The sequence below is a fragment of the Calypte anna genome, chromosome 3 (genome assembly GCF_003957555.1).
Source record: "Calypte anna isolate BGI_N300 chromosome 3, bCalAnn1_v1.p, whole genome shotgun sequence".
NCBI lineage: Eukaryota > Metazoa > Chordata > Aves > Apodiformes > Trochilidae > Calypte > Calypte anna.
This window is the reverse complement of record NC_044246.1, coordinates 43,295,629-43,414,239: the sequence shown is the minus strand read 5'-3', so window position 1 is coordinate 43,414,239 and position 118,611 is coordinate 43,295,629. Positions and strand designations below refer to the sequence as shown.

Genomic DNA, 118,611 nt, shown 5'->3' with positions numbered 1-118,611 from the left:
GGAAGCAAAGAACTGAAAATAGAGGGCAGTCTTCAGAGTTGGTGGTGGTCACAGAGAAGCCTATAACAAAACCAAAGCAGCATTCCAGTATCTGGCCTTCCCTGCCTCATGCCAGGACCTCATTGCCTCCTTGGGCAGATATCTACTGACAACTCACCGCTTCCCTTCACCTGGCACTGGAGTTCCTCCTCTGCACATTCATGTAGCACTGCACTCTGGCAAACGAAGAAATTAGAAAAGAAAGGTGAGATGTTTTAACCAAGGAATGAAGGAGTAGAAAATGGCCAATGAAACACTGCACATTGTTCAGTACTTCAGATTCTCCCCAGGAAGGAAACAGCATCAATGATCTTGGTACCATTGCAAACCAGACCGTAGCTAACTGGTATGATTTGATGGTCCCAGTTCCATTCTCATGGACAAACAGCCCCATTGCAAAAGCCAGTTGTAACTGGCATTGTTAGACAAAGAGCTCAAAGCCTCAGCAAACATTAAGGCTGTGCTGCTTCTTGGTGATCCCATACAAACACATATGGGTGAGGCTTTTTAGTACTTCCATGCAAAGGAACTCGCCTATGACCATAGGCAATGGTGATGCAAACTTCATTAAATTATTGGCACATAACTAAAGGGCTTCAGGGGACTACAAGCTGCTAGCTTAACTATACCCATATAGTAATGCTCATATAACCCCTTTCTGAGAGCATTCCTCCACCATGGGCAGAATTTCCAGACAAAATAGGGAAGGAGCTATGGCTTTTCCACTAATACAGACTTTCTCACGTGAGCATTATGTTAAAACCAAAATCAATTATTTGCCCATGTTTCTCACGAGCAATACAGTCATCCCTGACACAGCTTCAGGGGTAGGCAGAGGACCATAACCATACCCAGCGTGGCTTGCAGCACTCTCCATACTCAATATGTTTCTATGTCACAATGCCAAACCTCTTAAGTGCTTCTCAGGACTCTCAGCTGCGACAAATATTCATTAGCTGATTTTCCCCACAGCTTTGAAGTGTGAAAATTAATATTATACTCTTGATATTTAGGAAACTTGTAGCAAGACGAACCTCTTTCAGGGCATGGTGCTTCAAGGTCCAACCAGGCGCTCCAGCAGAGACTCACGAATAGCGCTCTGAACCTATAACCCTCAGGGTTGACTAGCCTGGATCAGTGCTATTGCTCCAAGAGCAGCTAACCTCCCTGCTAGCTAGCTCAGGACTGAGCTGAGCCTGTGAGTTTGAGCCTCACCTTTTATTGGCCCCCTAATCCTGCTCATGCGCAGTGGGGGCCCGCTCTAATCAGGCACGGGTGGGCTTAACACAAGCTCATGCCCACTACCTGGTAATTAGTGGCACCTGGTTGCCTCATTTCACTACATTTCCCACCCACCCACCCCTTTTTTTTTTTTTTTTTTTTTTTTTGTGAAGAACTACAGTTTATTACAATGACAATTATAATATGTTCTAGTAAACACAAATACAACGGCATCCTGAGCAGTCCTGAGCAAGCCAGCAGAGAGGTCAGTCGCTCTCGGAGCAACAGCACCGATCCAGGCTAGTCAACCCTGAGGGCTATAGGCTCGGAGCACTGTTTGTGAGTCTCTGCTGGAACACCTGGTTGGACCTTGAAGCGCGGTGCCCTAAAAGAGGTTCATCTTGCTACAGAAACTCATAGTGACAAGAGAATTAAGCTAGCCAAAGTCAGAGAAGAAAGGCTGTGGCAAAAATGGGAACCGTCTGTAAATAATTTCTCCTGTAGATCTCCATCCTGCTTCTGAAGGCGAAAGCACTGCTACGGGGGATCACTGGAAAAGAAGTGGTCTTAATGCTGATATTTTCTAAATTTCAGTGGTTATGTCTCATTTCTGTCATCAGTTTACACAGAAACAGAGCAGCCACCAGGTTGGCAGAAGCCTGTGCCCATATTAAACAGTCTCCACGCCTCAAAGAAGCACGCATAGAGGTGCTCTGCACCTTGAAAAGTACAAAAGGAGGTGCATACAGACAGCACAGACATTTGGAATCAGAGGCTCTCAGGAATGTGCTGCTCACAGCTCGATGATACTCCATCCTACATCCAGGAGGGCTTTGTTCTCTGTGGGGTGAAACCTCAGCCTTCAGTTTATTAAATGAAATCACAGAGGCCAAAAGAATGACTAACAAAGCCAGTTGTGTAAGCATGCATATGATGAAAGCACAGAGGACATGCATTTTCTTCATAGAGGATTGCTTGGGTCTGGCAAAGCCCTTCTGATGGGCACGGGCTGGTGGTTGGGTCATAAACCCCATCCATCTCCTCCCACCCTATGCCAGCAAGGGCTCAGGCAGAGGGTCTGTGCAGGTATGGGCAGCAAACCAGCTACAGAGCAACAAAGCAAACAAATGGCATGGACAGAGTGGTGGGGAGACACTGGCATGAAGCCTCCCCTGAAACACCAGCTGTAAATCTCTGTTGCTAACCAGTATCTGGCCAAAAAAGAAAAATGGAGCTATAAGTCTTGTACTCCTCCCTTGAATATAGCATTGTGTCCCTCTGCCTTGTTGGCCACATCAGCTCCCAACCCACATTCTTGCTGTCCCCACCACCCAGCTCCTTTTAAAAATAAAATGAGGAAAATGGAGGGAAAGTATGAGCACACCTAAAAATCAACAAAAGCTGCTGGGCCAAGACACCATTGATGGCAAGCAGATTGCAAACAGCAGCAACTGTGGGATGCAAGACATACAGAAGCAAAGGGCTGCAGCGTGTCCTGGCTCAAGCTGTGTAGAATATTTCTGATCCCACACCACCACTCAGCAGATTTCAAAGCCTTCAAAGCCAGGACCAAACACCTGCCCAGCCACAGGATCCGCAGTGGGGTGGGAAGCCTTTAGCCAGGACTGGATTCTGCCTCTCTCTTCTGCACTGGGCTTTTCTAAGTAAGCAGTGGGCTTTTGCCTGGGAAAAAAACAAGGCTGCCTGTGGAACAGCACTAGGGGAGAGGAAAATGGGAGCAAACACCTGCGGGTGCTGTTCCTGCAGCAGAGATGTCTTGACCTGAGAGAGAGACCTGCTGGTATCCCCCACAGGGTCTGGAAGAAAAACAAAAGCTATGGTTTAAAATCAGCTCCGGGGATAGTTTGCTTTATGTTGCTGTGGCTCACAATTTTCCACTCCACGCCTGTGAGCTCCTTTGGTGGTGTAGGTAGGCACACAGAAAAGTGACCAGGAGTCAGGTTGGCTTTGTTCTCCTCACACAGACTCTTTTTCTTACCCCCTGCCTTCAGCCAGATGTGCACACTATCTCTCTTCTGCCAGACCTTGTGTTCACCCTGGTGTTAATTCAGCAATTTAATTCAGGAAGCTGATCCAGACAAAATCCAGCAAAGAAAACGAAAAATAAAGAGACATATCCAACCAGAATATAAATGCTGCCTTTGAACACAAAAATCTTCCCAATTTGTTTGAAAACAAACAAGCAAACAAACAAAGTGACTTCAATGTCTTCATATAAATCTACTTTTAAGTTGAAGAAAATTCCCCTGAAAATACCAACCTAACACTGTAAACTGAGTGGAAGAGAAGGTGGTGCCTTTACCAACAGAGACTTTATGCTCTATGGAATTTGTCACTGGTTTACTCTTTTAAAATAAATCAGCTGGCAAAGTCATGACATGACCTACTTAAGTTGTTGCCTTGAAACTTGATGAGTATTTAATATTTGTTCCCAAAGCCTGAAAGAGGAAGGATGGGTGTGCATGAAATGTGGGGAAGTGAAATCCCTGCCTTGAGACTTTGTCAGTATTTGCACCAGTGCTACTACTGAAAGAAAAGCCGGGCTCCAGTGGCCCTCACCAGGAAGCTCAGTCCATTGCCCTCACTCAAAACAGGTCAAACACATTGTTTCTAGCAGAGTTTTTTTCCATATATTTTGAGAAGTTTCCACTGATGGAGGTTTTGCTCCTCACCTGAGCAAGTTCTCTTCCTCACCAGCAAGATTTTGCTCAAGCCATCTTCCTTTTTTCCTCAGAGGCCATGCACCCCTTCCTGTGGCTAGCAACCATGGAGAGCAAGGCTTCCCCTTTCCCTTGCAGCCATTTTCTATGTAACCAGCGGTGGTTTCTGCACAAAGTACCTAGATTAGTGTCTTCTCTCTGATTCTCTTCTCACTCCCTGATTTCTTCTTGTTTCCCACAAAATGTGGTACCCAAACCCACAGGGTTTCTCTGAAAGGGTACACTTCTGTACAGGCACATGGGGTTTTTTGCCCCTGTGCACCCAGCTCCAACAAACTCCTGCACTTGTTTCAGTTCTCTTGTGTATTACAGAGTACACCTCTTTAACTTACCCTGAAAACACTCATTCCTCTGCCATTTTTTATCACCTTCATAATCCAAGATTATATAGGCTGCCATATCCAAAAGGAAAAATAGGCAATAGCACTATACAGCTCCAACAACAACCAAAACTCTTCTCATTCTTTCCCCAGTGAGACACTGAAAAAACTCCACCAATGCCACCAGAAGAATAGCACTGCACAAAAAATTTGGCCTAAGGGCTTTGAAACCCAAAGGTTTGGCAAGTAAACCTTGGGGTTTTAATTAAAAATCCTTGTTAGCTTTAAAAGTGTTTGGGTGAGGGTTTTTTTGGTTTTTTGTAGAGGAGAAAAATTGATTATATCTACCTGGGTGCCTTTATAGCAGCTTAATCTTCATTAAGATTTCATATTTTCTCTGATTTGATAAGACTGTGGCCCTTTAATAAGTTGAAGTATTCAGATACTTATGACAATCTGGCACTCAAATTGTTTGCTTTAGCATTGCAGATTGCACAAGAGACATGAAAGGTTTCAGTGTAGCTGGAAAGTCACTTTTGATGAAATCACACATCGCTCCAGGGGCTGCATTCTTTACAATTTGTGCATACTGATGATATGTGTCTTCAGATGCATTTTGGCAACACTGTGCCATTTTCAGAAACCCATCTGGGACTCAGGAACAAAGCAAACACACACGAACATGAGGAAGACAGAGCTGGCATAGCTACCGGATGGAATTTCTTTAAGGAGCCTAAATCGCTTGTTCATTTTGCTGGAAGAAAAAGATAGGAAAATGAGTGTTCCTGTTTGTGATGAACTTTGTGATATCGTTCAATCCTTCAGACAACATATAATTCATGACAAAGCTGTGGCAGAATTTCTTTGCACTTATCCACAGTATGGCTCTCTCCCAAAACACAGATCTCTGCCTTCATTTCATACACAGACAGTTGCCCAGATGAACAACAGCTCTAACTTCAGAGAAAAATCAGAATACTTGCCTCAATTTTTTTTTTTTTTTAACTTCAACCCTGCCAGAATTTATTATGGCTCCATCAGCTGCATAGTTTTCTTGCACTGAAAGAAAAAACAAAAGCAGCCTCCCTGCTGTGATTGCCAGGTGACTTCCAAAGAGAATTTGCCAGGATATGCCGCCCTGAGTTTTTGCCATGCACACACCAAAGGGGCGGGCACAAAGGCTGCCCCATACCTGGCAATGCCCCTCAGAGCCATCAGCTCCAATGAATGCTCCCAAGGCTGTCATGACAACTCCTTGAGCCCAGAGCAGAACGAGGAGGTGGCACATACTTGAGCCATGACCAGCCAGCCCAGCCTAAAGCTCCTTCAGAAGTGTTGGAGAACATTTGAGTTACAGCAGCTCAAGATTTAGGCCAGCGCTGCAAATCGTAACTAATACCCATCCCAGCCTTGCATTTCTTTTGTATAAGAGCAGTGAATCACTGAAGTGAAGGCTTGCAGAGGAAATCCTCAGCCACAACAAAAAGATTTCATGCTTTATCTCCCCCTCTCAAGTATTTTAGCAGACAGACAGAGGATTTTCCTCCCAGTGACAACAATAACTACGCTCATTGAAGAAAAATATGTGGAACAGGAAGACTTGCATTCCTTGAGTGAAAAATAAGAGTGGTTTGTGCCAGCTGCATTTTTCAGGAGCAACTCATCCACATGAAGAAATGGCTGCTGCGATAGTGTCAGGATCAGTGAGGCCTACAATAATGTGCTATATAACTGACAGACAGAACAAGTGGAGAGAGAAATGTGGCTCAGTCTTTCTTTCTTCTGAAGTGTCCATTATTAATATGCCTCTTCTACTCACATTTGAATGACTCGTGTACTACCTGCTCCTTAATCGTGCTGCTTTGTGTACCAATTGTACCTTATTCCTAATTGTACTATTCCCAAAATCTCTGTGATAAGCTCAATTAATTTATGGACTTACATATGAAGTTAAGCACATGCCTAAATGACTGCCAGGCAAGCTTTTCCAAGTCGTTGCCCTGAAGAGCACAAAATGTCAGGATGTGTTCCAAGGGGTCTCTTAAACACAAAATAACAAAATGATAAAGCTTAAGTGCAGTCTGGTAGTCCAAACATACAACTGTAGATCTATTGTATTTTATTATCATTATAATTACCATTATTATTATTATTATTGATAACTCAAAGAAGGGAAAAAATAGCTGGAAATATTTGTTTACCTCTTCTAAAGGGGAAAAGCGTGACAAAGACACTAGCCTTGCCTAAGGTAAGGGTGTGCCCACATTTCACCACATCAAGTATTTAAAAAGCAAGGACAACATGTTTCCCATTTGTTACCTGACCACTGTCATCTTCAGAGCGGGAGCCCATGGATGCCTCCCAGTTGCAAAATTTCGAAACTTCCTGAAGTCACCCCCTCCCTGGTGGTACCAGCACAGCCTCCTTTAAATAAGGGTGCCCAGACTCTTGTTTCCATTGCGTCAGATCCACAGGACATGTAAGGCAAAATCAAAGGCAGAATGAGAGACACCAGTGGGACAAACCTGGGGGTGTGACTGAGGAGTGATAGAGCAGGACGGAGTTTGTGCATGGAGGCTGTGCACATCAGCCCACTGTGGGCATGCTGTGGGGATCACTGCCTCACGTTCGCCTGGGCAAGCAGAGGAGAGCATTCGGCGCCAGCCGAAAAAACAGAGACTGAGCTATGCCAGTCTCACAGTGTAAAAACACTCAGCTCCCTCGCAGCCATTAAAATGAATGAAGAGCAAGACTGTTTGGATAAACATCAGCCAAAAGAAACCTTGGAGGCAGTTAGAAGGCTACTGCTTCATACAATATAGACCATGTTTCCAAACACAAATATTACACTTGGCAAAGACGCTCCTTTGCTTCATGAGTTATGTTGCATTTTTTGTTATGTTTAAGTTTCTGCAAGAGGTATAAATAGCTGGACCGGTATTAAATGAGCTTTTCATTTTTAATTTTTTTTGAAAAATATCAAAATGGTCCCATCTCTTCATGGAACAAACACACGTTATATTCTTGTGCCTGAATTTTCGTGGCTGATTACAGGAAGTACCATGTAACTGAAAAACAGTGTTCAAGACCCAGACGTGAAAAATACAGCTTTCCTAGATGAAGTCATTTTTCAGTAAGCTGGCTGAAGAAGGGCATCTGGTTGACCATATAATTTACATGCATGCATACATGCTTATTCGCCTCAAATAGTAATTAGTTTCTGCTTGCACTATGCTAGGACACAAAAAGCCCCATGTCCAAGCTGAGGAAGACTTCACAAGACAAAGGTACCCAGCTTTGGTCTTCAGTTGCAACTGCTTTTTTCTGTCCTGCACTCCCCCAAAAGCAGCATTAACTGGCAGTCCTGGTTACAAGCTTAGAGACACAAGATGACACTTTTCACCACATACAGTCAGCTACTGTAGCAAACCTCAACAACCATCCATGCTTCTTCATCTCATAGTACGAAGATCCTACAACCTGGAGGTCTGCAAAGCCACTGGTAAGCCTATTTCACGTTAACTTTGGCAGAAGCACATCTAGGGTTGGGGAGGAAATTCTTCAGTGAGAGAGAGAGAAGTTGCTTTAGGTAGTTATTCATCCTAAACTCAAACCCAACCACACACTAATCACCAGAATACACTGGAGGCCAAATGGCACTTTTATTTGCTCTTCGATAAATTTGAGTGTGCATAAACACAAGAGCACAGCAGGGCTCTCACCAGCAGAATCCCCAGCTAGAGAGGTCCCAGCCACTAGCCTGGACCAGACACTGCTTCTTTATCAGCTCAACAGCAATGTCTTCCTGGTTTAACCAACTCATACATGAATGGACAAGCAAGTTACTTTAAAAGATGTATTTAAATCAAACTTTCCAACGCTGATGCAACACAATCATTTAGACTACCTTGCAGAGAGGAGTTCAAATACACTGTTAGTTTAACATTTCAAAGGACATTCAATTTTAGACAACACAAAGGGCTGTTTATTCCCACAGAAAGTCAATAATTACTTTCATAAAAAAATAAACAAAGAAACAAAAAAAGCCCCAAACAACTCAGTAAATATTCCCAATTATTTTAGAAGTTTTACAAGAGCACCATATGAAGAGAGCAGACATTAGCTGAAAATGTATTAGTATGGTTAATCCTTCTGCAGCCCACAGGTCCACATCAAATGCATATTGCATAGTCTTTAATTACTGGGGGGGGGGGCTAAAGGAAGTGGGACCCAAAATCCTGTTGAATCCAAGAAGAACTTTCACTTGTGAGTGGAAGTGGGAAATGCCCACCAAGAACAGCTCTTATTAAACACTGTGTCATGCAGGACATCCCCATCCATTGTCTTCTGACCACAGCCATCAGGCAAGAGCAACCAGTGAAAATCTCACCTGCTCAGAAGTGTGCCTGAGTACCAGATGTTGGAATGGTGTTAAGTCTTATGCTGCAGATTAACAGTTAAAGTATAAAGTTGAACACAAAGCCTTTTCCTCCTCTAATGGTTTTGCTGATAGCCAGAAACTCTCATCAGAAGCGGATGAGTGGGCAATGCAGTCCATCTTTATAAACAGCTCATTTATTATTCTTCTAGTTATTTTTGTTTGTACCAATGCAGGGAAAAATATTGGCCACCACTGATACAGTGGCTAATAGAAGAGAATAAGAACTACTTTTAAAAACCCCACAGAAATGTTGGCAATTTTAGCTCCTAACACCACCTCTGGGAGTTATTGGGTATTTCAGGGAGTGTCTAACCAGTAATAACCATCCAAAAGCAGTGTGGCCAATCTGACTTGAAGGTCTCCATGCATCTTGTAATCAATGTTTATTGACCTCATTTTCAGTTCACATTTTTAGCTGTGAGAAGTGGCTTGTTTTTCAGCCAACATGATAATCCCAGATAACATGGTTAGAAAGAGCTGAGGTAATATACCTGGCTTTGTACTCACTGTCTACAGAAACAGCAACTCTCAAAGTTGTGTCAAAGTGTCCCTCAAAGATGTGGGACAAAGAAACATGTTGTGAATTAGGGAAGAGCCATTCCCCGAATTTGCTTACTGCTGCTCTTCATTTGGAAAAACTTGTATTTTTAACACCACAGAATTAGTACAGGGTGGTAAGCCTTAAGCTGTCATTAAAGGCAGCCAAATGAGCCAATGTCCCTTGTGTCAGTAGGTACATAGGGGTGTATAAGTGTTGAAAAAACAAACAACAAACAGAGTGGGCAGGGGTGTCTTTTGGACTCCAGCACCGGTCAGAGGAGTAGGAGTCTAAAGAAACCCTGTGCTATTTTCTGCCTGTTTTCACACCAGAGACTGATGCGGCTGCCTGGGGTCCCTAAATGGACTAGTGAGATCAGTTCACTTACCTGTTTTGCCATGGTTAAACCTATCAAAAGGTCATCCAGTCCTTAGACAAGTCCCTTTCAGTAGCAGTGAAGGGGCACAACATGAAGGAAATGTGGCCTCCAGATGAGTAAGTCTGGTCAGCGAGTTTCTTCTACAACCCAAGCCCATACAGAGCTCTGTAATAATAATTGCATACTTTTTAACTGGGTTTTGCTTGCACAGAGCCACACCACAGTAAGAGCTAGACCTGGGGCTTCTCCTGTCCAGCCTTGGGTGAGAGAAGGGAACCTTGGGCTGCAAAGCTGCTTTCCGGAGGCACTGGAGCAACAGGCAAGAGAGCAGGTCCAGCATGGTGTGGAGGAGGAGACATGGGCAGACAAAGTTTGAGCTGTACCAGGGTACAGTGCCAGTGTACAATTCACAGACAGACACAGGTGTGTCTGTATATGGGTATGAGCCCTCTGCCTGCCCAAACATGGTGACTTTCAATATTCTCACCCCAATAAAACCTTGGGAAGTTAGATGCAAAATGGGCTTGTGAAACCTGTCTGATGGTGGCCTTGCTGGCTGTAGTCAAACTTCCCTGCGTTTGTTTGCAGAAACAAAAATACCATCCTTCATCTCCCCTCCTCCACAAAAGCCTACCAGAATTTCTTCTAAAATTAAAATCTTACTGACGCACTAAGGGAAAAAAAATAGACTGAGGAAAATACACAACAATTTACAAAGATTTGGCAAACACCATTCTTGGGTTTTGTGTGGGGAATAGGACAGCCCAGCCAGGGCAAGTCCCTAGCTGATATCTGGGCCTGCTAACACCTATATTTATGGTAGTTGTTATTCTTCTAAAGATTCATTTTTCTGTTCACACAATCTCCCCCAGCTCCTTCACCCCAAATCCAAAAATGTCCATTTACTTTGAAGCCAGATCACATGCCTTGTGTCCTCTCTTTTTGTCTAAGATAGTTCTATTAGGAAAGAGTAAGACTTCAAATATGCTTTGACTTTGGCTCATGCTTACTATGGACTGAAGAGGTGATATTAAAGTTCTTTTTTCTATTTTTTTAAAGTGCAAAAGCAGCATCGCAAAAATATCCATCAAAAGAAATACTGCCTTAACTCGCATATTATTACCATAAAAATCTCTCTGCATAAATGACCTACAGAACTGCTGACTGTGATTACTGTGATTTTCACATAGCCAGCAAGGGCAAAGAATTTGCAATGTATAGGGATTTCTTTGAAAGTCGTGATCTAAAGGTAGAAAAAAGGTAACAAGCTACCAATTCTGCATTGACATCCCCACTGCTGTGCACTTTTCTAAGAAGTTACTACCCACACAGACAGTTTGCCCTGAGGTTTTTCTCCTCCACTTCTTTGTGTAAAATAAATAGGTGAAAGCAGCCGATAGCCTCTTTCCAGCACAAAGTGGATCCTCAGTCAAGAACTGGACATGAGACACATTCCTTCATGTTTGCAGTGGCTGCTGCCTTTCAGAGGTTAGATGTTTATTTTCCAGGGGGAGGAAGTTTCTCCCCACAACAGACAGATACCTCCCATTACTCCTGCAGGTTACGCATAACTCGACGAAGGAGGATTTGTAGATTTTGCCAAGGATGGCCCTAGAGCAGTTTATTGTGAAACTCTGCTGACTGTTCCAGGAGAATATGAGGGCTATTACACAGTTTGGAAGAAGTTTCCCTGTGTAACTTGAAAGCATCAGTCAGTCAAAGCTAAACACTCACCCTCTTTATCTTCCTCAAAACTGTTCTTGCTTCTGCACCAGGGACCTGCTTTCATTTAGGTTACTAAAGTAAAGCATCTTGTCACAAAGCTCCCGCATTTTGCAGTGGTGGACGGTGCTGTGAAAACACAGGAGCTGCACGGCTGAGTCCATGACAGGCATCACCCCCCCTGGGACACCCAATGGCCCCTCATGTTTCCTGAACTTTCCACTGTCCCACAAGGGCTCCAAGCTCCAATGTGTTCACGAGTGACATTTCTACGGGAAACCATACAGAGTACTAGGCAGCCATGATTTAGCTCGTGAGGAAGTAATGATTTATAATAACATTTGAAGCAGGTCAATAAATATGACCCCCTCATTGCAAACTCCATGCTGAGCAAGATATTTTCTTGTAAATGATTTACCAGCAAGCTTTTCATATTTCTGCCTAGTAGCTTTTCCATAACGAAAATCAGACTCACTCACATTTCCCAAGCCCTGGTAGTGGTTTTTCTTGAAACTGTGAAAACATCTCTTAGATGCTGGAAATCAGGGTAGTTCATCAAAGAGGCAGAATTTGGGGCTGGTTTGAGGACATAGCTGCTTTCTCTGATCTGAACTTCATGTTTTTACAAATATAACCCCAAAGCTTCTGAAGTAAAAGCAACTAAAATGTAGTTCTCTTTTTTCCTCATCTACAAAGTACTTCACCAACTCCACTCTTCATTCTCCTCAAGCTACCACCACAATGTCACTTAAGTATCCCCCAGAAACACGCCCACTGATGTAACTGGCATTTATCTCTTTACTACCAAGTTCTTTGTGAAGAATTAGTCCTGAAACCCATGGCCACAATCATCTCACGCTACAGAAGTGCAGAGAATCCTGGTGGAGACTGGAAATTACACCAAAGCATGAGGCAGCTGTGAAAGCACCCAGGAAACCTACTGCAGTCTAAAGCCAGCAGCGCAGCGTGCTTCCCATCATGAGGATGCCGTGAGAGAGTAGAGTGAGAGGCTTTCATATTCCCTTATTTTCCTTTAATTTCCAGAAGGAAAGTCTGTTTTCATAGCAGGGAGACCAAATAGCTGTGCTGCTGCCTTAGTGTTGACAAGCTGCTAGTCTGTAATGCCAGATGTAATGTCCCAGTTCTCTGACAAGGGATATATACATGTGTATGTGTATATATATATATATACACATAAACAGATGGTTGGTCTTGGGGTACCCAGCTAACTTCTGTTTCATTTTTTTCTGTCTGACATTGCTAAACAGACGGAATCTCTACCTCCTATCTGCCATACCAGGGATGCTGATCTTCTCCAAACTCTCAGCTATACTGCAAATGTTGCTGAGGCTGCAGGATGAGTCCCTGCCTGCCCATGAGCAACCAGCACTCACGACAGCCCTGCATCTGCTACAGGCTGCTACCTTGACAGATGCAGGGAAGATTCTCACCATCATCTTCCTGGGATGGTGGTACCCACACTCAAGACAAGGCAACTCAAACAATGCCAGAGGACAATAATGGAGCTTCTCCTTTGTGGGGAAACCTCAAATTCTGCTTGCCCATCCTCCTTAGAAAATGGCCATCTTCAATATGAATCTTCAGATACACCTTTTCAAGACAGAGAAATCTGGGAATCTGAAGCAATCACTATAGTGTTTACATGCCACTTTTTCCATCAAGAATAGTTATTATACTCATGTCCTTCTGAGAGGCATTTAGAGTTTTGCAACATCACAGAGCCCCATCCAAACTCCTGCAATTTATCTTATGATATGTCAGCTCCAGGCCAGGCTTCAGTCTCCAAAGGATAATCACAACTGAAGACAAGCAAACAAGCTACATGGTTTTGTCTGATTTTCCCTTTTAAGTATAATTTTTCATCTGTGTAATTAGAAATGTTCCTTCACATATGAAGTTGGATCATATTGCATGCTGCATTCAATAACATAAAAACAAAATGTTTGAATTTATTTATCTAGTAGATTTCTTTTGGAGAATAAAAACCCCAACAAAATCCCTCTACCAAAAAGTCACAATATTTATTTTCATAAAAAAGAATACCACCAAGTTCTTTGTGAAGGCTGTTGATACCTACACCCCCAGCAGCTGGCAGAAGACAACATTATAAAGAAAGCAGATGGAGGGACACAACACTTTCAAGAAGGCATGCAATGCTTTCTTCAAAGCAGAAACTTATATAAAGCATTCAAGGGAAAATTATTTGCTTGTGAACATGTTTGTAAACTTAATTTTTAAGTGGCTCCAGTTTTGGACAACTACAGGCAAATGAAGCTGTTCCTGTTGATGCCAACTGTGTTCATGCCTAGTGCAAGCTATGCAACAGCTCAGACACAGCCAGAGCTGAACCCAACATCTATGGAGCCACCAGGGAGATGACTGAATTTACTGGCATCGAGCATTGGGCTCTAGGTCTTTAAAAACAGCAAGAAGTTTGTTGAATTAACCTCTCCAAGCAACAGTTTTTGCAAAGCCTGCTTTGCTCTCAGTGTGTTTGCAAAGGCAGGTTGGAAAGCAGCCTCACCTTCCATGGTTGGTGTGCAGGGCAATCTCACAGCAGTCACAGCATTCCTCTAGTGCTCCATTCACTACATGAAGGCTTAAGCCTGAAGACACATTCTCAAAAGCCCAGGGGACAAACCACAGAAGAAGATTTATATATTAAGGCACAACTGGCTGATGCTTTGCCCAGCTGAGCCATCAGTCTTGCTCACACCTCCATTCTCAAGAACGCTCGTGGGGGAGGGGCAGGAGAGGGCACGGAGCAGCAAGATGTGATGCTACCACGTGTGTAAGTTCCAACATGAAACCCGGTCAGTGGCTGTGTCACTGTCTGTGGTACCCTCCTGTGGCCAGGTCTGACATAGCAAGCTCCCCGCCACCTGAGGTGCTTCATCTATAGCAATCTCTGTGCATCCCTTCATTCACGCCGCCCGCTGCCTCTACTTCCACAGCGCTTCACCCAGAGTGACCTCGGTGCCACACGTTCTTCCATAGTCACCCCCAAGCAACTCAAGGCGCTTTTTCATCCCTTGGCCCTTGACCCTTGGCCCTGGTTTCTGAGCGCAGCCAGAGCGAGTCCAGAGCTCCCACTGGACTGAACCTGCTCCAGCACAGGGCACAGCAGCCCCTGGCTCTGCTCCTCTCTGCAGGCTGCTTACAGGGATGGAGCTGCCCTTCCTGCAGCTCCCAATGAAGCAGACTGGCAGGGATGGCTCCTGCCTCTTTACACATCTTAAAGCCCAGCTGCTCCCACAGCTCCCCTACCGCTGCCTGCGTGCAGCAGGCAGGGCCCAATCCCCACCACCAGCCACCTCCAATTCCTCTGCAGCAAGCACAGCCCCTGCCAGCCCTTGGCAGGCCATGCCTGGCATGGCAAGGCTGGGCTGGGACTTGAAAGGCAGCAGTGAGATGAAGACACAAGGTGCTGAGGCTGTACATCCTCATCTCTGCCCAGAGCTGCAGCTTGTTCAGCAGACTCGTGGCACTCCTGATTTCAGAGGACAGTGAAGATGCAGAGGAGCCCAGGGATGTAGGTTTCTTAGCCAGCAGATTTCAGAGGCAGGCAGTTGGTGGTCCAGGCTCCAGACCCATCATTTCTCTTTGCAGTCCAAGCAGAAAGGTTATTCTTGCTGCAGCTGGTTTTTTTAGGGGAGGGGATTTATTTTTAAGCCTTTTTTTTTTTTTCCGATATGGCAGTGCAATGCCAACAGATGGAGCTGTTCAGAGAACAGCTCACTTCGGCAGAGCATAGAGGAAGCAGTGGATGAGCATGGAATTCTAATTATTAAACATAATGAGAGATGAATCATCCCCATGCAGGAGACTCTGTCTCCACCAAGCTCTGTCTACTATGCTACAGCGAAAAATAAGTCTGTCAACAAAGCTATAGCCCAGAATGGGGGAATTCCAGGACTTCCCCATCTCCACGTGTGAGGATGTTCTGTCCCAGGAGAGAGGAAAGGCTCACCACACTCCTTCAGCAGAGGCTTGGAGCCTCACAGTCCTGTACTGGACTCACATCATGACTCATCAGAGCTTCAAATCAGAAGGATATCGTGCAGGACTTCCTTCTTCCCTCCAGCCTAATCCTAGACTTCAAAGCCAGGACACATTGGCATGTAATATTTTTCCCAACATCGTCTCCTTGGAGTAGGATCAAAGTCCCTAAACTACTAAGGCCACAAGCACGGCATGAAACTTCCACAGCTCACCAGCAACCGGGGATGTGTTACAGACTATCAGAAGGACAGGAAAGAGGAAAGAGTAAACAACAAGTGACCCTTCTTGGCTGTGTGCATGCATGTGTATAGACAGTGAGCTGCATTGCTCCACCAGGGAGCAAACTTTCAGGAGAAATCCACTCTCAAGTGTTATTGCATTTTTTTCCTGACAAAATGGACCAAAATAAAATGTTCTGGTATCTTTATTGGCACATGACTAACAAAGAACAGTGTGTTGCAGCCTGTCTTGCCAATAAACTATAAATAATTAGAAAATTTAAAACAAGGATGAGATGTCAGGTCTCATTTGAAAGACTTTTTCCTCTTTGTTATTTTTGTATAAGGAGAACTGATTAGGTATTAGGCAGGGGAAAAGAGCTCATATCTTCTTTCCAGCCACATGAAACATTTCAGCAAAGAAGAACTAAAAGACTATGTGGTTTTTGCTCTGTAAGCCCTGTTCCAAAGAGCTGGTGTACCTACTTTTACATAATGGATTTTACAGGATTTCTCATAGCAAAATTATCTGAACATCGCATTGTCCTGAGCAAAAGGATTGCACTCATGGAGCAACATCCTGGATAGGGAATTCGTGGGGCAGAAAAAATAAACTGCATCAGTACAGGAAGCAGCTATAGATCCTTTTTCACTTCTTCCAACTCCACTGTTTCCAGCAAGGATGAACTGCACTGATACTCACTGAGAGCCTGGTACTACGTTGATGTGCAGGTGACTTTTATTTTTCATGTAAAAAAGTCTGAGAAATAACAAAGGCAAATAAACTGGTGAAAAATTAAAAAAAAAAAAAAAAAAAAAAAAAAAAAAAAAAAAAAGAAAGAAAGAAAGAAAGAAAAAAAACCAAAGCAAAACAAACTTTTGAAACTTTTGCACCAATCCAAAAGATTCTTAATTGTGAATCAAGCTATTCTGTAATCACTATAACAAGCAATGCCTGGTTTCTTCCCAGTTTGTGCCAGCTGGAGCTCACAACAACCTACTTTTTAGCCCTAGCTGGGAAAAAATTATGTAAAAAGACTTTCTCCTGCATAGATCCTCAAGGAACTCATCAAAGTCCCTTCAGCTCAGGAACTTATTGTAGTTCTTATTCTTTCTAGCCACAAACATTAATTTAACTGGGGAAACTGAATTGTTTTTCCTTTGTTAATAGCATTGAAATGACACAAATTATGCCTTTGGGGGAAGAGAGAAGAAAGAGGAACAGAGAAGAGTGGAGGGAACAGGACATAAAGATGGACATACATAAAGGCAGCACACTCACAGCTCACTACCCTAAAACAACCACACCCCTTTTCCTCAGACCCCTAAACACTTCTGAGTGCCACTTCCCTACAGGGTTTAGACCCTAATGACAACGTTATCTGGGCTTGTCATCTCCACAGAAGTAAAAGCAATTTTGTTTTAAATGAGTTTATGTAACTTTTGAGATAAATAAAGTGAAAATATTTTGCCTCTAGCAAGGCAGGGAGAAAGAAAAAAAAAAAGAAGGCATCTTAGTGTCAAAACTGAAAACAAATAAAATTGAAAGGTATTAAAGAAGAAAACAGCAATAGCTCATGCCTGTTCTTAAAACTCTGTCTGTCATATTTTGTATAATAGGATAATACAGTTGCTTTCTGCCCCTCATATATTGTTTTTAACAGTGAACTTTATTCTGGGTTTCTGTTCATCATTTACAGTTGGGAGTGTTTTATCCTTGAGTTCTCTTCTAATTTAGCTACCTCCCTTACATTTGTAAAGATTTTTGAAACTTACCCAGGAATAACTATTTTTTGGATGTGCAAAGAAGACACTCAAAATTATGCTTTTTTTATACATTCACCATTTTCCCTAAGGAATGAGCTGGATTCCAGCTCTGAAATCATAACATTTTGTAAATCATGTCTCTCAAAGCATTTTCTGCAGTACCATGGTACCATGGCATTGTTTGTTCTTTGGTTTGATAATTTTCTTTCATGGACACTACATTACACACTAATACAACATACATGGGTTTTGAAACAATTTCCCTTCCCTGCTCAGGCACACATAGTATTAGTTTCAAAGGCTGTCATGTCAGAGCATTGACTGTTAATTACCTCAAGACTTGGCATGCTCTTATCTCCCCAGAGGTGTTCACTGCCTTTCCAAAGGGCCAGCCTCCAAACTTCAGAAACTCGTTCTTCATCACATTGAGAATTGCACGTAACTAGAGTTGACTTCTGTAAAATTAGATACAAATGCAATTTTATAAAGATGGCAAATTTTTCCCAACAAACTCCACAGTGCATTGTAGTAGTTACTGCCAGAGATAAATTGGAAGAAGTGAGAGCAACGTCCAACAAGATGAATAATCACAGTGAGCACAGTGAGGGGGCAGATGCATTTTATACCTAATCTGATTTAACGTCAGCCAAAAGAGGGGTATCCTATCCTTCCTATCCCTCTTCCAGACATGCACTCCTGTGATTCCCTTACGTTAGCTCTAACAATCATGCAACTGCAGGACACCAGAAAAAGCCAACCAACCAACCAACCAATTAAAAATAACAAAACACAAACAAACAAAGAAACAAAAACAGCGAGAAAACTAACCTGCTAGAGTATCTCCTTCAAAGTTTTACTTTTGGATTTAATCTTGAAGGGAGTTCTGGGTGTAACTGTAATTGATACCTCTTGTATTTGATACCCGGTGTTGTTGGCCAGCTGCCAGAACCCACCCCACCACACTCTCCCTACTCTCCTTAAAAGTACACTGGGGGATCGGGATACAAACAGGGAAATCACCTGCCAAGTACCATCACAGGTAAAACAGACTTGACTTTGGGAAAATTAATTTAATTTATAGCCAACTAAAAGAGGTTTGGACAGTGGCAGTCAAAGTCAAATTAAAGCAAAACCTTCCACACACCCTCTCCATCCCAAGGCCCAGAGTTACCCCCTCACCCCCAAATCCTCTCCCTCCCCCACAGGAGGCACTTGCAGGGCTGTTGCTCACTTGTTTGGGTTTTTTCTCCTCATGGCCGGGTACTGTTTTGTCCCTTTCTTTAATCAGTTTCCCCCAGGTTCTGCTAGCATTGTGGAGGGGCTGTGCTGTGCTCTGTGGTAGGGCTGCTGAAACCAGCCGGAACCAGACAGAACCAGCCACAGCCAGAACAGGGCCAGTGCGGGGCAGCCCTGGGCTCTCCGCACAGGGAGGCCCTGCCAGGACCTCCACACCTGCACACGATACAGTGTCAGAGAGAAGAGAGCTTACTTTTAGTCACAAAAAGTAAAGCATCAGTGTTTTCAAAAATGGTCAGCTTGATCTGAACATTAAACCACATCTCCTCTGACCCATGGGCAGCAGGGCCAGGAGAATTCCACCAAGGTATAACATTTTGAGGAAAAAAATCTAAAAAAAGGAAAGGACTGGTACTGGTGAAGTCCTGTCAAATAAATACCTCAAGGGTGACATCCTGGCTCTGCTGGAGCTGATAGACAAGCTCAAAATGATGTTGCTGGGGACAGGATCTCACTCAAAACACTTGCCTCCACATGGCACCTTCTGAAAATGGCACTTTAACAACTTCTAAAGGCTTCTTGTTTTAGAAAGATGAGTTAATTAATTTCTTTTTGGTATGCCTATATGGATATTTACAGCAATATAACTGACCATAATAACTTGGACAGCCCTAACCTAAATATCTATTACAATACATTGTACTTGATGGGCTTCACAAGGGATGGTGAGATAAGCTGTAGGGGCTCCTCCTGTGCAAGTGCACCTTGATGTTTGACTGACATGCACCCACATACTGTGCACAGGGACAGCTACACATGCCAGAAGATGCACCTTGTGGGGCTTAACCATGACACAACATTCAGAGTGCTTAGCAGACTTACACAACCTCCATTACTTCACAGCTGTGTTTTGGTTACACTGTTGTAGCATTGGAGCTACAGATTGGCTTTATTTACTCCCCACAATCACCCTTGAAGGACTGGTGAACATAGCTGTGTCTCTCAGATGCCATACAAGAAACAAGGAAAAGCAGCTGCTTCAAACTCCTAACCTAGGAAACCAAGGTTTCACACTGACATCTCTACAGTTTCAGCAATTATTGCATCCATTACACAATCTCTGCCAATCTGAAGAGGAATACAGTTCTAGCAGATGCTCACTTCCTAGTGAGGTTACAGGCAACCCTTGAGGCCAGCAGCCAGTAAGTAGGAGCCACTTACAGTCACCACTCAGATACGCTCTCTCTTGTGTAACAGACACAGGTGGACATTGGGGACACACGGCTGGTTAAAGTCTTGCAGTGTGTGGAGAGAGAGAAGCTCAGGTAGCTGACCCTTCTGTAGTGAGATAGGGAACACAGACAGAGCAGGATATTACTACCTTGCAAGAAACTGTGAACTCAAAGAGTTCACAAGAGGAGCATAGGACATAAAATAAGAGTATTGCGTCACTGTAATGCAGGACACTTCTAAGGCAAGTGAGGGTATCATGGTTAAGGCACAAAGCCATGGGAAACCAGGTGTCATTGTATCTGCTGCCCAGGTGTTCAAAAGTATATTTTATTTGGCTCATTAGGCAGATGGGAGTGGGCAACAAGACAGACATTTATTGTGTTCAAATCACCATTAAGTGATGCTAATGGTCTTTATGGGGATTTGTTTCCCAGGTTGCGTGAAAGATAAATGTTGCGCCACTATAGGAATTGAAACAATAAAAGTCAGTACATAAGTCCTCCCTTACCTCTGTGTTATCTCATAGTGGAGTGAATAATCAAGCACAGGACTATTAGAGCAGAACAACCTCTCACAAGATTTCCTATAAAAACATGAGTAAACCCAAGTTTTATTCCACAGTAGTGCTATTTTTAGGGCCACTACAGGAGTCCTTTACCACAGACTATTGGTGATGTCTGCTTCCATATAAGATTCTCAGTAAAATTTCCTGCAAGTTGTTGGATCTTAGCATATCTTGGAAGATCTGGACTAAGTGGCACTTTCTCAACTCACCTTTAAGGCATCTACAAAAATTTCTGCTGATTCTCCATGAAAAAGCAAAATTCTGTGTTTTTCCTCACTGCTCCATAAACCAAAATGATCACATCACATCACATCCCTTGGAAGATGGGTCTTTGTAGCACTGTGAAGGATGCATCAATTCTTACCTAGCTTTCTTGGAAGTTCTCATAACTACTTCCTCTTCTTTCTCACCTTTCCTTAAAAATAATTTTGTTTTGCCTCTATCCACTTTACATAGATTCCTCTTCTCCCCTGTTAGAGAGGTTTCTTTGTATACTCTGCTTTCCAACAAGAGTCCCATTTCCTTACCAAGCCACGCTGCAAATCTTCCCTTCAACTCTCTCTAAACCTACTCCTACTAATCTAGCTGGCCCAGAAAAACAGATTCTTTCCTAAGTCATATTTTAACCTGAAAGGTGCCTCTTGACTAAATTGGAGGATGGGACTGCAGTGACCTAGAATTACATAGGTCCAAATACTATTAGAGCGGCAAATCTTTTGAGATTCAGGACACGCTTTTGAAATAGGGCTGCATATGGACTGCAGATGGTGTTCAGTTAATTGCAAACATAACACTATAAAAATTTTCTATGCAGTTCAATGTCTTTGAACAAACGAATCCTGCTACCACTGAATGACTAGAACTCTAAGTATACCTTGTTGACTCAAAGTAAATGACTTGCATAGCAACCAGAAGGAGCAGAAATTATGGTGGAATTCGAATTTGTCAGTTTTAATATATTGAAGTTCCCATCTCATTCTCTATCACTCTGCTCAAAGCCGAGCTATGAAGACTGTCCACTTGCATCACTACCACATGCCACTGTTAAATTTTGCACCTGTTTCACCTATAATAGTTTCAGCTTCTTCCAGACTCTGCTGTTAGCTCTCATTTTAAGAGATCGATACTACAATCAATGTAACCATGTAATTAGTCAAGTAATTTTAAGTAATGGTAGCAGTTACCAAAGCCTTGCTAATATCCTTGAACTTAGTACCGATTTTGCTTTCACTTTAGCTTAATTATCCTTTCATAGCATCTTCCCTGCTGTCCTTTACAGGCAGACAGCTGCAGTTTCCATAAATTCTCTTTTATTTCACAGTGTTTCCATAGCTTAACTCACAAGCAGAGAATTATGCTCTTCATATCTATAGAATTCACAGAAATGAATTCAAATCACTTTGAAACATTTTTAGTGTAGCAGGCCCCTTCTCTGTGACTTGCTCTACTGCAGCCCTCTGAAGTCTCACATAGCAGGTTAAGGTATAGAAGCAAAGATTAAGGTACAGGAGCAAAGGAAGACAGAAAACGGGCTGTGTAGTTAGGTTTGTTTTAGGCTATCACAACCCTTTAGCAGTGGAATTTATTATGACAGAAGACTGACTACTCTGGCATGCACCTGTCTGCTATGAAATACAGTAGGACACGCAATTCTGTGTTTGAGTAAAAAATCAACAGTATTCAAATTGTTTGTATTTATATGTATTTAATTTGGTTGCCCTTCCTTTGTAATTCTAGCCAGTTATTGCTGTCAGCTGTATAATTTCCTCTTTGACTCTGTCTGCTTGTGCCAGTGGCACTGGTTACTTGTCACATAGAAGACTTTACATCCTGTGTCATTGCAAAGTGTGTTCGTCCTCACCACTTACTTTTCATAAGCCTCTTTTAAGTTCAAAATAGGACAAGTAGCAGAATTCTTTCCATAATTAAAGTAGTATAAGATCATTCATTGGCTTGAGTGGCAGTTGGGTGATAGAAAGTTTCACTCAAGCCAGTCTTCATGATTACTGATAAAAAAATTCATAGGTGCTAAGAAAGTTTTCTTCTCATGAGTACCTTAGGTAGGTGGTCAGCTGTGTACCTGGTTTGTACTCCGCAGCTTCCTCATAAGCCTCAAGGCATGCTTTTTTTCCTTTTGCCTCTACCTAGAGAGAAGGAGGAAAAACTGGGCAACGAAATGGGACACTACTCCAGTTCAGATGATTCCTAAGTGTCTTCATGAAGAAGCCTGGCTTTTTTTTGGAAGATAAAGATTTGCATATTATGTAGACAGGATAGCAAAGTAAAATGTTATCTGCTGTTCAAGTTACAATTTTTTAAATACATATTACACATATAAATAAGATTTTGAGATAGCATGTGGGAAAAATTATGTACTGGAATCCAAATCTTCAGAACAAAGTATGAAGCAAATACAGGGAAGAAACAGTTTAGCAATTTATACATTTTACAAGCCATTCTGTCAAGCTTATTCCATGAAAGAGTGAATTTTTGCTCAAATTTCTATGAAGTCAGCACTGAAAAGTACTTTCAGAATGAAAGCAGGCTAACACTGTTACTTTAAAAAAGACATTGTTTTTGGAAAAGCTAAATGTGACAACACACAAATCTATACACATGGTCGTCAATTATTTTACCCACTACATAGTGAAGCACCCACACAATCATGCAATGCTTCATGTCAGAGCAATTTTAAGAGCTCTGATAACAGAGCTTCTTTGCTGTAATATTTCTGAAGTATTGGAGTCTGAGCTGCCAAGGCCTCAGCTCACGTAAAACAGTACAGGAAAGTAAAGCTTCCTTTCACCAGATCATGAGTATACCAGCTGTGAATTCAATCTGATAGCATAAACTATTTCAAAGAAATGTCTCCCAGTTTTTGTTCCTGCAACCCGGAAAACCTGTTTCACACTATTTACAGAATTGTATAGAAATACCTTCAACTATAGGACTACACTGATATCATGACTGAAAAAAACACAAAACAATACTAGTATCTCAATGTATGCGGTAGTATAGGAGTGCTCATTAACTCAAGGCTATTTAAAAAATTTTATTAAGATTTTTATCCATGAAAGATTGATACTACAATCAATGTAACCATGTAATCAGTCAAGTATGTCTGTTATAGGCAGGCACAACATTACAAAACAGGCAAGTACAATGCCCGATTAAGCGAATACAGTCTGAGTATCTATTCATCCACTATTTCTGAAAACAGAATTATCAAATATCCACCAGGGAAAAAGATGTACTATTTTAGTTTCTCTTTGGCATACTTAACAGGACATGAATTAATTACAAAAGTCTTCTATTGCTGCCAGTGCTGTGAAGAAAAAAGAATTGAATGGAAGATTGTATGTCAGAACTGGTTTTTAGGACTCGAGCAATCTGATCAACATACTAGAACTGGTGACAAAAACCAGTTCAGCTGCCAATGCTTCACAAGGCAGACAAGAATTATATTGTTTTATAATGCAGTTTTGTTGAAGGTATAAAAAGAATTACAGTAAATTTATGCACAGTACATACATATTAACACACAGTTATATAAATACCCATGCTATGGCTGGACTTTAGGAAGTTGCTTTATCAATAAGAAAGCTAGTATCAGACCTCCCAACATCCATTTAATACACATTGCACTTCGCATCCAGTAATATGTTCAATTTCTGTACCTCTCAAAAATATATTTGAACAGAAGCGAAGAATAATATTGAATCTTTCCATAAACTTTTTTTTCTTATTTACATTGTAATATTTCATTATACATAAAGACTGCATTACAATACATTATCTTCATATAGTTTTTTGTAATACATACAGCTTGATGCTATCAACATCTTAGTTTGGGAACAGAGATATGACCTATAAGACTATTTAAAAACAATTCTAGCCTTAATTTTGCTCTAGTTTGTTTCACTGAAACCATTCTTTGACAAAAAGTTCCTCCTTATTGAGGAGGAAAAAAACAACCCACGTTCAAACCACCTCTGGATTTCCTTAAACCACTGAGAAACTTAGAAACCATAATAATTTTTGCATAATTATATAGCCACTTCAAAGGCCTGCTACTTTGAAATTTAGAACATGAATGACAATTGTGACCATATCTTTCAATTAAATTGCCGTTTTAACTTTCAGTTATTTTTCAAACATTAAAGAATTAAAACAAAATAACTAATCATATATAATCTTTGCACAACTAGGAAGAGTTCCTATTTTATTAAGGAAAAAATGAACATGCACACACCCTTATTCACAGAGTGAGAACATAAACTACAGCAGCACTTGTCTCAAGTTATGGTGCACGTGGTTGCAATACGGAGTATAAAACAAGAGCAGAATTTCCAACATCTGTTAAAACAAACAAAAAAAACCCTTTTGTACAAAAAAATCATTCACATTCTTTGCAACAAAGTGAGGAATCAGCTGTTCAGCTTTCTGGACTCTCCAGCCGGCAAACTCCTCCTTCTATTGCCACAGACTGTCCTGCCACAGCTCCAGGAGGGAGTCTTGAAATGTGAGTCTGTGGAAAAATCAAGGGAGTAATATCAAGTGAGAAGAGAGGAAAAATTACACAGGACACAAAGCAAGCTTGTAAGTACTGAACAATTAAGCTGTTCCATCACTGAAGTCTGAGGGCAAACTACAAAGCAACTTGAAAAGCTGCAGACAAGTGGGATTCTTTATTTTGTTTGTGTTAATGTTTAACACATGAAGGGAAGGACCATGACAGATGTGTGGAAAAGGTAAACAGGATGACCCAGTTCACTGAAAATACAAGAAAAAGATATCTAGCACAAGGACAAAGTAAAAAGAGCTCTGGTATTCCATGGTTTGTAAGTCTATTTCTTAGGAAGGTTCAAAAACTTTAGAACTGCATCAAGAAATATACCTTACATAAACTTTAAACAAAATAAAGTATTTGTAAGAGCTAAATTTACACTTCACAGCATAAGGCAACTGCAGTGATCTGGATGCAAATAAGAAATTTCACTGCATAAAATGCCTCCTCATCTACCTGAAAAACCCAAATACTTTCTCTAACACGCATGTTGCCAACTGTCAAATAAATGGACCCAAAGAGCAATTTTGTTTCTGTCAACAGACATTTTTTCCATGGTGAAATTTAAAAAGTAAGCCTTTGACATAGCTTTGTAGCATTTCAGCCATAAAGTGAAAGCCAGAAAGCAGCCATGTGTGTTTGTGTGTGTAGATAAAACTTCAGCTTATAACTCTATTGTAACACAGTGACACTAGAAATCTGTTAAATATCATTTTGAGGTGAATTTTACTACTGATGAACAAAAGCATTCGCTTGTAAAAAGATACTTTGACTTATGAATTTTCCCACCTTCTTGCATGTTTTTATACTGTGAAGCCTGCTTATGTTTGCATCCACATTGTTGGCTTTGAGCTAGAGGAAGAGCCATGGACAGACACATAGATTGCCTTCATATAGAGCCAGGTGGCTAAACCAGCATTTAAACAGAAAAACTAGGAGTCAGAGGCACATTTCTAGAAACTTCACTGTTTCCCACTTTCAGAGCTCTGGTAAAACATAAGGAAAGAGCCTCAGTGTAACTCTCAAATTCAATAGGGCTGGTAGCAGCATTTCCAAAGGCTTGAGGCAGAAAGTAGCAATGGCAGGACTTGCAAGCTCAAGCTATGTTCCAGCCATCTCTCCCACCTAAGCAAGAGCACTGTCCTCCATTCCCCTCATGAGTTATATATTTCATCAGGTGATTCATTAATGCTCAGACAATATAACACTTAAAAAAGTTTTACATTCGGATGGAGAAATTATTTCTACTATGACTTAAAGCTCACAACACAGAAGTTACTGACATTTATAAATTCCAGCTTCTTGTAAGTGCAGCCAAATACATATTTAAGTTTTTGTAAGCAAACAATTGCATTTAAAAGATATAAGTGCTGCAAAATACATAAGTTGTCATAAGACAATGGGTTGTGACAAAAGTATGGATGTGAAAGCTCAGTAAGAATAACTTGCACTAACTATCAGAAAGAGATTTGAGATAGTAACCACAATTCATTGCATTGAAGAGACATTTTATAACTCAAAGGCAGCTTCTTTTAATTCCTTTCTTGATAAGGGTATCCTGGTGTCTGCTCTTAGGTGGTCTTGTTTTCAGTTAAATTACAGAATAAGATAAATAAGATATAATTAAAAACATTTACAAGTTCTCATTTTACTGCTAAAACTTTGATCTCTGGCCTTCCTGCTTGATACATGAACATCTTTCTACTTTCAAAACAATTTTGGTTATGACCCCAATTTACCACTTCAAGAAGAAAAGATTCCTTTCAAATCTGTTACAGTTTCCCCCAAAATGTAACTGACCATTTTTGGAGATGTTATTTCATAAGTTTAAAGGAAAAAAAAAAAAAAAAGAAATGGAAGAAACTATTTTTTTTGTTATGACTGACAGATTCAAGACATTTTTCCAGATCTGCAAACATTTCTAGAGAAAAAGTGTGATAATATAACAGTATAAAATCAGCACTTTTCAGTGGGCATAGTAGCAAATTTCTTCAGTGAAAGAGTGCCATGAACTGCTTAGTGGTATACTGCAATCAAAGCAAACCAGCAGTCCACCATAAGGCAGACACCTTTTATAAATGAGATCACTTATACAGCGATCACTCAGAATTACCAAAAGAACATGGAAGCAATACAATAAAAGACACAGAGGGCCAAAGAGAATGGCAACAGGTGTAAGAGAGGAAGCTTGTTACTGAAACAGAAGAAATATTAGCACTGTCATGACTATCATCAATCTTGTAATCAACTTTTTTCAGTATAACTACAACAGACCTGATTTGTGTAAAATAGTTTTCTGACCCAAGTTATGAATTAGCCTTTTGCAAAGGCTTGTCTTATCCCACAACCCAAAGTTAAATACCTAATATATCCTTATATAAATGCAGGATCAAAACGTGAAGCTTCATTGAACTCACATGAAATTTATAGACCTCATTATTTTAAAAAGTTAAGAGAAGCATAATATCCTAGTAAACTGCTGAGCAAGGAAAGGAAAATATAAGAGGGAATAAGCATATAGTCAATATCTATCAATATATTATCACGAAGCTATGCTTAGATAGCTGTCCGGAATACCTATCATACACAAGAATACATTTCCTACAAAAATGAAAACATGCTTCCCATGCAGAAGACCTGAAACTACTATACACCAGCACTTGTACATTTCCACTCACAGAAACACCCAAGCCACATATAACAAAACCTTTCTTTAAAGCCTTTACCTGCATCCTGTTCATTGCATACTTTGTATGACAGAGCAAATACCTATGCTGTTTTACACTGACTACTTCTTACTTTTGCTAGTAGCTGCATTACACAGAACAAAAATAAAACAGATCTAGGATTAGTGTTTAAAATGTGTTATTTAATAAGTAATACGAAAGGATAACATTGCCACATCAAGACACTTTCAGATAAACTCACAAGTCCTCTACAGTTTTCACAATTATATCTCACTTGTTCTAATCCATAAGAAGTAACGCTAGTAAAAAAACAAACAATCAAAAGAAAAAAAAAGGTTGAGAGAACATTTAATAGTTTTAAGTGCAACCACACAACTTATTTATACAGTATGCTAGGTTTTTGCATCCCTACATCATATTTCACATTGAGTCCAGATTGTATAGTGGACTAGGTTTAGATTTTAAAAGCATAAAAATAAAAAGCAAACAAAAAAGAACAACATTGGAAAGCTTCTAATTGAATTTTATAGTCCATCAGCTTTACAAGTTGAATGAACCCATATATAGGGGAAATTCTGCCTGGGAGCACAAAAACAGGAAAAGAAAGTTTTCCTGAATTAATCCTTCATTAAGCTTCACAGAAGCACCTCTTTGAGGAATCCATGTGCTAAGGAAAGGTATATTAAGAATGATGGGGCTATCCGTATCTTCAGCTTCATAAACAGAAATTTTACTGTCCCTGAGAATATTCTGATTTGATTTTCTTTCCTAGAGAAAAATGGCACTGCTGACAGCCTAGCAGGGGCAGAAGTGCCAACAGTTAGGACACTAGTTGGCCACCACAGATCTTTGACTGCAGCTTAAAGGAGGAACCTCATTCTCACGGGTCAAAAAGAAAAAAAGTAAATCCTAGATGAAGTACTTGATTTTACTTCCCACCCCTCCACATAAAGCACAAACAAGCTCATCAGCCTTTAGGCACTGATTCTCCCTCTGCAAACTTGCTATCCAAACACACATTTCCCTCTTTCCATTCTAACCAAGCCAAAACCATGTAGCAACTGAGTTCCCCAGTCCCAGTGCTGCAGACACTGTCCATGGAACATTTGTGTCTCCCAGTGCCTTGTGATACACGCTGGAAAGTTTCCTCTACCTCTCAAGCCCAAAATTAATAGGCTTTCCTGCTCTGGAATAAGTGTTAACTGCTAAAGGGACAATATATAGTTTCATCTTTTCATACTGAACATTTGATTTTTGAAGTTACATACTTCTAATGTACCTTTTAAAAAAAAACCCAAACAAAATAGTACAAACTGTGCCAAGACTTACGTTACTTCATGTCTCATAGACAAAGATTCTGAAAAAACCTTGAGGCCAACTAATATCAAACATTTTTGTTTTAGGCTTTAAAGAGCTAATATCCTCTTGTTATTCATAAGTGTTAGTTTTTCACAACAGCTCGATTTTTTTCATTAGAAGTATAAATACAATATAAAAATAATATAAAGTTTAAGCCAAAAGACAGAGTGCTGCACGAGAAATCTGAAGTCAATCAAATGCTGCCAAGAGGACCGAGTACAACTACCAAATGGCAGTACATCCAGTTCTTAAGCAAATCTAGGGAATACTTCATGTGTTTAGCTTTCTCATTACATGGTCAGGATGTACTTTGGACAGAATAATTTCTAAAACCAACTTTTTCCATTTACTACCCTTTTGAGATTAAATATAATGCAAGACGAAGGACACCATACACGTAATGAAATTCCTCTCTACCACCTTTCTCCTTAAAGAAAAGCATCAACGAACCCAGGTCTTCTTTAGAAATTCAGAAACACTTGGAGGTCCGCATGCTTTCTAGCAGGTTACATGCTTCCACCATGAAAACCATCTGGCCACATATTCTCAATTTATTCCCCAGGCAGTAATAACCCATTTTGACAGCAATAGCCATCTTCTGCTGCTCTGGCTCCTGGGAAACTGTCCTCCAACACAGTTTGAATGTACACGTGGTACATGACAGGAGAAGGTGCCCCACAAGATACTGGAAACTCCTGTTGTCAGAATATCCCATGTGCCACTTCTCTGGTGAAATCTTAAAAATTAAAAAAAAAAAAAAAAAAAAAAGAAAAAAGAAAGAGAAAAAAAAAAGAGGGGATAAAAAAAGGGAGAGGGCTCAGAATGTTTGCCTCCATGGGCAGAAGACAGACAGACAGACAGACCAATGCCATGCTTCTGGCCCTCACTCACACACTGAAAATACTGATTCTACATAGAGGTTGCTTTGGGAGCTAACAGCTTTCCAAGCTCAAATTCATTCTATGGGTTAAGGATGTTACTATGCACTATTATGTATTCAAAACCATTAATAGAATGCATTAGACAGAAAAGATCAAGTTTTTTAAAAGTTGAAAACTAAGGCATTTTTTTCTCTCTAAATCATTCGGAGATGTATTTAGACAGCCTAAAGCCATGTACCAACCATTCAGCAGCATCCCACACTTTTGTAAAGATATTCTAAAATAATGCCTTAATATCTTAAATATCTTAAAATGTGATTTTTACCATTCTGAGTTGCAGGTACATGTCAAGTTATTGCATTTATATTTGCATGCCTGAATACACAATACCATCTTCTCTGCTCCATTCTAAGATATGTCAGCCAAATATGAAGAGAGTCCCAGAACTTCTGGCTTTAAACAAGACCCCAATGCAAAAAATTGAACTTATCTTCCCATATCAGAGCCCATGATTACCATAAAGGTCTATGAGACAAATATTTTAACTGGTATCTTAGCACTGCAGGCTATTTACAAGAAATATAAATACCTTCTTTTTATGAGAGAACTGGATGCACAAAGTTCTTTTCAAGTGAAAATTTCTGACTGATTCCCCGGTCTTCAGACAAGGGTGCAGATTAAACAAATAATAATTAAAAAAAAGGTTAACAGTGACATACACTTTTCCTGTTTCATGAAGTTAAAAGACAGTCTCTGTAGTCTGAAATGAATGACTGAGTTATTTGACTTAGTATTTCTGTTAACTAAACAGGCTCAGTAAATTTTTCCACTAATTTTCAAATTAGAATTAAGATTCTTCCAGGATGCATTTCTTCACCAAATGAGCACTGCCATTCTCTTGACAAAGGTTTTTTTATAGACCCTTTACTCACAAAGTAAAACACAGAAGCAAATCATCAGACAACCAGCAACAATCATTACATTCAGTTTGTCATATGTATCATCATTTCAGAGAGGGAAGTAATTTTGCTAAATTTTACAGTGCTAATAAAGATGAACAAATCTGATTACAACATCCAATATCTAACATAAGTGCTTATCAAAGATCTTGAATCCTCATCAACTAATCCAAGTGTCATAGAATAACAAGTTCTAAAAATATGCCTTCTCTCTTCACGAAGAGGTTTTATCTCCCAGTTCTTCAATCTAGAAGTCTTAACCTTTGTTGATGCAGCAGCTATTGGTAGAGAAGGCTCTGGGTAAGTCCACAGACTAACATTTTCTATCTAATCTGATGGCAGCAGCCAGAAATTTCCACAGCAGTCTCATCTATTCTAACAGCCTCACTAACAGCTAGAAATAGTTGAGTGCTATATTATGTGACAATTCTACCATCATATAGATGGCAATGCAGGAACTTGCTTCAGGAGAACTCGGGAAGTCCATTCATCTCACCAAAGACCTGGCTTAATGCTGAAACAGTCTGTTGTGGTATTGCCTCAGAAATGAAGTTTGGGATTGGCAGCTTCTAAAAGAGAAAGTATCAGCTCCTTAAGATCATCATAGCTGAGGCTCGTAGGCACCACCCTAGATAAATTGTAGGAACAGGTGTCACAGGTTATTTCCAGGAAGTACATAGATGATACAAAGCTGTTCAGATAAAAAAGCTGTTTGTTCCCTTACACATCCAATATGTGACAACACTGGCATCAAGTGGTATTAAACGGCTCATGTCAAGAGAGATGACAAGAAACAAAGACTGCAGTTGAACTAGCAAGGATATGCCTTCATCAGCTGTTTGCAGCAGGGATGTAAGGGTTCAAGTGCACAAAAATCACAGGGAAGTCAATGAGATGCCCACTATGTAGGCAGTGGAGATGACATTGGCAGTGCTATCAGTGGTGAAGGAGTGGTGAGAGAGCTCTAAGGGCAAATACTAGGGCATTACACCAGAGATGACTGTGTCAGCAATACAGTGTGAACTCAGTTCATCTGGCAAGCCTTCACAGGATTTTTAAAGTAACTTTCAACCAAACATTTTAAACCAACATTCAACAGGAAACTGACTTTTCCAGGCAACTGGTTTTCCAAAGAATGACTGGACACCTTTCCATAAAGTATGCTTTAAATCAAACAATTAGTCACAGTGCAAAGCAGTTCCACAGCTCCTTCAGGCTCGGCCATTTTATACATTTAGGCTGGCAAGTCAGTGTTCCGTCAGCCTAGCTTGGAGGTTAGTGGTCAGCTGGAGAACCCAGTCTTTCCCAAGTCACAGGAAGTAAATTCCCCTTGCAAGGATAGCTCCAAATCAGTTCTTCGAGTGCTCACAGAGTTAACACCCAGAAGCACTGGCAGGTCAGGATGTACAAACCACTTCAAGTCTCCAAACTCACTTTTCTGACCCTCTGTTCTTTTAGGGAGATGCTGAGTAATTGGTTGAGTATGCTCCCAGTTCCCAAGCTCACCAGTATCTGCAGGTGAGCTGGTACCTGGCTTGCAAGTGTCTAAGTGCCTCGAAAGAAAGGCGATCTCTACCACCACAACCTTTATGTGAGGTTCAGGAGCTAGATCCCAGTATGAAACGTATTAACCACCAGTGCACAAAGAATCACACTAAGATTATAAAGCAGGATTCCTTTTTTCCTTACTATGTACTGCTTTATATAATTACAATTCTAATGCAAGTCTAATTCATAACAATAGAGACTAAAAAACCTCACTTTCTAGAAGTCTTGCTATAAAAACGTTTTCATGGTCATTATATTGAACCAGCCCAAAATGAGCCACAGTGAAAATCTCTCAAGTTCTAGACTGATGAAAGAAAAAAACTGAAAGTCTTTACCACCCCCAAAAACAGGAAAGCAAGATGTTTCCTTACAAGCTGCTGCCTGATCATTTTGCCATGCTACTCATAAACAAGTGATATTTTATACTTTTACGAATTCTTATACCATTATTCTTTCATGGCAAGAACTCAAAATTAATTGTACAAAACCAGTTACTGTATTAAAGAAAAGGGATTTTGGGGTTTTTTTACTTGCAATACATTGTGTTCTATTTCAAGCCCAGTTTTCCATCTATAACTGAGTTGTAGCAGAATAAAATTCCAGCTTTTATGACAGAAGACTTTTTTGATCAATAGAAGTCAGCAGCAAAAGCATTTGCGGTTTTTCTCTGGAAAGCATTTGTGGCCACAGACTCAAAGAAGGAAGAAAGGGAGGGGGATTAACTCTTCAATGAAGGTCAAAAACATAATTTAAAAGTGAACCAAGAAGAGCAGCTGTGTCTGTCAGCACAATCAAGATTACCAGCTGGAGAATTTACCAGCAATATGAAAACAATGCACACCAGATGTTAAATGTTGCAACTGTGAGTAGGAAAACATCTCCAGGCATGGCACTGTCATGCCAGTAATCATTACCAGGAAAATTTAATATTTAGCGTTTATTTATTAATTAGACAGACACTAACAGGAAGAAACAATATTTTGAGCCTCGCAGTGTAAGCCAAAAGCAGGTGTGCACACTGGAATAATTTAACATCATATATTCTAATAATCTGCCTTCTTTCACTTTGAACACAATGCTTTTAAAGCTAACTAGTGAACACTAGAACATCTGCAGCTGAGCTTGCTTTAGTTTCACTCAGTCCAAACTTTTCATTTGCACTTGGATTTCTTTTCCAATAAATGTGAAATAAATATTAAGAAAATAAGTAAAACCACACTCTGTTCCATGGATAATTAACTGGAATGAACTCTACGTAAGTCATGAAAGTGTGTACTTCACCAACACCTCTGCTTTATTCACCAGCTGTTTTTTATCTTCCTCCTCTGTCTGGGGCATTCTTGTCCTTTTTTTTAACATATATTTTACTCCTTGAGGATGAACTCATTCACTCCCAGTGCTTCAACCACCATGTTACACCATTGTTGCTGTTAAAATAATGGAAATAAATTTCCTTTTTTTGTGGTCATTTATTATCTTGCCCACATCCTTGTTTGCATTTATCTCTCAAATGAAATAAGGAAAGGAAAAGGAGAGGGAGAGGGAGAGGGAGAGGGAGAGGGAGAGGGAGAGGGAGAGGGAGAGGGAGAGGGAGAGGGAGAGGGAGAGGGAGAGGGAGAGGGAGAGGGGAAGGGAGGGAAGGGGAAGGGGAAGGGGGAAGGGGAAGGGAAGGGGAAGGGAGGGGAAGGGGAAGGGGAAGGGGAAGGGGAAAGGGGAAGGGGAAGGGGAAAGGGGGAAGGGGAGGGAAGGGGAAGGGGAAGGGACTCCATTGCTGATGACAAAACTTTCCTCTTCAGCAGATACATAAGCAGCCATTATTTCTGGAGAGTATAACATATCCAGGTCCTCAAATGCTTTCCTTTTCCAGCCTTCATCAGCAAATTCGCAGATGACACTAAGCTGGGGGGGAGTGTGGATCAGCTGGAAGGCAGAAGGGCTCTGCAGAGGGACCTGGACAGACTGGAGAGTTGGGCTGATTCCAACGGGATGAGGTTCAACACGGCCAAGTGCCGGGTCCTGCACTTTGGCCACAACAACCCCATGGGGAGCTCCAGGCTGGGCACAGAGTGGGTGAGAGCAGTCAGGCAGAAAGGGACCTGGGAGTCTGGATTGACAGAAAGCTGAACATGAGCCAGCAGTGTGCCCAGGTGGCCAAGAAGGCCAACGGCATCCTGGCCTGGATCAGGAACAGCATCGCCAGCAGGTCCAAGGAAGTGATTCTGCCCCTGTACTCAGCCCTGGTGAGGCCACACCTCGAGTACTGTGTCCAGTTCTGGGCCCCTCAGTTTAGGAAAGATATCAAGGTCCTGGAGCGGGTCCAAAGGAGGGCAACCAGGCTGGTGAAGGGACTCGAGCACAGACCCTACGAGGAGAGGCTGAGGGAGCTGGGGCTGTTCAGCCTGAAGAAGAGGAGGCTCAGGGGAGACCTCATCACTCTCTACAACTCCCTGAAAGGAGGTTGTAGCCAGGTGGGGGTTGGTCTCTTTTGCCAAACGACTTTCAACAAGACAAGAGGGCATGGTCTTAAGTTGTGCCAGGGGAAGTTTAGGTTAGATATTAGAAAGAATTTCTTTATGAAGAGGGTGATCAGGCATTGGAATGGGCTGTCCAGGAAAGTAGTGGATTCTCCGTCCCTGGAGATATTTAAAAAGAGACTGGATGTGGCACTCAGTGCCATAGTCTAGCAACCACAACGGTGGTTCAAGGGTTGGACTCGATGATCTCTGAGGTCCCTTCCAACCCAGCCAATTCTGTGATTCTGTGATTCTTTATTATTAGCCCTTCCAATTGTGTGTCTTCCTTGCTCTTATCTACTGGTACAGACCTGTTGGCTGTCATCTTCTCCTCTAATATGTGCAAGTAGTCCAGTAAACACCCTCTTCCCCCTTATATTTAACCATATCACAAGTTTTCTTATTCTGTCTCTTTCCCCCACTTTTGTCACTTCCTTTAACTAGTTCTGATTGCTCACTCTGTCTTGAGTTTTTATGGCTTATCCATGTATAAATGTCCACAGAAATTATGATTCTGGCTCTGCTTGCAGCTTTTCTCATGTTCACTCTCATTGTCCAAACACCTCTCCTAAATGCTCTTGTTCCTACTTCACAATACCTACCTTTCTCTCCCTTTAATGCTGGATTCCTAAGAACAGGTGGTTCATCCTCATAGTTAAGTCCTACTCCATGAACTTGATGTTAAAGACTTTTCCAGCTTCCATTGTTAAACTCAATTTTAACATATTATTTCTCTCATTGAAATATATAAAAATTATGTCCTAAGAAACTAAAACATGGGTTTTAATAACCAAATTATTTAACTATTATTAACTATAACTAAATTATTTAACTATTCTAGGAACTAGCCTGAAGTTTGTTATATAACCTCTCCCTTCTCCCCTCATGGTACAATTGCATTATCTGAAGGAGACATACAGAAAATACAGTACCACCCTAAAGAGCCAGTATAAATGAATCAACACTAGATAAAGTTATTCCAATACAGGTAAAATTACAGATGGAATGGACATGTGTTTAGGGCACCTTTTCTTGACAGAATGGATATTTTATCATGGGTTTATTAATTGCTGCATGTAGGTTTGTTAACTGCTGCAACCAAAAAAAAAAAAAAAGGAATTAGAAATGCCCAATCAATAGATACATTTAACTACTTGTACACCTATTACTTTTTCCATTCTCTTAAAGACATTTCTTGCATATTTCATTATTTCATATTCTCCTTGGTTTCTGCACTTATTTTACTGTGTTACAATCTACTGTTGTAAATACTTTATTTCTTATGGCTTACCTTAGCTTTGCCATCCTGTGCTGACATATATCCTACACACATACTCTCTGTTGTATGGCTCCACAGAAATTCCACTGTAAAGGAAAATGCAAGTAAGTTACAAAAATTCACTGGTTTAAAACTTAAGATATAACTTAAGGAGACCAGAATCTTCAAAAAGCAATACAGTTTAGAATATACTTTGGAAAAGGACAAAAACCAAACTTAAAAGAACCGAATTCAATCTAAAAAGATTTTCCTGCCCTATTTGCAGTTGCACACTGCAGTAATAATATCTAGAATGAGAATGTTACTTCAAATACATGGAGCCTCCAAGATGAGAAGTACATTAACTGCAACTCTAGTTAAAAGATAGGACCAGATTTTAAAGCAGTGGCATGCTACCCATAAAGTTGAAGTAGACAGAATTTGCATTTGCTTGCCTTGAGCCCAGACATAGGCCCACTACCATAGCACAAATCCAGATGGCATACAAAGATTCTGTAGAATCGTAACACTATCAACAGAATAACCAGTAATAAGCATCTTTTCACAGAGCATAAATATACACATAGTAAGCAACTACCAATGGGTAAGTTGAGATCTGTGGTTTAGTTGCATGAGCAGGCTACAGGAAAGCAGTAGTAGTACAGCCAGGAAGATGAGAATTGAAGATACAAAGCAGGCAGGAAAGACAGCTGGTGAAAGCAAAATAACCCTGCAGAAGAAGCAGGAGATATGTCTGATGGAGTAACAGTGCACAATAAACAAGAAAGATTCCTGGCAAAATTGGAGCAAGACTTGGTCCCAAAAGTATGATGAATTAAATCAAGAGCATAAGCAACCATCCCCTTCCTTTGGGGGGAGGATAAGGAGCAATGAAGGCAAGAGAGGAAAGAAAGATAAGAAATGAGCCCATTTTGATGATGGCTTCCCCATCAAGATACTCTCAGGTCTGATCACTCTGACTTCTAGCACTACTTACACAGCATCAGCCCTCTGGTACCCTATAGCAAAAGCTAATTTAGGGTATACATGTTGAAGACCTATTATTGTGTTTGCAGTGATAACAATTAAGAAAACTATTCACTGCTAATGAATATAATTAAAGCATGTCAATCCAGTAAAGTGGTGTTTTGAGGTTGAAAGTGGCTGGATTTATTAATCATTTAAACACCTCAGGACAGTGATCTTTAATACCCTGAGATACACAGGTATCTTTATATATACACACACCTCTACTGAGCTGCAACACAGAATTCAGACAAAGAGCACATTATTGATATGTTTAAGCTCCCATCCAGTGGAGCTTTATAAACTGCCATGCTGTATCCCTCCTACTCTGTGTTACAGCCATATTTTTTTGTGTTCACTAAGTACATAATTGGAGAAAAACAAAGGAAGATCTGAATTCAGGCTGTTCCATAGAGTACTATAAAAGGATTTAAAAAAATGCATTAATGTATAAATTTTTCCTTTGGATTACAGGAGTCTTACATGACTTACACAAGATGCCATGAAAAGCTATTTCCAGACATTTCTTTAGAGACTTTCACATGCTGCAAAAAGCATCATTAGATGATTTAAAAACTCTTATTCACTCCTACTCCTCACACTCCTTTAATATGGTTGACAAAGGTCACAGCATGCTGAGTATGCATATCCTTTGAACCATTAATCCTTGCATAGCAATTAAGCCAGAGCAGAAGATCAAAGTTTAGACAATCCCAGCAAGAACTGAAGATTCTGACAGATACGTAGATATCATCATAAAAGAAAAATTAACTTCATTTAGGTATGTGCTTTGCTCCCTCATAATAATGACTGATACTGCCAAAGGTTAGTCAAAAGCTTTAAGGGAGCGAAGCATATTCAGTGCAACATAACCACATTTGATGAGGCCAACCCCTCCCTAACACCCTAGAAGCTCAACTGTAAGTGAAATAATTTACTTTTTGTAAACATATTTAATCTTATCTTTAAATTTTGACAAGTTGGGCAACAATTCAGGCCAAATACCCTCAAAATATTATTTCTGCACCTTTCATAACTCTAGGCATGTTCTTTTAAGTTTTTAATAATTTCTTCATTCTACATTGTTCACCAGAGGTAGCATGTACTAGTGTAAGACGTGGTTATTGCTAGCTATTACAAGTATTTGAGTTACAATGAAAAAACTAAATTACATACTGATCTGGAAACACTTCACATATTTTCAACCATTTAATAAATCACTTTTTTGCAATTTGATTCAATACTTTAAAAAACCCAAAACATTACAGATAATCCCTGCAGTAAAGACATAGAATTTTATTATTCTACACTGAAGTCTTCAGTATTATACAACTTATCTTCAACCCAAACAACACAAATGCTACCTATGTTTAATTGTACATAAAATCAGCCTACACTATAAGGCCAGAAATTTCTGCATTACAGAAAAAGTATCTTTAGCTTAATTAGGTGTGCTACAAACATCTTATTTCAGTGTAAAAAAAGAAAAAAACCAAAAAATCAAAGATAAATAGTCTTTACTTACTCTATACAATATATGGGGATTTTCTTAAGTAATTTTTGAGGGAAGAAAACCAGATCTTCTTGAATAGGAATGTGTTTCCTTACATGAATGGCAAACGTTAAATTAAAAGAAATATTTCTCTCACTTCCAAACACGAGAAATTGAAGTCTAAGTAGATCTTGTTTGTTCTTACTTAATCAAACTTGTATTTTCATTTTAACTGCTTTTTAGGGTTAGAATATATATTTTCCAGTGGAGCAGTAATGTCAGAATTATTGCATTCTCAAATCTGAGAAGTGTAAATCAAACTTGCAACATTCTCTGTTGTTTAGCAACCCATGCTCTGATTCTGGTGTCATGATTAGATAGTCTTGATGTTCAAAGTCAAGAATAAGATGATTGTCAAAGTCTGTGTTATAGTCTTTTTCTTCAAAAAGACAAGCTATTTAAGTATAAGTCAAAAAAATATAACATACAAAAGCTACTTCTAAAACTTTTCCTATCCAATTTCCTTCCCAATTTCCTTTGCTGTCCACCAGGAAAATCCCAGAACCATGATCAGAATCGTAAGGATTGATGTCCCAGATCTCTGGTTCTTTGTCTTACGGATGAGATGTTGACCAAAAGCTGAGAACACACAAACTTCAACTGCTGGACAGAGAAACATGAATGCTATTAACTGTATTCAGCAAAATTCCCTACTAGAATTAATGACTTGGAAGGGGGATATGATCAGGCTCAAGCCAAGCAACACAAAGTAGTATGTGATATTTAAATATTATTCTAATGCAAACCAGCAAGGTGTGATACAAGAACAAACTGGAAGGTAACATACACCTCAGCCTATGCAACTGTAATAATTTCACACAAGCAGCCTGGAAGTCACTGAACAGAAAGCAAAAAACACTGAGTTTGTGTGGGTTAACCCATCATTAATAAAATATATTCTTGCTCATCTTTAGCACATGCTCTGTGCTACAGTTTGCTCCAGGCAAACTCTAGTGATACAATGTTAGAATTTAGTGGGACAAAAGTAGTAATGAATTAAAGCAAAAACTTAGGTTTTTTTCTAAACAATAACCTAGAGATTAAAAAAAAAAAGCAATTAGAAAATTACCAGGTAAGATGCTATTAGCTCCTTAATAAACAAAGTTAAATGATGTGATCAGATTTGTCATGTCAGACCTTAAAAGACAAAGTTCAAATCTGTAATGCTACTGACATTATACAAAGAGGATTATACAAAGGAAAAGAAATTTGAATTCTGGTAGTATAACGTAAGTTTATATAAGATAGGTCCAAGCAATCCAATACATAATCACATAGCATGACTAGACACATATTCCCACAGCTGAGGAGCACCACAGGAAAGGAGATGGTGCAAGTGTCTTGCTGTAGTAATTTATATGCCCCTTTATTTATATGGGCTTTACTGTTTCTGGGTTGTATTTCCACCCACCTCTGCTAGTAGCCTACAGCACTGAGTTCTCTAGCTCTCATCTACAACAAACTGCATGAGAATTTACTATAACAAGCTTGTTCAATTGTAAAGCAGCAAGACAGATGAGGATTCTGTTTCCAGGACATAAACAGGGCTAAAGGGTTGTAAAGGTCAGAGCCTTTTTAGCCAGTCAGGTACTGATGGAGACAAAATACAGTTTTCTGCTGATCCCAACGTAAACAGCAAGTACTCCTGTTGTTTGTGTATCCAAATAGTAACTGTGACTCACCTGAACAGATTTTCCTGGGCATAGCAAAAAATTTCTAACAATAAAAAAACGTCCCTTCCAAATTGTAAGTCTATCCTCCAAATTTTTTCCTTTTATCATACAAAGAACTTTAGAGATAGCATTTTTAGCATATAAACCACTGAGAAGCAGTAAACAGCCATATGCATATTCTCCTAGCTAAAAATGTGGCTCCTTCTATGAGGAGCATACCCCATCTCACTACAACCCCGTTGCTGCTATGCCATGGTTTTAGAAGGAACCTACAAAACCCTCTGGATCACAATTGAAATACCAAGTAAGAGAGAATGTTCTTCCTGCAGTTTTGGAGAACAAGGATAATACTGCTTTCACTTTGTAGAGTTGTACCATCTCAAACAATTTCAGTTCTTTTTTTTTTTCTTCTTTTTATTGCATGTGGCCCTGCAACAAATAGTTTTTATTTTTAGTTTTTATTTTTTTTATTTCATCTTTCACTTTGAGTTAGCACCTACTTCAAGTGAAAAGGAATAAGAATCTCTTACCTAGTAAAGTTGGCTTTCCTTGTGATGATTCAGTCTCTGCCGAACACCTGCATGACCGAAGAACTATCACACCTCCAAGTACACCATCTTCATTGGCTAGAAAAGGTGAACCTGGATAAAATGATTGAGGGGAATTATTTGCAATAGGAATGGCTTATTGGGTATTTTTTAAAAATTTCATTTTTCTGCCTTCCCCCTTTAATCTTGTCACTAAGCATTGAAAAGACTGCCAGGTCATCCAATGCTTTTAGAAAAGCAAGTTTTATTTTTTCAAGTGTTTCTAAGAAGTAACTCTCTTAATAGTAATCTACTAAGCTACCAATAACCAAAAAGGAAAAAGAGTTACATGGAATAAAAAAAAAAGAGAGAAATGATGTTTCTGAGTGTAAACCTATTTGGTTTTGGATCAATGAAGAAATAATAATGCAAAATTGAGTGTGAAGTTGAAAAAAAATCATGTCTCAATATTTAGTTCTTTCTGTACCATAATTAACAAAAAAGATGGCAATATATGAAAAAAAATAAAGAAAATTTAGGTCACTTTTACAGTTTATTAATTTTCCCAATTTAAAGCATTCTGTAAAGAGACATCAAAATGCTACAGACTGTCTTGCTTGCTGTTTTATAAATGTTAGCAGAAAAGCCGAAACACATCCTACTTTTTAAAGTGGCTTTTCTGTTGTTAATTTAAGATATATGATATAAAATATTTTCTATCAGAAGGTGGAAAAGTTTTTAAAAGCTGAATCATAGAAAAGTTTGGGTTGGAAGGGAATCAAGACTAAGTATTCTTTTTCTGGTTTGTAAATTGAAATGAGATTCCTATAGTTTTAAATGTGGAAACAATGGTATGATTTAAAATGTCTTAAGCCCAGGTGGCCAAGAAGGCCAATGGCATCCTGGCCTGTATCTGGAACAGCGTCGTCAGCAGGTCCAAGGAAGTGATTCTGCCCCTGTACTCAGCCCTGGTGAGGCCACACCTCGAGTACTGTGTCCAGTTCTGGGCCCCTCAGTTTAGGAAGGATATCGAGGTCCTGGAGCGGGTCCAAAGGAGGGCAACCAGGCTGGTGAAGGGACTCGAGCACAGACCCTATGAGGAGAGGCTGAGGGAGCTGGGGCTGTTCAGCCTGGAGAAGAGGAGGCTCAGGGGAGACCTCATCACTCTCTACAACTACCTGAAAGGAGGGTGTAGCCAGGTGGGGGTTGGTCTCTTTTGCCAAACGACTTTCAACAAGACAAGAGGGCACGGTCTTAAGTTGTGCCAGGGGAAGTTTAGGTTAGATATTAGAAATAATTTCTTTACGGAGAGGGTGATCAGACATTGGAATGGGCTGCCCACTGAAGTGGTGGATTCTCCGTCCCTGGAGATATTTAAAAAGAGACTGGATGTGGCACTCAGTGCCATAGTCTAACAACCGCAACAGTGGTTCAAGGGTTGGAGTCGATGATCTCTGAGGTCCCTTCCAACCCAGCCAATTCTATGATTCTATGATTCTATGATTAACCAAGTTCTTGCACTTAAGCCCAAATAGACCCTAATCGCACATTTGCAATACACAGTGATTTAAAATCAAACATTCAATTGTAACAGGCATGCAGTGTTGCAGGTTTTGCTGCAAACTATTCACATGGAAAGAAATATACTGGCAAGTCTTCTCTTAAAGTTTAAAAAAAGAGAGAGCCTAGCATGTGCCAGTTATTGAGATTATCGAAAACTTCATCAGTAATGATGGCACATTGGTTTATTTACTGACTTTTCTTTCATCTACTCTTTCCTGAGTATGGGAGAAAGAAAAACACTAAAAAAAAAAGAAGAAAAAAAGTGAGTGATTAACCCAGTGTAAGCATTTCTAGCACCAGATGTTAGTGGCATCAAGTCTATATTCGGTAGTTGCTGTCTGGTTTTTTTTGCAATCATACAGTCTTAGTGTTTTAGTATGGCCTTAAGAATGCTATCTGCTTTAAATCCTGTTTTCTGTCTGAGATCTGCTGAAGTAAAACATTTTATAACATTCTTATCAAAGAGTTTATTAGTATTTTTCACTAGAACCTGGAAAACTTCCACAGGTCTTAAAAGAGGAGGAGAGATGCTGCTTACTAAAAACAAAAGCAAAACCCAAAACTTCTTCTGTCTGTTTGCAGTGACTTGACCACAGCATGGCTTTTAGCCTTAATAATTTATGCAAGTTAGTGTAAGATCAGGTCTGCAGACCTAGTTCAGGTTATGACTTTGAAGTACCTGAGTTTCTGAAGTAAAGATTGTAGTTCTCCTATGAAGAAAACTACTTCTTTTGTTCATTTGCTTGCAGAAATCATACACCATACTTAACCAGCCTTTGGTTAATACAGTCAAAGTGTATACTTATTTTTCTTGAAAAGCATGGAGTAGAAGATTTTGGTTTGGTAGAAGTCCTTGCAACTTCCCAAGTCTTGCATTTGTGTTTTAACCAAACATTTTCTTGTTTTGTTATATATTTATGCTATGATTGGCTGGATTCTTGGTTCACAGGGTTTTTGTTGCAGTCAGTGAGTAATACAGCATAATTGGTACCTAGTAATGGTTATTGTATGAGGCAAGTGGCACTTTGAAGATAATATCTGTTAGTATCAGATCAAATAATTTATTACTGTTTGTTAAGCACACCAAAACAGTTGGAAACACGGTATTACTTGCCCAGTAGTGCACATCAGAACCCAGAACTACAGGCTCTCCTAATTTGTAGCTCCTTGAGCAATACACAGTGACACAACAATGAAAATAATGGGATCACTTTGGCTTTCTCATTGCAGCCAGCCAAGCTTCAGAACTGTAGCAACTGAGCTCTACTGATTGAGCCAAAATTGAGTTGCAACTCAAGAAATTACTGAGACTTAGTATTTTCAGCTGTGCTGCTGAAGATTTTATGGTGTGTTTTTTTAAAGAACAACACAGAACTATTATTTAATCTTCTATGCCATTTTACCATCAGCTGCAGAATGGTTATTCTGGAAAGGAGAAAAAGTCCGAAACAAGACCATATCCCTTCTTCTCACCTCCAAACACAAACAGCAAATGAGGACACAAACTCCCTGCAGCTATTTATTCATCTTTTCACCCACACCACTTCCACTGACCTGTCTTTTCCCACTTCTACTGACTGTTGCCATCTAGAGTCGTCAGAAGCAAACTGCCTGATTATACCCTCATCCATTCCAATTGCTTTCACTAGCAATTTCAGTGAAACCATTTCAGTGCAAAATGAGCTACAATGTAGTACATACCTCCATAATACTGCACTGCCTAAGTTGTGGAGAATCAGCCTCTAAGCAGTGGCAACAAAAAATGTTGCCTACAGCAATAACATCACAGCATTCTACACTACAGAGAATTCAGAGACTATTTCTCCTCCCCTAAAAATCAGACTCTAAGCCAAATTAAATACACATTGAACAACAGAGTCTTTAAAAGAGAGAAAGTATTTTATTTTCCAATTAAAGCAATTTGCAAAAAAGTTTAAAGAGGGATTCAAATATATTAATATTTTTTTCAAACAAAGGTATTTCTGGATATGCAGACATTACTGAAGATTAAAATTACTCTAAAGAGTGTGTTTTAACACAGCAATAGAGTGCGAATAAGCAAGATTCTAAACAGCTGAATGTCATCCGTTTGTAAATCTGTAAAAATAATGGTACCAAGTATTATTATACTTTATTTTCAAACATAATCCATACCCTGTACACAGGAATTGCATGTTCCCAAAACACTGTGAATTCTAAGGATAGGAACATATTTCATTAATTTAAGTTTAAAAATCATTTTGATACAGCCAAGTCATTGAAAAAAGAAATAATAGTGCAGACTTCTGTATAAAAATAAGTGTATGTAATGGGTTTTTACATATTTTATTTAATCACTACTTAAACAGGAAGATAAAAGGTGCAAATAACATATAGCCGTGGATATTAAAGTCATAGTGGTTTCTCATTAGAAGGCAAAATTAATTAGACTCCCATACTCCTACGCAGTTCTTGCTGAATACTCCTAAGAATGACAGATCTGTATAACAAAAAAATCAGTAAAAATAATATAAAATATGCCTATTAGCCAAAAATTACTTTCGTACTGCAATAAAGTAGAATTGCCAGACAAACGTGTAACCTAACAGCTTGCTAATGACAAAACTACAAAACCTGGGGCTTTTAATACCATTCTTAGCCTCATGAAACTCATTGGTCTTTCCCAGTTACAGTGGCTTAACACAGAAGAATTTGTCATGAAAAAATCCAAAGCTGAACTTCACCTACAGCATTAACATAGTCTATTAGTACTGACTGGTCACATCAGAAAAAAGGGGTAGGAAAAAGAATCATCTTTCAGTAGTTTTGGCTTAACCCAAAGTCACAAAGCTACATTTTACAAAATACATTTCCCTCGTTTGAAGTCCAACCATTCTGTTATTGCTACCTGACATATAGAAAGCATTACCGAGTTTCTAATTATATATTTTATATATTATTAATCTGCCGTGAAGAATATTTTTACTTCTGTCTCTTGCAAATAAACTCCACCTATAATTATGGTTGCCTACTCCAAAGCAAGTGATCGATAAGAGTAGATCATTTCTGATCCTGTGCTTTTTTCCAGTTTGAAGATACTGGAGAAATTAGCACAGATTCAATACTAAACTGTAAAATAAGTGTTTTATTTACACTTACCCAGCTGAAGGACTAACCAGCTGCTCATCAGATGTTTTACATGCATATTCTTCCACAACAGAAAAACCATTACCACCTTCATTGTTTACATCGGATTCCACAGTCTTCAGAACTTTGGGCTAAATACTGACTGTGGTCTGGTGTAACCAATTAAGTGCTTGAGCATCCCTCAGTTTATTAGAATGCAGCTAAACACTTCTAAATATTGTCTTGCTGTAATATGAGTGAAAATTAGTTGATTTTTTTTTCCAGGTCAATAACATATAGATCACCTATGCCACTGGCCTGTGTGAGCTTGTATACAGAATGTGTTTAAAGTGAAGCTGTTAGCCTCTCTGCTTCTGCTGAGAGCAGAGCACTATGCTTTAAGCTAACAATTTCAATAAACATTAGAGGAATATGTAAGCACTAAATGAAGTCTGCTTTTAATTTCATTCAAAATTGTTTATTAAATGTTTAAGCCAAGTTGTCTGAATAGATATTTATATTTTATCGTAAGTAATTTAAAAGATATAGAATCATAGAACCACAGAATCACCAAGGTTGGACAGGACCTTTCCAATAATCAAATCCAGCTGCCAGTCCCACACCACCATAATCATCTACCTATTTTTTTTAACACCTCCAGGGATGGTGACTCCACCACCCCCCTGAGCAATCTGTTCCAGTGCTTCACCATTCTTTCTGGTAAGAAATTTTTCCCATTACCCAATCTGAACATCTCCTGGCACAACTTGAACCCATTTCCTCTTGTCCTATATGTTTGGAATTTTTAAAAAAGCTGCAAGGAAAAGCACCTGTACTTTCAAACTTTACAGGTCAGATTTTAAGAAATTAAATAACTGGGGATACTGCTGCCCAGTAAAATCCCAATGTTTTTGATAAGGAGAGACACAGTCAGGACCTAGACAAACTCCTGTGTAACATCACCATGTTTTGTTAGGTTTTCAGCTGGTTTTACTGTACATGTAATGAACAGGCCTATTCAATTCTACCTGCCATCAAATACAAACTTGTGAAACTTGCAGTGGATGTAATATCTGAAACTTCAGGATCGCTTCAGCCTCTTCTCAAATCTTTTGCTCTGTGCCATGGAGAATATATAATAGATCTTCCTTATCATCCTTCCTCTGTTACAAAACCACAAAGGATACCTACCACAAGCTTAGAGATGCAGCACCTCAGTATAAAGTGACAATACAGGCACTGGTAGTCTTGTAACTGTTTAAGTATGAAGGGGTTTTTCCACCACCCAGTGTAACTCACAATTGTTACCAATCTATTCTACCATTCCTAACTGTCCACACTCCTGCTCCTAAGAGCTATTTGACATGAAATTTCTAAAAGAGAAAGTGTCAGCATTATCCTTCTGCTATCACCTTTCTGCAGACATTGCTCATTTGGGAACTGAAGCAGAACTTATGAACAGACAAATATATTTCCGCTAAGAACAAATACTAGATTCCAGCTATGTCTTTCAGCTCATTATTTTCTAATACTTCATGAAAAGCTTTAAAGTACAATTCGTAGCACTGCCATTGTTAAAAGCCCAGACTTCCTGCCAGTGAGATGACACAAACATTTACTCTAAGTCTACATTCCACAAACTTGGCCACATTTGAAAGGAAAAATGAGTAACAAAATCCTCTCTTCTTCTGTTTGGAAGGTATTAGTGTTTACAGAACACTATTCTTTGACTGCATACCAAGCCTTTAGCACTCTTCAACTATCAAGGATCATCAAGCCCATCCGATTAACCAGAAAGTCTACATTTAATTTCTCTCACCTCCAATTCAACCATAGTTGTCCATAAGCCACAGTAAGCTGGCTTTGATACAGAAGGAGCAAAGCACATCTGCCATTAGTTTGCTCATCACCTGCTGTTTAAACAGCACTCACTGTTTTAGCCAGGCATTCCCTAGCTGGAAGGATTCCCAGGGCTCTGTGGAGACTTGGAGAGTTCTGTAAACAGGAAGCACCAATCTGATGGCAACTGCCAAAATCAGCTGTTCATCCCTCCAACACAAGTAATGCACATTTTGACTTCTGACAAAACATTCTAGATTCCAGCTCTGCTTTGTTAAAACTTTTTTGGTTTTGGCATTGGTCCATGATAATTCTGGCCAAAGTCTGACATGACCACAGAATAGAGCTTTAGAAAGAGCAGCAAGGAAAGAATCCACGCCATCAGCAGGGAGGCTATTAGCTGGTTTTATCATATTGTTTTGCACCACTAAGAACTCCTGCATCATCATACCATACATCCTGAGATATCAACTAGCACATCATCATCTAGGAAAATTCAGATGAAAATAACCTTTTTAATATAAGCCTAATGTTTTAAGTGTAATGCTTTTTTTCAACTGCTGCACTACATTGTAAGATTGCTACTACCTACAAACTTAGCCAATATCATGCCACATGTAGTGGCCTTCCCGTACCTGAAGAGTGACTACAAGGAAGCTGGGGAGGAACTTTTTAGAAGGGCATGTAGAAATTCCTTACTACGAGATTGCTTAGACACTGGCACAGGTTGCCCAGGGAGGCTGTGGATAACCCCTAGCTGCAAGTGTTCAAGGCTAGGTTGGAGAGGGCTTGGAGCAACCTGGGCAAGTGGGAAGTGTCCTCAGCCATGCAGAGGGGTTGGAACTAGATCATCCCTCCCAACCCAAAACCATGCTGTGATTTTAGGGAAAAAGCAAGACTAATCTGGATTTATTTATTTATTTATTTTATTCCATGTTAGCACTACCTCAAAGTACAACTGGGAAGGTAATACTAGTAACTACTAGTAAATACTAGTAACTACTGTCAGGCAACAAAAACTTGCAGTGATGTTTCTGAAACTGCAAGACAGACCTATCCCTAATTAAAACATGAATCTTTAAAAAGGAATGATAAAACAATTCTTTTCACACTTCCCTATAATGAAAATCATTGATTTGAAACTAATTCTTTTCATTTTCCCTTGTCTTAGTTTGCTGTTCCAAGGCAGTATGACAAACTGTAAGTCTGATATCTCTGTGCAATTTCTCCTTCTCTGCAATGTACAGTTTCAGGTAGAACAAAACCATTAGCAACATTCAATGTTCTTAAGACCAATACAAACATTTCCACATTTTCAGTAAAGTATACAATGTATGTATCACATACCAGCTAGTTAACATTTAAAGTAAAAGCATCTGCTATGCAAACTGGTGGCAAAATACATTTGGACCAAACAGCAAGCGAAGAATTTGGTAGCAGTAACCAAAATGAAAAAAGAAAACCCAAAAAACCTGAAGTAACTTACAGGAGATACCTCAGCTAAAAACCTCCCAGCCAATTTCACAGAATCACAGAATGTTAGAGGCTGGGAGGGACCTCAAAAGATCATCAAGTCTAATTTCCCTGCCAGAGCAGGATCACCTTGTGCAGGTCACACAGGAATGCATCCAGGCAGGTTCTAAATGTCTCCAGAGAAGGAGACTCCACAACCTCAATGAGCAGCTTGTTGATCAGCGTTCTGTCACTCTCACACGTAATTTCTATGATCTACTTTGGCAGTAGTTTTCTATTTTGTGTGTGTGTACGTACTAACATTAAATTCCATACAGATATGTAGAATTTGTGCTTGGTTTTAGTACTCCTACTACAAACAGCACAATAAATACTGAGAGTATGAACTAAAGATCTGACTTTCCTGAAGTTAGACCACTTCTATATAACACCTTCAGAGTAATGCTACAAATTAGAGAAGCTATCACAAGCATCCTTCCTAAAGGCTTCTCTTGTGTAAATAAACATCTAAATTTATGCAACTGTGCACTGGAGTAAGTGATTAAATATAAAAACTTATCTTTTTGCTTCTTGGATTATCACCTCAGGGGAATATACTGGGATTACTTTTTCCTGCATTTTCACAGCCCCTAGAAGTTACTGCATTGCATCAGTAGATTATAAACTCCAGTGACTTCCCCTTAGTCAATCAAATGGAATTTTGTCAGAAGCAGAGTTCAATTTGTATTCAACTTTATAAGCAGAAATAAAGAAACTTCATCACATTGCTTGCCCAGAGCAAAGACAATGTTTCCTCAGTCCCCAAAAGGTATGTATATGTTCCTCTTTCACTTATAATTAAAATATCAGAAAAAAAGAACTTCGGGAACACAGTTTTAGGTTGACCAAAAGAAATTTTGAAGGTCAAATATGTCTGTGAATTCTAAAGCTTCAAAAATTTTAAAGGCTATAGAGACAGTGCAAGTCAACATTTATGCCAGAAGCCTCATTGGAATATATGCTATCTTCAAACGTTTAGGCTTACATGGGTATTTTAAAATTCCATATTCATATTTTGGTTATAACTTGAAGAAAGAAAGGAAGATCAATATTCACAAGAAGTCAGACACGTAAAACTAGTTATGTGTAATCCTCTTAAATCAAGGAAAAAATGTTTTTACTTTACAAATAGCCTTGAATGAAGTCTATTTCACTTTTTCAAGAAATTAACTTCATCGTGTAAATAGCAAACCAGGATCTGTTTGTCCAAAACATTTAATTAGAACATGCAGTGGTTTTGAGGTCTATTATATTTAAAGGAGTTAACATGATGAATAGTTTTTATTAATGCTCCTAAACCACCAATTCTAAAATATGCAATTGTACACCACAGTCAGTGATTCAGGCAGGAAATTCTTTCTTCAGACCTCTCTGGGTATTCTATGACTCACATAACAATTGAGATATTTCCAAGAGTTTTCCTTTAGATTTCCTAAAATATTCTCCTCTAGTTTGATTTAACATTTTTTAGATGTAACACAACACTGACTTTCAAGCCAACTGCAACATAAGGCTTCAACAGGAAATGACAAAAATAAGTATCTTAATTTTATTCAATTGCATTTTAAACAATAGTATGAAATTAGCATACTAATTAGCACCATATACTTACCAATAAACTTGTTTTGCATAGTCTCTAGGAGAGCTTGGTGGGCATCTTCTGTTTGCAAAGCACATGAACATTCTCTGGCCAGTATGGTTCGGACAAGGTGCTCTCCACAACCTGAAGAAATATTACGTTTGGGAATAGTCAAAATACAGTTATCAATATGAAGAAACTGTCATTATTTTACACCATCAGAGCCAAATTAAAACAAACATTTCTTTTTAAATGGAGTGACAGAGTCACACAACAATTAAATTACATCAGCAGCTTTTCTCCCAGCTCTCCTGAAATTTCTACTGCATGAAGTCATAAACCAAAAAAGGTTATGTACAGAAAGAAGAAAGAGAAATATGAAAACAAACAGTGAAACTGTCTCTGACTTGTCATCTTTATTCAGGTCCGGAGTTCTCTCTCAAAGAACCTACTTGCTAATCATTCTCACAGAAAAGGACGCAACTCTCTTCAAATCAAGAACATCTTTAGCGAGTGCCACAGTAACTCCTATGAATGGCATAGTCTGCTATTTACTCCATCTGATTTAAGCCTTTTGTCAACAAAGGGATATGAAAATTTACCTGCACTTTTTTTGACAGGGTGTCTGCTCATTTGACTCCTAATAAAAAACTCCTATAATTTTTCGAGGTTTAGTGCATGTTTATTGGATAACAGTTTTCTTGGACAAGAAAACACACTGGTGATACCTTCTGCATGTATACAACAGTAATTCTGCTACTGTGCCTCCCATTTGTTGACATTTTTCCTCATTGACAAGGGAGCAGATGAACCAGTTAGAACAGGTCCAACAAAGCACCAGTTAAGTTTAAATGTGTTACCAAGTTAGAAAAAAAATACAAACGAAAAACTAATTTAAAAGCTGTAACAGAACAATTTTAATTACCTAAATTTAGGTGATTACAGTTTGTTCAAACTTGTGATTTCAGAGTATATCAGGGCCTAAAACTGCAACAGATACCAGAATATATAGAGATAAGTAAAACATAGTCAATTTCCTATCATCTATATGTGTTTCTAGCAAATTTCTCATTGACCACAACAAGATGCAAGCACTAGGCTGCTCCATACAATACTCAACTATAAATCCAGTTGGACTTGGTAGGTCTGGTGCAGAACTACATGAACAAACATACACAGCTTCTAAAGGCAATTTATGGCTGGAATCAATCTAGCTGCTTTCACATGGTGGAGTGCTGGAGCTGGTAAGACATCAGACCTACGCTGGCTTCAGACAAAGGCAGCTCAGTCTCCATGGATAACATTTACTTTACTGGAAGCACGAACAAGCCCAGAACAGAAAACTGAGTGACTCTGGCTGAAGCCAGCCTAGATCTGGCACAAAGCAAGAACTAATAAATAAACCCAACCCAAACTGGCTCCAGTGCAGCCTGCTGAGTGTCTCATCTCTGTGCTTCCAGTATACTGAGTTTAGCGCACAGACTGGTTTGGGCACAACATTGCACGAACTCACATAAGCAGATCTAGAGCTGTGTCTTGGAGATACTCACAGACTGGCTTGTTCTTGCCACCACTTTTAAGCCCTAATTAACACAGCAACCTACTCCATGAATCTCTCTTTGTTACTTGTCACACAATTGCATCCTTCGCCTTAAAGACAAAGTGAGTTTACAAACACTGTTCCTCAAAGACTGCTGACACAGAAGGAAAAAAGCAAAAGATCCCTCATGTCTCATTTCCAAGAGTAAAAAAGAAACAAAAACAAACAAACAAACAAAAGCCCTATGGAGCATTACAGAGTTGTAGATGTCAGAGAACAGGCCCAAGGACCACACCGTGCGAAAAATGTACATATGTCCTAAGAGCTTGGTATCTTCAACCATCAAAATTACACCTTAGTCTTTGGTTATGTACTCCTAACAGGCAGCATCTCCTGATTAATACATTCAGTTAAACAACACTGTTTGAGGTGGGCTACTTTGGCATTCAATCTACATACAGAAAGAATTTTTTGTATAGCAAACAGATTGAGTCAATAACAGTCATAAATTTAGAGCGAAGGAGGTGGAATACTACAGCCATCACACAGCAAAGAGAAGGAGCTTCTGAGAGCACAAGCAGAGTGTTTACAGTGAGACTGTCAAGATCTCAAATCATTGAATAAAATGTCCCGATGAGAGTATTATCTTCAAGTGACTCATACAATACAGTGTCCTCAACAGTTGCTTATAGGAGAGTCTATCTGTTCATTGTATCAATGATTCCACACTCAAAACTTTTTGTCCACAACAGAATTAAGAGTCAGCTAACGTTTATTCAAGACAAAGTAACGTATGAAGAACATGTGAAAAACACAAGACGTGTTTTACTCACAGATCACAGCATGCCCCCTGCTTTTTTTTTTAAACTAAGAAAACTTAATCATTACGAAGTTTTGCTGTAAAGAATAAAATTAAACAAGTACATACTCCAGTGAAAACTTAACAAGTTTTCTTTTTTCCTGAAAAGAACTTATTAACACCTTTAAATATAACATTTATATCCTATGTGAGGTAAGAAGCATGGGACTAAGGATGTGAATCAAGCAAATGAGACACAAAAATCAGTGAGCTTATGCATTTCCTATGCATCCAGTAATAAAACCACATGTTACTACTTCACAACTTTAATTCCTAAATTGGCATAAAAAAGACAATAGCCATTTTTTTAACATGATATATAATGTTATTTTCCCTCAAGAGAATGACTTTATTGAAGAGTTCCCATAACATGAAGTCTGCTACAAGAAAAAAAATTGAGAGAGAAAACTTAATACGGGTGAAGAACAGCTGCAGCCCACTGATGTGATCCAGGATCAACCACAAAGAAAACAGCCTTTGCAATGCTACTAACACATCATATATCTCTACATCCCCACAAAGTAATTTATTTTTGTCATATTTACATTAACCTATGAGGCATCAAATCTTCCAACACATCACATGCCAGCAATGTGCAGGGACAGGTAACTTATGAAAATAATCTCTACATTTTGAAAAGAAAAAACTGCTACTGCAGTTTTTATGTAAGAATATCTATTTTTAAACAAGAAAAACAACTAAGCAGCATTTCACATATTTTGACCAGCTAAAGTCTAGGAAAAAGAATTACAATAACTATTCCAATACAACTCTTTAAATTATCTTAAGCTAGAACCAAATACTAGATTATGAACTGTCTTGCAAATTTAGTCAACCTCTATGTCTCTACAGGCTCAAACTAGTAAACTACTGTAGATATTAGTAGAGCTAGACACAAAATAAATATATACAGAATTACACTAATTGAAACCTGATTTATAACTTACAATATAAAGCTGTGGGATCAAATTTATAGTTCCATTCACTTGTAATCTAACCATTAGCATCATCCAGCTTCTGAAAAAGTTTTATTAACATGAATCAAGACAGCAATGACAGTCAAAGTTATTTTAATGCATTTCCAAATCAGGCACATAAACTAATGAAAGTGTAAATCTGGTTCATTTGCTTAACTCACATTATACTATGTGTAACTGTATGTGTTGTTACACTTTGTGGTTTTTCACTGAATAATACGGAAACCTAAGCAACAGCGATGCCTAATAATAATTTTTCAGTTCTACATTAAAGTCTCAAATACACTTGTTTCAGTAACTTTCCTGTAAACAGTTTAAATGTTATTATTCTTTCCCAGTTAAGATGATGACACAAAGCTCATTATATCTCAGAGACAAACACTTTGCAATGACAAACTGAAAAAAATTACTGGGTTTAATTAGTGTTTCTCACTGTCATAACTGTTTCATACAGTAAATCAGCTATTTTCCTAACAGAGCAATATTATGCAAATACCATGTTGCCATTCATAATCCCTCTGCTGACAATAAGGTTGTTGCAGCTACTGCTGTTCACGTCTGCAGAGGTAGTGTTATCAGTTGTCCTCCTCTAGGATCACTACTGGTAAAATGAATACTTCTACAAGAAAGTACAGTCTTTTTTGAGAAATAAATACATACATACATGTGTGCAAAGGTAAATATTTTGATGCAAGTTTCTAGCCTCATAGATTAAGGGGAAAGAAGCTTAAAAAAAAAACACAAGAGCCCTAAAGGCTCCAGAGGTATAGGGCAGCAATGGGCTCCTATCATAGAATCATAGAATCATAGAATTGGCTGGGTTGGAAGGGACCTCAGAGATCATCGAGTCCAACCCTTGAACCACCGTTGCGGTTGCTAGACCATGGCACTGAGTGCCACATCCAGTCTCTTTTTAAATATCTCCAGGGACGGAGAATCCACTACTTCCCTGGGCAGCCCATTCCAATGTCTGATCACTCTCTCCGTAAAGAAATTCTTTCTAATATCTATTAAGCAAAGATGAATATGGCTTGACAGTCATAACATTTATTTTGTGCTCAAACCAACAGGCTTACCTGCCATCTAAAGCTAACAAAAGAAAATAAATTAAACAACAACAACAACAAAAACCCAAAACCAAGCAGAAAACCCCCCAAAAAACAACAAACACACAACCCCAACAAAGCAAAACCAACAACAAAAAAAATCAAACCAGAAAACCTATCTGCAACCAGCAGCTTCTAACCCTGCTTGAAAACCAATTGGAGACCATACAAAAACCCCCAATGATCAAACAGAAAACATCAGACTGATATATCCAGACACGTATCTTCTCAGATCACACCATGGTACAGCTTCCAATGCTGTGTTTCTTTCAAAGTGCAAATCTAACCGTCAGAGAAATAAGCTTCCCTCTTATGTAGGTATTTCAATGTGTTATTTCTGAGAATAACATCACTTTTTCTATCCACACTCTAACTCCTCACTGATTCATACAAGATCCCCACAGAAACAATCTGGGAATCTACCACCTCTTCTTTTTTTTTTTTTTTTTAGTTTCTTTTCCTTCTGTTATCCTATTATAACTTAGCAGTTGTATATGTTATCAGTATTGGTCTCAAGTTCCTATTTCAGCCAAAAATAGAAACGAAAAGCACAAAGCTCACAAGAGACATTTTTCTCAGCTTCAGGCATAGCAAGATGGTCATTTCTGCACTCCATGCTCCATCTACCAGATGTTGCTGATTTTCTAATCATATCAGGCAAGCCAGAAGTACCTGTTATATTGTACAGTGCTGTACAAGTGAGATACCTGCTTTTTTGCAGACAAATGAGTGACAGGAACCAATTCACAGAAACCTGTTACTATGCTGACAAAGAAGTATTTTTTCCACTGTCATTTGGAATTCCAGTAGTGGGCAGACATTCCAGAAAGCAGTACCTGAACGTCACTATCTGCACAAGAAAAGAAATGTATCAGGGCTGCATATCTTAGGAGGCTTAGGCAGGAACTGCATATCTTGGTGACCATTTAAAGATTTAAGAAAATTTTGTGTTATATTCCATTAAGTTACATAGAACCACACACCTTGATTCTCATTTTTAGTGTTTTCTGCATATCAAAAAGTAATGAACAAAGCTTAGCAAAGACAAGTTTATGAGCATAAGAACCAGTGGCCATTATGCTGCAGAGACAGGCCCAGACTCTGCACTTCAAGTACTGTTTAGCTGTATAAATATAATGGTTCCTAAGCTCGAAGTACTTTTGAACATTTTGTTCTGTTTAGTCTGTCAGAAATGAAATCGGTTTAATCCAATAGCACACCACTGGATAGGTACATGCTGCAGCATGATAGGTACAAAGACAATCCAAATGCTGTTTGAGAAAACAGACAAACAAGTAACATGAAAGCTAGAGCTTGAAATTTTGCATTTTTCCTTTCTAAGTGATCTTTAATAGTTAAAAGCTCTATTCTGTAGTAATTTGCTAATTAGCCTATACACAGCTTTCACAACCACCAAGTAACTAGGGTTTTTTGTGGAACTGTTGTTTTTGGGTTTTATTAAGATTGTTAACATCTTTCATTATCAGCTATTATAATGGATATTATTTTACACTGCACAGTAATTTGAAGAAAAAGTAAGAAACCTGAGCCATAATATTTAAATATTAATCTAACCATCTGTACCAAACAGTAACTCTACTATTGCTTTATGTAGCTCATAGGTTATACAAACCCTAACTTGTTATAAACTTTGGTCCTTCATTTGAGCTTCATGCAAAAAAATATGGATTTAGTTTTTAGTTACTGTTGTTTGGGGTTTTTTCCCCAGCACAGGGACTTCTCAAGTAAATTTCTAATGCTTGAAATAACCACAACAAGAGGGGAAAGAACCCAGCACAATATAAGCCGAACATCCCATACAATGCGTGCTCTGCATCTTATAATGTTCTACCAATGGAACCAAGATGGCAAAGGAAAGGAGGGCCTTCTGCAAAGCAAGGGCCTCCAAGCAGCGTGTCAGAAAGAAATTGTTTTTCTGCTTCTTTTGATGGGAAATGCTTTCAAGTCAGGAAATTAGAAACAGGTGTGCCAGAGGGCACACACACATCCATGCACCACACTGAAAAACACGCGTTTTCAATTTTCAGACATGAAAGAGACTCCTGTTGAATGGAAGGAGAAATGAAAATCTAGCTTGCTTTCTGCAAGCCATAAGCAGAGAGCTCATGGAGCTCTGACAAGCTGCCGGAGTCTGCCTAACTATTGAAATGTACAGTACCTCAACACAAAGTGTTGGAACTGGTTTTAAGGGAAACTTGCGTTACTCACATTTATTTAAGAATGGAAAATTAATCTCGTTTACTCCACTGCCAAAATATGACTTGTCCCATTTCAGGAGCTAAAGACAGAACTTACAGGTTATATGTATTTTACCATCTATTTCATACAGCAGAGTCTGAACCTGGCCTTAAGTAGTTTCAACTTTGATGTCGTTATTTTCAGCTAAATAGTAGTGCCTAGGAAAGAAGTGTCAGTTAAAAAGTTAAAAATCCTACTATTTATGCTTTATTTCCTGAACAACTTATAGTTATGACTGATGGAAAAACAGTGAAACCTGTATTTTAGTAAGCTCTACTTGTCATTACCAACATCTCTAGAAAGAGCTGACTAAAAACTTGAAGGCCAATGATGTAAAGAAAAAAAAAAACCAAAATAAAAATGTTTGGTTGGTAAAATACTGATACAGTTTGTTACATAGTAAAATGTAAGGTCTAATTCTGAAAGGACAAAAAATGTCTCAGCTTAGTTTAATGCACCGCTTTACTGAATGCAGGTTCCATAGTGCTTTTTGTACCCCTATCAGCTATTGCAGTGTGGCTTCATACAAGCAGGGGAAATTTTTAATTTACTGACCTGCTGCCAAGAAGAACACCTGCAAACAAAGTCCTGTCCAATTCCTAAAGCATTGATCCTGAAGGGATCAGTGGAGCACATTCTTGTTGCAGACAGAAAATCTTTAGAAGATTTAACTTCCAAACTAACAAACACCTACTAAGAATATGCAAATGGAAATCTGCCAAATGGTTGTAACTTCAGTGAATTTGGGTAGGTTTCAAGGATAACAAAAGACAAATTCAACATCCAGATAACCGTGTCTGAAATATCTTCTCTTAGGAAAGGTGGGAAAGCACTTCTTAAGTTAATATGGAGAAAATAAAAAATCACTCTGAAGAACAACTCACACAGCTTTTCTACAATTTCACAGACAGAGGAGAAAAAAGATTAAACAGTTAAAATATGAATATGCAGAATATACGAATCTTCCACTTCCAAATAATGCCAGATAACTGTAGCTATTAAGAAAAAGCTCTTTTTTCAATTAACAAGAACTTCAAGCGTACCTCCAAGAGAGGTACATTAAAGTGGGGGGCACATTTTATGTTCCTTTTTACATTTAATAGATTTTGAAAAAATAATTTCTGTTAGAGTGAAAAGGAAAAAGCAAAGTACTTTTTGCCTAGGCCTTGATTAGAAGCTTTGCTGCTATTGATCACTTTGTACACAAAACTCTCCAAATGGTGTAACTTTTTTCATACAAAACTTACAGGAAATAAGAGAGCAGCTATATAAATGTATATAATTATTTTCTGCCAAGCACAGAAGAAACAGAACAAAAATGTTTAAGACCTAGAAGCAGAGTTCATTTTGTAGGTCTCCATTTCACTTTATATCCTCACATCTATTTTAAGCCATTTGGGCAAGTTATGGCAAACAGGAACAGGACTAACAGTGTTCAGACAGAGATGGTAGTGCCCCAGGTTATGAACACACCACTCTGTGAGCAGTGGGCCTTCTGCAGGCTTCTAAAAACCCCATGCAACTTCAAGTTTATAGTATATTAATATACTAAGTCCAGTTAAAATTTCAAGAGGCAATAAGCATTCTTTGACTGTTGCATCCTTCCAGTTCTGCTTCAAAACAACCCTTGTGAAGGCAATTCAAGCAATTCTGATTATTTTGTGGACAAAACCCTCAGCTTTGAATACTGTGGTACTGTATTTAATTGACTGATTCTTAACACTACCATTCCCACAAATCATCTCTGTCTGTTGCTTCCTCTCTCTTCACACAGCCTTGTGGTGGTAATAAGTTGGTTCAGACACCACATGCTACAGCACTGAAGCCTCCAAGCAGCATCTGGACAAAAGCCTGAACCCCTGACAGAAGCATTCACTTCAGAGGTAAATACTGATCTGTCTGGAGATAGACCTCTTTCTTCCTCTACCCTCTGGTTCACTCTAACAATGACATAATTCTTCTCTGTATGCAGCTGCTTCATCTGTAATGCATTAAATTACCTTTTATTCCCCAAATCTTATAAGACCAGTCTGATTTTGAGAGATAATACATAGTTCTACAAAGACATTAGCTGTATCATAGTATCTGTCTCAGTGCAGCTCAACCAATCTATACAGGATACAAGATTTACATGTGAAACTCCTCTGGATCTTTAAAGCACAGATGCAGGAGGACACGAGCCAGACAGACAAGTGACACCTGCTCAGGTATCAATAGCCACTGGGTTCCTGTGCAGCCACTACTGCCCTCAACACATGGGATCACCACACCAATGTCCTACATCACGAGTCAATTTATTGGCACTGAAGCTCACTTGAAAAATATTTACTTCACAGATTTCCACACCACTGTGGCTCCTGTCAAAAATGAGTTTTCAAATAAGAGTCTACAGTTCAGTAGTTTCTACAAGGAGAGATGGAAATATTGGCTGAGGACATAGCTCAACAACCAATTTATCAATCACAAGCCATCTCTCTGTAGGTGTCATTTCCTACACCACACTACTGGTTTCATTTTGTCAGCAAAAGCATCCATGAAGCACACAACAGACTAGAAAGAAGAACAGATATGAATAAAAAGTAAAAACTTGAGCAAGAAAAGGCAGGTGCAGGAAGAGCAAATACACTTATTTTCTTAGTTTTCAAAAGGATTTCAAAACCAGCAGAACTTTTCTTGAGCAGGAGGCTGCACTAGATGATCTCCAGTGGTTCCTTTGAAGATAAAGAATTCTGTGCTCCTACACAATACAAAATGTAAAATTTTCAGTTCACAGAATAATTCATCATATGTATTTCCACCACAGGTTTTAAAGTACTTTGATGTAACCCCTAAAATGCCTGCATGAGAACAGAGGACACTGTGACCAGAAACCTTAAAAATCAGTCCTTTAGGACCTTGGTAAGAAATTGGTCAGGAACATTCTGCTTAATTACACAGAATTCCTAAAACCTCGCTGTTATCTGTATCTGATTTTCAGTCAGCCAGGAACAGACTATGTCAAAAGGGAAGAAAAGCAAGGCAGCATTAAAAGACTTCTCCCAGAGGAATCCTCAACTACACCTTGGTTTAGGTCCATAAATCTGATATCCCTGCTATTTTCTCAACAAAACTCAACTTTTGGCTCAGTACTCAAGCCTAATTATATTTGTTAAGATGTTTAATTTTTCTGATAGAGCTCAAAATATTTTAAGTTTCTATTCCTTCTTCTTTAGGATTATAAACCAAAACTAGGTTCCATTTAAATTATCCCTAGGACACCACATCGCTGTACCTTTTTTTTATCAAATATTCCACTCAGATGGATTCCTGTAAAAACTGAAAACTTTGCATCTTTGTGATGTCTATATTTTGTAAATAATGCAAGACATTCTGTATATCTTCAGAAATGTAATATTAAAAGGTTTACTGGTTTTGATGGCTTACACACATACACAAAGCACACCACCCACACAGAAGGAATGAGTAAGTACACTTTCTACTCCCTACTGTTTTAAAGATGTAAAAAGGAATGCAACACGTTCTCAGTCTCTGTGTTTCCTCTCACAAATTCCACTTATAATTGGGTTTTCAAGGCCTGCTGCATTAGCTGTTACTGTAAATCTAATATTTATCTTAAAATTTTATAATCACGTTTCTGTATATCCAAAGAGAATTATTCCTTTTCAACTTATCTCCCAGGAAAAACAGCCTGTCTCTTACCCACAGTACCCTTCTTACCCTTGTAATATTACTTTTGGCACAGTTAGACAAATATTCACAATCATTATGGATATTCCAACTGGGGAGGAGATTCAGTGTCACATTTGATATTCTTTAGAATGAAGAGAATATACACAAAGTCTTTGATTCCTATTATGTTCAGAAAAAAAAGGAAATGTTTCTTTAAAGTACAGCCAAAAAACAGACTATTGTTTCTCCTGCGGTAGGGTTTTGTTCACAAATATTTTGCCTCCAAATAATACCCATCTTCCAGTGTTTACATTCATATACCAACAAAAAACATTCACTTCAGAGTTCCCAGTGCCTTATAAGTTTGGTTTTGGCCTCTTTTCTTGGGAGGTAGTGGGGGTGTGTAAAGGGGAGGCTGTTTAGTTTGTGTCTGTATTCATGCACAAATGTGCAAACATGCATGCACAAGCTTTTAAAGACCAAAGATTTGGCTTCTGCTTTGTTGATCCAAAAACCAGTTTAGCAGTTACTTAATTTATGCTAAATAAAAACCACTGATAACGCTTATCACATTTAACAAGCTTTCACTTCATCTCTACCATCATTCCTGCATGGAATGGCACTTGCAGCACATTGTTCGATGTCACAGTTAAGTTTGCCCAGGTTTCTTAGCTATGCCTACAACATTCCCTGAATTTCTTGAATTATTAATAATAGTACTGAGATACAGAATTCCTGTAATGTTTATCCTTCAGTTGCCAATAAAGTTCCACAACTCTTCTTTTATTTTTTAAAAAAATACTATTTTTAAAATAATTCATAGTCCATACATAGAAATGTCTCCAAAAAGTGATGAGAAAAAAAACAGGAAGCTTTTTACCTGTTTACATTGAAACTGAAATTTAGAGTTATAGAATAAACCTTGAATTTAAGGCCCTTTACATTCAGTTATTCCTAAGGTCCACCATTTCCCATACTTTTCTCATACTGCCTTTAGAAAGTCTTCATCTTTTCATTTCAGTTGTATCCTATCCCCTGTTAAACTATACACATAAAATATGTGTTTTACAATATCCTGCATTTTATAAACCATGAAGTAACTTTTGAAATGCCAAAAAAATAGTGTGGCTAAGCAGCAAGGCCAAAAGACTATTAGGGGTAAAAAAATACCATTCAAAAAGTTGAAATCATGCCCAAACAAGTTCAGAATCATCACCTTCGGCACAGTCAATATAAAATCACAACAAAAACAGACAAAAATATTTGAGAAACAACTTGCTAAAGGCATAAGAACAAAAACCAAATCCTCCTTGAACACACAAAAGCAGCAAGCTTGCCAGCATTCACAGGGACAACAGCTATCAAGACGTAAAGACGCCTTCAAATAATATAAGACCACTGAAAGAAAATTACATGAATTTGGAAATACTGCTAATGAAATACTTTTATGGTGACACCTTTTTTAAAAAACAAAGGTGGGTTTTTTGCTTGGTTGGTTTTTTAATGAGGAAGGTATTGAAAGATATACCTGAAACTTCAGCTTTCACAGAAGAATTTTAGAACAAAATGAATAGAAAAATCAAGTACAAAACCTATTGCTTTACTAACAGTGACATTTAAACTAACACTTTTTGTTGTTGTTGTTGTTGTTCAAGAAACTTCTACAAAGGTAAACATTCCCACCAAAATTTAAATAAATGGGCTTCCAAATGCAAAAATAAAGAGAAAGGTTGAGAAAGCCATTCTGGTATCTCCAGCTTACAAAGTCCAAACATCACAAACTGCTAGCAGCTTGGATAACACAGTGTAGGTGTTTTTCCCAGCCCCATACCTTTTCCTGGAGACCTGCAAGAACCCTCTGTCTACAAAAGAACACTCAATTACCTGGAGATCAGCTTTGACCCAATGTGTACAGTGAAATCCACACGGACTTCAATATGCAAGAGTTTGCAATCTGTATACTCTGAATTCCTATCCCAGGCTCTCCTTTCCCCACACCAGAGGTTCTTCTCAGCCTGTTCAATCTCTTGCTTATCACAGCCTTCAAATCTCAAAAATATGAGCAATTTCATAAATATGGAATTGAAATAGCTTAGAAAACCTGGCTGTGAAAAATTGCTAGAAGGAAACTAATGCCAAAAAACATACTTTTTCAATAGTGGAGCCTGGTACGACAAACTCTCAAGGCTTGAATTTCCGTTCTCAGCTATCACTACAGAAGTTAACAAACCTAAACAAGCTCAAATATGAAACCTTAAGAATCCTTAAGGTCACCCAGTGACAACATTTATCTTCTCTCAGGAAGCACTGTTAACATTAAGAGTTTTCCAAATCAAGGCATCTTCTAGAGTTTAGGAAATACCTTCATTTTCTAAAAATTTTATCCAACAACAATGTACGTTAACATATTATTTTCTTGCTTAGCCTTGGTAATTTTACCTTTTGAATATTTGCAGATGTTTATGCCCCCATTCCAACCTCCTGCTGTGATTCAGCCAGGATCTAAGTTTCATTCTTTCACCCTTTCCTGTAATTTAATTCTCCCATCTCTCTATTCCTTAAAAAACTTCATGATTCACATTGTTGGCTATTTCTGATGTTATTTGGCCTCTGACAAATTATAGTTCTACACGCTGTTACCTGCTCTCCCCACTATGTCTGTAACAGGTCTCTAACCCTGCAGTACTCTGGACATAGTTTGTATTACTTAATTCTCATCTCTGTTGATTTTTTTCATCTCTCCCAATACCAAACACTGATAACTCTGACCATTAAGCAGTTTTTCCTGTTTGAAACTGTTCATGAAACTGGGGGGGAGGGAAGGAGGAGGATGGAATTAAAAAAATAATGAAATGTAGTCCTTTCAAAAGCTTTTATGTGGGAACTGAGACGTGAAAGTAACTCCTACATAACTTCATCCTAAGGCTTTTGTGTTCTACAATATTCAGCAGGTATTGTGTAACAATATTCAATGTTTAACAATATAACAATGTGTAACATTTTCAATGTCTGTTCCAGACAAGTTAATATATCCTAGCTAACGTTCTTAAATCTTACACTGCATAGTGAACTATATTCCTAATTGTCTTTTGGTTGATTTTTTTGTCCTGTTTGCTGTTGGGTTTTTTTTCCTACTTACTTTCTAATTTTTACTATTTCTTCAGTCCTGTTATGTTTGTACATACGCTGACAAACTTGCTTTTACAATTGGTATTTCCATGCATGCCAACTAACAGAACTGATAGGCACCAAATGTAGAAAACACTTTTGTGTATCCAGGATCTCAAGATGTACAAAGAGAGAAGGGAAGATACATTAATTCTTACATTACTTTCAAAATTTCTGAATAAATATTTTCCAAGACACTTATTCTAGTAATTTGGTTTTGCCTTTCCCCCTTCATTTTAACAGGGAAAGACAGATGAAGAACAAACCCACTTAAATATTCACTTAGAAGAGTAATTAAATGTTCTGGAGGAAATAATGCTGCTTGTAGCATTTTTGTAACCAACAGACCCTCTTCTGTTAAAGGACCCTCTAAATATCTTAGTCCTTTAAGAATGATTTAAGTTTTAAAAAGAAGGTTTCCAGTCAAAGAAGCATTATGTGTTTACCACAGAATCAGTCTTAGAAAATCACCTTAATACATAACAGAGTGCAATACAAGATTTTCTGAATATGACCAAACTTCACAAGGTTGTTAGTTTGTTTTTTGTTAGGTTGGTTTTTTAAGCAAAATAATCAATGTAAGCAACCAATGAAGATTAATTAATGGGTTTCAAGTCAATACTGACATATTAACATATATGTGTGTATTCATAGTTATATGTCAATAAGTGATACACATGTAGAATGTAGGCTGGCAATGATGTTAATATTTTAATTAACCATTAGTAGAGGTATTTTCTTTGGAATTTGTAAAGAAATAAAAGACAACAACTTTCTGAAATATTTATAAAAGTAGCAAATACCTGAAGTACTCACAGCAGTGGAGTAAGGGGTATGAGCTCCTGTATTTTCAGCCCAGCAGCCACAACCATAAAGAGCTGCCTAAGGAAAGAAAGTATGTTTTATAAATTTAACTATACAAGGTTTTTTGTTTGTTTCCTAAGCAGTACCCTATAGCACCAAAAAAGTAAAACCAAACAAACAAACAGAAACCAAATTAAAATCCAAGTATTAATAGAAAATAGAAAACCTTAACAGTCAAAATTGCAATTCCAATCCATTTTGCTACATCTTCTTTTACTGTCCTTCAGAACTGATTATGACAGATGTATGGGATTCAAGCCTAACTTAACAGAATATGTGGGTACAGATATCAAAAGACAAAACAATTCTAGGTGTTCCCTACTTATATAAAAACCTCTTCACTCCACTATTCCAAACCAAAAACTTCAGTATATTTCAAAAAAGAACTGCTTTTAGACAGTGCAAAAGTCAACCAAAATACAGATGTACAGTAATGCAGTATGACATTTCTGATGCACCTCAAAATTTCCTCACCTAATAACAATAAGGAATGTCTATACCAGACACTTTCTTTGAATATCTTTGTCACTTCTATCAAAGCACAAGATCATTTAAAAATTCAGTTATTAGGACAACTTCCTCGAATATTGATTAAAACCTTATTTTAAAACACTTTTAAGGATTCAAGGGGCTAATTGTGGTATTAGGAAGGTCTTTAAGCCAAACAAATTATTAATAGCTCTGGCAAAAGGTAACTAACTACAGAACAACTTCTGACCTATCAGTGGTTTATTACACTAGAGGACAATACAAACAAAACTTGCATTCCACAGCAGTTATAATGCCTTCAGAGTTCAATGGGAAAGAAAGGAGGACATCAGTGTGCCACCACAGATCCATCACAGATCTCACTTAGTGTCAGGATTGCTGAACAGTCATTCCCCAACTGAAACCATATAATCACCTGACCAACTCTTCCAGGATGCTTTAGTGCTAAACCTCCACTGGAGACAGCAGCAGCAACATTTCCTTCTTGGTCAACAACAACTGCACCAACTGTATCCAATGTTCCTGAGTCATTCTCCTGCAGGACAGACAAGCAAGAAACAACTACTAAAATAGTATACTAAAATGAGGTTATATTTCTTAGCAGTGTGCAAAACAACATGCACAAAAAACCAAGTGACAGGCTGATCAATAAAACCGATTTGCTATTCACGCATGTTGTACCCATTGTGCTGTGATGTCAGAGATAAACATCTCTGAAGTCATCCAGTGCTTGGATCACCAGCCTTTACTCATAAAATTGCCAAAAAATGCTGTTTTCGTAGTGGTGTGGCATCTCTGGATGCCACATAAAAAGGCCTTCTCTAAAAGCTTTGAGATGGCATTTTCAGAGACTGATCTTTAAAGCTATGCATGGTTAAAAAAAAATAAAATCCACAATCAGCAGCTTATCTCGTAAAGAGAAAATTCTGATATTGTGAGCAACACAATGAATAAAAGCTTTGAGAAGAAATCTTTCATAGCACAGATTCTTTCTCTCAGTTCTGTTTTCAGTTCAGCAAACTTCAGTGGCCTCCTGGTAGAAAAAAAATTACCCTTCAGTCCCTCTGGGTCACTAGATAAGAGTCTTTACTTTCACCATTTCTGAGGCAGATTTGCTTCCCTCAGAGCAGGGGTCTTTCCACATTCATTCCTGATGCAAGCTCTCTGCCTACTGTCTCACAAACACTGCAGCTGTCTTACTTTGGATCTTTCAATCCCTCCCCCCTTTCCGTACACACCACACTCAGTCACTCCAAGAGAAAGAGTAGTTTTCCCCTCTCGGAGTTCCCTATGCAAAATCCATGGCAAGGCACCCTGATTTCATGCCCAACCCCACACTTTTCATGGGACACAGCATGCAGTGTACATAAAATAAAATGATAACACAAAACCGATACATCATCCATCACATACTCCAAAAATGAACCTTGCAGTTGCACAAGCCCTCAAGTCTTTAGTTGAGCAATGTTCCCTGTGTAAAAACTTACCTACATTAAAAACATCCTACATAAACTTACCTAAGCAAATAATCTCAAAGGATATTAAGTAATTCACACAAATGCATATTTTCTGGGCCTGGATCCAGAGGGGAGAAAAAATTCACCTATGCCCAACTTCAAATTACCAAGTATCCTCAAGTACCATCAATCAAAATTTCCTTGGGCATATCATATCATTTGTCAAACAAAATTCTTAAGAGACTTGTGCTGATGATGCTCTGACCGCACAACTTCAGAGATGACATTTAATACTGTGCCAGTCCTAAAAGGAAAACTGCAATGCTGCGTTCCTCAGTACTTTTCAAGCAGGAGTGCAATCCTTGGATTTTACTTAGAGACAGCAAGTTTCTTCTCTTCATGTACACCTAGATCTTCCTCAACAAGTTCTATGCTTAGAAGCTGGCATGAACCACATTCAATATTAAAAAAACAGATGCATGGCCTAACAGTAAAACAGAATAACTACTTTTAAAGAGAGTTGAAAAATTATAGATCTAGAGTCTCAACTGGCATTGGAAAGAAGTTAGTAAGTTGGAAAGTAGAGGAACATAAAATACCGTATCAGAGAAGGCAGAACAGAGAGGCAAAAGGAATTTTGAGGACTGGAGAAAAAGCAAAAAGAAAAGAGCAAATTCCCTTTCAAGTTGTAAAGATAAAAGAAAACTAAGGAACCTTCCCTTAACATCGCACAGGCAAATGTACTTCATATATCCTGGGATTGCCAGACACAACCTAATTCAGGTATTAATATTAACTGCTAATACAATGCAAATTCTGATGTCCATTCCCTGCACCCTTTTATCAAAGGCAACTACACCCACAGCAAAAAACCTAATTAAAATAAGAATATAGAAATTAAAATCAACCCTATCAAAGTTAGGAAATGCCAGAATTAAGGCCACCTGTGTAATCTCAATTCATATTAAATAAGACATTTGGGGGTCCTATAATACATTATAGAAGGATGAGTTTCAGTATGGATCAGTGTGTTTTCCATATCCTTTAACAACAAAGAAATATGCTTGCAGCCTCTTTTTCAGCATCTGTAAAACTATTTGCTCAATCTGCCATCCATCTTCTGTTTTAGCACTCACATGCATGAAATACTTGCTTTCAGTAGCTATATTACTGATTTCTTTTTCTAAAAAAACATTTTAATAAAAAAACCCCACAAGTATTTATAAGTATATTAGCATGGAAACTTTCTTCACCGTTATTTCCTTTAAAAGAAGGTCTATTTTTAACTAGTATTTGCTGTCAGTTCAGTGGTATAGTTTGTTTACTTTGGCTTATTTTTAGATGGGGCAACTTAGGAGGTTGGAATCCTTTTCTAAGGGAAGCATTTTTTTTAACCTGGCCCACACAACACAGCCATAAAGAACCTGATTTGAGGAAAAAGTCATTAAAATTCACCATTATTTTATAAAGGGAATGATATATATTTCTATTCATTGACTGTTGCTCACCCAAGAGTTCAAGCTGGAACTACCTAAAAATTCTTATGGTATGCTCAAGATGATCATTGACAAAATTATAAATGAACAAAATATTTTAAAAAAGATGATCTTTTTTTGTTGAACCATGACTTTTCTTGGACTATGCTTGGTGTTACTGTCTCAATACAATAGCTGAAGAGTGTGAAACAGCTTATTCCATACAAATAATTCAATCAGTTGCAGACATACTTGAGTACATATGTTAAACCAGACAGAAACCAAATCAGTTTCAATAATACTTAAACTAAACAATATTAATTATGGAGATAAATAACTAGGCTATAAAAAACTAACTTATAAACACAAACCAATAAAAAAAGTTTGTGTGCACTGGTAATTCGTTGTGCCTCTAATTTAAATCGAGAGGACAACTCCTCTTAAAGTAACTATAGCATAGCTGTAAAAAAAGTGGTAATAGCAGAAGACAAATTAAAAATAAGGCTTTTAGCCAAACTTTAATGAGGCATTTCCAGTAGCAGTTTCCTCTGGTAAAAGAAAGGTTAACAATAAGAAGAAATTTATTTCTGATATTTACTGCTGCTTAAGGTAAGAAATTCAGAATAGCATCTGTCTGAATTAACACATCATAGCCAGTCCCCCCCACAAATATGCTTAGTTAATTCACACACAAAGAAAAAGAGAGATTTTGTAACTATGTAAATCAAAATATGTGATTAAACTTAAAATCTCAATTTTCACACTTTCAAAATTCAGTGAAATTATTAACACACAGGCCTTTCATTTATGATTTCCAGCCAGCTTCAATGTTGTTAGCATCCTTTCTGCCTTGCTCTTCTCCCAAGTGCTAAAATTCCATTGACAAAATATGACCAGGATTCATAACAGTGCAGTACTGGCAACAGAAGTGCATGAGCTAAGATGCAGCAGAGGGTTGAAACAGGTGAATCAAACTAGACAATAAAACAGCTATGAAGTCCTGCTGAAACAGACAGGTCTGCAGCTCCACAAAAGCACAACAAATCAAAAATTAAATTAATATTTATCGATTATACATTAATTTTGACAGGAAGAATAACATTTATTCAAGTATTTAAATTATTTTAAACAATGATGTTTAAACATTTTAAGGCTTTAAACATAAAAAAAAAGACCTCAGCTTTCAGAGAATCACAGAATGTCATGGGTTGGAAAAGACCTCCGAAGGTCATTGAGTGCAACCCCCTCTGCCAAAGCAGGACCAAAAATAGGGCAGGTCACTCAGAAAAGTATCCAGATGAGTCTTGAAAGTCTTCAGAGGAAACTCCACAACCCCTCTGGGGAGCCTGCAACCCTTACAGTAAAGAAATTCTTCCTCATGTTCAGATGGAGCTTCCTGTGCTTTATCTTGAATCCATTGCTCCTCATCCTGTCCCAGGGCACAAGTGTGAAGAGATTGTCCCTTCCTCCTTTGATGACCAGCCCTCATATATTTATACACATTAAATATATAATGACCCCTCTGTCTTCTCCTCTCCAGACTGAAAAGCCCCAGGTCTCTCAGCATTTCTTCTTAAGTCCCTTAATCATCCTCACAGACCTTCATTGTACTCTCTCAAGTAAATCTCTGTCCCTCTTGAACTGGGGAGCCCAGAACTGGATGCAATACTCTAGGCGACATCTCATTAGGGCAGAGAAGAGGGTGAGGAGAACCTCCTTCAATCTGCTGGACACAAAGGCATGTTGCTGTCCCATGGACAACTTGTCCACCAGGACTGGACCCTTTGACAGTACAAGTTTTGGGATGACAGATCATAGAATCATAGAATACTTTGGGTTGAAGGGACCTCAAGAGGTCATCTAGTCCAACCCCCCTGCAGTAAGCAGGGACATCCTCAACTAGATCGCATTGCTCGGAGCCTCATGAAACCTCACCTTGAATATCTCCAGGGACAAGGCCTCTGTTCCATTGAGCAATCTGTTCCATTTTTTCACTACCCTCATGGTAAAGAACTTTTTCCTAACATCCAATCTAAATCTACTCCTCTGTACTTAAAAGCTGTTGCACCTTGTTCTGTATCTCCAGCCTTTCTGTCGGCCCCTTCCAGATACTGGAAGGTCACTATTAGGTCTTCCTGGAGCCTTCTCTTACCCAGGCTGAACAACCCCAGTTCATGTGCCTAATCTTTGCTAAATGGCCCTTTACTAGTAGCTTAGAGAAAATTATTATTTTTTTTTTTTAGAATTTGGTTTTGGAGAATTTGATTTTTCATTTCTATTTCATTTTGAAAAACTAAACTTTCTGTAAGGCTGAAATTATCTTGCACTTGAATAGCACAAGCAGTTTACATTGTTAGCATGGCTTGGTTTTCATCCCCCCTCCAAGGCCAAGATATGCCCAGAAAGTTGACAAAACCAGTGTGTTATGTTACTGGATTACTTACCCTTGAGTAGAGCTCTATTTGATCACCTCCTTTACCTACCATCATCATTGGCCTTTGGAGGTCTCCCACAAGTGCTGCACATGACTCCGGAGCCCTTGAAATTTCAAATTGCAGGTTGGTAGGCTCATGCATTGGCATAAGTTTCAAGCATTGACTTGCCTCTTATTACATGAACATCAATACTGCACAGAGACCCCTGCGCCCTTAGTCACATTTTAACCCCTTTAGTTTCACAGGGAGGTACACCAAGTCCTGTACACAGGAAAAGTCCAAAAATGAGTAACTCTTTCCTCTCTCTATCCTTACTTCCCTTTCTTTACAGGTCTTATTCTCCTTGAAAATAGAAAAAAGAGCAAGCTGTGAGGGAAAAATTCTTGTTTAAAAACACAGAAGAAAAATGCCTAAATTATTGCTGATTTGCATTTGCACAGACTACAGAGAATAAACTTTTTTGCCAATTCCCTATTTATAAGTTATTTATATCAATATATGCAACTACATAAGGCAGTGTTCAGTCAGCCTACCAAAGCCAAGAGAAACAGACAAAAGCCCACAGGCCACAAATAAAGCATAGGCATTTGAATAAATTTAATGTGTTATACTTTGATAGCCAACAGTAAACACAAATACTGTGTTTTCACATTCTCAAATGGTAAAAAAGGTTCTAAATTCAAACTAAGAGTGAGGTGAACAAGAGGGAATCCTAATAGTTTTGAAGTACAAGTAATATGGGCCATGTCAATGCTAGATGCATGCACAAATGCACGTTTACCTACCTGATATTTCAAATTTCACCAATTCCAGCTCCATAATGCAGTGCGCTTGGGAAACATTAAAAAGTGGGAAACAGTGACAGAGATCCCAAGCTAAGGAAAATGTTTCAGTAACAATTATTTGTTTGTGTTTACATTTGTTGCATTTCCAGTTCAAAATGAGCAAAATATTTCTCACAGCACAAACAGGATACAAAGTGGCAGTTTGGTTTCCAAATAACCAGGCAGAACCTTTTGATTGCAGTAAGTTATCATTCTGTCATCTAAATATTTGTATGGTCAAAAAGTTGCTTCTGATACTACATTAGTCTCAGCAAATGGGACAGGAAATTTATTAGCAATCAGCTGTAAGTCTAGGATGACATAACATTTTAAACAGGAACTAACCTTTTCGTTTGATTGTCTTCTTTTTTTCAGTTGAATGAGGTCTGTTTCCACCTTTTCGGCCAACTCCAGCTTCCTCTTGTTCCTCTTAAAAGCTGCTAAACTAAACCCTACAAGAATAGTTCAAAAGCATACAACTAAGTAAAATTTAGTTAATGTAATCATATACTGATAAGTTGACATTCTGGAGGTCTCACTCCCCACATTTTTACTGATGCAAAAAGCATCAACAAAAAAACCGACAACTAAGTATTTAATTTTCAGTACAAGCTGTTTACATCTTTTCCTAAGTGAAGAAGTTCTGTTATAGTTCAGCAAAACAGTGATGGGTAAAATATCTAGTAGAAACAAGTTGCTGAACACATATGGAAGCTATGTTGGTCTAAATATCTCTGGCAAAGAAGCAGCACTGCAGAGAAGAAAATGCAGTAAGTGGCTTGTGCTAAAATTATTGGTTTTGACTGCTGACAAGTAAATAGATACCATGTGAGCTCATTCTGATATCCATAAAATTAGGTTACTATTTTATTACCTTAATTGCATAACTGTATGTTTACCCACATATTTGAAGCCATACAATAGTCTAGGAATATTTTTACCTTCCATAATCCATCGTAGTCTAAAGACCATCTAGGTCTTGAAAAAACTAACATGTATTTTCTACATCTAAGTCACACATTCAGAAAGGAAGTGCTCTCTAAAGTGGAATAATAAAAAACAATTGTTGTGCTTAAGAGACCAATATGACATATTATCATTCTAGAAGTTTCGATTTATGAAAAATTGCAGATATTAACACAATTTTAAAATTACTTTTGACTTAATATTATTCGCAGATTGTCTTAATATCCCTTTTAAAATGCAGAGAAAAGAGGAGGAAGAACAAATACCTTTTGTCACTTGCTTAATCATGCAAAAGCAAGATATTAGGAGGGCAGAGGTATAGAAAAGTCACACAATGGAAGTCTATATCTAATCTATATAATCTATCTAATCTATAAGCCTCAAAAATGTCATTTTAAGTTAAATTCTGAAAACAGATCAATTGCTATTATTCAGAAGACTGGAACAGCTGCAAGAATGGTCTATGAATAAAATCAGTATTACAGAGCCAATAGAACACAAAGCTTTCATTTACAATTCTCACAAAGTACACAGACAGTGAGCATTTTAATTCTCTGAAGCTTCCCCAAGCAGGTGCCAAAATCACCTAGTGAAATCTCCTTTAAATTTGTTTTTAATTACATAAAACTGGACCTTAGCTTACCACAGTTATTCAAGTACATAGCCTAAAAGTAATGAAAAAAATTAGCATTTCTTTCCACAAATCTAATGAATACCAGTTTCCTAAAACTGTAAACACATATTAATCTGCCATCACCAAGAATGGAACTCTGTCAACCACAGAGAGCTGATTAATGCAGCTAACTTTTAGGCAACACATTTCTATGCTTGAAATGAAGTCCAAGAGGTAAAATACAAGCACTCAATGAGGGGAAGAAGCCAAAGAATCAGTTTAATCTAGTACTAAGCAAAGATGGGGAAGAACAAATAAAAACATGCCACACAAGGATTTGTTAAACAGAAGTGTTCCCAAATAAATTAAGTCAGAACATTCTTTTTTACAGAATTTTTTAAAGGGGAAACTTGTAAGCTGACATGACTTCAATAAATATAGAAAATACCTATGGGCAGAGCCACAGTGAGTGACTAAAAATAGTGCCTAGCCTTTGTACTCATCAAAAGTAGGTATTACATGAGGATAACTATGCCAAAGCCTGTTACTTTCTGCAGCCATTGCCTCCCACCTGTTCAGAAAAAAGCTTTGTACCTAGAGAAGCAAGACAAATACAAGGGTGCAGGAGCCCATACATGAAAACCTGAACACAGGAAATTTTCCTTGTATACCAGAATCTAATGCCAGTGGTGTCCTGAAACCTTCTGCAATATTTGCATGTTCACCAGTTCAAGTATATGTACACTGATCACATCAAAACTAGAGGACCCATGGTCTAATGTCAAGCTGCCCTGACAGCTACACAGAGTACTGCTTCATGGCCTCTCAGCATCAGCACTCAAACTATACCTTGGCTGCAACTTAACCTGGCAGTTTTTTCACAGCACATGAGATTCTCCAAGTTTCAGAGAGAGATTTCATTCACTTAACTCTTCAGTTTCCTGCTATGCAATTAAACAGTTTTCAGAGTTTAAATCGTGTGTTTAAGATTCTACTTGTTCTTCTGAGCACAAGAGAAAACCTGGATACTTCCTTTGAAGGATCTCATTGTTAATAGTAACTTCTTATCTGCTTTGTTAATTCAAAGTGGCATCAGTATGCTAGGAAGCATAGGGCAGAAAGCAGGTCATTGGTAACAAAGAAGCATCCATTTTACTAGGCAATAAGAAACACTGTATGAATTTAGGCTAGCAATGTATCACCTTGTCCATATTTACAGAATGGAAGACCCTATCCTGCAAAGCAGTAATTTTGGCTAAGAAAAAGTGGTACAGTGCATCAAGGACTCTTCTACTGGATGATGAGATACCCAGAGGGAATGCTAGGGCATGCATTTTTTGCAAATCTTAGATTATGTCAGACAGACAGATGAAGAAAGTTTTCTAGTAACATACAATGAAGCAGGCTGGAAAGGATCTTAGGAGGTCATGTAGTCCAACCTCCTAGGTTCTAGTCAAAAACACTGCACAGGAACTTTCCAAGTTTTTAACATCGTAAAGGATGTAGATTTCACAACTCCTCTGGGCCTCTGTTCCAATACTTGATTATCCTCATGTTAAATAAAAACAATTTTTGAAAAAATAAACTAGTCAAAACCCTACATATACTGATTTATATCATTCCTCTATGATCCTATTCCTATGCATCACACATGATCGTAACTAAGTAATATACAACTTAAATGTACAAACACAGAACAGTCTAGGCTAAGAAAACCTAGTAAAATATCCAAAATTTCCCAGCTCCCTTAATGACACCTACTAAATTTAATCATCAGCTCATATTTGTGACAGGTAGTGAGACATTTGCATATTTGAAAGTTTATCCTGCTATACTAGTTAGAGATACTGGAGAGGTGCCAGTCATGATTCTGTACTTCCAGGTAACGAATTTTGATTAGAAGCATCTGAAGGTCTTTTGGTGGCAAGGATGGGGGGAGAAGAAATGTTTTGGGAAAGTTCTTCCTCAGCAGCGGAAGAGGGTAGGTTTTTTAATACTGTGCCTCTCTTCTCAGTGTTACTTACTGAATTAATATATTAATTCATATAACTTATAAGTTTTATTCAGTTTAGCTTGAAATGTCATACCTATCCATACTGTGAGGGAAAGCAAGTCTATTCAAACTTACACTAAAATGGAAATTCTTGCACTCAGTCTACATTCCCTTCAGAATAGTTATTAGAATTAACTTTCACCTGAAAGTTGAAGATTTTGTTTATGCAAGGACCTGGTGCCCATGTGCCCAATGTGCCCATGTGTACATGAAGGCCAGTGGTATCCTGGGGTGCATTAAGAGTGTGTCCAGCAGGTCAAAGGGAGGTTCTCTTCCCTTAAAGTCTTCTGGTCATTGTCAAATTATGTATTATGGGATTTTAAGTTCAATAAAAAATATATGATGAACTAGGAAAAAAGCAGGTTTCATATGTGCTTGGTTAATGATGTGCACATTAAAAGAAAATAACCTACTGAATAACTAGCTTGAAAACAAGCACTATACACAGACAGAAAATGCCTACACACAGTTCAAGTTCATTATTGACATTAAATCTAAAATAAAAACTCAACTTTGTGGTGCAAGGGTGCTAAGAAATTTCATTTGTCCTAAATGACAGTACAAAAGGCACTCTCCAACAAGACAGCACATTCCAAGCTTGAGAAGAGGAAAAAGACTCAACATAAAGTTGAAGACATGCATGTTTTCCTAAAACAAATCCAATATAGGTACATCAGCCTGATGTTGCCTGGGCCAAGGAAAATGAAAGCAAGAGAGGCAGACTTTATTTGGGAGAGGAGGAAACCAGAAAAGGAGAGGTAAGGGAGTAAATAGAATTTTAGTTTGAAAAACCCTTGGATCACGGCCTAGAAGTATTGTTATTGAAATCTATGGGAAGGTATTTAGTACAACATCCTATGATTTTGCTCAACAATCTAAAAGTTTAGATGAAAATCAAATGTGTGCTTTCAGATAAAAGTCCCTAACAGTTACAACCTATGCTGTTACAGTCTGTACACTCAAATTAATTCTTAAAAGAACTGCAACTCAGAAGCCACAAAGAACAACCAACCATACTGTTTTGCTTTCTCATTTATGTATACACTGCCATAAATAAAACTACTTCAGAGCTTCTGGGAGAGGAAGAATAAAAAGAACAAAACAACCCACAGATTTACAAAATCATTGTCTGTTAGTGTTTAAAAGCCACGCTCAGGCTTCATTCAGATTACAGACATGTTAAGACTGACAACAGAATCATATCAGAACTAGAACATTATTAAAAGCTCAGGACAGTCTCATATTTAACTTATTTATCAGGGCCCTACAATGCAGCAAGAGGTGCCTCTTTATGAACAAATCATCCTCAAGGATCTGAAAACATCTTCCTAGTCCTTCACATTCTCCCTGATATCCTGCAAGGTACCAACAGGAGCCATTCACATGTAGTGTGAATGCTTCAGTACAGTGCTTCACTGAACTGAAATGCACAGCATTTTGGGTCTAGATGGTGCCTAGGCTGTGCCAGATAGTGGAAGCACTGGGTGGACTACTTGGTTGTGGCAGAGCTGTGTAAGTTGAGCCAAGTTGTAGGGGTTTGCTGTGGAGAAGATTCAGTGCTTGAGCACAGAACAGGGGGAAGCAGCTCCTGCTCCACTCCCCTTGTCTGAGGGAGAGGGCTGGTATTAGGACATGGTGTCAGAACACATGCTCGATAACATGATGTATTATCTGCAAACAGAACAATCTCACAAGCAGTGAGATTACAGGAAAAACTGTAGCAGTCTTGCTCAAAGTTAAGACTGTTACAAGTTTTCCCGTTGTCAAAAGACTCCAGTATTACCGGTTACCCTTATGAGAAAGGACCAGGAGACCTTCTTTGGCACAAGATCCATCTCCTACATTATCGTGGCTATGCAATAAATAAGCTTTTACACAGACTTTTTACATTGTTATCACCACTTCACACAAAGAGATAAGAAAGTAATTTTCAACAAGCAAGTCAGAGGAAGAAAAATAAAACAGAACATTGGTATCTGAGTCAGTTCAGAGATGTCATCTGTGTGACACTTGTTTGCCATAAAACTTCCTCATCATTTGCTCATATCTCACACTAATCCTGTGGGCACTCTGGCAGTCTGACCATTCCTTTAACTCCTTCTACCATTATACTATGTACAAATAAAAATTTAACCAAAAATCTTGACAATTCTATTAAATAATAATAAAGACTCACTAAATGAAAGACAAATTAATTACCCCTTCCACATGACTCCTCCTAGTCACCTTTCACAGCCCATTAGAAATGAACCAGAGAACAGAAGAAAGAGAAAAATTATTAGAGTGAAAATCAGAATTGTCCTATTCATGGACTCCTTGAAACCACTGAGCTGTGCATACAGAACAAAATGCAAAACTAAGAGACACTTTTTTTTTTCCTTTAACAATGGTAAAATTCATAGATATGTGCCTATTAATTCTAGGTCTATGTACTTTAAGGAAGGCTGCTACTAACAAACTGTTTATTATACTAAAATTTCTTGTCCAAAGTTAAAGCAACAAGTTTATAGTCAAAAGCCAGTTTCCTTAAAATTTGCATGCTTTTATTTAAGCCATATCTATTCCCTTCCATTTGTCACATTAGATAAAAAAAAATATTTAGGTTTAAAAAATTATGAAGTGTACAATAAATTTGTCATATACAAGTTAAGAAATACAGATTTCTAACACCACTAAAGCACTAATCAAGTTCTCAACAATTCTCAGACTTTCCTGTTTAAAGTGGTGGAACAGCAAACTGAGAACACAAACACAAACTCCATTGCATTTCCATTACAGTCATAACAAATTATTATGCAACAAAACATTATGCAACCTACTACTGTTCAGCAATCCTTGTTTAAAAGCAAACTGTAAATTCAAAATACTAAGAGTCAAAGAATATTTTTACATTTTTGCACTATAGATAGAGCTCTGGCCAATCATATAGCACCCCCTGGCAGACATTTCTTAGAGCCAACTAGAAGTATCAGAATGGAGAACTTTCTACATTTTATCTTTCTATTCCATATTAAAAGAGAAAGCCACTAGTGGAGGGAAGTGAATTAAAAAGGAATATACTAGAAAATTAATTAACCCACAGGAATTAAAATGATCCAGTGAAGAATTCTGTTGAATGGTTGCTAACATAACTGGCACAAATGAAAACAAATTTCATGTTAAGAAAGCTTTTTTTAAATTGCAAATTAACACCAGTTACACTTGTGTTGGGACCAAATACTACCAGTGCTACTTTCCATGTTGCCATACTTTCACAGAGACAGCATGAAAAAGAAAAACCAACAATAAATCCAAACAAACAAATAAAACCTCATAGTCAGCATCAAAAGCATATAAAAAAATAACCTATTTTTTCTGTGAGCACCACTATATAGATCTGTTTATAACAAGAACTCACAGTAAACTGTTACTGGACATACCTTTTCCTAGTTATTCCTGGAAGATATATCTTTTTTTTCCATCAACCAGCCTTTCCTGCTCCCTTGATTTTCATTCAAAGCATCTTCTGTCTACTTAGGTCCAACTTTAACTTATAGCAATTCTATTGGCTGCACTTAACTGTTCTATTTCAGAACTGCAACTGAACCTACAATATGATGCCAAGTTCCAGGGAGGACTTACATTATGTCTGGCCTTTTTACTTTTTTTCCCTTTATTTATATATATATTTTTTTATTGCCAGTGAGAAAACACAAAAAATGAGCACTTAAGAGAGCTCATTTAATTTATATATTACAGAACAGTGGCAGCACCTTAAACTGTTAAAAGACAAGGATCTTCTACCTGAGATACCCCTTAGTTTCCTTAAGCCATACATGTATTCACATTAACCAAGCTTCCTAATCAAACCCCCCAAATGCTTGAGTTTTTCTCCGTATCTCTTTCATTCTCATCCTAAAGGAACAAAGCATGGTCTAGGGCCACTGCCCCAAGCTACTACCTGAGCCTCACAGCACAGTTCCAGCAACATGACCAATGTTCCTCTTAATGCAGTAATAGTGAAGTGGAGGGGATAACTGAGAGGGAGGTGAGGTTTGGAGGAGAGGCAGACTAGGAAGCCAGTACTGGTGGACAAGGAGACATGTGGTGTCACTAGAAGTATGACAACCTGCATGATACTTATCTAGAAAAAGCTCATCATTAATATTAAAGAACCCAAGCAGTCATAAAAGGTAATTTCCTTGCATACACAAAACTAGTTAAAAATCTAAATCAAAGTACAAGTAAACAAATGGCCTGTCACACAGAGAATAGAAACCCAACCTACAGTAGCACTTACTCTGTTCAACAAGATGTGTTTTTACTGATGACACTAAGTCATTCAAGGTAATAGGAGAACTTGGCTGAAGAATTCTGAGTAGCGACATAAGAGTAAAACAGCAGATTTATTTTGGCAAGTCTCAGAATAATGAAAAAGAGGTAGTTCTTCAAACAGCCCACATTTTTACAGGCTTTTCTAGATGCTAGAAATCAATATGGGCTCAAGAGGAAACAAAATTTCATGGTAGACATGCCACCAATTAGGTCCATGTATACATGAACGAGTCACAACTTGGGAATTTAGTGTCAGATAGGGGAAGGGAAATATATGTTTGCTCTCTTCTTACATTCTTTCTTAAGAATCATTTTTATCTCCTCTTGAATTCCAGTTATCAAGCTATGTGAATACACAGCAGCTACACTGGTCTTAAATAATACAACTTAGAGAAGTATTTATGGTCACTTCCACACTGCTGGAGTTAGAGGTCCAAGCTTACTGCATGAATAGTTACCTTCCTTCTCTTTCCCTTTGAAGACTTAGCATTGTAAATAATTCTAATATGCTATTTTGCACCACAATATCTTTATCAAATCAGCTACTTTGCATCTACTATAAGCTGAACTGTAAAATGCAGATTAAAGTGTTCCAGTTATTTATTACTAAGCAGAGGTATTGACAGTTAAAATGTACCTCAAATTTACATTGCCTGTTTAAAGTACATTTTTAACATTTGTAAAGGCTGCAAGATACATCAAACCCTGATTTCTGAACAGTAATTACATTCTTAATATTTTGATCACATTGTTAAAGCAGTCTCTCAAGCACAGTGTAAAAAATATGTACCAGAAGCTAGTATGGGCTGTAGCACTGGCAGGAATTAAGCTACAGTATCGGCAGGAATTAATAAATTCAGCTTTCTTGCAGACTGTAGGCAATACAGGCAGATCACATTTCTGGTGGTTTGTTTTTTTTTTTAAAAAATAAATTCATCCACCCACTATACTGGAAAGCCACCAGATTTCTACAAATGGTAGAAATCCCACTTCCTTATACTCTTGGCAAACCAAAGAAGATAAAGCAGGTGAGCCTTGATGTAACCTTGATGTAGTTCAACAAGTAACAGGGTTTAAAACATCATTTCAGTTTGATGCTTAGATACTTTTGAAGTTATGAGAGAATTATGGAATGCGACCACAAAGCTGATCCTGCGACTTTCTTTGTACTGATCATACAGGGAGCTCCATCCATGCAAAACCAACCACACAATCCCCCAGCCTTACAGCAAGTATAGCATGACTCTTCCCCTCTCAGGCCTGGGAGAAAGGAGACAGAATAATGTGACTTCAAGAATATATTTTCCACGTGCAGCATAGAGAAGCCAAAACATATGCACCTAGTTCTCCCTGCTAGTATTTATTGCAAGTACGTGTCTAAGATTTGGATTAGGGGTTTTGAGGGGTTAGGTTTGGTTTTTTGCAACTAAGTTCTTAAACATCGTTTCCTGATGTTTGGCAATTACTTCAACTCTTCATGTTACAGAGCTATTCAACAGTCACATAATTTCAAGTTAATTTACCCCCAACTTTCCATGCAAACTCTACCACAGCAATTGTAGCAAGCATAAGGAAAAGTCTCCTCTATTTCTGAAGTATGTTACATTATTTAAGGCAATAGCTACCTTCAGATGAGATCTTTTGTGGTTGCTTGGAAACAACATTCCCTTTAACTGTCTCTTAAGCACATCTAACTTTACCTCCACTGGTAACACCAGAAAAAATTATTCTGGTTTTCTGTTACTTGTGAGACAGTTTCCAATTTCTTTTCAGCTATTACAATGTCATTTTCTCACACAACATGTTAATGGTTACTTTCCAGCCTCACTGACTATAAGTCTACACATTACAAGACTAACTTTGCTAAGGACTGGTAATAGAAATCAGCCTAACATTATCTGGAACCGATTTTTCAGATTTTTGTTTGCCCTTTCTTGTTGCTGTGTTGGCTTTTTAGAGAAAAAAACCAGATAATTATACTGCAAACTTAAGTGTACTCAAGTCTTAGGAAAAAAAGATAACTTTAAGTTGCTAAAGCAATGTTCTCACAGATCCCTCTTGGAATGGCAAGTAATGCAGTCTTAACATAAGCTAGTATTATTTTCCTACAGATCCATTTTAGGCATTTAAATAGCAGACACTGCCATCCACCCCACTTGTTTTTTGGAAAGAAAACTGAAGCACAGGACTGTAATAACCAAATACCTCCTTTCTGTTAATCCCCTTAGACAGAGACTATAATTTATACCAAGGTCAAGCAAGAGGATTAGAGAACAGCTGTAAAGAATTCAGTTTTAGGTAATCTGCTCAGTATTACAAAGAATATCTGACCGAATCTCAGACTCTGCTACTAATTTTTTCAGCACATCTGAATTATTATTTTCAATTACCCTAATTTCAAATTATTCTGCCAGCAAAACATTCACACAGTCTACACTCAACTCTTAAGATTCACAGCCTATTTCACAGCACCATTTCATTCCTAGAGCAGGTCCACCCTGAGCAACAGCTCAAGCACATAATCATACACTTGTATGCCTCAGTATGCATAAACCTGAGTGAAAGTACAGGGTGTGGGGAGATGTAACTTTAATAACAGTATTTTTTCCCCCTGACATTGCAACAGCAAATGGCATTTCTGCATTGACTTTGCAATAGGATTAATTTTCCAGTCCTGGTTGCTTTAATTATTTTAACGCAAATTGTTCTGCTAAGTAGAAGTATGCTGAAGGTACTGAGGAAGGAAAAGGAATCACTGGTGTTTTGGAGTAAGTTTGAGAAAATATGGTGGCTGGGATAATTCTTCTGATGTTTCTCTCCAACGTAGATTCATAGTCTAGCTTAGGTAAACCAAACTAGCAGTGGTTATCTTCATTATTAAATCATGACACTTAGATTTACTCTGACCAGGGTTCATTTTCCCCAGGAAGATGTCATCTGGCAATTAATTTTGCAATCTAATAATTTCTGTCACAACAGAATCATGCTGGTACTAAAGACAATGGAAACTTCTGTGCACACAAACAGAATTAGTCAAGAAACCTTCCTTCTGGAGTATCTCCTATACATATAAGTAGCAACTATTTTTATTTAAAAACAACTTAAAAAATCCCTAACCTTTAAATATTTTATTCTTTCTACAGTCTCAGAAATAAAGGAGTATTGCTTAACGGAACCCAAAACTTGTTCTGCAAATACTGTTTTCAACAGCAGATGGATGGGGCAAAACTTTCAGTCATGTGGAGTTATAAACCAAAACTTCCTGTTCAAAATGGAATGTATCATGAGTATGTATGAAAATTGCATGATCAAGTAAAATGATGCCACGATTTCAGAAGTTACATTTAAGCATTAAATATTAGCAATTTTGAACTGCAATTTCTGGATATTTATCTATGTTTGAAACTAGACCAAATAAAAGCCTCCATAGGAGCCCTGGGTTTCAACCTATGGTTTAGGAACTACTCATATATTTGATGCAGTAATGCTGTTTGCTGTAAATTAAAGAAACACTCTGAAGTCTTTTGTGTTCTTCTTTAGGCTCTGATTGGTTTTCTGCATAACTTCAGTAAGAAATGTAGGGTGTACTTTCACCTATAGCAAACTACAGATGAGTAGTAACGGCCTGTTCTAAAGGGGATGGGGACTGAAGAACAGAAGGAAGAAGAATCACATTCTCCTTTCCATGGTTAAGTGCACTAACTTTTAGTTTATATATGGTGTATAAATATAACATCACTTATTTCAAGAAAGAATGGTTTTGTAAGAAACCTGACTACTATCAGTATACAGTATAATCCAAGTCCATATTCTGGGTCATATTTCCTGTGGTATTAGAGGAAGCAAAGTCTACCTAGATTACAAAGGAAAAAAAAAAAGGTAAATTAAATTGACACCCTGTTTAGTCAAGAGTAGCTGGATGTAACTGCAGAATCTATGATTCAAAGTGGCACCTGCTAAATTTAGTTCTGTAGCTAGTTGGTGCTTTTAGAATCCAAGATAGACCACAACTGAGGACTTGCAGGACTGAATTGTTAAAGAGTCTTGGTAAAAAATTGAATTTAATCCTATAATCACAAATTCATTTGAATTAGATATTGCTAAAATGCAGATGAATTAATAGTTGAAATTTTTTTCTATTTAGATACTTAATAGAATATTAGTAAATGTAAACCAACCTTATATACCAAAATACCACAAGCTAGTTGAATGTTAAGAACAATGAAGTGATGTACACCTCAAAATATGAGGCACTATTTACAATTACTCTGTCCTGTTCTTCCTACTGACACCACCAGTTTACTCACTTGTAGCCATGATACCTGGAGGACATGCTGGTATCCCGTGATCAACTGCCCATCTGTAAGCTCCTTCACCAACTAAAAAGCTAGGAGACACAGAAGAGGGAGTTTAAACAAAACCATATAACAAATCCCCCTTTTCTTGCAATTATGTTTTCTATTTGGTTTGGTCATTTCAAAATTGTTTGCTGCCTACATTTCACAGAACTGTCAGCTACAATTACATTTGTCAATCTTATGTAATTAAAAAGACTATGCAGCTCTGACATTAAGTTTAGTATTGGATAAAAACATGTGCTATTAAACTGGGAATTAATTACCAAATAGCACCAGCTTTTAATTGCATCTAGAACAGGACAAATCTGTCCAGAGTCTTGCTCTCTATAGCAAATTAGTAGGATCCTGAAGACCAACAACATGGGATGAATGAGGTGAGAATGGTGAGGTATTTCCAGTAAACTCAGTCAATGCCACAGGAATATGAATAAGTCCTTTGAGAAGTACAACACAAGCCTATTTAGAAGGATAAAGGTCTATCTCATGGAATTTGAGAAGTTGTTTTCTAGTCATTACTGAACATTCTACAGTGGTGAGACAGAACACACTACTGTGACACTGTAACTTTGTGTTGGGCAGGGGGTGGAGGGTAAGGCCTGGTTACCTGTGCTGTTTCCCCTTAAACAAATTAATTTATTTCCCTGAAAATGGGAGCATAGTAGCTGGAAATCACACATTTTCAGAAAGCTGCTGCACATCAATACCAACAACAGCAACAAAGTAAAGAAAGAACCACTATTTCCACTTTTAACTTCATCTCTCCCTTTTGAAGTAGCAATGAAACAACCACCTAGTGGTCATCAGAAGTAAAGACTAAGGATTTCCAGCAATTTCAAAAGGTTTTACAGACACACCAGAATTATTAATATGAAGCTAAAGTTAGATCAGCTGTGATGAAGTCCCTGGGGCCACACGGTACTACAGTTTCTGAGAAATGTATTGATATGGGAAACATGTTGGTTCTAATGCTGCTGTAAGTGTTCTTGACAGTGTATTCTTGACAGATTTCAGGGTGTAGCATTTTGAGGTGGTACTCCTTATCCTCTTTATGACTTAAACAATAGAAGAGGTATGTCAGTCCTGCCTTGCAAAAGTCTCCAAAAAAAGTTTATGTAGATAAGAACTTGAATTTTTAAATACATACTTCTTACCATTGTTAGTGCAGCTCCAGACAAAGTTAATGTTGCAAGATATTGTAGCATAAGTTACTGGGTACTTTGGGAGAACTCGAGCACCTCCTATTAGGTAAGCTAGTACTCAAGAAACAATTTGTCACTTCCACTAACGTAGGAGAGAAATGCAAACTGTAAACAAACGTTCTCCACTGACTGAAAGAAGGTTTTTGGTCTTTAAATGAATTTTTTTTTATCAACAATATATTTTCAGGAAGTTTACAAACACTTCCTGTTCAATAAAACAATTTACACAGAGAGGAAGGGTAGGTGGAGGAAGTATCAAGTTTAAATACTGAGTTTTTACATATAGAATGTGAATAGCACAGATAAGTCTGAAACACTGCGTTTTACAAGCAATATCACACTTGCTTTTTTAATACTTAAAACCAAAAAATAGTCACTAGTATTTATAAAGAGTGCAAAAATGCACCGAGGAATGTCTGAGAATTCAATTGATGTGACTTTGACTTTGGTCACGCTTGGGTCCTTAATTCCTACATTCCTCCCTCCTGTAAGATGGGCACAAAGTATTTTTTAGTTCTGGTCCCCCAAAATTGCTAAGTTAGTTGAAGTGGACAATTGCCGACATAAAATTATATAATAATAATACCACAGAGATCATCCACCTTTTTTAAACTGTTCAGTTTAGATGTCTTGAAAAGACAGCATAATGAGAGAATAGTTAAAATAAACAAATAAATAAAAAACGAATCAGGATCTCAGTGCTTTGTTGTCTGTGCTACCTCTACTGCATTTCTTGTAAGCTGATACAGGATTGATTGCTAAGAGACTTCTACAGGATACAGAGCATGAATTTGGTTCTGCAGGTAGTAAATAAGCAAGAACTAAGCAAGACTAAACAGTCTTTATGCCATCCTAAAAATCAAGTCCTGTGATTCAGTTCAGCACACAGCCACACACGCAAACATTCCAGCCACAGATGAGAGGGTGGCAAGAGGGTGGGAAAGCAGCAGTCTGGCACTGGGAAACTGCTTGAGTTGCCATGAGAATCATCCACGTCGGCATGCAGAAAAACTGCAAGCGGGCAAGAATGAACAGGACAATACTCTAAACTAACATAAAAACAAAATGTCCTCTAAACAGCTACCACTGAGCTTGATTTACTGGGAGAGGGAAAATAGGGAATAAAGCCAGGGGGCTATAGAAAGCAGCCAAAATCCCACCAAGTTTCAAAAGCCTCCAGGCTAAGTCAAAATATAATTTTCCAAAGAGGGGAAAAAATCCCAAAACAAAGGATGAATGAATTGCTGCTCTGCTATTCCAAATGCTTGTTCCACAAGATAAAAAGATCTTTCTTGCAAATACATCAAATGAAGTGTATTATGTACTTGCTACAGGCCCAGAACACAGAATTAGAAACATCCTCCCAGCAAGAAGCCAATGCTTAGATGCCCTCTTCCAGTTCAAGGCAAATTACACTATGTTAACGGCAAATGCAAGTAAAAGTCCCTAAATATGGTCGTTTGGTGCATTTTTTTTTTCCAGGAATGTCATTATCCTGGTGCTATTTGCTCCAACCAGGACCATATAATGTGGGCTTTACAGAGGCAGGCCACACCAAGCTAAACAGAAGTGGCAGAGAAAGGTTGGGTTCATTAAAGATGGTCAAGGTGAACCTAAAGGTAACAAACTCACTACGTAACCTTTATTATAAAATTCAGCAATCACTTTGAAACTACAGTTACGCAGAAGAAATTGTTACAAAGACACAGAGAAGAGAGATAAAAGGTGGTGTAAATCTTCACTCCCGGCACTTTCTTGACTATGCACTGCCCTACAAGCTAACCCAAGTACATATCCTGCCTACAGTAAAACTGTGAAGCCATTACGAATTCCTGTATACCCAAAGGGGAAAAAAAGACAACCCTAATATGGGATTCTTTCCCATACGGGTTACTATTACTAGTGATAAAGTGATACAGACAAACTTAGAGATCAGTAGTACTAAGGAGTCCTAAGAAAGGAGACACTGAAGTGTATTTGTACCATCCTGCAATTCATGCGTATCTACAGTTAACAGCAAACAGATGTAAATAAGCCTTTTCCCTTCAGAAGATCAAGGTTTCAGCATAAGACACAGAAAAAAAATCAAACTTATTCCTACAAAACTGATCTACTATTCTGTGATTGAAGACTATGTCCAAAAAAATCATATAATATATAACTGCAATTTTAATAGCGCTTTCGTTTGTAAAGCTATACTATGAACAAGAATATCTGATCTTATGTGATATTATGCAACATTTACAGGTTCAGTGTTTTCTTGTCTTGCACAGAGGCAGAGAAAATCCTGGGAACATCAAGCTGAATAAAATATGACAGGAATATGTAAGAATGTTAGAAGTTTCAGAAAATGCACTCATGCATTCAGGGGCTCTCTCTTTTAAACGTCTTAGATTTTAATTTGGATAATGGGATTCTGTATTTTACACAAGAGGACAAGATACTGATCCAGAGTGACACAGTCTACAGAGCAACTTACAGCAAACCAGACACAGAAGTTACAACACTCCATCACTCCTTCCCAATAAGCTTAACTTTTCAGATTAAATTCCCACAGTCAGGGGAATTTCTTCTACTGAAAATTAGAAATGTACCACTTTGAATCTGTTTTGAACTGTAACTATAAAACAGGTGCTGAACAGAGGTAAAAAGGCCAAACTAACTTCCTCCACGTGTTCTCTACAGACAAGAATATCCATAATGCCACTTTCCTAACCTCACAGTTCCTGAATTTTCCTTGTGTGGTTGTGTGCCAGACATTCTGGACAGAAAAGCTTAGCTTATATTATGCTACAGAAACAGTCTCTTCCACTAGGTTTCTTTAACAAGACAGATTCATAAGCTAACCAGTGTCTGGAAAATGCCCCAACACACTATTTGTCCATGAGAAACAAGATTAAACTTAAATATCTTCACAAGTAAAAAATTCTGACACTTGGTAGGAATACCAAAACACAGTTGCTCTCTGGTAATTTGACTATTATACATATTAGATACTTATATATGCCCATCTTGTGCAGAAATATAGTTCATCCCCAAACCAATAATGTACCATGCTAAACCTGAAAGGCAAGGAATTAAATTGTCCATAGTCATCACCTACAAATAACGTAAGACCTATCATTCTAGACTTGGGATACCCTTTATTTACAGGAGTGTCTACCAAAGGAAGTCTAAAGTACAAGTAATCATATCCTATTAGTATAGATTGCTCCCATGGTAACTAATTTGCTCTAATAAAATACATGGTTGAAATATAGAGTGGAAAAAGAAATTAAAATATGTTTTAGGTAACTCAGGTTCACAGCATTTTCACAGTAAACTGTATATGTTGGATCCAAAGACACTCCCAGTTCTTGTCCTGAGAGTTTGAGCTCCCATCTTCAAAAGCACCTGGTAGCCAAGACCTTGCACAGTGTCTATGTCTTGCCCTTTTAGGGCAAGGGAATACAGTTTTTTCCATTCATTTATTTTTAAAATAATAGCAGTATAAATTATGTCATGAAGATACCACAAACATGCTAAAATGCCCAAGTACTCTTCCTTACAGTGATTGGAGAAAACAAACTGTGATGATACAAAAAACACTAAATCATAAGTGCTCGTCTTTGTAGATAATACCTCATTATTATGACTTGTAGACTAATACTTCAGTAGTAGTTCTGCATCACCAAAAAAACCTACTTCATTTGACATGCTCTGTAAATCAAATCAGTGAAAATCTACTTTCTCTAGACATCAGAAGCAATAAGCTACCAATAGTAATTGAAATTCAAGTTCCTTTTCTTTAGCAAAATTCTCCTTTGAAAAAATCACTACAGTTACTTTTTTCTTTCCTCTTTAAAGAAGATTTTTAAATGCAAAATCTGATTGCTAATGGTTTGGCTTCAAGGTGGCTTCTTTTATCAAAGACATTCCTTTTGCAGCATGACGCAACACTGAAATTTCCTCTCTGTTTAAATTGGTGTATTATACTACCCAGATACAGGCTATTCGGATAATTTTATAGAAAAAGAATAATGCAGTAAGGACAAGAAAATCTATTAATCAAAATATGCACATTTTAAACTAGTAAGAACATTTCACTTAATATGTCTGTAAATATGAGTGTTGCAGTGCATTAGTTAGCAAATAGTAAATTTCTGCAACAGGTACAACTGAGGACAACAGTCAATTAATATGAATGCATCATTCAAGTTCTTTATTTGTCAGTTTAAATTGCTACTGAAAATAAGCAATCAGCTCCAACACATCTTTGATTCTTTCCAAAATGATGCAACAATGTTTGAAACTGTTATGCATTTAATATTTAACTCCTCCAGCTAAGTATTATACCCATACTTCAATAAAGAAGTGCATGTACTCATTGTTGCTGTAACTGCTATTAAATCTAGTTTTAAAATAACTTCACGCTTTGGCTAAGATAAGAGGCAGTTACTAAATACATTTCCACACCAGAACTACAAAATAAAGCCACAAGGGAAGCAAAGTAGGAATGTTTTATACACATGTTAAAAACTATGTTGCCTTTTTTTAAAGGCGGAGAGAGGCAAAGGCAGTAGAATTTCATTTTAATCTTGATGTAATTAGGGACTTTTCAAAATGCTACAGTAACAAAAGAATTCATTATCATGTAAATGGAAATATACACATACACACAAATTTTCACAAAATGTTGTCTTCTATTCACAATACTTCATCCTACCCACAGCTTCATCAAGTGTGCAAGATGTTTCATGATCAGAGAGCAAAGCTTATCATTTTAAAGGAACACTATCACTGGTAAGTAAAACAGCACCACCCTTCTTGGGATAAGACACAACCTTCAGATATTGCATGCAGTAAAGACAAAAGGCTAAAGCAAAGTCAACGAAGAACAAAGCAATTACCAGGGTGGAATTCTGCCAGCAGAGAGTTTTCCCTTCTGCCCTTCATACAATAATCTATTTGCAACTGAAACTGGATTCTTGATTCCTGAAAAGAAGAATTAGCAAAAAATGGGAACAAAACATTAAAATATTTTTTCCATGTAGCATAGCAGGAACAACTTTTTCAGTTTTTTCTTCACATGTCCTAACAGTGGTGACAAGGCCTTCTAATCCACACACACTCATTTGAAAAATAAAAAAAAAAATTAAAAAAAAATAATAAAAAAAGAAAAACTATCATATTTCAATATTAGGGGTGACCTCCTCTCTAAAATTAAAATCACATCTGTGGTATTCTACAAGCCAAAGATGTTTTATGTGCATTAATTTTTCAAGATGGAAAGAGCTCTCACTTGAGTCTATCTGGCCAAAACAGGGGTTATAGGAAGGATTCAGCCTTAGCTTTCTTTCACTCCCTCATTCCCTCCTTCCCCATGGCCAGAAGGATATATTTTGTAACAAACAACTCTTGAAACACTTTATTTTACCATTTGTATTAGATTTATATCTACACAAAGAAGTTATTACCATAGTTTAGAACTCTAGGATAAAAAACAAAGCCTGAAATACTGATAGAAAAGCTATTCACTAGTAACAGTTAAGGCTGTTGAATGTACTTATGACAAAACCTCAACATCCCTACTTGGGACTGCCTAGGTTTAAAAAGCTAAAACTAGATATTAAAAAAAAAAAAAAAAAAAAAAGAGAAGCACATTAGTTCTCAGGTTAAGCAAGTCCCATATGCAAATTAATCTACAATATACAGAAATGTTATATCCCCAGCCAATAGCCTGATAGATTAGCAGGTGTGCCCATCCTCAAAGAGACATGAAGGGCTTCAGTTTGGAGGCTAGCACCCTGCATAACCTTCTGATACTGTAAAGGAAACATTGGTCCCTTTGGATCCTAATTTGACCAACTTAATTAAGATAACAAAATATCAATTGACCTTATTGACCAGTAAGTTCTTCTGAGGAGACAGAGTACAAATATAAAGCCCAATTAAAGTGCTTGTAATCTATTTTTTTAATAATTGCATTTTATTTTAAAGTTATCACTCCACTAATTCATTTTGGCAAATGGACTTCCTTTGTGAATACTGTGTAGTATCACACAGTTGTTTGGCATCAAGGGATTATCAGTAAACTACTGAAACAGTGTTACACAAGGCCAACTAACACAAAACAGAACTTCAGGGAACAGGAATCCCTTCCTCATTTTTAAATAGAGCAGAATTTATTTAGACAGGGCAGTATTTACAACCCCATTTTGCCTCCTCAAAAATAATAAAAAGAACAAAAATTAGTTTTGCACTTAAATCAGTAGTTTGCTTTATAATACATAGTTAACATACCACTCAGTGCTCCAACTGCTCCAAAATTTAAGGACTTTCCATCCATTATACTGGCATCACATTCTATCTCTCCCAGAAGGTTTAGGTTAGACCCCAATCCTGCATTTGTAAAAGGAGAATCCTAAAAATAAGAACAAAACAGTATAAGGCCACATCCACAATGGACTAGCTTAAAACATTTGTACAGTTGATCTGAAGACACTGACCTTGGTGCAGTGCACTTTCTTTTTCTATTAGTTTGAAAAAACACAAACAGACAGAAACAAACAAACAAACAAGAAGTAACAAAACAACACAGCCCCCCCCCCAGCAAAAAAGAAGAAAGCAAAACAAAAACAAAACTCAAAACCAAACAAACCCCAACAAATAGCAACGTGAACAGGGCACCACACATTACCATAATGGATACCTTACACTCCATAGGCTGTGATATATCTCACGTGTAATAATGTGCTAATATAGAAACCCATCACCCAACAATTCAAGATGGCTTATAAACAAAAGCCTTTCAACGCAAGGGAAAATCTCTTTCTCCATCCCCCAAAACACACACTTCAATTGGTCCCTAACCCATCAATCTATTTAAGTAGTATCTAATAACCACTGCAGAGACCACAGTCTACCTTTGAAAGTCTTAAGTATGCCACATTCTAAGACTATGATAGTAGCTCTTCATGCAGAAGAAAAAGAATCATCATCAGTTACAAACCATTCACTTTAAATTTTTTCTTTGACCATTAAGCCTAAGTGTGCTTCATACTTTGCCACATTCATTCACTGGCACATCAAGGATGCACCAAGAGAGAACTTATTCAGAGGACCTCAAGACAAAGAGAATGCCACCTGTTCCTCCCTACAGAGTATTTATCAAAATACTAGAGAATACTGGACAAATAAGAACTCTACATCAACAAAATTGTGGCATAATTTTTTTCATTTTAGAACTCAGAAAGAATCTTACCAGTAAAATCACAGAATCATAAAATGGTTTGGGTTGGAAGGGACTTAAACATCATCTAGTTCCAACCCCCCTGCATAGGCAGGGACACCTCCCACTACAGCAGGTTGCTCAAGGCCCCATCCAACCTGGCCTTGAACACTTCAGATAGGGGGCATCCACAACCTCCCTGAGCATCCCATTTAGTGTCTCACCGTCCTCACACTAAAGAATTTCTTACTAATGTCTAAACTAAATCTGTGTTCTAGCTTAAAGCCATTATCCCTTGTCCTATCACTATATGAAGCCCCTCCCCAGATTTTCCATATGCCCCCTTCAGGTACTGGAAAGACCACTATAAGGCCTCCTTAGACCCTTCTGCTGGCTGAAAAACCCCAACTCTCTCAGCTTGTCTTTATAGGAGAGGTGGTCCAGTCTTCTCATCATCTTCATGGCCCTCCTCTAGACTTGCTCCCAGAGGTTTATGTCCTTCTTGTGTTGGGGGCTCCAGTACTGGACATAGTACTCCAGGTGGAGTCTCACAAGAGTGGAGTAGAGGGAAGAATCACTTCCCTTGACCTGCTGGCCATGCTTCTTTTTATGCAGCTCAAGATACAGTTGGCTTTCCAGACTCACATTGCTAGCTCATGTTGAGCTTCTCATCAACTAGCACCCCTGGGTCCTTTTCCTTTCCCTTTCCCTTCCTTTCCTTCTCTTCCCTTTCCTTTCCCTTTCCTTTCCTTTCTTTCCCTTTTTAAAAATGGGGGTTATGTTTCCCTTTTTCCAGGAAGTGGGAAATTCACTAGGCTGCCATGACTTTTCAGATGTGATGGAAAGCAGCTTTGCAACTTCATCTGCCACTTGCCTTAGGAACTGCAGATCAACCTTGTCAAGTCCCACAGACTTGTGCACTTTCAGGTTAAGTGGTCTCAAACCTGCTCTTCTAAAGTGGGCATATCCTCCTTTTTCCAGCCTCTGCCTTTGCCATCTATGACTTGCACAGTGTGGCCAGAGTCCTTGCCGGTGAAGACTGAGGCAAAAAAATAGAGTACCTCAGCCTTTTCCATATCCTGCATGATGAAGTCTGCTGTTTCCTTCTGGAAAGGGCCCACATTTTCCCTGTTCTCCCTCTTACCACTGATGTATCAATCAGTCACAACATGAATAACTTCTCAAGTACTTGTTCAAAATTTATGTGGAATTTTAGCTTTACAGTCAGACTGCACTCATTTCAGAAGATGGTCTCAGAACTGCCAAGAGGAAGGCGGTGTAACTCTGACTTCACTGCTCTGTAAGGTGATCTGATAACAGCTTTAGACAGTGCAGGAACTGGGTGTGAACATGTGGAATTTTTAATACCTACATGACTGTCTCTGAGATGAGATATAAAGCCTTTGAAATGAGGCAGAGAAAAACCTTTACAAAAAACAGAAGCAGAAATTCACACCTGCTTTATGAATAGGCAAGGACATGAAATACACCACATAAATAAATCTCCTTTTGAAAACATGAATCTCTGCAAAGTCTAACCAAAAGATTTTAAGACTCTGATATACAAATAGAGGAATACAGCTTGGGAAAATTAAGGTGTATTTTGAAATGAAAATTCAAGACCTTCAAGGAATATTGAAATATTATTAAAACAGAAATAAGCACGCTTTAAAAGGGGGAAGAAAATAAATTGAGCTATCTGAAGCAGTCCTTTCATACACTGATAGGAAAATGCAGTACTGCAAGAACTATATGACTGCTATAGGATGAGGAAGAACCCAACCAAACTATGTTTCTAAGAAAAGGGAGGTAGGGGAAAGAGGAGAAAGCTTAAAATACAGAAGGTATCTTCAGGAATGTATTTTTATTTGAAAACATAAGCAGAGATCAGACTTCGTATTTCTGAAGAGACTGAAAAAAAGAAAAGAAAGCAAAACAAGTTCTGCATGTGGAGGAAGCCCTACTATCATAAGAAAAAGGAAAATAGAAGAGGGAATAGACAAATAAATAGCTATTCAAAGCATTTTAAAAAACCACGAGCTCTCAATTATGTTAAAAATACTAGACTACCTGGCAATTACTCCACCACCGACTTACAATGTAAACTTCTAGCAAAGGAAATAATACAAAGCTTTAAGATGTGAAACAGGAGTTTCATTTTCCCAAATTAGCCCATGTTGTAAAAAATTTCAAGGTACCAAGGGTATAATTTTTATTTTTAGAATCCTTTCTACTTCAAAATGTATTTATAAACGTTCTGGCAGCAAACACAGGCATGCTGAAGTTTCTAGCCACAGTCACAGTTGGAAAACTTGAAGAAGTTACTCAACACTATAACATTAGTAGTCCTGAACTAGATTGAGGCAAATAGCTAAAATGCTATATTTTCAACAAGCATTAAAGAACATTCCATCCATCTGTGATAAAGTGTTGGCCATGATTTATTTGCAGCTCTTAAAAGGGATTCAAAGCCTGCAGGCATTTCTTTCTACATGCAGTGACTTTAAAATTTATTTTTGTGAGAATTTAGTGACAAAGAGTAACACTCTACAAGGATGAGTGACATCCCTTTCAATTACACCAGCTAAAATGCTTTCAAAGAACATTTCTGTCACCATTTATTAGCCACTCTGCTGCAAAACATCCCAGTATTGCTTTTGACTGGAATTAACAACTTCCAGTTCATTACCCATTAGAAGTTCATCTATGGTGACTGTCTTAATAGAACAAGGCTGCTGCTTTCATCTTTAAAGAGAAGTTTTGGAACTAAGATTTTATCTTAACTGCTAGAAAATTAATACATAAACAAAACCAAAATAAAAAACAATTCAACAGGAAACAAGCACTTCCACTGCAAAATTTTGCTGTCAGTCACACAAACCCACAGCATGAATAGACCAACAGGCTCAAAATGGCCTTAGCACTGATCCAAAACGAAAAAAAAAAGCAAAGTAAATTAAGTATTTTGAGTAGCAAGAAGACTGAAACCCAGTATGTGACAACCCATCAACCATATTGATATCCAAATTAAATAATGCTCATAGAGAACATCTACTGAAATCAGATCAAACAAGTAATTGATCTACACACAGTTTTAATAAACTTAGACTAAAATTAGAAAAAGCTTGAAATCTTTTGCACTCTACAACAAACTTATGCTCCAGTACCTGAACAGTAGACTTTGTGAAGTGCTTCACAGTCAAAGAAAAGCTTGTGAATGCACATTGTTCTCACAGCCAATCATAAATGAAATCAGCACATGGTTTTCTTGAAAAATGCAAATTTTGAGGGGCATGTGTGGAGGGGGACCTCCTTACCTCCTAAAAAAACCTGACTAAATCCCTTTGTCTTTCAAGGGAAACTCAGACATCATAAGGTGGCTGATAGCGAGAAAGCAAAAAGAAATGGTCTTTTGTAGAAGCACAAAGTGCAAATCATGAGTCTTTTGAATCACGTTGTCCAGACTCACTGTATTACCAAAAGCTGAAAGAGGTAACATTCATTTGTTCCTCTGCAATGGCAGAGTTCCCAAACTAGGAAACATAACTGCCTTTCATCAACTTATCAAATACAGCTGATGCTTATCAAGACGAGCACAGTTATTTAACAGTATTCTGGGTCAGCTCCTCTTGTTACTTTACAAAAGAAATCTACCTCCTCTCTAGTTAACTATTAGTGTTATTATCCTTATCATAGAATGTTACTTCACTTGGGATTGATACATTTCCACAAAGAAAGGCTGCTCTTTCTCCATTTAGACTCTGCAAAAATAAAACAAAAAAAAGACAGCATACCACAAGCAAACTATCGGCTTGCTCAAAAAGGATCAACAGCAAGTCTTGTGTCTCAAAAAGCCTTTGAAGTGATGCCTCCTGGATTAGCTGCAATTCTGTGTAATAGGAATTGTGTAATTGAACTGAAGGGGAAAAAAAATTATCTTTTGTGACACTTCCATGAAAAGATATTTGTGCCTTGCAAAGACTACAGATTTTTGGAATGCAGCATTAGAAATCCTGGAAAAATGTACAAGTAATTAAATAGTTCAGATAAAGTCACAGCAACATGTTCTAGAGCAATGAAAATATCGAGAAGCTACAAACAGTACTCCACAGTGGAATCTGTTATCACATGTTCTACAAACACTTGTTATTCTTCTGTATCTTAATCTGTACTACAGCAACACATGTAAAAAAACACTGCTTTCATAAAGATTTTCACTATGTATTTGCCAATTCAAAACGCTAAAGTATTTTATGAAAAGTCGCTGATTTTTCCTTGCATAAACAAGTGATAACTCATTAGAGAGACAGTCAACATACAAAATTTTATTGGTAAAAACATAAGCTTGTAATTGATGAGAAAAACCACTGTCTGCTCTGTTGACTTGCCACACACAGCTCCTGTTTTCCATAGAGCAGCAGGAAAAACATCAGAATAAAATCAGAAGATGTAGGTCCAGAAATGACAGAGAATTCTGGAGGTGGTGTTCATAATGAGATATAAGTAGATCAAAATCTTTCAACATTTTGAAAGCTGACAGTCTAGCACTTCAGAATTTCTCATACCACATCCAAAAAAATGCAAGTGCAAACCACAACATTTTCAGCTTTAAGTGTACTTTTAATTTTTCCTCAGTGTAACTGAATAGGAATGTACTTTAATTTACAAGATGCCCAAATCCCAAACCCCATATTCTTTGTTCCAGTAAAAGAGCAACTCACAATTAAAAGGTTAAATAAAGCTCTTAATGAATAAATGAAAATAATTACATTCATGACAGCAATAAAATTTGAAAAAAATATTTGACTTTGAAAATAGGAAAAAGGAAAAAAAAGGTATGTTTTGTGCAACAGTACACATAAAAATACTGCCTAGAACCATCATAAAATCAAGAAGTGTAATGATGGCAGGCATCACAATAGCTGCAAGACAGATGAGGAAAAAAGTTTGCTGATAGGAGTAATTTCATAACAAGGTTTTAATTTAATCTTAAAGCTATAACTACTTATACAGATGTAACAGAAAGTACTTAAATCCACTACAGTAAAAGGAGTCTCTTGAGGATAACAAAAACAGATAAAATATTTACCCCAGGCACAGCTGCAAAGAGATATACAAATGTAAAGTTAAGCATATTAAAACATGTTTTCTTCTATATATATTTTCTTCTCAGGAACATGATAAAAATCACAAACAAAGCAGATTCCTCTTTTTTTCCACTGAGGAGGGAACTGACACACAAAACAATCTTGTGGAGTAACAGCAGCCTCCGTTAGTTTATGAAAGTGCATTATAAGTAATCCCATTAGAGAGATGCCTTTTGTTTTCACCTGGCTTTATTCTAATGTGTAAGATAACACATGAAAGCATATTTGAACAGTTCAGTGGAGACCAAGAGTACTGTTGAATGCTGAGAAGCTTGCCAAGTTAAAAGCATGACTGAAGCCTTGGCTCCTAGTCAGTATGTCTAACACACACTGAAGTACCTACTGCCTGCCTTACGCTAACCCTATCAAGTATGTTAATTAACACTTTCCCAACATAGGTGTAAGTAAATCCATCCCTAATCCTCTCACAATACTACCATAAATTCCAAACCCAAGAAATTCTTTTTACAGCATAACACTTACCTTGCCTTCCTTCTTCACTAATAAAGCTGGAGAGGAAGAAGCAATTACTCCTTAAAGCAGAGGAATTCCTGTTTCAGTCATTACTATGAAGGATTAGTGGACCTGGGACACTAACCAAGCTGCCTCATTTGTATCCCAGAAACACTTTTAGCCTTACTCTTTTCTACATGATTCATAGGGACCCTTCACTAAAGTCAGATGCTATAAAAATCTTACCACTCCAAAAGGACAGTTTTCCAAAAACCTCACAAATAGCTGTTCATTTTTTTATGATTATCAAGATTTTCCATCTTAATTTAACAAGTATAATTTTGAAATAAAAGCATTAGTAGTCCTATTCTTCTACACATATTTTGCCATAAAAATAAGAAAAAGGCATAATCTTACATTGAAATCACATTTCTCTGAACTAACTACTTCTCCTCTCTCATCCTATTGGAGATCATACAGGCACCAAGTGAAAAATGTAAGAAAAAAACCTTTTGGTACTGCATTAATTTAAGTCTACAGCAAAAGTATGTTGTGGGACAAAACTTAAAATTCCTACTTCATTTTGAAAGAATACTTTAATTGGCTGGGGAGACAACCTGCACTAACTTAGGCAACCACTTCTGTAGAATAATCCTGAAGAACTGAGAAAAGTATGAATAACACAACCCAAGAAAACATACTCAGAAACAGTTACCTCAGTGTAATTACTTTATGAGAGTGTTAAATGAATAACTAAAGACTAAGTACATGGAAATCCTTTGAATCATAATGTCAAGAAAGGAATCATAGCTCACTATGATATATTAATACAAACAAAAGGGAGGAGGCCTTGTCCTAGAATTTCTAATTAACGTATGTGCTGGTGGCATGATTTTTCCAAAGAAGCAGAGCCAGTACAATCTGCCTGTAGCTCAGTATGTCAGAAATAAAGTTCACTATAAAATGTTCATTATGTCTTTAGTGACTCTATTTAGTCTTGAAGGTTAAAGACTACCTGATAAGGCATACCTATTATGACAACCAAATTTTATCAACCAAACAACTTCCATTCAATTTACATTTTTAGGAAGTTTTTAAATTCACTTCAAGATATAGCAGAAAAATAAAAGATAAAACTAGCATAGCATGAAAACAGAAAGCTCAGTAGATTTCCCATTTGAATTAACACCTTCCTACATAAAAATCTGGCAACATACCTGAGAGATATATTTACTACTAGTCAGAAATTCATACCTCTAATTCTATAAGTGCTGCAGTCACTGCGTCTGTTGCAAGTGCACCGTCCTGCAGCTTTTCAATTGCCTGTAAAACAGTTTTTAGTTGATGATTAGAAACTTCTAGTGTTGTGACTCAGCCCTACATTCTTCTAATCCTATACAAAACAAAATGTTCAACAAATTAGTTTAAAATCTAAGAGGACATAAAAACAAGAGGCACTAGAAATAGTCAGTATGCATCATGCAAGGGCAAATCTGAAGACACGATAGTACTATTCAGATATCTTGACAGTGAACTCAGTAGCATATTTCTGCATGGTCAACTTTATAGCAAAAGAAGGTGTCATCAAACCATTAATGTTTCTGTCAAGTTTCTGGTTTTCCTTCCAAGATTCAAAAAAAATCCCTTATACTATATGGCAATAGTCATGAAATTGAACAGAACAAGTAAGCTGACACATGAAAAAAAATCAAATAAGACAATTTTACCTTCATATTATACACACACACACACATAAAAATTAACTTCTAGAGCCTAATATTACTTCTGGACAAGACCTTACAGTCAAGTTCTTTCAGAGAGCCCTAGAAAATAACCATGACTGCATCTTTGGTTACAAAACAAACCTGTGACTGTTCTTCGTGATTCGTATTTATGTTGGCTACCTAGCTCAAGGAACCAAATGGAATCTCAAATCTGTTGTACATTCAACAACCAACCTTTTCTCACACATAATTAGCTGGAAAATTAGTATCATCAGGGCTAATGCACAATTTTATGAAACTAGTGTTAAATTTGGATGATTTTTGAGGCTACTTGTTAAAAAATTTGATTAGTATTAGGATTGAGTAACAGAACTGTAAGATGAAATGATAATTATTGGAGGTCAACTCTGAGACTCTTCTAAAAAGCCTTCCAAGCTCTGTAGCTCCTTCTTGGAGAAAGCAAAAGGCATAAGAAACTTTGGAGGCAGGTCTTCCAGCTTTTCATTCAGCACTTAATAGACAGGACTTGCCAGTTCCAAAGTTTCTCCAAGTTCTTGGAGGAGATTAAAACAATAAAAAATTTCCATGGAAATTAAAAGTCTTGACATTTCTCCCTTCACAGCTTTGGGAAGAGTGGGTTGACTTTTATTGTGGTTTTCCTGTTTCTACCTCTCCTCCTCTAAAAAAGTTAAGAGCTATCAGGAAGAAAAGAATTCTAGAAAACCCTGTAGCCAAGCAATCTGGATGACAGAGTTCAAATTAATTCCAAAAAGAGCAGACACTGATCAAAGAAAAAATCCATACACCATATTTAGTTGTAAAAATCCCAGAGCCTCAGGAACAGTTCAAGAAGCTGTAGGAACACTCTCTGTAGATACCACTGGGAGATTTTCCTGTTCCCTCACTCTTCCTTCTGCATCTTCTATTTGTTACCACAGATGAGAATGTTTCAGCACCTCATGGCCATGCACTCTATTAACTCTGTATCATGTTAACTGCTGCTGCTCCATTTTTCCTCTACAAATGCATAGAGTTCACATAGTGAAACCCAGATATGCCCATTCATATTGAAGGGGCAGTGCTACCCCTTTACATTACCCAGTTACATTTCTTGTACATTCACTACAAGACTGTAGAGCTGATAAGACTTACCTTCTGACAGGCTCTTTTGCACACATGCTTGTATTCTTTAGCTTTGGATTCAGAATGATAACCTGCACCTACAATTAAGACAAAGGGAAAGGAGATTATACTACCTGTCAAAATACAACCTCTAGTTTGCATGAAGAATTAAGACAGATACAGCCTTCTGTATTGTGGATTCCACTGGCATTTATTTTTTGCATCAGTTATCAGACAATTTTATGCATTCCAAGATTAATTCAAATACACTCTGTAAATAGAGGATACAGAGAATATAAGCAGAAGCATACAGGTATAAATCTGAGCATCATCCAATCTCTTCCAACAAGCATTCTCCAACAGATTCCAGTTCTGTTCATTCTTGGAGGATTTCCAGCATAGTTTTTATTTATTAATTTATTTATTGTCCACTACGAGGCAAAAGAACTTGGTTTTAAGTCAAATGTCAATTTTCCTTTTACCACTGATTTGCAAGTTTGCCATTACCATTCTCTTCATCTTGTCATGTTTATGCTACATTTTTAGAGCTCATTATCTCGTGCTTTAGAACAAGAAGAGTTCCTGAAAATAAAGATTAGACACATTTTCTCATTTTCAGTCTTTATGTCTTTCCCATCACATCTAATTATTTTGCATAGTTCTGTAGCCACTGCTCCCTACTTTCACACCTGAAAAATTCATCAGTACCCACTACCCAACTAAATGCAGTGCAAGAAAAACAGACCAGATAAGCACATTGGTACACTGATATTTAAATACTACTTCATCTCTTTTCCCACTTTTTGAACTTCTGAAATATGCTTGTATTTATCTAAATTTCCCTTTCCTCACCTCTAGAAATGTTAGCTTTGCAAAATTCTAATAAAATAAATGTTAACACTACTAGTGAAAGAAGAAATATTTTAAACAAAGTAACCCATATTGGTTAGGGACAATATATTGAGCAATCCTATTTGCTCTTAAAATAGAATACCAGTATCATTAAAAATAAAATAAAATAAATAAATCAACCCAGCATGAGTTCTCCAAGGTTTTGGGTTTTTTTATTACCTTAAGGATTTTATAAACCAAGTAGCATTTTGTTTTTTCAAGTATTTCAGGTGTCATCAGACTTTTCACCTCATGTCATCACACATACACTAAAGACAAATATACAGCCAGGTATAAGCATTGCTAATATTTTCAAGATCAGTAGTATTTAAGAAAGAACCTATTAGAGAAGAATATATAACCAAGGCATGCATAACACCATTTTTGTATCACATCTGAGTAGATGACTTCTTCATTACATGTGGAAAATTTAAATATGAACAAGACCAAAAACTTGGAGGAAGGAAAAAAGGATAAAAAAATGATTAAAAAGTGACGTTGTGCAAGAGACAACCTAAGGAAATTTTAAAAAGCCTTAGCTGGATTGCCCCCATGGACAAGTTAGACTAGAAAGGATCAGTAATAAGCAGCTATATTTGATCCTTCTAAAGAGTAAAGACTCAAAGATCTCTCACATTTTGTAGGTTTCACAAATGTAGCAGATTACTGCAGAATTTGACATTTTATAACCATATAAATTTAGGGATTTTGTTTGGAGTTTTCTTTGTAAAGGAGAAAAAAAAGAAAAAAAATCTTTTCAGAACACCCAAGCCCCTACATTTTTATTAACAGTTTCCAAAATCCTCAAGCCAATACAACTTCCAACCAAACTCTCCACTCCCAGATTTACATCCAAAGTTCATGTCACTTCATTAATATACTAGGAGTCTAAAGCCAACATGAAACTTTAGTTGGTATTTAGTTTGCACATGCATCCATTCCAGTTGTTACACTTTTGCATCTTACCTGCATGGACAAGCACAAATCCCACTCGTTTTCCTCTTTGGGTCTGCTTTGCTTCGGGCTCTTTGACAAGCACTTTTACAGCTGTAACCTGAGACGATTTGGAAGGTAACACTTCTACTGGACTTATGCCCTTCTCCATGATCATAAATTAGGATCACCATCTTCTACTGAAAAAGAGCATCCTTCCATCCAAAAATAAACTCTGGAGAGGAATCATCCTAAAACCAAATCACATGCATACATTAAGATACGGACTTCAAGGAATTAATTTCATACAAATAACCTCAGAAAGAACTCTTGGAAGAGAGTGTTGGATGAAGGGTACTACGCTTCTTGAAAGAATAATTCTGCCTCTAATTCTAATTCTGCCTGTTCCCTAGCCAACAAAGAGACTTAAAATAATGAAAGTCAATGTTGTGAGCAGAGCAGCATTTTTGTTACAACTTAACTTCAACCTATTAATCTTTCCAGACATTGCAGGAAATTGCAGATCTGAGACTTGCCCAGGACTGAGAGAAAGCCATTTTCCATGGTCTCCTTTTATTCAACAATACATCTTAGTTCTCCACCCATCATGCATAACTACTTTCTAATGTGATGATGCTCTGCAGCCAAAACCTTTGTTTCTTCAGAGTGGCATTCCCTGCCTGTATAGAAAGTCCTAAGCAGAGCTGTAGCAATGATGGCAAAAACTGAAAGACAGTACAGACAGTTGAACAGCAGATTCTCTTACCCTTAGATCACATATTAGCATCTCCCTGTGTGATGTTGTGTCTACAGTAGAGGATGTAGAATCTACACACTAACACTTACTCAGTAGTAATACAAGAAGTCATGAAATTGTGCTCCAAAGAATTGTACCATATGTACTGGACCATCTGGAAAGTTGGGCAGAGAGAAACCTAATGAGGTTCAGCAAGGGCAAATGTAAGGTCCTGCACCTGGGGCAGAACAACTCCCTTCCACCAGTATAGGTTAGGGACTGACCTGTTGCAAAGCAGCCCTGAGGAGAAGGAACCCTCATGGGTGTCATGGGATAACATCCTGGAAGGAAGAGTGGACCATGGGAGCTGGCTGATATTTAAGAATTACCTACTTCAGGCCCAAGAGTGATGCCTCTTAACTAAGATGAAGTCAGGTATAAACTCCAGGAAGCTGGCATGGATGAGCAAGCAGATCCTAAATCCCCTCAAACTTAAGAAGGAAGCATACAGGGGGTAGAAGGTAGGGTAGGTATCCTGGGAGGATTACAGAGAGGTTGTCTGAGCAGCTAGGGATCAGGTTAGGAAAACCAAATCTCAGTCAAAAGTATCATCAGGGATGTGAAGAGCAATAGTAAAAAGTTCTGTAGGTATGGTGGGGATAATACGATAACCAAGGAAAACAGAGGACCTCTCCTACAGGAAGCAGGAAAGCTAGCGACACAGAATATTGAGAAGGCTGAGGTTCTCAATGACTTCTTTGCATCAGCCTTTTCTGGCAAGTACTCCAGCCTCATTGTAAAGGCCACAGCAGGTGAAAGCAGGGACTAGGAGGACAAAGTAGCCCTCAGTGTAAGAAAAGAACAGGTTTGTGACCATCTAAAGAACCTGAAGGTGCAAAAGTCTGTGGGACCTAAGAGGTCCATCCACAGGTCCTGAGAGATCTGGCAAATGTAGTTGCTAAGCCTCTGTCCATCGTATTTAAGAGGCCATGGCAGTCTGGTGAGGTTCTCAGTTATTAGAAAAAAGGTAACATGCCCCTTTTTTTAAAAAAGAGGAAAAGGAAGATCCAGGGAACCACAAGACCAGTCAGTCTCACTTCTGTGCCCATGGAACAGATCCTCCTGGAAAATCTGCTGGGGGACATAGAAATAAGGATGTGATTGCTGACAGCCAACATGGCTTCACTGAGAGCAAATCATGCCTGGCCAATTTGGTGGCCTTCCACAAGGCCAGAGAGACAGTGGATAGTGGCACAGCAACTGATGTTATCTACCTGGATTTGTGCAAGGCTTTTGGCAGTGTCCCACATGACATCTTGGTCTCCATACTGATAAGACATGGACTTTATATAGACCACTCAGTGGATAAGTAACTAGTTGGATGACCACACCCATAGAGCTGTGGTCAATGCTTCAGTGTCCAAGTGGAGGCAAGTGACAAGTGGTGTTCCTCAGGGGTCAGTACCGGGACCAGTCCTGTTTAACATCTTTATTGGAGACACAGACAGTGGGATAGTGTATCCTCAGCAAGTCTGCTGATGATATCAAGCTGTGCAGTGTAGTTAACACCTTAGAGGGAAGGGATGCCATCCAGGGGGTCCTTGACAGGCTGGAGACATGGGCCCGTGCCAACATACTGAAGTTCAACATGGCTAAGTGCAAGGTCCTGTACCTGGGCAGCACAACTCCAGGCACAAATAAAGGCTGGGGGGAGAATGGATATAGAGCAGCCCTGAGGAAAAGGACTTGGGGGTGGTAGTAGATGAGAACCTCTACATAAGCCACCAGTGTGTGCTCACAGCCCAGGCCAACCCCATACTGGGCTGCATCAAAAGAAATGTGGGCAGCAGAGTAAGGGAGGTGATTCTGCCCCTCTACTCTGCTCTTGTGAAACCACACTTGGAATACTGAAATACTTCTGGAGCACCCAGCACAGGAGAGATACAGACCAGTTGGAGATGGCCCAGAGAAGGGCCAAAAAGATTACAAAAGGGCTAGAGCACCTCTGCTATGAAGATAGGCTGAGAGAGTTGGGGTTATTCAGCCTGGAGAAGAGAAGGCTCTGAGGAGATCTTATGGCAGCCTTCAAATACATGAAGGGGGTCTACAGGGAAGCTGGGGAGGGGCTTTTCACCAGAGAGGGTAGTGACAGGACAAGAGGTAAAGGTTTTAAACTGAAAGAGCGTATATTTAGGTTAGGTATTAGGAAAAAAATTTTCACCATGAGGGTGGCGAGATATTGGAATAGGCTGCCTAGAGATGTTGTTGATGCCCTCGCCCTGGAAATGTTTAAGGCCAGGTTGGATGAGGCCTTGTGCAGCCTGCTCCAGTGGAAGGTGTCCCTACCCATACAGAAGGGTTGGATATCGATGATCTTTAAAGTCCCTTCCAACCCTAACCATTCTATGATTCTAAGATCTTGGAGTCTTGGTAGACAATAAGTTAACTATGAGTCAGCACTGTGCCCTAGTGGCCAAGAAGGCCAATGGTATCCTGCGATGCATCAGGAAGTGTGACCAGTAGGATGAGGGAGTCCATCTTACCCCTTTTTTCTGCCCTAGTGAGACCACATCTAGAATACTATGTTCAATTCTGGGCTCTCCAGTTCAAGAGAGACAGGGAACTACTGGAGAGATTCCAGCAGAGGGCAATGAAGCTGACTGGCAAACTGGAGCATCTCTCTTGTGAGGAGAGATTGAGAGAGCCGGGACTGTTAAGCCTGGAGAGGAGAAAACTGAGAGAAGACCTCATCAATGACTATAATTATATAAAGGGCAAGTGTAAGGAGTATGAAGCCAGACTTTTCAGCAGTGCCCAGCAACATGGGGCAATGGGCACAAGCTGGAACACAGGAAGCTCAATTTTAACATGAGAAAAAGCCTCTTTTCTGTGAGGGCAATGAAGCACTGGAACAGGCTGCCCAGGGATGTTGTGGAGTCTCCAGAGGAGGCATTCAAAAGCTGCCTGGATGCAATCCTGTGTAATGTGATCCAGCCAATCCTGCCTTAGAAGGGGTACTGGATTAGATGATCTCGAGAGGTCCCTTCCAACTCGATGATCCTGTGATTCTATGTCAATGAGAGCAACACTTAAAAATACCATGCCTTTCTTTTGCATAAAGTAGCTGTTTAAGATCCTATAATAAACTCCTACTCTTTCATACTTTTTCATCCCTTACCCTTATTATTCTCCATTAATTTGCAGAGGGAAAAGAAAAAAAGGATTTTTTAACAACAAAGTATTTCTAAAATAATGTCAAATAGGCCCCAAACAGTGAAAGAAAGTTTTCACAGATAAGTGTAAGGTTAGCTATGATGATTATTAGGGAACTACAACATGCTTAAGTTAATTTCAGATAATTTCATAACCTCATTTGGCTTTGACCTTTACCCTTACGGTGTTTATAGAATGTATTTTCTAGTAAATGCAACAAAAAAAGCTCTCAAGTAAAAAAATATGTATTATTCTTAATGTATTTACTGTTCTTCTTATCCATAGCCTAATGCACATTAATCAACACAATACTATTCACTATTATTAGTTCAGCAAGTAAAATTCTACATGTTTAATAAATTTAGGAAGTGAACAAGCAGAGTTAATGCATGAATGAAGACCATCTCTATAACGTTACCAGTAGACTCTAACGTGATACATATTACTTCTACTAACTTGAAAGGGACTACTTGTAGCCTAAGAATACCTCTCCATTTAAGCAAAGAAAACAATGCAAATGATGTTTGGATTCAGCACTGGCATAGAGTAGAACAAACAATTTTGCTGGTTTACCACAACAATCTTTTCAATAATGAAAATTAGCAAAGCTTTCTAGTAAGGTATTTATTTATGCTCATTTTTTTCTTAGATGCTAAATGTCTATAGGTATCTTCATATGTTTATGGACTTATATTTTAAAATTAAATATGAACCACCTGTTAGATATATATACTTACAAAAACTGAAAAACAATTTATGGACTACAGCCAACTGTACCAGCCCTCTGTGTAATATCAGATCTAAAATTCAAGTTCTAATGACTGCATTTACTCCCTTTTTGCTATTAGTAATGGAAGTTCCAGCAGCCATTGGTCCAGGCAGTCAGCTGAAACACAACTCTGTTTTGTAAGATCTCGGCTTTCCTGCATCTTGTTACACCACACGTAATGTCATTACAGCAACAAGGGCACAGCAAAGACTTAAGTAAAATGTCAGAGGAGCAAGTTCTACATTCCTGCAGAAACACAAGAATTAGTGTGGTCATAGGGGGATAATATTGACGGCAGTTAAATCATGTTTTGAAAATGAGGTTACAGATGCCACTTAAAGCCTAACTAATAGCACACCTCCAAGTTAAAAACCCTGATGAGGCCTTTATGAAGACTTGGGATTGCAGATGTGTTTATTTTCACCAGATAACATAAAGTCAACCTATCTCAGTAACTTCCTTCAGTTCATAACACTTCCTCCTAATCAACACAATTTTGTGAAACCCCTCCTCTCAAATAATCTTTCAAGTCTTTTCAAATGTTATTCACAAATCTGCTGCTTCCACTTGGTAAGCTCCCATTGGAGCCAGTCTTTCCCTTTCTAGCTTCTGTTCTCTTTCCTGGCTGTCACACATTCATCACCTCTGATCTCATCCCTCGTTACACAGTTCAGTGTTCTACCTCCCTACAGCTACAGAAATGGTGGAAGAATGTACTCTTCTTCGGCTCCTGAAGAACATAAACCACAATGATTTTACCCAAGCAGCCCAAAGCAATTATCACCCTGAAAAAGTAACGCTGAACCCTATAAAGAGAACTCAGAAAAACGTGAATAATTCGAGTGTCACACCAAAAGTAGGAAGAGTCGCCGAGTCTTTCAGCACCCTTGCACGCTCAGCACAGCTATTCTATCAACCAAGCGGTGGCCCTCACCACACCCCCAGATCCAAAGCTCTGCCATACGCTCACTGCACAGGAGCAAGTTTTGACAGAAAACGTTTTTAAAAGCTTTTGAGTTTTACTGTGCGAGGCCTAAGTCAGGGAGGACGAAGAGCCACGGGGGTAGACGCTTCACCCCACAAGCGCACATCCAGAAAACCGTTCGGCACCCGAGACAGGACAGCAGCAGCACCGAAGAGCAAACGAGCAACCGGTCGCCATGAGACGGAAGTAGAAAAGAAACTTTTATTTGGAAAATAAAATAAAATAAAATATTAAATTCTCGGCCCGGCCCCACCGGAACCCCCGGGCAGGAGAGGCCCGGACAGCCCCTCGCTGGCCCGACGGACGGGAGGCGTAGCCCGGGCTCCCCCCCCTCAGGGAGGCAACAGCCAGGGCTGCCTCTCGGGAAGCGTCCCGGGGTCCCGGTCTCGCCATGGCAATGCCCGGGGTCACCGCTTCGCCCCTCGGGAGGTGGGGCCGCAACGGCCGGGGGTGACGTCACCACCCCAGGGAGCCCCCGCCGGCGGCGCGGGGACGGCTGCTCGAGCCCGTGGCGGCGCGGCCGTTAAGGCTCCGCTCAGCGGCCACGGAGCCCCTGAGGTGGGGAAGGGGGGGGGAAGGATGGGGGAAGTAAAGCGAATGCGGAGAGGCGGGAGAGGAGAGGCCGAAGAGAGGCGGGGATCGGCGGGCTAAGGCGGGGCAGGGCGGAACCAGGCACGAAGCACTCACCCTCCACCGCTGTCAGCCTCGCGCACACGCGGAACGGTCCGCCCGCCCGTTGCCCCGGTGAGGATGAGGCGTCCCGCCCACCTTCTCCCTCCGATTGGGCGAGGCGGAGGCCGGAGAACGGAAATGGCGTAGGCAGCGATTGGCGGCTCGGGAGATGAATGGCGCGGCGGCCGCCTCGGGAGCGCCAATGGCAGCAGGGGGAGCGGGGCCTCGGGGCATCGGCACCTGGGGTGGGGAAGGGAGGAGGAGGAGGAGGAGGGGGTGGCAGCCGCTAACGGGGAGCGTACCGCCATGTTCGTCTGCAAGCGGGCGGAGAGGGGAGTAGTCGCCTCGGTGTCTTCCTATGTGTCAGGAGGGCGCTGCCGCCCGGGAGCTACCTCGGTGTCCCCCTATCCGGTGTCCGTCTGGCCCGTCTGGCCCAGCTCGGGGGGCGCCTGCTAGTGGGCGGGCAGCGGCTTCCCCGAGGGTGGGGGAAATGGCGGCCACCGGCTCCCTTAGGGGAAGGAGACAGTGAGGGCCCGGGTGGAGTATTCGTTTGGGCTGTGGGAGGCGGGCACGGCACTTGGATCTGCTGGTGGTACGGCTCTGACCCTCTGGTTCTGAGGCTGCTTTCCGACCCTGTTCCGTGCCGCTGCTGGGCCTTCGGTCTGCTTTTTCCCTTGCTTGCGGGAGCTTCTTCACAAGCGGCTCTTTCCACCCAGCAGAGTAAAATGAAAAGCGAGACTCTGGTCTGATGCGTTTTGTGTAAGGATTTGGATGGGTTTTGTAACTTCGGTCTTGTCAGGCAGTGTTACTTCTCATGGCTGCCTAGAACAAAATAAAGTTAACTGATTGCAAAGAAATATTTTTCGTAATAGTCCTGTCAGGTAATCTAAACAGCAGTCGCTTGTTTTGCATCTCCCTCCGTCAATGGTTATCGGAGTCCTCTGTTCTCCGATGGTACAGGAATACCAGGTTCCTATTAATTTTGGCCCACAGTGCTGTAAAGAGGTATCAGTGTCAACTCTGCAAGCATCGACTTAAAAAGCTGCCTTCTTAGGAAGGAGCGTAACCCCATCTAAATCCCAATTTGCATGGTCATTACTGTCAGCTTTGGGAACCAGCTGTATTTGTGCATGCTACTTCATTATCCTAGGTCATGTATATTCAGTTCCCAAAGTGCCTTCAGACTTGAGGCCTGTGCAGTTAATGTTTTGCAAGACTGTGAAAGTAGATCAGAAGTTGTAACTGACATTGTAGAGAATGTTTATCTTAGATGGTGCCTCAAATTTATATTTGTAAAGGCCAGCTTTTTCAACTCTAAATTACTGTAAAATCAAAACACATTTATTCTTTTTTCACAGTTAAGTAGAGTTTTCCCTGAACATTGCAGCTCAAGCTCCAATGTGAAAAGTGCTAGGATCTATTTTGCTTTTAAGGTTCTCCTGAACCCTCTGGATGGAGGTTTTCAATTCTGCTACCTTCTCCTTATCTTAAAAGCAAGCACGGTGTGTAGCTGTTGTAGTGGCTCTTGCCACAGTGTACAGCATCATTCATTCTCTGCAAACCACATCTCAGAAAATCACCTGCTTCAACCAAATTTCATCTTTTAGTGGGAATTTTTACGAATTAAGTTTCTGCAGTTAATTCTCTGATGTCAATGTCATTAGTATATCAAACATTAACAGAAATTTTAATGCTGAACTGGTAGGACCCAAACAAAAAATCTGAAAATTGACCTTCACCCCCTCAGACTTTATCCCATCTCTACTGTGTCCTAATCTCCCTCTGCTGGATCTTCCCCAGGCTCTTTCCTGCCTTATAATTGCAGCAAGGTCTTTTACTGCTTTTTTTCCCAAATAAATAACAATGTGTTTCCATTAATTCTTGTATTCTTGACATTCTTTTTCATGGATCACTCATTAAATTTTTTAACAATGCAAAAAAACATCAAGAACAAATGCAAATCTCATTTTTCTGCACGTTTTTGGCACACAAAACTATGTGGGTCATGGAGATTGGCTTTTGTCTTCCATGTTACCAGGTGCTTCCTCTTCTGTTGGAAAGAACTACAAGGAAATAACGTGAAGCTCACAAACTCTTAAAAAATCTTTGGCCTCCTTTCACAGATTTTAATATGCAGTCCAAATCCCAGTTGCAAGTTGCTCTGTTGCCAATTATTTTATTTTTTTTATGTCCTCCTTATTCTTGACAGTGATTCTGAAGTGAACCAAAGAAATTCCACAAAGCACTTTTTTTGCCTCTCAGATGGCAGTAGTTAAATATGCGCTAGGACAACCTGATTTGGGAGGAAAGGGAGGATGTTGTGTGGAAGCATTGCAATACAGCCTTCTACATACAGCATCAACCACTACCAAAGCACCTTTTATTTGACCTTTTGCATTTACCTGTATGTCCTGCATAAGGTCCTATGCACCTTCTGCCACCCTTTTCCCTTTCTGTGTTCATCTCTCCAGTCTGTCAGCTAAGAAAGGCAACACAGCATGTGGCTGAATGAGCTCCACATATTTTGACTCGACCCTTCTGTCAAATCTCCTTCAATTTGTCCAGCAGGTTCAAATTATGAAGGTGGGCTGACAGACGGATGGACAGCGTGATCATGGAGCCCTTCTTTCTTTAGTGGGGAAGCTTAAAACATGATCAGCTTTTGGTTCTCCTCTGTTCTTCAGAAGAACTTGGTTTCAAATCCAGATGACAGTTTTCACGTGGGTTTTGATGCTTCTCCATAAATTGTCCCTTGCTGATGGTAACAGTTTCCAAACCGACCATGTATTTCTTGTTTTTTTCTGTTTTCTGGTCCTCGCTATTCTATAGATTTGTGGTGCTGCTCTAACAGAAAGGTGATCTCATTCTGTAAATCATTTCTCAGTGCACCAGTTTGAAGTGAAAAACTTCCTTTATTCCTTTTACAAAGTTTCCAGCTGTGTTTAATGCCTGGCTTTGGTTTTGTTCTGTTTCTGTTGATTATCTTAGATTTCTTCTTGCACTTGGTCTGTGTTTTGAAGCAGACTCTACTAGTTTTACATGCAGATAAAGAGCTTACCTGCCGCTTTAATTTATTCTGAATAGAAGCGGCTGTTCAAGCTCAGAGGCTTCATCTCACTTGAACTGAGAAAACCCCTTGCAGAGGGAAATTCTGGAGCATCAATCCACCTACATATCACAGTCTGCATCTATGAGGTTCTGTTAAACCAGGCCCACATACCTGACAGCATGCATTCAGACATCCTACTTGTTTGTTAAGATGATGTAGACAAAGGATAAAGCAAAGGGATAAGCCATTTGATATCTTCACTAGTTTCAACACATCCAAGACTACTGTTTTTTTATTTGTAAGATGACATACCTTCATTAAGAAGACTATAGTGAAGTAATTCATCAAATTCAAGTCAGCCCAGAATGTGGTGCTGGAGAGACTAAGCCGTATCCCCCAGGTGCAGTGACACAGAATATTCAGTTTATTTGTAGAAGAAAGGTGGGCATTTGATCACAGTTCAGATCTCCTATCTAGTAATTTTGTAGCCTTTTTTGTGGGGCATCAGGATAAAGAATAAATCTTTGAATTAATTCGAAAAATGCTTTGGATAAACAGACCCTGACCTTCACAAAAGGTGATCCCTGCTTCACAGAAGGAGGCTTACCAGGCAACAAATAGCTGAACCTTTGCTCCTGTCACTGTTGACTCAGGTGAGAGGACAATCAATTCAAGACAACTTTAGCAGTTTAACCAATAATTACAACTGGCCATGGAAATTTAAAAAAAAAATGATGAAAATGAAATGATGAAAATGGAACCTTACATTGATCATTCCAGTTTCATTTTGGAACTCTGCAATTCAGTCCTGCAGTCAACTGAAAAAGAAGCCGAGTGCACCAACAAAACAAACAGGAACTGTTACCTGAATGATTGCTTGCAAAAGGAGAGCAGCATCTGAGAGCCATTGTGAAATCTGGAATCAATCCACACAGGTACCACATTATTAATCCTCCTTAAAGACTGGATGATCTTAGCAGGTAGCATAAATAAGCTTGCAGGCTTCTCCAGGCATGCTTGTTTTTTCCTCTGAATATGAAGAGGCCCCTTCTTTGACTTCTGGCCAGTAAAATAATGTTTTTTCCAGATAATGAGCCACTGTACACGAGGAAAATACTCTAGCATCTTAGACCTGTCTAAATAGCATTCCACATACTCCCAGCTGCTCAACACCCACACACAGTTGTTTCCAACCCTCATTCCATTGCATCTCAAAAAACTCTAACTCATTGTGATTGCAATCTTCTCTCAGCCAGCTTTCACAACTAGATGTGGTCCAAATCATAAGGCACAGGACTTTTGAGAAATGAAACTTCAAATACACACTCATCAGCTGCTGCCAAAATAACCACTAATAGAAAATCCCTGCAAGGTTTTGTCTTTATTCCTTAAAGTGAGTTATACGCGTACTGAGTGTGCACTGGCTGTTGTAGCAGGATAGTCATCTCCCCATCAACTGCTGTGGGAAATCAGGAAGCCAGGACTCACACAACAGTGGTTTTCAGAGTCACAGATCATTTCTCTTCTTACCCGCACAAAGCCTGATGCAGATTTAAATATGACAATTTACAAGTACATATTTTGGTGAAACAGGCCAAGTTGGTGACTAAGTAAATCCTGGACTAGATTTTCTCCACAGGTTTTATCATCTCATTAATTTTATGTGTTTTGACCCACATAGGGGTGGTTAGGTTTTAGGTTAGTCCAACCTAAAGTTGTTTTATTACCCTCAAGGTGTGATACAATTTCAGTAGGTCAGTCTTCACAACATCCTCCTCTTCAAATTCTGTGATGCTGATCCAATTGCAACAAAGAGAGTTCAGGATACTTAAGTTCACTATGAAGCTGTAAGAGTAATTGGCAGAATGATTCCCTTACTGGGGAAGCTCTGAACTTCATGATTTAAAATAGGGGGGGGGGGGGGAAATCCATCCTTATCCCTTCAACTGATGAGCTCTATCAGCAAATTCATGATTTGGAGTGGTTGGGATCAGTACAAAAATGCATTAAGTTTAATTTAGGACAAAATTTTCACATGGTCCACAGCTCTTCTAACATGTATATAACAGTTCATAACTGTTACCCCTGTTCTGTATGTTGTACCTGTTACCTTTCAAAAATCTAGCTTGCAGCAAAGTGGGGCAGCCGTTCTTTGATGAATGCACCTCTGTTTACCAAGGCAGCTTGCTTTGCTATCAAATGTAAAATTTGGACTTTGTAAGAATGACAGCTAACTTTAGATTTAGTGATGCTTTATTTTAGGGGTCATTGGTTTGCTGAACATGTTTTGATGCCAATACAAGACTGTTGCAGGTTGCAGCCTTGGACTCTGAACTCCATGGAGGGCCATACACAACACACTACCATTCACTGCTAACCTGTGAGATGTGAATTAAAGTGCTCAGACTGGTCTTCTGGATTGAGAAAGTGGTGCTACATATGAGAGGCAGAAGGGCTTCCATGAAGCTTAAGGGTTATGTGTTTTATTTAATTATTATAAGTTAAAACTAAAAACCTGACCTTTGCAAAGTTATTTTGCAAAGTTGAGCACTTGGACACCGAAATACAGAATAATGAAGACTTCACAGCATTTTTCTGTCAGACCATTGCTCAAAGCAAAGCATCTATTATGTAACTGAAACAAATAATGGAGCTGATTGCATATGTACTATGCTTGACTTTACATGGTTCTGGTTCCTAGGCATTTGTATTTAGTTTCCTTACACAGAGCTCTAAAATTCACCATATGAGGAACATGCGAAAAAATACTGCGGAACTTGTGATTGGTTTGGGACTTACTGACCTTCTTTCCCACCTTGGCTGTCAGGATGCCTATGGATGCCCTACCCTTGGTCAACACTAAAGGCATCATTCATGACCACGCATCTTCTTAGGCTACCATTTTGCTGGTGCTGCTCAGTCAATAGTTTTGCACAATTCTTTAAGAAAAAGGTGAAACAGCTCAGACTGCCCTGCCCTGAAACCCTGGTGCAGCCCAAGACATCTGTGCCTGGGGCAGCTCATGCACCCTCTCCCAGCCCATTAACTTAAGGGGGAAACCATGTGGGAGAATGAGAAAGGAAGAAGCTAATACTTAGGGGCTTTGCACTCCACAGAAAATACCTTAAGTCTTAATCACTTGTAAAAATCATCAAGTGTCCTAAAACAGTTACTTTGCTATTCTTAGTCATTTTGGTAACCACTTCTGTTAAGACATATTTTCCGTGGATCAACTGCCAACCCATCTCAAGCAGTGGTTCAGCCACACACGTTGCTGACTGCAATAGGCAGTTTTTTCATTGCAGGTCAGACTTGGAACATCAAACTTTGACTCATGCTGTCCCAAGTCAATACAAACCTATCTATCTGCCTCAATTGTCGTTTCCCTCCTGCTTTCTCCCAGAAATATGAAAAGGTCTAAGTGCATTGGGCAGGATTTCAGTGCAAAGCCCAGGGATTTGTGCTGTGCCAAGAAGTGCATGGGAAGCAGTCCAAGTACATTTGCCCATGAAAACGTGGCAAGCAGCCTTTGGATTGGGTGTCTCCAAGAATGGGATGTGACCAAGGTTTGCCAGGGCACTCACTGGAGGCTAAAAGCAATGCTGGTTAAAACTTGCATAGTCTCACATGGCTGATGTACGGAGCTGGAACAGGACTGAGCAGGATATGCTAGTGATGAGGAGGATATAAAGTAATAATGACCTTAATTGACATTAATCCCGACTGGATCCAGAGCCCAGACAAAAACATTCCCACCAATAGCACATTCACAGAAAAAATGCACTAGACAATTTCTTCCACCTTTTCTTGCTTTTTTATGGAATACAGTAGCTTAGTCCCATGCATGAAAAGGTACACCTCTACATTCAAGAGGCTGCAGTTCTTTAAAGTATTCTACAAGATAAGGAATAATGAAAATTTCTGTGCCATGAGAACTACTCTTTCTGTTGTTCTTACTGTTGCTAAGAAACTGGGGTTGTATTATTTAACTCATTATTCAAGACAAGTGCAAAACAATATAATTAATCAAGTAGATTTATATATGTATAGATATGTAAGTTTTTAAAGACTTTATTTAAAAAGAAGCCACAGTATTTTGGTTGATTGTTCTGTTTGCTAAAAAAAATATGTGACAGAATGATTTACTGTTATTTTTGGAAACTACTGAAATATGAAAAGGACAAAAAGCCAACTTGCTATTAATTGGAAGTAATACTTTTAACAAGGAAGAAATGGAAAACATACGTGGCTCTTCATCTCTGGTTGTCTGATCTTATTCAGTTTTTAAATAAAAAAAACCCTCTTGTGATTTCTACTTGTAATATTAGATCTTTAAATGTCTGGCTTACACTCTAGCATACACTCTGATGGCTGCCAACTTGGACACAAACTACTTTATACCAGACCTCTGTAAGTTGCTAGAAAAATTGGTTCTGTCTCACTTAAAACAGTCCCGGCTTTTAATATGTTCTTTTACTTAATTGCTGTCACTTCTGCTGATTACATGACATTTAGTGAAAGGGAAAAATAAAATCTCATTTTAAAGTTCAGAGGTTAACACTTCTAGATCCTCTTTTCATGTTTAAATGGATGAGATGGTAAAAAACATCCTTTGTTTACACCAAAGGTGATGAATTTAAGGGAATTTGAGGTGCAACATGACCACTCCTTACCAGACTTCAGACTTATATATGCTTCTGCTGAAAACAGAGAGAAGTAACTTCAGATTTTTTTAGCATTGTTCTGGAATTAAGATTAGATGACAGGCTTCGAACCACAGGCAATCAGTAATTAACAAACCAATTTATAAAAAAGGATGGGGGGGGGAATACACCTAATAATTTTATAAACAGACCAAAAATTTCCCACCTGGAAATGAGATGCATGCTGGGACAGATTCTTCCCAAGCAAGATGCCCCCTCAGGACTCAGCAGCTTGAGAACAAAAATAACAGCAGTAGAAAAAGAACATCGGATTAGATTAAGTTATCAGACATTAAAACATTTAGACAATACCAAAGACGTTACCGCACAGCATAGTAATTTTTTCAACCAATGTTTAACACCACTGTAAAGTTTGTCTTCATATTTTTGCACAGACGAGGCTTCTTATCTGGAAGAAAGGTAGCTAGCACATGTAAACATGCAGAAAAGACACAGCATAATTTACACCATCTAATTTCAATACGAAGTCATCACTGTTTATGAATTTTTTACTCTTATAACCTTTTTTTTTTTTCCCCCAAATTAGTCCTCCAGCACACTTACTGTAACGTATGCATTGCAGAGATATAGAAGTTCTGTTGGAGAGCCCTGTAGTATCTGGCATTCTGGAGAAGCCGGGATTCACCAATGTCACATGTAATTTCACACTAGTTATGAAAGCATGAAGCTAAAAACAAAAGCACTGATAACTGAAGTGACTCTACTCAACTACAGCCAGGAAGTCAAACACAGCAGACTGTGCCTACTGCTGGCGTGCAAACAAGGAACGCTCCTTTATAAGAGCATGCACATTAAATGCATCAAGCCAGAAGTATTTGGTAGAACTTGGCAGAGTTAGAGGAATCAAGAGACAGTGCAGTTTGATGCCTTACATCCCCTGCCAAAATTGCTTTTCCATACAAATTATTAAAGTTATGGGAGGCTTTCTGTGGACCTGGTATTAAAACAAACTTGTAAGTGTACCAGCACAACATGGAACTCCCTGTTGTTCCTACAGCTTATAAAAGCATTGCGACAAAAGCTCACAGCTATTATTCCTATCCAAAGTAAAATTCTGAAAGAAACTGTTAAAACAAATCTACCCATTTCCCCACTGACAAAGTGTGATATTGTAAGTGCACCATTAGTATCTCCAGTTACCAGCCACTGTCAGAGACCACTGGGCTTGGTGAATCCTTCATTTGACTCATGTTTCTGTTCTATTTGCTTCTGTTCTCAGGTGTCCAATTTTCCACACACTTTATACATAAATGCCCTTCCATCACCACTGACATCACTATATTAAGCCTCTAAATCTCATCTAACCCAGGCTACTATGCTCAGTGCATTCCATCCATTTCCATACAATGAAACACATGTAAAAAAATCTGTATAAATCCATAGCATGCCTAAATGTTTCCCTTTCAGCTTGGTGTCACTACTGTATGCCTGGAAATGGTACAATACGCTGGTCTTAAGAAATTGCACTGAAGATAAGTATTTTGTTTTCCATGCTGCGAATTTTATAAAAATGGCATGATCTCTCATTATGGGAGAAGTTTGTCTTCTTATCCACTGTCTGTATCAAATGTGTACGTGTACACTTTTATCACTTTTTATGACACTTAACCATCTTCTTAAGCAGTAACTCTTAAGTAACTTCTTAAGCAGTGGCTCTTCTGCTTGAAACAGGGACACTTCTCTTGGTGGAAAATTCTACTTTCCAAAGCACCTTTCTTTCTTGACTTTATATATCTACATCTTGCCTCTGCACCCATGTTCAGAAGT

General features: G+C 38.6%; 1 protein-coding gene across 1 annotated transcript; it reads right to left on the bottom strand.

Moving 5' to 3' along the window:
* Positions 1-23,442: 23,442 nt before the first annotated feature.
* Positions 23,443-109,156, bottom strand: TASP1 (taspase 1). Its single transcript, XM_030448558.1, has 14 exons — positions 109,087-109,156; positions 102,730-102,947; positions 100,903-100,970; positions 99,281-99,349; positions 91,499-91,619; positions 90,106-90,190; positions 83,967-84,046; positions 72,059-72,165; positions 65,938-66,057; positions 64,973-65,051; positions 50,625-50,735; positions 40,997-41,107; positions 36,249-36,322; positions 23,443-24,971 (listed from the first exon to the last, which is right to left on the bottom strand). The coding sequence occupies exons 2-14, from the start codon at positions 102,872-102,874 to the stop codon at positions 24,879-24,881; spliced, it is 1,263 nt and encodes a 420-aa protein (XP_030304418.1). The 5' UTR covers positions 102,875-102,947; positions 109,087-109,156; the 3' UTR covers positions 23,443-24,878.
* Between the last annotated feature and the right edge of the window lie 9,455 nt (positions 109,157-118,611).

Excerpts from the sequence above, each read along its gene's own strand:
- TASP1 (XM_030448558.1), bottom strand. The coding sequence starts at position 102,874 with ATGATCATGGAGAAGGGCATAAGTCCAGTAGAAGTGTTACCTTCCAAA. Across the intron at positions 72,166-83,966 it reads TCCAGGTATCATGGCTACAA|GGTTTAGTTTAGCAGCTTTT; the intron begins GTGAGTAAACTG and ends CTATTCTTGTAG. Across the intron at positions 50,736-64,972 it reads CACTGCTGTGAGTACTTCAG|GTTGTGGAGAGCACCTTGTC; the intron begins GTATTTGCTACT and ends ATATTTCTTCAG.